Raw genomic sequence first — 118,022 nt, 5'->3', positions numbered from 1 at the left:
ACAGGGTCAATCTCCACGCAGGGAGTAACAGGGGAAAATATGGGAAAAAAACAAGGGAAGTAGCAGGTAAAAGTCTATAACTGACGGTTCACAGTTTAACTAGATGTAGCAGAGTCGAACCGGTTGTAATCGACAGTTTTTACACTTAGCTGACTCATATACTCCACGAAGCAGTTGCCAGCTGATGCCGGTGTTGCTTTCTTCAGGCTTCCCCGCCCAAACAATGCTCCGTCCTCTGGCGGCAGCGGTCGGTCTCCGGTTTTACCAGCTGAGCCCTTAGTCCATAACACGGCACCTCACGTGCTCGGCTCCACAGACCCTGCGTCTCTTCTCCCACTAGTCGGCTTGACTACTCCGGTCCACTGCACTCGGATCTTGCTCCAAGTACTGGAGCCAGGAACCTGGACCCTCTCACACTGCTCTCCTGCCGCTTTCCCGCGCAAAAGTCCTAGTCTCCCCCTCTCTCTAGCCACGCCACCAGTTTCCCGGTCACCTGACCTTCCAGCTCTCTCTCTGGACACGCCCCCAGCTTCCCAGTCACCTGACTCCTGTGCTCACAGTCTGTCTTCCCCCTGCAACCAGAGGTCTGGCCCCGGCAGTTCCGGATCCCTTGTTCTGAAAGTACTTACACCCCGGTCTTCACCCTTACATTAGCACGGTGTGTAGTGAGACATTTAGCTAAACCCCCTGTCTTCTTAAGGCTATGTGCCCACGATGCAGAAATTAAGCAAAAAATTTCTGCAGCATTTCTGCATCTCCCTGGCAGAAAAAACGCATGCAGATTGTGCATGCGTTTTTCCTGCAGAAAACATGCGGAATACATGCGGATTCACATGCGTTAACGCATATGTTTCCACATGCGGACTGACAAGCACTTTCCAGGCGATAGCATCTTGGAAAGTGCTTGACAACTAGGTCACACTGTATAAATCCATGCAAACAGCATATATAAGCTATACTTACCTCCGATGCCGCCGCGTGTGCTGTCGCGCTCCTTCCTGGCTTGCCGGCATCTCGCGAGACAGGCTGCGGTCACATGACCGCGACGTCATCTCAGGTCCTGGAAGGTGAAGCGCTGCAGGGGCCACCGGACAGGTGAATATAAACTTTATTATTTTATTCTTTTTTTCACAGGTATAATGGTACCCAGGTCTGGAGGAGAGTCTTCTCTCCTCCTGAACTGGGTACCATCCGCACATTGAAACGCATATTATCCGCTTGTACAAATGTACAGACACGGATTCTATGCGTCTCAATGCAAGTCAATGGCGGCAATTCCGCTGCGCTTCCGCAAAATTAATGAACATGCTGCGGATTTATGAGCGCTGCAAGAAACGCTGCGGAAAAATCCGCAGCATGTGCATTGACATTGCGGAATGCCATTGGGGACCATGGGGTGCGGATTACCATGCGTTTTTGATGCGTTTCCGCTGTGGAAATTCCGCAGCGGAAACGCATGAAAAACGCATAGTGTGCACGCAGCCTAAGAGGCTGTGAAGTTGTAACCATCTATTTATTGATAGTAGATTGTTACAGGAAAGGGTGAAACTATAAGATATAATAACAGGATATATAACTGTACAGTGCATGAGATGCATATAATAATGTTATACTGTGTATTGCAGACTATTATTATTATAGCACCATTCATTCCATGGTGCTTTTACATGTGAAAAAGGGGGTATACATAGCAAAAACACAATAATATTGAACAAAACGAGTCAGCGACTGGTACAGGAGGAGAGAGGACCCTGCCTGCGAGGGCTCACAGTCTACAAGGGATGGGTGAGGATACAGTAGCTGGGGGTAGAGCTAGTCTTGCAAAAGTATGGTGGAGCGGTGGTTACTGCAGGTTGTACACTTTTCAGAAGAGGTAGGTCTTCAGGTTCCTTTTGAAGGTTTCAACATTAGGAGAGAGTCTGATGTGTTGGGTAGAGAGTTCCAGAGTAGGGGGGATGCATGGGAGAAATCTTGTGAGAAGACTAGATAAGAGGGGAGTGGAGAAGGAGATCTTGTGAGGATCGGAGGTTGCGTGCAGGTAGGTACCGGGAGACTAGATCACAGATGTATGGAGGAGACAGGTTGTGGATGGCTTTGTATACCATGGTTAGGGTTTTGAACTTGAGTCTCTGAGCAATGGGGAGCCAGTGAAGGGATTGACAGAGGGGAGAGGCCGGGGAATAGCAGGGGGACAGGTGGATTAGTCGAGCAGCAGAGTTTAGGATAGATTGGAGGGGCGCGAGAGTGTTGGAAGGGAGGCCACAGAGCAGGAGGTTGCAGTAGTCAAGGCGGGAGACGATGAGGGCATGCACTAGTGTTTTTGCAGAGTCTTGGCTGAGGAATGTGCGGATCCGGGAGATATTTTTGAGTTGGAGTCGGCAGGAAGTGGAAAGGGCTTGGATATGAGGTTTGAAGGAGAGTTCAGGGTTACCCCAAGGCAGTGGGACTGGGGAGAGTGAGCAGCCATTAACTTTGGGGGTTGAGTGAGGTGGGGGGAAAGATTATGAATTCTGTTTTATCCATGTTAAGTTTTAGAAATCTAGCAGAGAAGGATGAAATAGTGGACAGACCTAACATGAGGTAATAATGCAAAATGATTATCTAATACAGCAAACATACTTATGAAACACAGCATTGTAACACATAGTGGCTTACCAACTATGCTTGGAGCAGGCTGTTTGCAAGGAGCAGAAGGTACAAAAACGAGTGGTAAGGTGGCTTCTCCATCAGAAATGTGGAGGAAAAGATGGCTACGGTTTTTACTGTGACAGGAACAAGACCATAATGCATCAGGACTGTCCTACAATGCTCTAGGAACTTCCCATAATACATAGCAAACTGAAACTGGCGTGAATACATTAAATTGCCAGCAGATGGTGCTGTTACCAAACTCTAAAAATAGACTGGATTCTAATTAGAGGAAATAGAATGTCCTAACTGTGATAGACCCAAAGTGATGAAACTTCTGGCTAGCTGAATTCACTGGACAAAACAGAAACTTTCATGTGGAAAGTGTGACTAGTGGCTTCAAAATAGAAAAAAAATCCTCTTGGTTTCATGCATCACGAATGCTGATGGTAGGAGTTGTTGGGGGAGGGGATGAACACATTTTATTCTAGGTATTCTTGAGCCATTTAAAAAAAAGAAAAGAACTGCTTCTATTTACATCTGTAATGCCCAACTGGCATTCAGTTGCATCTGGTGTGGGTGGCTTGGGTGTCAAGAGAAGGCACCTAAAAGATACAGTGCGGGAGATTTATTAAGCCAAATGCGTCAAAATTGTGGCGCACATTTCTGAAACAAAGTAAGCCAACCAAAATGTGGGGAAACTTAGACTAGACAGCCTTTAAATTCACCAGATTTAACGGACAGCATGAACCACTTTGATAAGTCTGATGCATTTTAAAAGGCTGCACAGAATGACGGTTCAAACCAAGTACAGGTTCTCAGTGCGAAATGAAGTGGCTGAACATTAAAGTGCAGCTTCTCACCTGCTCGTCTTCCCTCAGTGACGCCACAACTTCACTCCAATAAGAGGGATGAGGGGGTTGTGGAGATGGACAGAAAACAAGGGTACGTGCCCATGATCCATACTAGCAGCGTTTTGGACGCAGCTCACCTGCTTTGCACATTAGAAGCACAGTGGATGGGATTTATAGAAATCCCAGCCCCACTGTGCTTCTATCTGACCCCGCATAAATTCACCGGCGGTGCGGCTTTAAGAGCCACAGCATGTCCAGTTCTGTTGCGGAGACCCTAGTCTCCGCAACAGAAATTTCCACAATAGAATGTATAGGGTGCGTTAAATTTCACATGTGTTCAATGAACACATGCGGATTTACCTGTGGGATTGGACGCAGCAAAAATACGCTATGACCAAATCGCTGATACAGACTGATCATGGCTCATGGCCTGAAAGTGCAGTTAATTGATTGTCCCCACCATGATGCACCAAGCGCTTGTACTTGGTTTGAGCAGTCATTCTGTGCTGACAGTCCCTTTAAGACAGACTAGTCTAAAACCTCATTCAGATGTCTGAGTAACGTACGTGTTTTATCCATGTTTTTTATGGCTAAAACTCATACCATTGTAATCTGAGGTTGTTCACATGTCTGTTTTTGTCGTCAACTGGTCTGTTAAATCAGAGACTTGTCCATTTTTGAGCAGCGTTATGGATCAAAATTGCCCATACGAGTCTGAGTCCGTGACTAACATTGTAATAGGTAGAAGTTTTTAAAAAATATATTTTTTTTAACCTGTGATAAATCACTGGAAGGTCGTGTTCACACTTTAAGTATTTGTTCAGTATTTACATCCGTATTTGTAAGACAAAACCAGGAGTGGATAAAAATGCGGAAATGGTGTGCATGTTTCTATTATACTTTTGCTCCTTTACTGATTTTGGCTTACGAATACTGATGTGAAATACTGAACGTGTGAACGTGGTCAACCACTCATGGTAAAAACTGACACTTTAACCAAATACATACCCTTAATGTTGGAATCAGATTTTTGTATGTGCACACGTTAAGAATATGCTGCGGGTTTGAAGCTTTGTGTTATGCAGCATCAAACCCGCAGCGTCCAGATGTTACAGCATAGTGGATGGATTTCTAGACATCCCATGTCCACTGTGCGTCTCTGTGCACCTGCGGATCACCCGCGGAAACTGACATGCAGTGCGTATTTCAGATCCGCAGCCTGTCAATTTCTCTTGCGGGTCCACATGTGGACTTCCCCATAGATTAACATCAATGAGGAAAGTCCGCATGTGAAAAAAAAAATATGGCGCCGCTCATTTGCATAATGAGGGCGGAAGCAGCGCGGCTGTTCAGCAGAGTCGGGGCCGCTGGCAGCGACGGATCGTGGGCACATATCCTAACAGCAATTCTGTGTTTTTATGTGCAAGAAAAATCATTGCTGTCTGAATGAGACATGAGGCAGTGCACACTAAGAAGTCATTTAGATAAATACATTTGTGTTTTGGGCAATGTGGCCCTTGGGGCCTTTCAGAACTTTCTTTGCTCACTGCACTTCCTGACCAGGTTCTGTTTTGAGAAATGCAACACATTGTGACATTTAGCTCCCTGCAGGTAAATGATATCTGAAGGGGTTGATATGTTTTACTAGTGCTGAAGCACTTTTGTTCTGGTTCAGTGTTAGAAGGTTTGTTCAGGACTTTTATATTGATGGCTTATCTTTAGGATCGGTTATAAACATCTGATTAGTGAGGGTGCGGCATCCCCTCCGATCAACTTTTTGCAGTGGTGCTGAGTTGCCCAGCTCAGTCGGTGGAATAGCGGCAGGGTAGTGCATATGTGGCCTCTATTCGAATCAATGTGCAGTACTGAGCCTCAGCCATTATGCAGATGGTGGAGCTGAGCTATGCAACTCTTCATATTTGGCTGCCGCTGGCATTGGGTACAACGCGTGTGTTGCATGGAGAAAAAACTGAAATTAGCTAAGGGCCATGCACATATAGTAAGCATATACCCCAGGCACTAGAGAAAGTATTCTAACTTTTTATCAAGATGGTATAGGAAAAGAAGTAGATGATTTACAACTACTCTATAGTGCAATGTAGTCCACACGATGTATAGCGGCACAGGTTCTGTTGGTGCTATAGCCTGATTTGCAGGGGTAGAACTGTTGTTATGCACAATGAACTGATGCTCTTGTCTAAATGAAACACTAGTGAAAAGCGAATGGTTAACCAGTTTCCAATTTTGCCCTTTAATGTGACTAGAAAAAGACAAGACTGAGGTTCCATTATTGTGTATCATCAACTGGACACATGCACCTCAACAGTGGTTGATCAAACCTCCTGTATCTTTTGTTGCAAAGATTTTAGCTACACTCGGGAACTATCTGGAGAAGAGCTGTCAGGATGTAGTAGGGTGATATTAAATACAGTATTGCAATTGGGCGGTAAACAAAAATCCCTGCAACTACGATTGGTTGGAAGGTATCTAACGATTAAATGGGAGTGTTGGAATATCAGTTAACCTAGGTGTTCATTGGGGGATTTTGTTTACCAATACAGCTAACAGCTATAGCTTCAGCCACACTTGCAAAGATGCCATGGTGGTTTTGAAAAACAAATACAATATATGGACAAAAGTACTGGGACACACCTCTAAATAATTTGATACCAGTTTACCATTCAGTCCTATTGCTACAAAGGCACAAAATGCAGTCTACCTTTTACTAGCATTTCTGAAAGAATGGATTACTCTAAACAGCTCATTGAATGTGTCACTGTATTAGGATGTCACCATAAGTAAATATGTGAAATTTCTTCCATCCTATATAGTCCATGATCAGCTGTGAATGGTAATATTGAAACGCAAAGGTATTTAGGAACCACGCTGATACAGACAGGGAGGGGCAGACCACAACAAGCTACATATTGGTGCTGAGATGAATTCTAAAACTACACCCCCACCCCACTTCTAATTTCATGGATCTTCTGCTTTTAAGGAGCTGTCTGGTGCTGATGTGGTTCTGATTGTTTGACAGGGCAAAGCAGCTGCCTCATGGCCCCACTAGCCCAAACTGTGCTCCACCAAACAGCAAGCAGGGACTTTGCTTTTGCTGCACTGGACAAGTAAAGTGGCACTGAAGCTACCTGGATCCAGTTATCTGGCACGCTCTATAGTAAAGATGTTGTGAATGCTCTACTTTTTGCTAAAGAGAACATTTACTAATCTAGGCAACGAGCAGTAAACAATAAAACTAAACATCCCTCTATACTTGAGAACTTAAAGTATTTTTAATAATGTGTAAATTGCAAAGTTGTTTTCAATTTTATATATTTATGATGCTGAGACAATCCATTTACTATAAGCACAAAAACTGTGTGGAGGGAGATCGATGACATTGATTTCCCTTGGTGAGATGCTACATGTCTTGCATAACAAAGCTCAATAAGAAGCATCATATGGAATACAGCACACCGCACCTGGACACTGGAGACATGTTCTGTGGTGTGACGAATCACACTTCTAGCTGGCAGTCTGTAAAACGAGTCTGAGTGTTTGGCAAATCTAGGAGACTGTTACCTGCCTCACTGCAATGGGCCAAGTGTAATTTTTGGTAGGTCTAGGTCCCTTAGTTGGGGTAATACAAATGCTTTAGCATGCAAAGACATTCTGGACAACTGAATGCTTCTAACTTTTCGAGAAGGCACTTTTCTGTTTCTCATGACTGCACCCCAGTGTGCACAAAACAAGGTCCATGGTTGGGTGAGTTTGGTGTGGAAGATCTTGAATGACCCTCACGATCACTGACTTCAATGCCACCGAACACTTTTGAGATGAACAAGAACAGGAACATCAGTGTCTGTTCTCACAAATGCGCTTCTGGATGAATGGTCGAAAATTCCCAAAGACACTCTCCAAAATCTTGTAGAAAGAGTTCCCAGAATGGAAGCAGTTATAGCTGGAAAGTGGGGATTAATTCTGTGTTAATGTCTATGTATTTAGGATGTCATAAAAGCTCCAGCAGTTGTAATGTGTAGGTGTCCAAAAACTTGTCCATGGAGTGCATGTATCTTGCGCTCTCAGTTGCTTAGACAATCCCATAAACTACATAACTTCTACAGCTAGAAAAAAATAACATTCCTGAGCCTGGATTCTGAAAAGTGTCAAGAGATGACAATGAGTTTATTTTAGCTTTGGTGGATACAATCTTTTTACTTGCTAACTCATTAAAGCAGAGATTATTGGACATTCCCTATTCATTATGATATTCTGTCTCGGAGATAAGACTAGACTTTGCCAGACAGCTTTGACTATGATGAAGCTAGAGTCCATCTTTCTATTGAAGTCTTTGTACTCTATGAGCCTCAAGATCATTAAAATCAGGGACTATGACCAGATCTATAAGGTCTGTATTACTGGATATAGTAATTTAAGGGGCTGGCCTACAAATAAAATCACTTATTCCCAGGATATGTGATAAAGGAAACACACTGCTAATAAGAATATCAGTTACATGTACAGGTAGACACACTACTGTTCAAATCAAAGCCTGTGAGACAAATGGAAATAACCTATCACTGTGGATCTCTAGCCATTTCTTCAATTCATACGGTAAGGGTGATTTCACATTGCGATCTGTGCCCCCGTCGGGGCATACGTCCTAAAATTCCCTGCAAAACGGGGTCCGGATGTATGCTATGACGGGGGACATAGACCGCAATGGTGATGGCAGAGCAAACGTGCGCTCTGCCGTGCACTTTTTTCGGGAGTGTACACCCACAGGAGGCGGACACTCAGACGTAGCAGCCTACGTCTGAGTGTCCGCCTCCTGTGGGCATACACTGCTGAAAAAAGTGCACTGCAGAGCGCACATTTGCTCTGCCATCACCATTGCGGTCTATGGCCCCCGTAAGCACATACATCCGGACCCCGTTTTGCGGGGAATTTTAGGACGTATGCCCCGACGGGGACAAAGAACGCAATGTGAAAGCACCCTAAGGATTGCAAAAAGATTTGACATTAAATATCATGAAGCTGGCAAGGTCATCTTCTCTGCAGTACTTTTCTGGGGGATGATTCTCTGGTTAGTACTGTTGCTTTGCAGCGCTGGGGTCCTGGGTTCAAATCCCACAAAGGACATCTGTTCATATGAACATGCGTTCTCACTATGATTGCGTGGGGGTTCTCCGGTTTCCTCCCACACTCCAAAGACATACTGATGGGGAATCAAAATTGTGAGCCCCAATGGGGACAGTGATAATGTCTTTAAAGTGCTGCGGCATAAGATAGAGCTTTATAGGCAAGGTGTAATAAATAATACCCCATTTGACATTATGGTCCAGTGCATGCATCTGATCTATCCATGGTCCTGAAGTATTTGGAACCTTCATTTAAGCTATCAAATTGATGTCCTGGAATTTTATTTATTTTGTTTATGCCAGAAGGATAAGCAATATCCCAACCTTTGGAACCCTGCTTAATGGACTTGTGGCATCTCAGACATTTGTCGCCTATCCATAGATTATGCCATAAATGTCTGATAGATGTGGGTTCAAATGTTGGGACCCCTGTCTATCTCTAGCACAGTGCCCCATCGCACTTAATTCTCTAATAAGAGGTGGGTACAGCTGGGTTAGTCTCTCTAGTCTTTTGTACAGGAGCTTCACAAATTGCTAAGCAAGCAAGCTTGGCAGTTTGCAGAACTCTTTTATAAATCACAAAAGAGAGCCATGCATGTGCGATCACTTTCCCAGTCGCAGCAGTGTGTTACAGCAGTCTATTCTTGAGGCCGATGTCAATATGTGAGAAATGTTCTAGATGGGAATAACAATTGGGTAGTCCCGAAGACCATGCCCTTATCTAACACAGGAGGCTGGATGTCGACACTACAGCTGGAGCTGCCTAAACTCTCCCTTCTGTCATAGTAGTCAGGAATATGAAAATGTATTTCCCTAAAAGTTCTGTGGTTCAAAGACAGGAATCCGTGATTTTCCTTATGGTTTGTGTTTGGTTATTGTTCTGATTTGCTTTAGGTTGCCCGTACATGTAGTAGTACATGCAGTAGCGTGCTGTGCTGAGGCAGCTGCATGGGATGTTTTGGCTGGGTGGTTTTTGGAGGTCAAACATAAAAACATAACTTTTTACCTATACAAACTATGCATCCAGAAAACAGTGTGCAGGTTCTTCTCACAAAATTAGAATATCATCAAAAATTTTATTTATTTCAGTTCTTCAATACAAAAAGTGAAACTCATATATTATATAGAGTCATTACAAACAGAGTGATCTATTTCAAGTGTTTATTTCTGTTAATGTTGATGATTATGGCAGAATCCAGGAAATTCTGCTGGTTTGACACTGCATGTTTATGCAGCGTCAAACCCGCAGCGTCCAGATGTTACAGCATAGTGGATGGGGTCTCTAGAAATCCCATGTCCACTATGCGTGCATCTGTGCCTGCGGATCACCCGTGGACACTGACATGCGGTGCGTCTTTCAGGATCGCAGCATGTCAAATTCTCTTGTGGAGTGACTAGTCTCTGCAACAGAAATTTGACCACTAGAATGTATTGAGCGCGGTAAATCCGCATGGTTCAGTGAACACATGCGGATTTACCTGCGTTCAATACAACGCAGCGTTTTGGCGCAGCAAAAATATGCCGCTTCCAATGCTCTGCTACGTCCAGATCGTGGTCACATAGCCTGAAAGTGGCAAAACTTGGTGACAAGTTTCCTTTAATTCCTTTAATTCTAATATTGGAAATATAGGTTTCCTCCAGGCAGGGTAACATTAGTAATAGACCTCAATCTGAGGAAGGGGACGAAGCCGGCATGGGCCTGTGTGCTTTCAAATGCCAGGGTTGAATTTCAGTCCCAGTCCGTCCCTGCCAGTGTTTAAAATAAGTCATATGCAAATACCTTAAAACTGGTACTTTGTGATTGTACTGGCCATCATGTTGCCAGGTCTTTTTTTACCACACAGTAGACAAAAAAACTAGAAGCTTATGCCTTCTATTGAATCTGTACCCAGCTCTGTGTACGCTCCAGGCTGCTGATCTGCACACCACTTGGCGAGGAACCGGAGGTTTGAGCAATGGGTGGAGATCTCAGATCCTGCCCCACCGCCGATCTGCTGCTAAGGGTTCACTCAAATCTGCTTACAAAAAATCGCTCCGATGTTCATTCCAAAAAGTTGGACGATTGTCATGTGTATGTCATTCCGTATGTCATGTGAGTGTACGATTTTTTTTCTCATCTAGCATCCGTATACAATGCGTTTTTTTCAGGGTTTTTTCAACATCATTGTTATCTGAGTTTCCATGACACAAATACATAACAAACATCTAATCTGGTACATAGAGAGGTAAGAGTGCCCGTACGCAGACTGGGTCTATAACAACTCTAATCACATATTTAATTGGTATAACAGATATATCTCCATTCATAGATCAAAATCAAAGCTAGAGTTCTTCAAAATTTGACTAATAATTGAGTACATACAAAAAAAAACCAAATGAATTAGTTGACAGTATGTCTTATATCTCATTGAAGCCATCATGGATAATTAATGCATTTATCTCTATGCCAGAAGTCCTGGCCAATTGATTGTTCTCCTCACCATTCTCTTCTTCATTTTAAGTTAAAGGAAGCGGATCTAAGTTATTTTTGAGATCTTCTAGTATATACCATGCTGTAGATGTAAAGGGTTCTACCATTTTCCTTTTGTCCTCTATTGAATAACAATTTATAATAAACTGTTTCCATTTTAGGAAGAATTTGCCTGCTGGCTTCTCTTTATTACATAGGGCGTCTTGTTGTTCTACCTACATGAAATGCTTCATTTGTGCTATTAGTTCTGTAATGGGGGGGGGGATATTGGGATCTAGCCAATGTTTTAGGAGCTGTTTTTTACCAATATAAGCCATGTATGTAGTAGCTTGGGGGGACTCCCTATTAATTTGTTAGGGTTGTATATATTAGTCCAAACATGCAGCAGGGCTAAACATGGAGAAAGGACATATCCTGGTCCCCATGTAATGTCAGCTACCTGGTCCCAATAGGAAACTGATGCAGGACAGGACCAAAGACCGTGTAGGAGGTCAGAGTTGTGGATATTGGTATTTGGGACACGCAATTAATCTATTAGAAAGTGGGTCTATTTTTGGTGGATTAAAGGCGTATATCGCACCATGCATGATTTTGAACTGAGTTTCTCTCCACGACTCATTTATAATATGTTTTCTGAATAACCTTCAACCCGTTCTAATCTTCTCGGGGATATCTACATCAAATTGTTGTTTCCAGTACTTAAAAAAGGTATCTGGGTGTTTCCACAAGGTTAGGTTTCATTGATGAATATAGTGTAGATATTGAGGGGGTACCCATCTGAGATGACAGGATATTATCCAGTTCATTTCGGGAAGTTTCAAAGGTAACATCTCTTAAGTTAGCCATGACGGAGAGTTTGATCTGTTCATATTGGAAATAGTGCTGTGGGGGTAGTTCATATTTCTGCAAATGTTAGCCATCTCTGCTCTGTTTGGTGAAGAAGGTGAGGTATGTTCACAACACCTGCTTGTTGCCATTTTATGAAGAATTTATTCTCATTACCTTGGGGGAATTCTGGGTTGTGCCACAACGGAAGGTGTTATGAGATTCTGAATGAAAGGCCATATTTTTTTCCTGACTGCTTTCCATGTAGAGATAGTATCTCTAAAGATCACTGATTTCTTGATTACTGAGGGTAGCGAGGTAAATCGGTGGTGGAGGAGAGCTGTTAAGCTATAGGGGGATGCATAGTCAGAATCTAGTGAGTAGTCCGAATATGTAGGTCTTTTATGAAGCCCATCTATTGTATATCGAAAAGGGCAATCTAAGTTGTAATTTCTAATGCATGGAAAATTGATGCCTTCCTCTTCCTTGGAGGCTATGAGTTTATTCATACTAATTCTAGGATGTTTTCCCTTCCAGATGAACTGACTAAAAGCTCTATTATGTATAGTAACGTCTGAGTGTTTTAAAAGTAATGGTAAGGTTTGTAGATGATACATGAGCTTTGCCATACTTATCATCTTCACCAAGTGTGCCTTACCCATAAAGCATAAGGGTAGATCTTGCCAGGTCTTTAGCTGATTAATAATTTTCTTAATAAGGGGGGGATAGTTTAGAGTGTATAAAGACGAGGGCGAGCGACCTATCTTGATACCCAAGTATGTAATATATGAGGGGGCTAACGTTATGCCACCAAAAGATCCACTCGGGAATAATTTTATTCCTCTCTCGGTTAGGGGGAGTATTTCGCATTTTTTGACATTTATTTTAAACCCGAAGTAAGTGAAATTTTTAAGTATTTGAGAACTTTAGGCAAATGCTGAATGGGATCAGACATAAATAAAATGACGTCGTCAGCAAAAAAGGCTGCCTGTATCGAAATCCTTGTGAACTGGATGCCCGAAAAGGTGTATGGATCTGATAATATGCAGACTAAGGGTTCCAGAGCTAAATTGAACAGGAGGGGGGACAATGGACAGCCTTGTCTCGTTCCTTTTTCGAGGGGAAAGGGAGTGGACAAAAAGCTTGGAGTGTAAATCTGAGCCTTTGGAGATGCGTATAAATTATACAATGCGTTTTTAACATCATCTTTTGCTTACTATTATACTCTATGTAACTTAAAGCTAGTTGTCATCAATAATAAAGCAATTTTGGATAAAGATATAGATAGATGATAGATAGTAGATATATAATAGATAATAAATAGATATACTATAGATATATAATGTCACAAGCGCCCTACATATTATAAATTTGCCCCCTTTAGTCATGTGGAGTTTATTCTAAAGCTGTTTTGGCTTGTTTAACTTAATAAATAAATAGAAAGAAAATGATGTTGGGTCCCCCCTATTTTATGAAACCAGCAAAGGTAAAGCAGACAGCTGAGAGCTGATATTATCAGGCTGGGAAAGTCCATGGTAATTGGGCCTTTCCCAGCCTAAAAATACCAGCCCCCAGTCACAGCAGAAGTGGAGCATCTGTTTTATGTTGTTTTTTTAAATTGGTGAACCAGGGAAAGTGTGGGGGGAGTGTGTTTTAAAATAAAATATTTTTGTGTTTTTTCTTTTTACTTACTGGGTTAGTAATGGGGGTGTCTGATAGACAACTCTCCATTACTAACACCAGGGCTTGATACCAGCTGTGTTTTTGCACAATTCACAACTGACATCAACCCCAACTACCATTACCCCAATTGCCACGGCACTAAGGCAATCGAGAAGAGCAAAGGCAAAGCGCCAGATTTGGAGCATCTCATGTGATGCTCCACTTCTGGGTTGGCTGCGGGCTGGTATTTGTAGGCTGGGAAGGGCCCAATAAGCATGGATCTTCCCAGCCAAATACAAATACTGATGTAAAATACTGACCAAATGCTGAACGTGTGAATGTGGTTTAATGGAACTTGTAGGAAAACTTTTCTGATGGGACATCCCCTTTAAGAAATATTTTGTACCAATATTTGCAGCCAAACCCAGAAGGAATGAATGCCGCGTGGATTTGTGGTAGCTCCTTACCACCACTCGATGGTCGTCCATACTGTGTGTGCACCCTCAGTAATAACTATTTAATCACTAATTATTCAATCATTAATTACAAATATTTTTTCTAAAGGAGTGGTCTACCACTGGAGACTTGCTGATTTCCATTGGCAACAGAAAACACGTCTGCGCAGGTCAGAAACGTTAGATCCTGGGCAGGCAAGAGCTATATGAATACATAAATCGATGCCTTGTCCGCGCGAGGGCTTCTCAATAAAGTTACTTGCTTGAAAAAAGAAATGCCTGCGCTCAGTGATTGGCTGCTCGGCGGGGGCTCAGCTGCGCTTGCGTGGGCATGCTGGAGGCTTAGGGAACAGAGGCAGCAGCTGCAGCAGAGCAGCTAGGGACCAGCCAACCTTGTACGGAAGGGCTGAGAGCAAGCTGAGTGGATGGGATGGAAGCTGGACCTTCTACACCAGGTGAGCAATGCCCGGGTCTCCACCAGGGGAGAGGGAGCGGCAGGAGTGCTGCAGTGTAAAGGAGGAGGGAAAAGAGTCTTTGCAAGTAACGGTAATGAAGCCCCTAAAGAGATGCAAATTAGGAGTGTGATGCCAAGAGGAGGGGGTGGGGTACACAATGGCATTACAGGGGATGTGAGGGGTCCTCGGGATTAGAACAGGTGCATTGCCCAGGTGGGAACTTGCAGGCTGGACTTCTCAGAAGTTTGTGTCAGCCCTGTGCATAATAGAGGATGGCATCAGGTTAGTGCTGTAAGGACCATCACCCTCTGATCACATGATGGAGGATGGCATCAGGTTAGTGCTGTATGGACCATCACCCTCTGATCACATGATGGAGGATGGCATCAGGTTAGTGCTGTATGGACCATCACCCTCTGATCACATGATGGAGGATGGCATCAGGTTAGCGCTGTATGGACCATCACCCTCTGATCACATGATGGAGGATGGCATCAGGTTAGCGCTGTAAGGACTATCACCCTCTGATCACATGATGGAGGATGGCATCAGGTTAGTGCTGTATGGACCATCACCCTCTGATCACATGATGGAGGATGGCATCAGGTTAGTGCTGTATGGACCATCACCCTCTGATCACATGATGGAGGATGGCATCAGGTTAGTGCTGTATGGACCATCACCCTCTGATCACATGATGGAGGATGGCATCAGGTTAGTGCTGTATGGACCATCACCCTCTGATCACATGATGGAGGATGGCATCAGGTTAGTGCTGTATGGACCATCACCCTCTGATCACATGATGGAGGATGGCATCAGGTTAGTGCTGTATGGACCATCACCCTCTGATCACATGATGGAGGATGGCATCAGGTTAGCGCTGTAAGGACCATCACCCTCTGATCACATGATGGAGGATGGCATCAGGTTAGTGCTGTATGGACCATCACCCTCTGATCACATGATGGAGGATGGCATCAGGTTAGTGCTGTAAGGACTATCACCCTCTGATCACATGATGGAGGATGGCATCAGGTTAGTGATGGAGGATGGCATCAGGTTAGTGCTGTAAGGACCATCACCCTCTGATCACATGATGGAAGATGGCATCAGGTTAGTGCTGTATGGACCATCACCGTCTGATCACATGATGGAGGATGGCATCAGGTTAGCGCTGTAAGGACCATCACCCTCTGATCACATGATGGAGGATGGCATCAGGTTAGTGCTGTATGGACCATCACCCTCTGATCACATGATGGAGGATGGCATCAGGTTAGCGCTGTAAGGACCATCACCCTCTGATCACATGATGGAGGATGGCATCAGGTTAGTGCTGTAAGGACATCACCCTCTGATCACATGATGGAGGATGGCATCAGGTTAGTGCTGTATGGACCATCACCCTCTGATCACATGATGGAGGATGGCATCAGGTTAGCGCTGTAAGGACCATCACCCTCTGATCACATGATGGAGGATGGCATCAGGTTAGTGCTGTAAGGACATCACCCTCTGATCACATGATGGAGGATGGCATCAGGTTAGTGATGGAGGATGGCATCAGGTTAGTGCTGTAAGGACCATCACCCTCTGATCACATGATGGAGGATGGCATCAGGTTAGTGCTGTATGGACCATCACCCTCTGATCACATGATGGAGGATGGCATCAGGTTAGCGCTGTAAGGACCATCACCCTCTGATCACATGATGGAGGATGGCATCAGGTTAGTGCTGTAAGGACATCACCCTCTGATCACATGATGGAGGATGGCATCAGGTTAGTGCTGTAAGGAACATCACCCTCTGATCACATGATGGAGGATGGCATCAGGTTAGTGCTGTAGGGACCATCACCCTCTGATCACATGATGGAGGATGGCATCAGGTTAGCGCTGTATGAACCATCACCCTCTGATCACATGATGGAGGATGGCATCAGGTTAGTGCTGTGTGGACCATCACCCTGTGATCACATGATGGAGGATGGCATCAGGTTAGCGCTGTAAGGACATCACCCTCTGATCACATGATGGAGGATGGCATCAGGTTAGCGCTGTAAGGACTATCACCCTCTGATCACATGATGGAGGATGGCATCAGGTTAGTGCTGTATGGACCATCACCCTCTGATCACATGATGGAGGATGGCATCAGGTTAGTGCTGTATGGACCATCACCCTCTGATCACATGATGGAGGATGGCATCAGGTTAGCGCTGTAAGGACATCACCCTCTGATCACATGATGGAGGATGGCATCAGGTTAGTGCTGTAAGGACATCACCCTCTGATCACATGATGGAGTGCAGCCAGGGGCAGGTGCTGGAGGGGCTGTGATGTGGAGTAGTTTTAGCAGCGCTCACTTCTCATCTACCTCACTTCTGTCTAATCTGGGACATCAGAGAACTGGCTTTTTTCTTGCAAATGATAAACCAATGTGGCCACATCCACAGCCTCTTGGCACTGGCATGTTGTCATTTTGCCTTCTAAGTTAAAGGGACCCGTCTAACCTGTGGCGGTCCTCTCAATAATGGTGTAACTAGTGCTGTGACTTCTTGTTAAGCTATATTCACATGCCTCAGGACTTCCATTTCCCTGTAAGAATATCTCTGACAAGTACTTCTGGGTTTCCATCTTTTGATGGCAAGAAAAGTGCTGCATGCTACTCAATACCAGCTGTGAAATGGACAAATGTGAAGAAAAGCCTCAACGTAGATGTGTATACAGCATATTACATCGGGTGTCGTGTAGCAACACCCAGTACAATGTGTGGCAGCCAATCAGGAAATGTGTGATCATTGAAGTCTGCTGGATTTTCTGCTCGGATTTTAGGTTGACCCCATGTGTAATAAGAAATGTGACCTGTGCAGCCAGAAAATTAGAAAAACGATTTCTGGAATGTGCTCCATTGGTCATAATGAATTTTTTTGTTATTACTGATTATAACATCAAATGTTATTCCCTGAAAATACATGTACAGCAATAGACAATATTTGCACCACTTGGAATGATCTGGCATAGTCAAGCTTTAGGGAAAGCATTGGACAGGCCATCGATTGTCTACCTGCTGCTTGTGAATTCACACTATTGTACCAAAACCACAAGTGCATGAGCCAGGGCTGTATTCAGTCCATAGAGCAGCTTGTATTGACAGTCAGTATGTTAGCACCCCATCCCCCCTGCAGCTGCGTTCCCTGAGAAATTCTCAGTCCCCAATTGCAAGGACTGAATTTTAACCCAGAAAACCTCATTTATTTATGCGGTCTCAAAACAAAACAGGTCTTGCAGAAAGCAACACATTTCGGCTTTCGTTAATTTGTGTTCGTAAAAGGAAAGCAACAAAACCACCAAGACCATCTCAGACCTGGCTCCCAGAGTGCTTGTAGAATACTAGATCTGTTATTTTAGCCTTTTCTCTTTTTTTTTTTTTTTTTTTTGCACTGCGATTAAATGTCATGTATGTTCCAAAAGGTATGAATGTTGAGGGTTATTTGGGCAACTGGAGCCTTGCATCTGTAGCTGTCTACCCAGTGAAGTGTTAACACAGACCTCTCTAGGGATGTTGGATTCGGGCCAGATGCCTCTATCACAGGGTAGGAAATGCACATTTTGGAAGGTGTGTACAATGAAAAGCCTGGAAAATTTTGATAAGTGTAGCAAAATGTTCACTATTGGCTCATCATATAGCAGGCAACATTTTTCCTGTGTTCATATCACAGCAGTATAGTTGTATAATATATGGTAAAGACATTGGTTCAGAGCGAGAAAAATATCTGTCTACACTTCTCAAGATTCACCAATGAGGTAAAGTTGTGGAGTTATATAAATCTCAGGTTTGACAGCCATAAATGTCAAATAATGAAAAGACAAACAATATTTTCAAAACTTCTCTATGTATGGAGTATGGGCGCCACACGGACAAATACATGCACTTACACACCTGCGCATGTTAGTAATGGTGGTCTAAGGAATGTTCTGCCACACTGAATGCACTTGGGCACACAAATCATCAAGATCTACTGCTGGCAGCTCCCTTTGGAATTGCTGCCTAATGACATCACAGATGTGCGCATTGGGTGATAAGTCTGGAGTACGCTAAGACCATGAAGGCTGCTCACAGTAGTGAAAGCAACATGTGGCCTGGCCATATTATTTTGAAAAACTGTTCCTGGGACACTTTCACGTTCTCTTATGAAGGCCTCTGCATAGCGTTACCCACGTGGCCTGATCAGTCTCGAGATATCATTGTGTCCAAGATGAGGAAGAGTCACACTAGTCCTACTCCCAGGATTATGGTGTGGGATGACGTAATGTATGGTGCCCTGTTCCCTCTAGTCTTCATACTATACTAACAGCTCTGTGTTACATTGATTTGGTGGTGGAACCAGTGGTTCAGCCATATCTCCAAAGTGTCCCAGGAGCCGTTTTTTAGCAAAACCAGGTCAGGCCTCCTGTTGCTGATGTTACTGCGTGGCCTAAATGTGCAACCTTGACCTGCAGCGTCTCCGGATCCAGACTTGTCTCCCATCAAGCACATCTAGGACTTAATTAGTCGACAATTGCAAAGGGAGCTGCCAGCAACGGATCTTGACGATTTGCTTGTCTAAGTGCATTTCACATGGCAAAACATTTCTCAGACAGCCATTAATGGCCTCAGTGATGACATGCCAAGGTGTATAAGTGAATGCATTTCTGCACATGGCTCTCATGTTTTATATGAATAAATCGAGGTGTTTCAAAAAAATGTTGTTTCCATTTTTCTTATCATTTGCCTATCATTAACATGCCATTCCATCCCGTGATTTCCATTACTACACGACTTTTCTTTCTAGGTATTGCGATTTCAATGTTGAGCAGTGTACATATTTACACCACACACTAATAAGGCTAGGGACAGTTTACTAATAGTATATACTGTTTTAACAGATAACTTAATATGAATGCTAGGTTTGCTGTGGTGTTATATCCAGTTCTTTGAAAATAAAATAATACTTTGTTTCAGGGGCTGTGTTTGGGACTCCCCTGCCTCCCAGCTTCCTTCTTGCTAGCGTTTGATGAATGACCGTTCGGACTCCTGACATGACTGAGCTGCTCCCCTACACATTGCGATCTCAGATGCTGCTAATAAAGGCAACGGAGGAGCGCAGGGGCACTAAAGCTGGCTGGATCTAGTGAACTGACCAGCTTCAGAGCAGTACTAAAAAGCTGTGCTGCAAAGGGCTTGCAAATGCATACACGCTGTTTGCTTAAGAACTTGGCCACCTCTTATAGACTGCAGAGGTGGCCGGTAACCTTGGCAACAAACTCCGAACTATAGAATTAAAAGTCCATCTTGAGTTGTTAGCTAGTTGCCATCCCTCAAGTAGCTCTAGTCATTTTCTGCCACTGTTCATTTGATACGTGCCCAGTGGTACACATTGAGCTACAAGAAGCCCATTTGGAGTCAGGAGACTGTAGCCTTTGTTTTATGAAGCCGGCTTTACATGTCCATGTATGGACTGCAATTTCCGGACTGACCGCGAGTCTCCTGATGGGAGCTAACGGCTTCATAGGCATATACCAAGCTGTTTGTTAAAGGGGTTGTCCGGTCAAAAGTGATAAGTTTGCAGTCACACTGTGTGACTACAGACTTATGAATCCCCCCCCCAGCGCACACACTGTGCGCTGCGGGGATTCCCCGGTATGAGACCCGGGACCGGAAGTTATGTATGTGTTACGCGTCCGGCTAGAAGGTGCGGCCTCGCTCAATACAAGTGTATGGAGAGCCCACTGGCCGAGAGTATGTATAACATATACATACCCTCCGTTACCGGGTCTCATACCTGCAAATCCCCGCAGCGCACAGATTAGGTGGCAAAAACTGGTGTTGGTGCTGCAGTTATACCCCTGTAGATGAAAAAGTAATATTGTCGTTGATAGATATGTATCTAATATCTTGCTAACATTTTGACCTTAGAGGGTACAGTTACACCACAAGAAACGTATACATGTTTACCATTTTGGGGTTACAAATACAGTACAGACCAAAAGTTTGGACACACCTTCTCATTTAAAGATTTTTCTGTATTTTCATGACTATGGAAATTGTACATTCACACTGAAGGCATCAAAACTATGAATTAACACATGTGGAATTATATACTTAACAAAAAAGTGTGAAACAACTGAAAATATGTCTTATATTCTAGGTTCTTCAAAGTAGCCACCTTTTGCTTTGATGAGTGCTTTGCACACTCTTGGCATTCTCTTGATGAGCTTCAACAGGTAGTCACCGGAAATGGTCTTCCAACAATCTTGAAGGAGTTCCCAGAGATGCTTAGCACTTGTTGGCCCTTTTGCCTTCACTCTGCGGTCCAGCTCACCCCGAACCATCTCGATTGGGTTCAGGTCTGGTGATGCCTTCAGTGTGAATGTACAATTTTCATAGACAAGAAAATACAGAAATTTCTTTAAATGAGAAGGTGTGTCCAAACTTTTGGTCTGTACTGTATATCAACATTTATTCTTAATTTTTAGGGAGACAATAAAAAAACAAACCACCAATTGTTATTGATGCTGTTAGTTGCTGACCTGACGTGAGGCTATGCACTGGCTCTAATGATTTCATGCGTGAGTGCAACCACCAGGGCAATAGGTTGGGTCCAGCTCCTGGGACCCCTGACAGCTGATTTTTATTTATTTTTTTAAGGGAAAAAAGCCAGACTATTTCTCAACTGTTGCTGCGTAGCGTAAATGTACCATTATACACACTTGATACTTGGAAAGCTGGAGTCTGCCAGTGCTGGACCCATCTCTAGTCTGTCTTGTAGAAGAAATTCATGAAGCAATCAATTTAATGCCGTTTATTAGAAAGGTCCTCCAAAGAGAACATGTCATCAGGATTTTATATCCCAAACGTTTTAAAGCAAACCTGTCGGCAGGATTTTGCTAAGTAAACTACAGGCAATGACATGTTGGCGCTGCTGCACTGATTAATGTGATACCTGAGGTGAAGACATGTGTCTTGTGGTTCTTGTGTAATCAGTGTTTGCAGTTTTGAGTTAATGAAATGCCCGTGCTCTGAGGCAGGACTGTAGGCAGGGTCTTATCCTGGTGCTCTAGGCCAGATCAGCAAGATAAGACCTGCCCACAGGCCGCCCCGAAGCACAACCATGTTCCTCATCATAGACAGTCAGACAGACTGTGTCTATCTCTTATACATCAAATACAAATACATCTTATACTGTATGTATACAGCCCCCTCCAGAGACCTTGCCACAGCATCACAGAGTATTCCCTTTAATGTGTAGTGAATCTTTACCTTTCTTGTAGAAAGCTGTTTTGCTGTTATAGAAATCCATAGTTGAATTTTTATGCTAATGAGCTGTAAGTGCAGTATGGTGGGTCTTGCACTTACCTCTCTCCTGCCTCTCTACCTATTCCCTGCCCACTGCCTGCCTCCTGATTTCAATTGATAGATCACTCATATTTTAGGCCCTAGAAGGGTGTGGATTGAATCAGCATTAAAGCACTTGTATTAGGCTGCGTGCCCACGATGCGTTTTTCATGCGTTTCCGCTGCAGAATTTCTGCAGTGGAAACCCATCAAAAACGCTTGGTAATCCGCACTCCATGGTGCCCAATGGCATTTCGCAATGTCAATGCACATGCTGCGGATTTTTCCGCAGCGTTTCTGCAGCGCTCATAAATCCGCAGCATGTTCATTAATTTTGCGGAAGCGCAGCTGAATTGCCACCATTGACTTGCATTGAGACGCATATAATCCGTGTCTGTACATTTGTACACGCGGATTATATGCGTTTCAATGTGCGGATGGTACCCAGTTCTGGAGGAGAGAAGACTCTCATCCAGACCTGGGTACCATTGTACCTGTAAAAAAAGAATAAAATAATAAATAAAGTTATATTCACCTGTCCGGCGGCTTCTCTCTGCTTGCCGGCAGCGCTTATCTTCCAGGACCTGAGATGACGTCGTGGTCATGTGACCGCAGCCTGTCTCGCGAGAGCCCGGCAACCAGGAAGAAGCCAGGACGAGCGTGACAGCACACGCGGCGGGGGATCGGGGGTAAGTGTAGCTATATTTTTTTATTTTTACGGTCACACTATATACACTGTGTGCAGAATTATTAGGCAAGTTGTATTTTAGAGGATTATTTTTATTATTGATCAACAACTATGTTCTCAATCAACCCAAAAGACTCCTAAATATCCAAGCTTAATATTTTTGGAAGTTGGAGTGATGTTTTTTTTTTTATTTGGCTATTCTAGGAGGATATCTGTTTGTGCAGGTAACTATTACTGTGCCGAATTATTAGGCAACTTAATAAAAACCAAATATAATCCCATCTCACTTGTTTAATTTCACCAGGTAAACCAATATCAGTGCACAAAATTTAGAAATAAACATTTCTGACATGCAAAAACAAAAACCAAAAAAATTAGTGATCAATATAGACACCTTTCTTTATGATGACACTCAACAGCCTTCCATCCCTAGATTCTGTCAGTTGCTTGATCTGTTTTCGATCAACATTGCGTGCAGCAGCCACCACAGCCTCCCAGACACTGTTCCGAGAGGTGTACTGTTTTCCCTCCCTGTAGATCTCACATTTTATGATGGAACACAGGTTCTCTATGGGGTTCAGATCAGGCGAACAAGGGGGCCATGTCATTATTTTTTCTTCTTTTAGACCTTTACTGGCCTGCCACGCTGTGGAGTAGTTGGTTGCATGTGATGGAGCATTGTCCTGCATGAAAATCATGTTTTTCTTGAACGATACTGACTTCTTCCTGTACCACTGCTTGAAGAAGTTGTCTTCCAGAAACTGGCAGTAGGTCTGGGAGTTGAGCTTCACTCCATCCTCAACCTGATAAGGTCCCACAAGTTCACAAGTTCATCTTTGATGATACCAGCCCATACCAGAACCCCACCTCCACCTTGCTGGCGTCTGAGTCGGAGTGGAGCTCTCTGCCCTTTACAGATCCAGCCTCTGGCCCATCAAGAGTCACTCTCATTTCATCAGTCCATAAAACCTTTGAAAAATCAGTCTTAAGATATTTCTTGGCCCATTCTTGACGTTTTATCTTATGTTTCTTGTTCAAAGGTGGTCGTTTTTCAGCCTTCCTTACCTTGGCCATGTCCCTGAGTATCGCACACCTTGTGCTTTTTGATACTCCAGTAACGTTGCAGCTCTGAAATATGGCAAAACTGGTGGCGAATGGCATCTTGGCAGCTTCACGCTTGATTTTCCTCAATTCATGGGCAGTTATTTTGCGCCTTTTTTGGCCAACACGCTTCTTGCGACCCTGTTGGCTGTATGCCGTGAAACGCTTGATTGTTTGGTGATCACCCTTCAAAAGTTTGGACATTTCAAGACTGCTGCATCCCTCTGCAAGACATCTCACAATTTTGGACTTTTCAGAGCCCGTCAAATCTCTCTTCTGACCCATTTTGCCAAAGGAAAGGAAGTTGCCTAATAATTAAGCACACCTTATATAGGGTGTTGATGTCATTAGTCAACACCCCTCCTCATTACAGAGATGCACATCACCAGATTTACTTAATTGGTAGTTGGCTCTCAAGCCTATGCAGCTTGGAGTAGGACAACATGTATAAAAAGTATCATGTGATCAAAATACTCATTTGCCTAATAATTCTGAACACAGTGTAAATCCATGCCGGTTGCATGGATTTATATAGTGTGACCTAGTTGTCAAGCACTTTCCAAGTGATGCTATCGCCTGGAAAGTGCTGGTCAGTCCACATGCGTTAACGCATGTGAATCCGCATGTATTCTGCAGGAAAAAACGCATGCACAATCTGCATGCGTTTTTTCTGCCAGGGAGATGCAGAAACGCTGGAGAAATTTTCTGCTTCATTTCTGCATCGTGGGCACATAGCCTTACAGCAGGTGAAATATGTATTGAACATATCACTAAGTTAAGTAAATATATTTATAAAGGTGCTGTTGACATACAATTCTCACCAGATGTCTGTAACAACCCATCCAATTCACACAGGCAAAGAAATCAAACCATAGATGTCCATAAATTATGTGTAATGATGAGAAGTGACACAAGAAAAAGTATTGAACACATGAAACAATAGGTGAAAAAATCCATGGAAAATGATAACACCACCTGAAATCTATCAGTAATTAGAAAGCAATTCTGCCACTTAGTGAAAAAAATATCTGCTGGTTGAACTGATGACCTATAAAAAGGTGCCTCATTACCAAGGTGCCACACAAAAAAATGTCATGAATAAAACCAATGAGCTGTCTCAATACCTTTTGCAACCTTATTGTTTTAAAACTTATTGATGACATTGACAGAAGAATTTATAAACTACTGAAGGTTCCAGTAAGCACTGTTAGGGCCATAATCCGGAAGTGGAAAGCACATAATTTCACCATAAACCGGACATGACCAGATGCTCCACGCAAGATTTCAGACAGATTAGTGAAAAGTATTATCAAAAGATTTATCAAAGAGCCAAGGACCTTATGGAGAGGTACAGAAAGACCTACAATCAACAGGTACAATTGTTTCAAAGAAAACAATAAGTAATGCTGATCAAAAAGCATGTTCAAGGGTGTTTAAAGTTTGATCAGCAACATTTAGACAAGCCTGAGAAATACTGGGCGAATATACCTTATTTTTCGGACTATAAGACGCACCTAGGTTTTAGAGGAGGAAAATAGAAAAAAAATTGAAGCAAAAAATGTGGTCGTGATGCACTGTTATGGGGGAGGGGGTCTGCTGCTGACACTGTTATAAAGGCAATGTCCCCAAATTCTGTACTAATGTCCCCCATCCTGGTGTGTGTGTGTGTGTGTGTGTGTGTGTGTGTGTGCTTTTCACTAAATTAGAATATCATCAAAAATGTTATTTATTTCAGTTCTTCAATACAAAAAGTGACTCTCATATATTATATAGAGTCATTACAAACAGTGATCTATTTCAAGTGTTTATTTCTGTTAATGTTGATGATTATGGCTTAGGGCCAATGAAAACACAAAAGTCATTATCTCAGTAAATTAGAATACTTTATAACACCAGCTTGAAAAATGTTTTTAAAATCCTAAATGTTGGCCTACTGAAATGTATGTTCAGTAAATGCACTCCATACTTGGTCTGGGCTCCTTTTGCATCAGTGCGGCATGGCATGGAGGCGATCAGACTGTGGCACAGCTGAGGTTTTATGGAAGCCCAGGTTGCTTTGATGGCAGCCTTCAGCTCGTCTGCATTGTTGCTGTCTCTCATCTTCCTCTTGACAATACCCCATAGATTGTCTATGGGGTTAAGGTCAGGCGAGTTTGCTGGCCAATCAAGCACAGTGATGCTGTTGTTTTTAAACCAGGTATTGGTGCTTTTGGCAGTGTGGACAGGTGCCAAGTCCTGCTGGAGAATGAAATTTCCATCTCCAAAAAGCTTGTCGGAAGGAATGAAGTGCTCTGAAATTTCCTGGTAGACGGCTGCGCTGACTTTCGTCTTGATAAAACACAGTGGATCTACACCAGCAGATGACATGGCCCCCCAAACCATCACTAATTGTGGAAACTTCACACTAGACCTCAAGCAGCTTGGATTGTGTGCCTCTCCACTCTTCCTCCAGACTCTGGGACCTTGATTTCCAAATGAAATGCAAAATTTACTTTCATATGAAAACAACACCTTGGACCACTGAGCAACAGTCCAGGTCTTTTTCTTCTTGGTCCAGGTAAGACACTTCTGGCGTTGTCTATTGGTCATGAGTGGCTTGACACAAGGAATATGACACTTGTAGCCCATGTCCTGGATATGTCTGTGTGTGGTGGCTCTTTAAGCAAAGACTCCAGCAGCAGTCCACTCCTTGTGAATCTCCCCCAAATGTTTGGCCTTTTTTTAACAATCCTTTCAAGGCTGAGGTTATCCCGGTTGCTTGTTCATCGTTTTCTACCACACTTTTTCCTTCCACTCAACTTTCCATTAATATGCTTGGATACAGCACTCTTTGAACAGCCAGCTTCTTTAGCAATGATCTTTTGTGACCTACCCTCCTTGTGGAGTGTGTCAATGACTCCCTTCTGGATATCTGTCAAATCAGCAGTCTTCTCCATGATTGTGGAGCCTACTGAAACAGACTAAGGGACCTTTTTAAACGCTTAGGAAGTCTTTGCAGGTGTTGTTTGTTAATTATTCTAATTTTACTGAGATAATGACTTTTGTTTTCATTGGCTGTAAGCCATGATCATCAACATTAACAGAAATAAACACTTGAAATAGATCACTCTGTTTGTAATGACTATATAATATATTTGTTTCACTTTTTGTATTGAAGAACTGAAATGAATTAACTTTTTGATATTCTAATTTAGTGGGAAGCACTTATAGATATATCTGTATCTATCCCCATCCTGGTATGCATGGCCCCCTCGTCTCCATCACGCTGCACACATAAAGTAAAAGATTCTACTCACCTCCCCTCTGCTTCAGTGCTGCGTCCCTTTCTGCTGCCAGCAGCTGATCTCACCGCGTGACCAGCGCATGACATCACTGCCATGCGCCCGCACACTCTGGGATCGGCTGGCGTAAGATTCGCTTCTCCCCATGCCTGAACTATGGGCGTGGAGAGTAGTGAATATTCATTCTCCTTAATAGCGCGCAGTGTCAGCCGCCGCTCCTGCAACGGCTGGGCGATCACGTGTGCCCGCTACTAAAGAGAATGAATATTAATTACTCCCCACGCCCATTGGAGTGGGAAGTAGTGAATATTCATTCTCTTTAATAGCTGGCACACGTGATCACCGAGCATCTGCAGGAAGCCTGCGGCTGACACTATGCACACTATTAATTAATTCATTTTCTTTAACAGCGGGCACAGTGTAGGCTGCAGCAGGCAGCTCTTGCCTCCTGTGTCCCACTTCTCTGCCACTCCCCCCACAATCGCCACCATCCACAGCCGGACAATAAAGCTGAACTATAAGACGCACCCCCCACTTTCCTCCAAAATTTTGGAGGAAAAAAGTGCGTCTCATAGTCCAAAAAATACGGTAGTCTGGTCACGAGACTAAAATTGAACTGTTTGGATGCCATAATACACATCATGAATCATAAAACCAGGGCTGTGAAGTCGGTATAAAATGGACCAACTCTGACTCTTAAAATATATAATAAATTGGGTACAGTAGTACAATGCAGGATGTGCTATAAATATTTTCATATGAATTTGGGAAAGTTATGAAATGTCCTATAAATGTCTGTTCTGTTCTTGATCTAATGATCTTGGCCCCGGTTAAAACACCATACCAACAGTGTAGTTTGGAAGTGGGAACATCATGGTGCGGGGCTGTTTTCAGCATACGGCACTAGCAAAGTTCAAATGATTGAAGGAAGGATGAATGGACAAATGTACTGAGACATTCTAGATAAAAATTTGCTGCCATATACTGGGATGACGAAGATGGAACCAGGGTGGACATTTCAGCAAGGCAATGATCCCAAATACACAGTCAAGGAAACTGTCAATTGGTTTCAGAGAGAAAACTGCTAGAATGGCCCAACCAATCACTTTACCTGAATCCAATAGAACATTTATGGAAGGAATTAAAGCTGAGTCCATAGAAGGAGCCCACGAAACCTTCAGGATTTGTTGAGTGTGTGGAAAAATGGGCCAAAATCCCACCAGAGCAAGGCATACGACTAGTTTCTCTATACAGGAGGCGTCTTGAAGCTGTCAACACCAATAAAGACTTTTGTAGGAAGTATTAAATACATTTCAGTAAGCGTGTTCAATACTTTTTTTCCCTGTGTCATTTCTCATTATTACACATAACTTATTTTATGGACATCTATGGATTAATTGGGTGGATTGTTACCGACATCTGGTGACAATTTCATGTCGGCACCTTTAAAATATATATTTACTCAGAAAATTGGTGATGTGTTCAATACTTATTTCACCCACTGTACATGCCCTAAGTTTGTGGTAGAAAATACTGATGACAGGTTCTCTTTGAAGCGCACCTGTCAGCAGGATTGTGCTCAGTAAACTACATACACTGTCAGGTGGGTGACATTACACTGATTAAAATGATACCTTGTTTGATGAAATCCGTCCTGTGGTTCATGTGTAATCTTTACTATCAGTTTGTAGATAATGATATACTTTGTGCTCCGGGTAAACCTGTGGAGTGGGCTCTATCTGGTGCTCTGCTTACATATTCATCTGTATGCTCTTATGACAGCTCACTGTGCCTTCACTGACCTGCCTCCTATTTTACCTAATGCATATAGTAGTGCAGGGCTAGGTAATGAGACTGGGGGTGTGCTTCTGACTCCCTGTCACAGGTCACAACTCGGCTTGGCTAAAAAGCACCCAATGATTCAGAGTAATAATGCCCTGAAAAGCCAATTGAAGTCTGTGTATTGGATGAATAGTCAGAGGCCGGTAACTGACAGCTTCCCCCTACCCAGGTAACTGGCAGATCTTCCCTATGTATGCATAGGGAGAAAACTGTCTGTCTTGGAGAGCAGGGCGGGGAGAAGGTGGTAGGGGACTAGCCTTAGACTAGTCATCTAATACACGTAGTCCCTGACCGGCTTTTTAAAGCATGTTTAAAGGGAATCTTTCAGCTGGCTTTGCTATGTAATCTGAGGACTGCATAATGTAGCAGCTGAAACAGATTTCAACAATGTGTCACCACTTATTAGGCTGTATGCTGTTGTGTACTTACAATGAAGGTTTTATCACCAGGATATTATCACTGCCTGTGCTACAGCTCTTTCGTTTGCAAGACCAACCACACCCCTTCCTATGATAAACAGCTTACCGTCAATAAACAATGTACATAAAAGTTGTGGTGTGGACATGGTCAGCTTTCTGAGCTCTGCTACATGCTAAATCTAAAAATTCTGTATCACAACTTCTGCACCCAGCAAACTAAGTGATACATCGTTGGAATCATGGCATCTTTTCCTACATTATGCTGCTCTCACTTTAGGCAATAAAAACCTGCTGACTGATTGTCTTTAAAGAAGCGCTCCCATCAAAATTTGTATCCTCTTAATATGTTGCAGTCATCATATTATAAAGCACTGTGTACTTACAATTGCTCATTTTGCCTAAATTATACCCAGCTAATTTTTCTGTTTTTCATTAGGTCTATGACTTCACATGATTAGAAACGGACTAGCTGAATCCTTTTTGGCTGTATGTGGAAACAGGAGGTCAATTTTCCCTGTATGACTCCTGAGTCACTGCAAAAATCCCTGACAAGGGGAGGAGCAGAGTAGTTGAATTAGTAGTTGAAGAGGGGGAAGATAAATGCAGGGACAAGAGACTTCCTCTTTCTACATAGAAAAGAGAAGAATTAGCTTGGTAGAAAGGCAAAAAGAGAAATTGTAAGTACACAGTACTATATAATATGATTGCAATATATTAAGAGGTTAAAAAATGTGATGGGAGTGTTTCTTTAAGTATAACGTACTTGGCTGCAATCGCACAGCCAGTGTCCATCATGTTGGCCATCGTTCAGATACTGTAAAACAGATGATGGGTTCCCTTTTAAAATGAAGGAGAACTCTCTTGTGCATATGATGCAGGAGATTTGGCCTAATTTTTGTGCCCTCTTCTGCTTCTGTGACATGGCACATATTTTGTACATTTTTATTTTGCAATGTTCACAACATTTGCTTAGTTTTGTGGACTAAAAATCATGTATTTATTAGTCATATGCTCAATGTTAGATGTGTCCTACTTCTACTACCCAGAGTAGAGAATTGCTGAAAAGAACAACTACCACTCAGATGAACTGTGTGTGTGTGACTAAGTGCCATGTAATGCTTTTCTCTCCAGAAATGTGATTGTCATGGATTAAAAATGTTCACAAGGTCTTAGCCAAAACAACCTCAAAATTCAAGATATTTTTGCTCTAGAAAAGTTGCGGAGAACAATACTGGCCCACAGTATATGGCAGGAGATAATGGTGCATGCTTGACCTTCGCTCTGTTCATTGTCCATGGGACATCTAGAAAAATTAGAGTATAACAAATGAACTACGGTAATTCCCGTAATTCTCATATGTATGAAGTCAAGCATATGCTCCTCCACCACATTCAAGACTGCGCTCTGCAGAACCCTGTTATCTGGATTGAGGTTCCCAGCAGTCAAACCCTCAGTGTATCCTATGGATAGGCGATAACTGTCAGTTCTTAGAATACCCCTTTGATGAACTGCATGCCTCTCTGAACATCATGGCTTATGATGCAGGGCATTTCTAAAACTACAAAATGTCTATCACACAGACTTGGTGGTGTACATGTCTCTACACATAGTCTGCAATCATACAGTCTTAGTGGCAGCTTTTGGAGCCAATTACACGTGAACACTATAGGGTTGGATTTTATGTATACTTTACCTTCTTTGGATTTGCTCACTGGTCAATGCAGAAACTCAAATAGCTACAGGTTCATTGAAGGTTTGACTTGCGAGTATTGCCGAGCCGTTCGCCTTTCTCTTAAGGGATTATGTCGATTCTGGCTTCTTGACCCAAGGACAGGTCAGCCGAGGTCGTCTATTTTCCAGCTAGCATTACAATAGCGCTATAGATCAAAGGGTTTGTTTCCTTTTGTGCTTGTTTTGCAGAGATATATTCTATTCCAATTTCTCGATATTGTTCCTAATTGTATGGATTCTTTTATTGAGACCCATCACCAATAGAAAGCGGTGGCTAAGCTTGTCCCTGCAGCCGCTCACAAGGACATGCCTGCAGCTGCCCTGGCAGCTCATTGCTCTGTACATGGTATAGCCCCCTACATAGGAAGATTATTTCCTCATAGACTGTAAGCTTGCGAGCAGGGCCCTCACTCCTTTCGATATGAGATATGCTTATTCTGTATTGTCTGTATAAGTCCCCCCTAAAATTGTAAAGTGCTGCAGAATATGTTGGCGCTATAAAAATAAAAATTATTATTATTAACACCATGAGGAGATTTAGGAAAAGGAAACTGTCTTAGCTAAACTGCATAAATTTGCTTTTTTTTTTCTCTCCTTCCAAGAGCCATAACATAGCTATATGAGGGCTTGTTTTGTGCAGGATGGGTTGACACCATTTATTTTATCATGTGATGCACTGGAAAGCTGGAAAAAAAGTGCAAAGTGAGTACACCCCTCACGTTTTTGTAAATATTGTATTAGATTTTTTCCTGGGACAACACTGAAGATATGACTCTGCTACAATGGAAAGTAGTCAGTATACAGCTTGTATAACAGTGTAAATTTGGTGTGCCCTCTAAATAACTAAACACAGCCATTAAAAGCAAACCTGTCACCAGGTTTTTACCATATGAGGTAAGACCACGACCTTTCAGCCCTCATATACAGCATTATATAATGCTGTATATATGCCACCAACTCAGCATGCAAGACAAGAAAAAGAGGCTTTATTATACTCCCCTATGGGGTGCTCCAGTCCGAGAGGTGTCGCTCAACTTGGTCCATTGCCTACCTTCTTGCGATGCCGTGCTCCTTCTTGCTTCGTGTGGATGACTAGTCCCGTATGTCATCCACACAGTGTTCTCCATCGCACTCCTGCACAGGTGTACTTCTCTGTAAACTTCTCTGAAAAACTTGGACAGACGCCTGGGCCAACCAGTATACAGAATAATGGGCCCCATATAATCCTCAATACCGAATAATGGGCCCCACATGAAGGTAATTGCTTGCTCCAGAAATTTTTAGGGGCTTCATAGCAAAAGGTTTTTTTTTTATATATATATAATATATACCGTATATTCCGGCGTATAAGACGACCTGGTGTATAAGACGACCCCCCTACTTTCCTGTTAAAATATAGAGTTTAGGATATATTCACCGTATAAGACTACCCCTTTTCCAACGCATACCAAACACCGGTAAAAATTAAAAAAAAACAGATTTGAATTTAACATGGTCCTTTTTTAATTTAAATTCTTATGACATGCAGGTATATAGCAGGAAAACTGTCACTCATAAACATATTAAAATAGGGGGGACCCCACGTCATTTTTTGGGGGGGTCCCCCATTCTAATAGCTAGTAAAGGCTAGGTATTCAGCTGGGGGCTGATATTAGTAGCCTGGGAAGCTCCGTGGGTATTACCCCCTTCCCAGACTTCAAACATCTGCCCCAGCCGTCTGCTTAACCTCCGCTAGAGACTATAATGATGGTGGATCCCACGCCAATTTTCTTTTTAAAAAATCCTTTATTTTAACACTAAATGACAATTGAGGGGTTAATAAAGATGCAGTCCCTAAATTATTATTAATTTTGTAATTAATTTTTCCCAAAAATGTTGACGTGGGCTTCGCCATATTTTTGTGTCCAGCCAGGTACAGCAGGCAGGAACGGGCTGCCCCCAACCACCAGCTGCCTATTTGTACCTGGCCGGACACAACAATATAGGGAAGCCCTTTTTTTTTTAATTATTTCATGAAATAATTAAAAAAAAAAGACGTGGGGCTTCGCCCTATTTTTGTGTCCAGCCAGGTACAACTAGGCAGCTGGGGGCTGGAATCCGCAGCGCAGGGAGGCCCAAGCTTTCTGGCCCCCCCCCCCCGCTGCAAATTGCAGTCCGCAGCCACCCCGGAAAATGGCGCGTTCATAGAAGCGCCATCTTCTGGCGCTGTACCCAACTCATCCAGGGCCCTGGTGCGGTGGCTCACTGGGTAATAAAGGGGTTAGGGCCAGCTTGGTATTATCAGCTGGCCCTAAGCCCGAAATTCATGGGGTCACGCCAATATTAGACATGACCACCATGAATTTCTAGTAAAGTAATTAAAAAAAACACAACACCCAGAATAAAGTCCTTTAATTGAAATAAACACACAATTTTTTAATGTTCTAAATTAAACCATACTTACCATCACGCCCATTCCAGCTGAAGCCAACGATCTCCTGCAATAAAAGTAAAATAATAAAGCAACCTCATCCTTACCTTTCCATGGTTCCCAGGACCGGTCCAGCTCTGCTACATTCACATGACAAGCTGCACCGCAGCAGAACGCTGCCGTTCAGCTTGCCATGCGGCAGACACTGAGAAGCGCAGGCATGCTTGTGCTCCTCAGTGTCTGACTGTGACGGCATCCAGATGAGCCGAGATCATGTCCAATGAACTCGGCTCACCTCATGCACGTCACTGACAGCGTGGGAAAATTCTCCTGCTCCCCGCATGCGCAGTAGAAGTTTCCCACGCTGTCAGTGACGGACGTCCAGGAGGTGAGCTGAGTTCATTGTCGGCTCATCTGGATGCCGTCACAGCGAGACACTGAGGAGCACAAGCATGCCTGCGCTTCTCAGTGTCTGCGGGATGACAGGCTGGATGGCGGCGTTCTGCTGCGGTCCAGCCTGTCATCTCGATGTAGCAGAGCTGAAGCTGTCCTGGGAACCATGGAAAGGTAAGGATGAGGTTGGTTTATTATTTTTCTTTTATTGCAGGAGATCGTTGGCTTCAGCTGGAATGGGCGTGATGGTAAGTATGGTTTAATTTAGAACAATAAAGGATTGTGTCTTTATTTCAATTAAAGGACTTTATTCTGGGTGTTTGTGTTTTCTTTTAACTTTGACTATGGGGTTAGTAATGGGGGTGTCTTATAGACGCCTCTCCATTACTAACCTGGGCTTGATGTCAGCTGGCATTATAAGCTGACATCAACCCCAACCCTATTACCCCCTGCCACCGCACCAGGGCAGCGTGGAAGAGCGAGGCTAAGTGCCAGAATTGGCGCATCCTATGGATGCGCCATTTCTGGGGCGGCTGACGGCTGGTGTTTCTAGCCTGGGAGGGGGCCAATATTCATGGCACCCTTCCTGGGCTATTAATATCAGCCCCCAGCTGTCTGCCTAGCCTTTGCTAGCTATTAAATTAGGGGGGACCCCACGTCATTTTTTTGGGGGGGTCCCCCATTTTAATAGCTAGTAAAGACTAGGTATTCAGCTGGGGGCTGATATTAGTAGTCTGGGAAGCTCCGTGGGTATTACCCCCTTCCCAGGCTTCAAACATCTGCCCCAGCTGTCTGCTTAACCTCCGCTAGAGCCTAAAATTAAGGGGAACCCCACGCCAATTTTTTTAATAATAAATCCTTTATTTTAATACTAAATGACAAGTACAGTAACCAACACTATCACTGTACTTCATATATATGTGACTGACATGTTTCTATCTATCTAATCTATGTGTGAAGCTCTATTCTGTCTGTTATAAATTGTCGGGTACCGCTGCTGAATTGCCGGCCGGCTTTTTTAAAGAGACAGTGCATGAAAACACTATTATTTGTTTTAATAAATCCTTTACACTAAATGACAAGTACAGTAAGCAATACTGTCACTGTACTTCATATATATGTGACTGACATGTTTCTATCTATCTAATCTATGTGTGAAGCTCTATTCTTTATATTCTAAATTGTCGGGTGCCGGCTTATGCCGCTGCTGAATTGCCGGCTTTTCATATATTGTCACAGAAGCGATGCGAACTTCCCTGCTCCGGACACAGCGCAGCGCTTCTGTGACAAGTGAAAGCTGTCGGCACAGAAGCCCTGCGCTGTGTCCGGAGCTGGGAATACGCAGCAATGTGTCAGTTTCCGCACAGAAGCGCTGACTGTCTGGACCTACCGCCGCCGTATTTTAACTCCCTCCACCTTATATTAACTCCGACATGGCAGGGATACGGCCACGGCAGCTTATTAACACCCCCAGAGTATCCCCGCATGTCAATTTCTGAAAGTTCAAAAGCATTACCGGCGTATAAGACGACCCCAGACTAGACAGAAGATTTTTCAGTCTTCAAAAGTCGTCTTATACGCCGGAATATACGGTATATATATATATATATATATATATATATATATATATATATATATATATATATATATATATATATATATATATATATATATATATATATATATATATATATATATATATATACATATATATATATATATATATATATATATATATATATACATATACATACATACATACATACATACATACATACATACATACATACATGTAAATTTTTAGTTATTTGACCCCATAAATTTAATTTATGCATAGATTTTTCTCACTTCATAGACTATTTAGTGCTGATACATCACACACATCTGATTACAAAAATATTTAAATACTGGTTGCAATGTAACAAAGTAGGTAAAAAACCAATGGGGGTGAATACTTTCGCAAGACATTGTGTGTGTGTATATATACACACACGCTTGCGAAAGTATTCACAAGGCCTATCTTCCTTTTAGGAAATATATCACTCACTTCAAAGTAGATGTGCTATAGAGTGGAAAAAGTTGTGTTAACCTGATTTATTAAAAAAATAAAATAAATTAAATAAAACCTTTTTTGTACTGCTTTATGGTGGTCTTTGATGGAACCCATCTTTGTACTGGCCTTTTTTTTATCTCTTTATAAAGGGCAGATCCAGTCAGACCTACTGATATTTTGTAGGTTCAAGTGAAAAGATCACATTGGTGAAGTTTATGATCTTCCAACACCACTGTGCTTCAGAATCAAGGTGCTCTTAGAGTGCTATAACCCCATTCACAATGCTCAGAACCTATAATTACTTGGAATATCACATGGAATTTTAAGCAACAGGTAACTTAACTTGCTGACACTACTTACAGTTTTGTCCCATTTTGAGTAACTGAAATTGATGCGCTTTGCCAAAGGAGTTCATTTGTGTCACAGCCCTTGTGATAATGGAATCAGAAGTGTTTCGAGATTCCAGACTTTATTAACCCTTTCCTCTTATATGTATACAAGACCTTGAATACAATTGTAATTAAATTTGCCGCCTTACTATAGGCTCAAAACACCCATTGGCTGTCAGGTCGTTTTTTACCATAATCCGATCAAAATCAGATCAAGCAAAATTCTAGCCACAACTGAACAGTCATAGATTGGACGATAGATTTTAATGAACAGTCTGTTTCGTGTCCATTAGTTTCCATTGTCATCCTGACTATTGCATATTCACATAGGTGATGTAACGGTAATGCGGCGCCTCTGGGTGGCTCCCCTTCCTCCTACATGCAGGGACACCGACGTACTCGCTATTCCGACTGCGCGGTGTGGTCCCCATCGTAGCTCCCTGCTTTCTGGTCTTTGAACGTTGCACAGGCTTCCCGGCTGCTCACCTAGTGTGCACGCTGCCCTGTCCTTAAAGGGGCAGCAGGTGCACTTTGAAAATGCCCCTATCCAATATCTGGGAGGCATCTTGCATACAAGGCACACTCCCCAGTAGGGAGGTGCCTGAGCAACCCCTGTAGTTCCTTTACATTGAGTGTGTGCACAACTGTATGTTGCCAGGTCCACCATCGTAGTGTCCTGTGTAGTTTTTGTATTCCTGTAAACCTGTTTAGTCTGAATGTTACCCTTTATCCTAAGCTGTCTGAACCAAAACCTGAAGCCGCTCCGGCGGTACCTGACCTGTTCCAGAAATCCTTGTTGTCTGAACGTGAACCTATCCCAGTATTCCGTGTTGGCCAGACTGTTATACCAGTATCCGAATCCTGCCTGTCAGTGACTTCGAGACCTTGTACGTGACTGCTATCCTGACCCCTGGGGTCAGCTGCTGCAGTGCCAGGGACTGCCCAGGAGTGGTTCCTGGCAGCTACCTGCAGCGTGAGCCTAACTCCACCATCAGGAGTTCTAGTGAAGACAAGGTATCCGCTTAGCCACGCACCTCCTGAGTAAGCCCAGCGTGTGGCACACTGGGTCCATGAACCTCATGTGTGACAGGTGACAACAGGGAAACAAAGGACATTGCACTGTAACTAATCTCCGTGGACCGCAGGTTGCAACACAGAATAGTCTGGATGGTGAGTGTATAAGCAGCCTCAATCATGTTCCAAAGAAATTCAAGCTGCCTTGCATGCTCTGGGTGCATCAGTGTCAGCACGAACGATCCGTCGACATTTGAATGAAATGAAACGCTATGGCAGGAGACCCAAGAGGACCCCACTGCTGACACAGAGACATAAAAAAGCTGGACTGCAGTTTGCCAAAAGTAAGCCATAATCCTTCTGGGAAAGAGTCTTATGGACAGATGAGACCAAGATAAAGCTTTCTGGTAAAACACATCATTCTACTGTTCACCAAAAATGGAATGAGGTCTACAAATAAAAGAACACCGCATCTACAGTCAAATATGGTGGAGGTTCAAAGATGTTCTGGTGTTGTTTTGCTGCCTCTGTCACAGGGTGCCTTGACTCTGTGCAAGGCATCATGAAATCTTAAGATTACCAAAGGATTTAGGGTCACAACATAATGCCCTGTGTCAGAAAGCTGGGTTTGCGTCCGAGGTCATGGGTCTTCCAGCAGGACAATGACCCAAAGCATACTTCAAAAAGCACCAAAAATGGATGGAAACAAAGCGCTGGAGAGTTCTGGAGTGACCAGCAATGAGTCCAGATCTAAATCCCATTGAATTCCCGTGTAGAAATATTAAAATTTCTGTTCTGAAAAGGCACCCTTCAAATCTGAAAGACCTGGAGCAGTTTGCAAAAGAAGAGTGGTCCAAAATTTCTGTTGAGAGGTAGGAAAGGTTAAGTTGAGGCTGACAACAATTTTTTCTCGCCAATTTTTGGGGGTTTTGTGTGAAATTGTATCCAATTTGCCGTTTTTTTTTAATGGTGTTCGAATATACACAAGGGAAATAAACGTGTATAACAACATGTAGTTGCAATAATTTTCTATATATACATAATCAGTTATCAATGCCAGGAATTTTTCTTTTTTTCGTTTCAAAATTGTTTCATTCATGTCCATTGATTGTTTGGTATGGCAACTAGGCCCCATTAACTAGTACTAAACATAGCATTTCACCTGGAACATTAGTTGTACATGGCTTTCTGGGTAAAACTGAAAGTTTTAATACACCTCTAAAGCCCCCCAAGCTCATTAGGCTAACGTCACACGAACCTGCAGTTATTGACCAGTACGGCTGATAGTCTCATGTTTATCGAGACTTGGACAGATGATTGTCAGGGGAAATAAGGATCCTGCATGTCCGAATTCGGACTGCCATTCTTTTTGTTCTACCTGAGAGATGTTGGTAGCGGCTCTATTGTAGAAAACACAGGAGTGCTCATCCAAAAAACATGGTCTGAATAGTCTAAAGGCACCCAAATATTGGCGGGTTTGGCCAACAGTCTGTGTATATTGGCCCCCTAATAGATGATTGTAGGAGGAGATAAGGATTCAACATGTATGGTTTTAGACTGACAGTCTTTTTTGATCTCTAGTGGTAATCCACCACCAGAGTCTGGCGGCAGGCAGTGTGTGAAGGTTCTCATATATGGGAGCGTGGGGCGTGATGCCTAATTCATCTTTCGGCCAACAGCCATCGAAGGTGTGTTGGGGAGCTTAAAGCACCACTCCAGTGTTTTTTTTTTTTTATTGCACCGCTGGTGTGGTGCTTTTAGATGTAAGTCCCCTGCCTCCGTCTGATACTTACCTGCCAGCGTTTTAATCCGTTTCCCTCGCCGCTCCAGTCAGTCTATTGCGAAAAGTGACTTGCTCACAGCTCCAGTGTTTCTTGGAGCGCGCCGGAGGTCACGTTTCAATACAAGTCTGAGTAGCTTCTGAGTTCCAGCCAGTAAGAAGCTACTGTCACGAGATGGTGCCGTGGGACCGGAGCAGCACCGAAAAAACTGTAAAGACGACGGAGGGTGAGTATGTGACCGGGGGCTGGGGGCTTAGATTTAAAGTGCCACTCCAGCGCTGAAAAAAAAAATCAAAACACTGAAGTGGTGCTTTAAGGTTACATTCACACATCCCTGTCAATTTTTACATTGGTGAGGAACTGATCATTTTTCATCAGTGTGGTATCTGGTGCGCTTCTGTTTTAAATCCTTTTTTTCCAAAATTGAAGCAGGTAGGCTGTCTGAGCTTTTATATATCCATTAACTCTTTGACAATGGATCTGTGAGAAATGGATGGATCTCTGAAGTACAAAGTCTGACTTCAGTGTGTCATACGTTTTATACTGATCCTCATACACCTTAATGGTGGAGACTGATTCACAAAACAAATGTTCTGAGACTCCTGGACCAGAGAGGCATGGATGCGTTTTTTAAACTGATGTGTGTATGGATTAATGAAACTCTCTTGAACTTTGACTATTGTGCTTTCTCTATTAATATTGTTAGATTTGTATATAGCTTCACCATTTTTGCGTTTTTGATATCTATATATTTTTTTTTCTTTCAGACATTAGTTTTTACAAATTATAAGTAGGCTTTTACCATGTTTGAATCTCTTATTTCTCTGGTGCCCATTCATGTTGGGTAATGTTGCCCGACACTGCATCTGACCCTGCTGCAATTGTGGCCAGGATTGTGATTTATTTGCTTGACGCCCACTTAGTATACCCCAGTGACTCCTCATCTCTTTTCTGTAACCCTCCCCCCCCCACACAAACTGGCTGACAGATGGAGAGCCTCCCCAGCAGGAGGGGTTGAGGAGAAACCCATGCTTTGTGTCTTCAGTACCTCTGGCCCCATAATCTTAATTGGCCCCCAAAACAATCATATGAGCACAAGTCCGTCCTATTCCATCACTACCAATCATACACTGTAGAATTGACTGAGTTTGACATTATCTGACTATGTTTTTGCAATTTGCCCCACTCCTATTGAACATTTATTTTAAAGCCTAACTTATAACTTCAAAGTCCCTTGTGATGTTTTCACGTTTTCCAATCCAGACTAGTATGGCAGCTTTGGGGTTAATGCCCTGTTTAATTCAACATCTTTATTGACTCCTGCCAAAATAGTGTCCCATCAGGCTAATTTGCATGACAATAGGGTGCTTGTGAGGCCTTGTAGTTTCAAGATGAAGGGAAAAAAATGTTCCTCTGTGTTTGCTACAGCTGATCATCTTTCTCATGGCAACACACTTTCTTTTGATAATAAGGGCTTCCATCTCCTCTCCTTTCATCCTCCTTTTTTCTGTTATACAGGGCTAGAATAAAAAGACAAAATTGGGATTTGGGGGTCAGATCTCCTGCCCGTGCATTGCACAACCTGCAACACATTGTTTTATTTTCTTACTAATCATTCCATTAATGAGCTTTTACCACTCGGACTGAATACTTAGAATCCTTATTAGCTGCTTGAGAGAATGTATCAAGTGCTAAGGTTTCCAGAGAATCGGTCACCCCCTAGAATGAATCATAGGTGCACTTTCACTCATCTTTCAGGGCCTTCAGGCTTCCGCTTATCACTTTATATTCATACATATTCAACACTGTCAGGCACTCGTCCACATAATGGAAGTGGTTTGTCACAGTGCGGGCAGTTTGCATGAACCGTTGTAAGTACATGTCGGGAGGTTTATGAAATGAAGGCTAAAAATAAAACAAAATAGTGGTGGGAAATGGTTAAAAACACCCTTGGTGAGATTAATGAAACTAAGAAAAAAAAAAATCTTCTGTTGCCCATAGCAACGAATAACAACAGCTTTTATTTCTTACTTTTCTCTTGAATAATGGGAGCTGCACTGGCATTAGTGACTATAATCAGCAAAGCTAGTTTGTTAGGCCGTGTTCATGCATGGTATAAATGTTGCGCGTTGTTTTTTCTGCTGCTTTTTATCCTAATGTATTCTGCAGGTGTCCATCCAAATTATGCAATAACAATCTTCTGATTTAGAACTTTTTTTTTTTAATTACAGAAAGCTTTCTTTCTTTCTTCATTTTTCAGCCTCCCCATGAAGGATTATAGGGAAAGAATGCACCAAAAACGCACAGTTCAACCGTGTCTTTCAACGCACAGTGGGTGGGCAGAGGTTTCCTTGAAATCACATCCACTGTGCTTTAGACTGTTTAAATGCAGCAGATTTTCAGCACAAAAAAAACACTTTGAAAAAAATATATAAAATTAACGCTACTTGGGAACATGGCCATAGACCGTTTCATGAATCGTACTAAGGGCATGTTCACACATAGTTTTATTAATACATTTTGTTTTGGTTTTTTTTCTGTTTGAAAAATGCGTGCTATGGCCAGAAAATCTCCCTGGACATTATGCACTTTTTTGTTGCAAATCCATTTTGATCTCAATGAGGAAAAACTGCTGTAAAACCGCTGAAAGAATTCACATGCTGCTTTAAAAAAAAATAATTTTGCAACAGGTCAAAAAAACTCAGTGAATGAGATTTTCGACATCTCAACCATTTTGCTGTCACTATAAAACACTGCTCTTATTTTTTTTTTTCTGCACGAAAAAAACACAGAAAACTAGTAAATGCTATAAGTGAACAAACTTAGCCATGAGACTACTAGCCATGAGACTGCACCATTTCTGCATCTCTTGTCAGGAAAAGAGCAGCATTCCTCACATGTATTAAATCTGTCAAACAGTTGCAAATCATGTTCACGGAGCGACGAAAACTTAAAGCCCGAGCACGCTATAAATACTCGGTGCTCGGCCGAGTATACTCGGCGAAAGAGTTAACAAAACATACTCGCTCATCACTAGTGCCAAGTACTGCTCATTTAAGAGGCTGGTGGCCCACTCTTGCACAGGGGCCCACCGGAGGATTCTCCTGTGGGCCAGTCCTAATATATTTCTGCACCAAATACTTAACGTGTGCACATACCTTAAGACACACAACATCTGCTAAAGATTCAAGTATATGGTGTGGAGGTAGTGAGTGGGCAATTAATTTTACCGAAGGAGAGACCGTTACCGTTGTGAAGGGCCAAACCAATAGGCTAAAATTAATTCTGCTCAGTATTAATATTAACATTAATTATAATTTTATATGAATTGTATGACTTAATATTGAGCAGAATTAACTATGCTGACATCCCCCTATTTACCATATAAGCCCGCACACAGCCCCCTATTTACTGTATGACCCACCACATAGCCTCCTAAATACAGTATGAGCCTTACATAGCCTCCCATGTACAGCCTATACATAGTCTCCTATATACATACAAATATCGCATACACATGAATAACCTACCACCACCACATACTTGCCTTGCTCCCTTTCCCCAGCGCTCTGCCTCTGCTCCCTCAGATGCTCTGACTCTCCGCAGTGCACAGCTGGTGCGATGAAATGACGTCATCACGTCTGCTGTCTCACACACGGATTGCTGGAATATGGAGCCAGCGGCACCATCCTCCACTGATGTATTCACCGCTGTCTGCATCCCTAGGATACGGAGAGCGGTGACAGCAGGCAGCAGCGGATGGGGGAGGGCACGGTATGGCCCATGGGCCACGGGCCGGACTGGAACAGCCAGAGGGCCTGATGTTCACACATGGCACTTATGTCTACAGGCACATATTCTCACATAAGCACTAGAAAAGCGGAATGGCGCAGTAGGTGAGTATATTAACCCCTTTACAACCCAAGGTGGTTTGCACGTTAATGACCAGGCCAATTTTTACAATTCTGACCACTGTCACTTTGAGGTAATTACTCTGAAACGCTTCAACGGATCCCCCTGATTCTGAGACTGTTTTTTCATGACATATTGTACTTCATGATAGTGGTAAAATTTCTTCAATATCACTTGCGTTTATTTGTGAAAAAAATGGAAATTTGGTGAAAATTTTGCAATTTTCAAACTTTGAATTTTTATGCCCTTAAATCAGAGAGTTATGTCACACAAAATAGTTAATAAATAACATTTCCCACATGTCTACTTTACATCAGCACAATTTTGGAACCAAATTTTTTTTTTTAGTAGGGAGCTAAAAGGGTTAAAAGTTGACCCATTTTTCCAACAAAATTTACAAAACCATTTTTTTAGGGACCACATCATATTTGAAGTCACTTTGAGGGGTCTTTATGACAGAAAATACCCAAAAGCGACACCATTCTAAAAACTGCACCCCTCAAGGTGCTCAAAACCACATTCAAGAACTTTATTAACCCTTTAGGTGCTTCACAGGAATTTTTGGAATGTGGAAGAAAAAAATTAACATTTAACTTTTTTCACAAAAATGTTACTTTAGACCCAATTTTTTTTTTATTTTCACAGGGGTAACAGGAAAAAATGGACCCCAAAATTTGGTGTGAAATTTCCCCTGGGCACGCAGATACCCCATATGTGGGGAAAAAACACTGTTTGGGCGCACGGCAGGGTTCGGAAGAGCGCCATTTGACTTTTTGAATGTAAAATTTGCTTGAATAATTAGCGGACGCCATGTTGCATTTGGGGAGCCCCTGATGTGCCTAAACAGTGGAAACCCCCCACAAGTGACACCATTTTGGAAACTAGACCCCTCAGGGAACTTATCTAGATGTGTGGTGAGCACCCTGAACCACCAAGTGCTTCACAGAAGTTTATAACATTGAGCCGTAAAAATAAAATTTTCACATTTTTCCAACAAAAATGTTTTCCAGCCCCCAATTTAGCATTTTCATAAGGGTAACAGGAGAAATTACACCATGCAGTTTGTTGTGCAATTTCTCCTGAGTAAGCAGATACCCCATATGTCGGGGAAAACCACTGTTTGGGCGCACGACAGGGTTCGGAAGGGAAGGAGCGCCATTTGACTTTTTCATTGTAAAATTTGCTTGAATAATTAGCGGATGTGCCCCTGATGTGCCTAAATAGTGGAAACCCCCCACAAGTGACACCATTTTGGAAACTAGACCACTCAAGGAACTTATCTAGATGTGTGATGAGCACCCTGATCCCCCAAGTCCTTTACAGAAGTTTATAACATGGAGCCATGAAAATAAAAAAATCAAACTTTTTCCACAAAAATGATTTTAGCCCCAATTTTTTTATTTTCACAAGGGTAAGAGGAGAAAATGGACCCAAAAAACTGTTGTGCAATTTCTCCTGAGTATGCCAATACCCCATATGTGGGGAAAATACAGTGTTTGGGCGCACGGCAGAGTTCAGAAGGGAAGGAGCACTGTGTGATTTTTTTGAACGCAAAATCGGCTGGAATCGAGAGCGGACGCCATGTCGTGTTTGGAGAGCCCCTGATGTGCCTAAATAGTGGAAACCCCCCTACAAGTGACCCCATTTTGGAAACTACACCCCACAAGGATTTTATCAAGGGGTATATGAACATTTTGAACCCAGAGGTACGACACAGAATATGATAACATTAGGTCATCATATCGAATAAGTTGTCATTAGTCTTGAGCGCAAGTGCTCTCTACTTGAGTTTGCATCAGGTACACGGGTATGCACCATGTATCAAGAGTGCTCGAGTGACGTGCTCGAGTCCCCGCCCGCATGTTTCACGGTTATTAGACCCCCAAAATAAAACATGCGGGGATCGCTCGTGCATGGCAGGCAATCCCCGCAAGGTTTTTTTGGCCGTGAAGCATATGGGGCGGAGACACGAGCATGTCACTTGAGCACCCGCAATACTCAGTGCATACCCAAGCACCCGATGCAAACTCAAGTAGCGAGCACTTGCGCTCAACACTAGTTGCCATATCGTCATCTTTTTTTTTTACTTTTCAAAAAAATGTCAACCCTTACCCTAGCCCCAACCCTAGCCCAAGAGTTTATTTTTTACGCTGTTCATTGTGTGGTATAAGTGATTAGACGACTTTATTCTTCGGGTCGGTGCGACTACAGCGATACCAGAATCCTATCGGGTTTTTATGATTGACAGCTGTCACACACTAAAAGACACATATTTTGTAAAATCTAGTTTTTGCATCGCCATATTTTGAGAGCTATAATTTTTCCATATTTTGGCCGACAGTCATGTGACGGCTTGTTTTTTTGCAGGATGAGTTGACGTTGTTATTGGTACCATTTTCAGGCACGTGACATTTTTTGATCGCTTTCTATTCCGATTTTTGGGAGGCAGAATAAACAAAAATCAACAATTCAGGAATTGTTTTTTTTTTAAAAAAAAAAAAATATATATTCTGCTCCGCGTGTGGTAAAATTGATAAAGTAGCTTTATACTTTGGGTCAGTACGTTTACAGCGGTACCACATTTATATAGTTTTTCTATGTTTTGGCGCTTTTACATAATAAAAGCAATTTTATAGAAAAAATTATTTTTTTGCATCGCTTTATCCTGAGAGCTATAACTTTTTTTTAATTTTTCGGCTGATGGAGCTGTATGGCGGCTTGTTTTTTTGCGGGACGAGATGACGTTTTCAGCGGTACCATTTTTATTTATATTCGTCTTTTTGATCGCATGTTATTCCATTTTTTGTTTGGCGGAATGATGATAAAGCATTGTTTTTTGCTTCTTTTTTTTTTTTTTTATCGTGTTCACTGAAGGGGTTAACTAGTGGGACAATTTTATAGGTCAGGTCGTTCCGGACGCGGCGATACCAAATATGTGTACTTTTATTGTTTTTTTGTTTTTTTTTTCATAATAATATTTATTGATGGGTACATTATATTTTTATTTTTGGTGGATTATTTTTTTTTAAATATTTTTACAATATTTTTTTTTTTTTTTTTTTTTTCCACTTTCTGACAGTTTTTTTTTTTACTTTTATACTTTGTCCCACTATGGGACTTTCACTTTTTTTTACTCTGATCGCCTGCATGGCACAGGAATGGAGCACCATACCTGTGCTATGCAGGTGCTGCACAGGGAGAAGATAGTTTGGTCATGCACTGCGCATGACCAAAAAATCTTCCTGCTGTCTGGTGACCTGGATGTTGTCATGACTACATTCACTTTTCTGAACGGTTTAGCTTCTATAGCCTCTGTGTTTCACAGTACAGTTCAGATTGTAAAATGCTTTAAAATGTGAAATCAGGCGTTGAATTTCTCTGATGGCAAGGTCTGTAACCTTTATCCCTCTCTTCCTGAATGGTCTTGATTTATGACCAAAGATAAGTTTCACTTTCAGTATGTCATCAGCCTGAAAGATCATTCATTAAAAAACAAACAGTTGTTACAGGACCATAGAGCCAGAGGCGAATTTGAATTTTTAAAAAGGTTGTCTGAGACTTAAAGAAGTTGTCCACTACTTGGACAAAACCTTCTCATACCCCATGCTTGGCCAAGATCAAATAAAAAAAATCTTATACTTGCCTCCCGTGTCGGCTCCGTTCCAGTCGTGAGAGCAGCTGCAGCTCTGACTTCATCTTCATGTTCAATTCGTACGAAGGTGGGGACAATTACACCAGCGCTAACAGGGCGCCAGGCTCACGTCATAGCAACCGCACAAGAACCCCGGGAACGAGAGTGCCGACACCGCTGGAATGGCGCCGGCATATGAGGGGAGTATAAGCTTTTTTATTTTATCGGCGCCAAACATTTAGATCAAGAAGGAGTTGTCCTAGTAGTGGACAAAACCTTTAAGCCATCAATATTAAATCAGTGGGGGTCCAACAAATGGCACCTCTAGGGATCACCTGATAACTGCTGTGGTAGCAGCTGGATGTAAGCAATGTCTTGAATGGAACACTGCAACTCCTATGGATATCAGTATGCTAATCCTGGACAATTCCTATAACGCATTCTACAGTGTATTCACTCTGATCCACTGAGGCTGTAGAAGCTAAACACACTCCAACTTTTTCTAACTAAAATGCAGTATTTAAAAATCACATTGATTTACTATGGAAATGCTTTATTACAGAGCATAAAGTAGTTGTCCTACACCCAATAACTAATATTTAATGTTTAACTATCTAATTTAAAAAGCTAAGCACTTTTGTAATTTACATGAAGTAAAAGTTTTTTTAACATCTCTATGTCTACAAGCTGTATACTCCATAAAATACCAAATTAAGCAGGCATTAAGGATGCAGACCTATTTTGCTCAGATAATACAAATCTAGTGCCCAGGTAAATAGTACTACACCCTTGGTCTTGACCAGATAGACATGGGGTTAAAAAGTTTTTCACAAACAAAGGTGCTTCACAGAAAAAATAAATAAATAAATAAAAATATATATATATAGCACGATTGATTCCATGGCGCTGTACATAAGAAGGGGTTACATACCAAATACAGATATCACTTGCAGTAAACAAACTAACAATGATAGACAGGTACAGAAGGAAGAGGGCCCTGCCCTTGTGGGCTTATATTCTACAGGAATGGGGAAGGAGACAGTAGGTTGGGGGGTTGCAGTAGCTCCGGTGTTGAGGTGGCAGCAAGCAAGGTCATGGCAGGCTGTAAGCTTGTTTGAAGAGATGGGTTTTCAGGTTCCATCTGAAGGATCCAGGTGTGGTGGATAATCGGACGTGTTGAGGCACAGAATTCCATAGGACAGGGGATATTCGGGAGAAATCTTGGAGGCGATTGCGTGAGGAACGAATAAGTGTGGAGAAGAGAAGGAGGTCTTGGGAGGACCGGAGATTACGTAAGGGAATGTATCGGGAGATTAGTTCAGAGATGTACGGTGGAGAGATACTTAATATTATGTGTGTATGTATAATAACCGGTGTATATATTATACAATTTTTTTATTTTTTTTTAAATAGACTGCTTAAGTCATCCATATATGGGGCAACAAGGTGACTCAGTGGTTAGCACTGTTGCTTTTCAGTGTTGGGGTCCTGGGTTCAAATCCCACCAAGGACAACATCTGCAAGGAGTGTGTATGTTCTCCCTGTGTTTGCGTGAGTTTCCTCCGGGTTCTCCCGTTTCCTCCCACATTCGAAAGACCTACTGATAGGGAATTTAGATTGTGAGCCCCAATGGGGACAGTGCCGGTAATGTCTGTAAAGCGCTGTGGAATTAATGGCACTATACAAGTGAGTAAAATAAATAAAATAAAAAATAAATATTCTTTAATCCTCCTTCAGATGATCGTGTAACAGCATTTTCTGAGTACAAATCAAAATGCACGGACTGGACGCTGGTCTCTTGATCCGATCTTGACAGCCTCATAGGAGTATATTGGCCGACAAGTTCAGGTCAGAAGAACCGCGGGCAGTCAGTGAATCACAGTCCATACGTGGACGACACTGATGTCTGAATGAGGCTTTAATACCACATTGATGTGATTAAAAAAAAAAAAGTTGATCAGCACAGCCCTACACAGTGTTTTTCTATTCCTATATTGCACTGGCAGTTGGCGCAGCCATCAGATATTACATACAGTGGTAAGGTAATCATAGCTTGTTTATTAAATTTTGGTAGAATCTAGTGAACGAATCCTGGGACTGATCCTGGGACCAAGTGGTGTACCGCCAGTGGCAGCATAACACGCCTCTGATATGGGGCCCTCACCAGGCTCTCACTGCGGCGAGCACTGCCCGGCCGCACAGAATGATGGGGGTGGAAGCATCTGCTGACGCTCCCTCCTCTATCATCATTGCTCGAGTTGAAGGGTGGAGGGGGGCCCAGTGGGAGCAATGATGATGGAGGAGGGAGCGTCAGCAGACTCTTCCACCCCTATCATTCTTCCTCGGCATCTGACGTGTCAGAGCCGAGGGCGCTATGACGTCATTAAAGGGTGCCCGCTGCTTTGAGATGTCCGGTGCTTCACACCGCACGCTGAGGAGAACTGGAGCATCAGGTGGAACCAGGAGAGGTGAGTATTTGTATTTTTTTTATTTTTTTTTAAATCAGTGACCGGTGGCCATAATACAGTATGGGGGTGCATTATATTGTGTACAGGACCATGGGGGGAGTGCATTATATTGTGTGGAGGACCATGGGGGGAGTGCATTGTATTGTGTGGAGTACCATGGGGGGAGTGCATTATATTGTGTGGAGTACCATGGGGGGAGTGCATTATATTGTGTGGAGGACCATGGGGGGAGTGCATTATATTGTATGGAGGACCATGGGGGGAGTGCATTATATTGTATGGGGGGAGTGCATTATTTTGTATGGAGGACCATGGGGGTGCCTTATGCTGTATGGAGGACCATGGGGGTGCCTTATGCTGTATGGAGGACCATGGGGGTGCCTTATGCTGTATGGAGGACCATGGGGGTGCATTATGCTGTATGGAGGACCATGGGGGTGCATTATGCTGTATGGAGGACCATGGGGGTGCATTATGCTGTATGGAGGACCAGGGGAGTGCATTATACTTTATGGAGGATCATGGGGGATGCAGTATAATATATGGAAGGCTATGTGGGGCTATTATAATATGTGGGGGCCCTTTATACTGTATGCAAGCAATTAAACAGTGTGAAGGTTTGTGTGGGGTCCTTCATACTGTGTGGGGGCCATTATACTGTTTGGAGGACTAGTGTGGGCCATTACTCTGTATGTAGGCGCATTAATGTGCATGGAGAGCGGTGTGGGGGTCACAGTTGGGGGATCATATTGTTTTGGGGTCACGATACTTTGCCTTGGGAGTTGATGTCGGGTACAATAGGGTCATCATACTGTGCATGTGGAGGAATTCACCATGGGGGTATCATACTGTATTTGGTGGGCACTTTTGTTTGCATAATACTTTATGGGGACAATGAAAGAGGAATCTAGGACTTCAGCAGGAGGAAAATTACTATGTAAAGTTCTGAGATCTGCTTGTCTGTAACCCCGACAATTATTTAATTTTTTATTTTCATATTGGGGGGGGGGCAGTTAGAACTTGTGCTATGGGGCCCCATGATTTCTATGTACGCCCCTGCTGGAACCACAATGAAGAGGTGTTTGTATTTGATTCTTAAGAATAGATCTAAAAAAAAAAAAAATATAAGAGAAAGTACTGTATTAACAGACCTAAAATTATTTTGCTCACTTCCCCGCATCCATGGGGAAAAATAAAAATCAAGGTTGGTGATTTACTGATAAGAATGCCCTTAATTTTATTGTGTGTATTTTCACTTTAATATTTGATAGTGCTAAAGTCTTACATTGTCATTTCAGGAAATTGTATGAACGAGTTTTAATCTTTCAGTTGGCATGTATGCAGTAGCCTGGCTCTACCCCATTATTATTTGTCAGTAGCAAGTTTGATTTTCACAGCACAATTAGAATTTCACACCAAAGAATTCAGGCCTTCTGGTGTCCAGTGAAGCGAAGGTGAAGAAGCTTATGTAGGCATGCCCATAATTGTTGAAGTTGGAAAAATAGTGCAGAATCCCCTTGCAGGGTTAAAATGGCACAGCAAGATGAAGATCTTTGGCCTGATACTGCATGTATTCAACTGAAATCTTAGCCCCCCCTCCCATCTTCCCAATAGTTGTTCTACCTAAAGACTGACCACCAGCCGATGTGCCATGTCAGAATAGAGCCCACTGATTTAGGTGTGGGTTCTGGAGGCCCACCCAGAAGGATTTCCATTCCCTAACAAAAATGCAGTGATTTTATTTTGGCTCTTGAACCTTGCTAAGTTAATGATCATACAGTATTGTGGACAATTAGGAACAGATTTCAGTGATAAAGTACAAAAGCCTTTTTTTTTGTAATAACCAAATGCCACTTTTGTCCACGGTGTCGTTTAACCACCCGGCTTGATTGGATGATGCAGCCAATGGATACGAGTGCCTGCATAGTGTAACAATTTCAATTCGTTCTTTAAAAAGTATCCATCATTATAATAGTTTTTTTTAGAAAACAATAATACATGTGAAAATAAAAGACTTTACAATATACCTTATTATAGAAATCCATTTTCTCCTCCTGAACTGATTAATCATTCTCAGTTCACAGGTAAAATTTGTCTTTAGTGAATACAGATTTTCCGTTCCTGGGATAGCAGATGATAGTTGGTGCTGATAAAGTTCTATGGAGGGAAAACTAACTGTTGTTTCAGGAGAACTATCAGCATAATGTCTGTGTCTGCCTCTAGCTCCTCCCTTCTATCCCATCCATAGAATTTTAAAAGCACCAACAGTTATTGTCATGAATTGAGTGACAAATGAATCTAGTAGGTGAAAGAAGCTAAGTTCTTAGATGAGATATATTACAAAGCTCCTTATTTTGATGTGTACTATTGATTAATGAAATAAAAATTAAAATGCCGATTACTCGTTAATACTTTTGGTAAAGATCAGTTTGTAAGGGTTAGGAGAAAATGTTTGATCACTTAATTCCCCCAGAGAATGTAAATGTGCTTCGAGGATCTGCTAGCCATTGTACATGTAATCCATGTGTTTTTTTTTTCTCCTAACAGCCCCAAGTGGGCTTGTTCCGCCATTACAGCAAGTGTTCCAAGCCCCACGTCGTCCTGGAATTGGCACAGTTGGGAAACCAATAAAACTTCTTGCCAACTACTTTGAAGTGGACATTCCCAAGATTGATGTCTACCATTATGAAGTGGATATTAAGCCAGACAAATGTCCCAGGCGTGTCAACAGGTGAACAAAATCAGTGTTTTATCTGTGCAGCTAATAGTTGTACGTATTGGAGATTGCAGTATGATTGCACTGCTATGCAGTATAGGCGACAGCAGATGCAAAGCTGCAGTGTATACAAGCTTTCTAATCAGAAGATTATGCCGCCTTTGCTTCATATTGAAGCCAGCCCTACGTATGGTATTATACCATTTTTAAACTTGGTGTATTTGGAGATCATTTTTGGTGGGTACTAACCACTGCATACTGGGATCACCCCTCAGACCTCCTGATTTGGATATGCTCTAGCTCGGTAGCTGTTAGTCACTTAGATATTTACACTAGCCCATATTTCCTGCTTTCAAACACATCAACTCCAACAACCGACACTGTTCACTGGCTGCCTAATAATATCGTACCCCTCTGTGGTCCCCTAGGTGTGATAAAGCACTGTTCGGTAAGAAAAACAACTGATGCTGTTTCAAAGGGAATCTGTCGCTAGGCATTTGCCAACTAGTCTGAGAACAGCATAATATAGACAGAGACTGGGCTGCTTGCAGCAGTTTTAATATGATCCCTGTTTTTTCAGCAGGAGATTATCACTAGAGACTGGTATATCTGCTGCCATGTAGTCCTCCATATTCATGAGCTCTGTTTAACCTCACCCCCACCACTGATTTGCTGTTTTCTGCCTATGCAGTGTCCACAGAAAGCTGTCAATCAGTAGTGTGGACAGAGTTTTACAGAGCTCAGCATTCAGAGAACTGCTAGATTTGCAGCAGATAAAACAGGGATTATATCAAAACTGCAGCAAGTAGCCCAGTCAATGATACATAGCTGGAATCAGGGTCGCTGCCTCTACATTGTGCTGCTCTCAGATGGGGTAGGAAAAACCTGGTGACCGCTTCCCTTTTAAAGAAGTTGTATTGATGTGTTCTAGCACAGTATAGTTTAGTTCAGAGCTTGACTGTCTGTTCTCAGGACAAAAAAGACCTGATGTGCACCCCGGCATGTGCATTTTGTTTTTTCTACCGTTCTACCGCCCCTGTATGTTGTTTACCCTTATTTGTCATCGTAGCAATCATCCCTCATCCTGAGATCTGTTTTATGCTTTCAGGGAAGTTGTTGAATATATGGTTCAACATTTCAAGCCACAGATATTTGGAGACAGGAAACCAGTATATGATGGAAAGAAGAACATTTACACAGTCACAACATTGCCTATTGGTCATGAAAGGGTAAAGCCTTACATTTCACTTGGGGAACAATCCGTATTCCACCAGAAGATGTGACTACGGCTTCATCCTCTAAATGTTCTGATTTGCAGGTTGATTTTGAAGTAACCATACCTGGTGAGGGAAAGGATCGGATATTCAAAGTGTCCATTAAATGGATGGCAGTGGTAAGCTGGCGGATGCTGCATGAAGCTCTGGGGAGTGGACGGATTCAGCTGCCCCTAGAATCTGTGCAGGCACTAGATGTAGCGATGAGGCACCTCGCCTCAATGAGGTAAGGGCCTGATCTCACTCCAGGGCATTTCACTGTTTGGCATATGAGGGCATGTAGAAAGCTTCAAGTAACGCTGCCGTTTCTGGAATGCACTTGGTGATTTCTTTACAGGTATACGCCAGTGGGCCGCTCCTTCTTCTCACCACCTGAAGGTTACTATCACCCCCTGGGAGGGGGGCGTGAAGTCTGGTTTGGGTTCCATCAGTCTGTACGCCCAGCCATGTGGAACATGATGCTCAACATTGATGGTGAGAGGGAATACTCAATCCCCTTTGTATTATATTAAAGCTAGTAATGTAATATTCTTTACCATGTTTAGTACACACACATCATACAAGTTCCATTTCTGTATTTGCTCATTACTGAAGCAAACACAACGTCGTTAGTTGATTCCGTTTTTCACACATTCTTTAGATGAATGGTTGAATGAAGTTATGAAATCTGTTCCTTTTATACTTTGCCCATTTGTTTTCCCTCTTTTAGTGTCTGCTACTGCTTTCTACAAGGCGCAGCCAGTCATAGAATTCATGTGTGAGGTTCTGGATATCCGAAACATTGATGAGCAGCCCAAACCACTTACAGACTCTCAACGGGTGCGATTCACTAAGGAGATCAAAGGTAATTCATCGGAGGGCTAGGAACAATGGTTATAATACACACGTTTTCTATATTGTTTTTCTTTATTCTTTTTGTTTTATATATGGTACTCTGTGATTAGTCCGTGTTCACATAATGCGTTTCCCCTGCTTTTTTTTTTTCCCGCCATTTTACGAAAACCATGTTAAAAAAACGTCTTGCTTTCAGAAAATCATGGCACAAAACACATCAGGAACACATCATGTCAACACGGCCTTACTCAAACTGTTGTAAATAAACCAAGGTTTCATATTAAGCAAAATCATCACTTGGACAATAGGTCTTGTATTGTTACTACAGACATTTGATACTACTTCTATGCATAGGTTTAAAAGTGGAAGTAACACACTGCGGACAGATGAAAAGAAAATACAGAGTTTGTAATGTGACCCGTAGGCCTGCCAGCCACCAAACGTAAGTAAAGCCTGAGGTTCTGGTACATATCTCCAGTTAAATACCAATATGTTTTAGGTCTTGTTGCATCTTATCTTGTGTTTTAGGTTCCCACTGCAGTTGGAGAGCGGTCAGACTGTGGAGTGCACAGTAGCCCAATACTTTAAACAGAAATACAACTTACAGCTGAAATACCCTCATCTTCCCTGTCTGCAGGTGGGGCAAGAGCAAAAGCACACTTATCTACCTCTGGAGGTAAGAGCTGACACAGTCTTGCCTATGAAACTGTGCAAAACTTCAGGTACAACTCGTACATTGTCTTATGCCTGCTGTAGGGTCTGAGTGGCTGTGTAATACAGTTATTCAGAAAGCGACCTACCGGTAACAAAACAATGGGGGCGATTCATCAAGTCTCTTCTCTGCTGCCTTTCTTGACACCAGACCAGCCTCCAAAAGCCTTTGCCCTACTGTGCGTGCAGATACCCTGACACCTGCCTGCTGTCCTTTTAATAAAGGAAAGCTCTGTACTCATTAAAAAGTTTTGGCTCTCAAAATGATGCAGAAAAGAAAACAGAAAAACATTTTCGAAAGTTATTTTCTTATGCAAAAGTTATAAATTGGGCATCACTGTAATCATATTAATCCATAGTACAAAACTGTATCTCTAGTTATTCCACGTAGAGATCATAAAAAAATAAACACAATTGTGGCACTTAGTTGTTTCTGGTTTTTTTTTATCCCTTCTACAAAAAATATCTTATCAAAAAGTCCTATGTACCCAAAAATGGAACCAATGAAAACTACATCTTGTCACACCAAAAAAAAACTCATATAGCTGTTAAAAAAAAATCTATCACCAGTTTTTTGCCATCTAATCTAAGAGCGACATGATTTAGAGACATAGACCTGATTCCAGCTATGTGTCCATTACTGGGCCGCTTGCTGTAGTTTTAATAAAATCACTATTTTTTCACTAGAGGGCTAGTAAATCTGCTGCCATATAGTCCTCCATATTCATGAGCTGTGTATAACCCTGCATAGGCAGAAAGCTGTCAGTCGGTGGTGGGGGCGTGGTTATACAGAGCTCAGCATTTAGAGAACTGGTAGATTTGTGGGAGATAAAACTGTGATTATATCAAAACTGCAGCAAGCAGCCCAGTAAATGGAATCCAGGTCTCTGCCTGTGCATCAGCTTGGCAGCCAATCTGCAAGCTCCGAACTGGGTGTCCCATCTGCACTAGAATGCCCCTCTCCGAGCCGCTGAGCTCGCAGTTTGGCTGCCGTACTGTCACGCATGTCAATGCATGGGCAGACACAGACAGAAGGGGGCCCTGTGCAGGAACACTATATGGGCCCTTTTCAGTCCAATTGTTCATCATCATGTACCCCTTTATGTCTGCAACAAAAGCTGCTTTGGAGGTGGAAATGGGCCCCCTTAAGTCCTGGGCCCATGTGCGACTTCACAGGTGGCACCAATGGTATGTTCGCCCTTGAACCAATGTCCCATACCAAAGCAGCGATACACGATAGTTTATCTTCTGGAAAGCTCCTTGGCTCTTCATAACAGGAGACCTTGGGCACAGTAACTCAAAATTCAGCAGTGCATATCGGATGGGCAGCATATATGGACAAAACATTGATGCTGCCATGTAACCATACAAAGACAATCCCGCTCTATTTCTATGTGAGGCCAATGACACACATAAGTAGACCATGTTAATGAAATTAAGAATATTTGTTGGATAAAGCGGTCGTCATTAGTTTTGAGGGGCATGCTACACTATTCTACAGTTTGCAGACCAAGCCTAGTTTCTCATTAGTAAAGTGTCATCTGACTCCCAGAATAAGGGGCTTTAAACGGCTCCTCAAACCCTTTTTCCACTGCTTATGATTTTATATACCTAATTGTTTGACACCGCATCTAAGCAAAGGTCTACTCGGCTCAAAAGCTGTTCTTCGTGCTGGGCTGGAATTTTAGTAATAGACCTTTGAATAGCCCTTTATCAATCTAATACTAAACCTATGCAGTTCTCACATGCAACTTTCATATGAAACTTATTTTTGGATGGCTTTTCCCTGTTAAAAAGCTTTAAAAGGGGTTTTCCACTTTATTAAAAGTGGACCCCAGACAATTCATTGCATATAAATTAAAATGGTGTTTTGTTTTTTTGGGGGGTCTGGGGAATGGTTCTGACAGATTCCCTTTTTAATCATGCATTTTTATTCCAGGTCTGTAATATTGTAGCAGGCCAGAGATGTATCAAGAAGCTGACAGATAACCAGACCTCCACTATGATCAAAGCCACTGCCAGGTCTGCCCCCGACAGACAGGAAGAGATCAGCCGGCTGGTGGGTGATGTAATTTATAATTTCGTTTCTTTACTTGGTCTAAAATTAGGAGTATACATAATTCTGTTTTTGACTGATATGCACATGGTTAGATGCACTGAACACTGGGGTTGCTAAACACACTCCTGGTTTTGCTTTTTCCAAAAATAGATCCATAGTGATGGTTTTTGCCATTGCTTATTGGCTTGAGATTGGTTCATATGAGTATTCATTTTTGGGATGGGGAGTCAGCTCCATAGGACTCATTGCCCTCTTTCTTTGGAGCTCTACTCTCAGTCCTTTTGGTACAACACTGTTATTGTATATCTCTGAGTATTATCATATACTACTGTCTTGGACACTATTCTTAAACTAAACTAATTAAATTACGTTTTAAATTACCCTTGCTGCCCTATAATAATTAACGGGTTTTGAGATATTTGGGGTTTTCTACCCTTTTGCTGCTTTTGTCTAAAATTAGGAGCCATAAAACAATTTTGACTTCTTACACTTACAATACACTTCTAACTATGTATCGTCATCATGCACCTTAGAATAATCACATTATAGGGCATTATACACTATGGCCAGTCAGACTGGTTAGAGAGAATGAGTTGGCCCTGCATATCCCCTTCTCACAGGAAATTAATGGATATTTCCATTCAGTAAAGTCGTGTCATATTGCTAGGATGTGTTAGCCAAGTCCTAGAGTTGCTAGAGTCAGTACAGTTCATATATATTTATTTTTTTAACACCTGGATATGCCATCATGTTACAAACAGTTGAGGTCTGACTTTTGGTATTTCCATTGATTGTGTGAATAAAGTCTGGTGTAGTGCTGTCTAATTTTTCTCTACATGGTATTTCTACCAGTCACCCAATTGTGTTGAGAAAAACCGAGAAAAGGACATGGCACTAAGCTGGCACGGTGCCCCCTTCATTCTCAGGATTGTTGGAGGTTCCAGAGGTTGGCCCTCCATGAATCACAAAGTGATGGCATATACTAGTGAACTTTCCGGTCAATGGACAATGCCTTTAAGCATAAAACCCATATTTGAATTTCAGTAACACTTTTGTTTAATTCATATCTGCACCTGGTCTGTATTGTGTTATGTTAACAGTATTATTTGTCACTTTCAGATGAAGAATGCAAGTTACAATTTGGATCCGTACATTCAGGAGTTTGGAATCAAAGTTAAAGATGACATGACAGAAGTTACAGGAAGGGTCCTCCCGGCTCCCATATTGCAATATGGAGGAAGAGTAAGACAACTACTTTCTTGAGGCTGGTTTTTCTGTACATCCTTCATATCAGTATCCTACTCTGCAGTTTTCATGAATTGCATTGGCTTTTCGATGAATATTGTGAAATGTTCCCAGAACAGAGCAGAACATTTTGGTTGATTGGTGTCCATTCATAGGGATGGGTTGGTTAATGGGAATATGTCAGCGGATAGGTGACCAGGAAGCCAGTTTAAACATAGCCAAGAGTAAACCTTCTTTTCCTCAGTTATATACGGTACCTACTAAGAATGTCTACTACTTTTGCAAGGTGAAAACTAGAGATGAGCAGATCGATTTGCCGGGCTCCAAAATACTGATTTACTTTTAAATTGGGATTTTTGTATTATTGTATTTTTTAATGGAATAGTAAACCATAACTTTAACTGTATTTAGTGTCTACATGCTTTTAGGATTTTTCTTGCACACATTTTAGTACAATTATCCACTGAACATGAAAATGGTACAGCCTATGGGTCAGTCCCGTGGAATGCTTCCATGAGCTAACCCGAAGTCCTAACATAATAGGAATACTTCACTATGTGGATATTTACTTGTATAACATGTCTTCTTTTCTCTGTAATGTATAGTATGGCTGCCTCTCTATAAGTAATGTATTGTTAACAAAGTTAAAGCTTGCCTATCTTTTCAGAATAAACTGCTATATGTGTAAATGAAAAATAACACTATTTCTGGCCATTCTGACTTGTATGGTACCATGTTTCAGCAATTTCCACCTCTGCATGCTCTGTATCTGTCAGTTTTCCTTGAGCTCAGTACCAGAGTGGAAGCTGATATGATGTCTTCCAATTATTATGCATACTGAGAAATCGTGTATGGCGTAACACTCTAAAGCACACTCTTATAGGCAGCATGAGGACATTTTATATTACAAATGAGCAGTGTAGCTGTGAATCCAGCAGTGGGCTGAGAGAAAACATGCCTTTAGAATCAGCAGCAACCTTTCTGTCTCTCTCTGCCTCTGTCTAGCTCCAGCAGCTCCCTCTTCTCTCCGTAGACTTCCATTGGAAGTAAATGTGACCTGATCCCTTTGAATACCCCTTTAATGTGTAATTTATTTTCCTAGAACAGAGCAATTGCAACGCCAAACCAAGGTGTGTGGGACATGAGGGGGAAACAGTTCTACAATGGCATTGAAATTAAAGTTTGGGCCATCGCTTGTTTTGCTCCACAGAAGCAATGCAGAGAAGAAGTGCTAAAGTAAGTATTGGCTCATGGTCGACACAACACGTACAGCTCTGAATAATGCCAGACAAGTGTGGAGAAAAAAAAAATAGCATTAGAAAACGAACAAGTGTCTTAATAATATAAAAAAACTTGTAAAAATGCCATGGATTTTGAGCGTGTTTTTGATGAAAAATCTCCCTTCTGTGGCTGTCATTGTATTCAAAGCAACACTCTCCCATTGGTGAAGGCTGCTGCCACAACCACTAATCAGTAGTGTTCACCAGCTACTCCCTTCTTCAGCCTTGGTAGAAGCAACAGCCCTACTCCTGTCAATAGTAATCTGTGCAATTCCCACCACTTCTTTCTCTAATGGCTGCAGCAAAAATCCTTACTGGCTCTACTTTCATGCAGTCATGTGGATCAGTGTTTGATTCAATGCCGATGCCGCAGGAGCAAACCGCACTGTCATTTTATAGCAGCCGCTGTGTTCTCATTTCCCCCACAGGAGCGGGGTGGCTGGATGCTGTCATGCTCAGACCCCTGCTTAATGCATTAGACACTAGATATTCAGATGCCTGTGAAAACAGTTTTTCAGGTTTTGTCAAACTTCTCTAAAAGCCTTCTTTACAAAAATCTGTATCCGCAGAATTGCATAAAGTTGATTTACAGACACCATGTTAATTTTAAATGATGAAATCATACTAAATATAAACCTAAATACTATATATGATGCATATTTGATAAGCCATGTCATTGTGGGGTAGAGTTTTTTTATTAGCTCTGTGATTTTTTTTTATATATACTGGCAATGAAGACCATCTTGCTATTAATTTGCATGCTTTCATAGTTCTGCATACACTAATAGCTTACTTTCATTTATAAACGGCTACTGACTTTCTTAATACAACAATTTTAGTCCCATATTAAATAAAAATTTCCCAAACGTGATCAATCCATTTTTTTTTTTGTAAAATTTCCAGGAATTTTACTGATCAGCTGAGAAAAATCTCAAAGGATGCTGGGATGCCAATCCAGGGCCAGCCATGCTTCTGTAAATACGCGCAGGGCGCGGACAGCGTGGAGCCAATGTTCAGACACCTCAAAAACACATATTCTGGGCTGCAACTTATTATCGTCATACTGCCAGGAAAGACACCAGTATATGGTGAGAATAAAGACCTGTTTGTCCTACAGAAAATATTGGTACAATAGAAGTTTAACCCAATTCTAAAAAAGAAAACAAGAATGCAATGATAAAAATCTCTTAGGGTCACATTTTATTCACAACGGGAAGTATTCCTGAGCATCATGCTGTGATTGGCACGGCTGAATCCTAAGGGCCCGTAGATCACAAGCAGCCAATACGGAGCTTGGGTCTTGTCTCATGTGCGCATGGATCCGAATCGCTGAATCTTTTGATTATATTATTTGTTGTAGATGGTGGATATTCAAAATCTTTGCAAATTTACATTGAAGAACATTTTTCTGAATTTGGTCCACAGTTGTTCAAACATTGGTGAAAATTTGCCTCTCTAACATGCTCTTTTTATTTAGTCATGTAACTTAGCTGAAAATTGAACGTTTTAGTACTATTTTTTTTTAGCCTTTTGTTACCCCAGACCCAACATTTTTGACGTGTCACTGCCATCAATTTCTAAATAATTACTTTTTTTTTCAAATGAAATGGAAAAATGTCTAACTTTCAACTTGTCCTCTGTTGTGAATAAAATATGGTTATCAGGGATTTCCAAATTATTGCAGTCTTGTTTTCTTTACATTTTCACACCTTTTTTGGAATTGGGGTTGTAAAATTAAACACAACGATTTAATGATTGGCAAAAATAGTGGTCTGCTTCTAGAAAACAAATAATTTTATTATAGCTCCATGTATTTCCTCTGTTTGCCAGAAATCTAACAAGTGGGTGCCAAGACATTTGGTAACCATACTGTTTGGCATGATTGTATATGTTCTTCTTTTATTGGACAGTTTATGTTGATTTAACATTTGCCTAATTTCCAGCTGAAGTGAAGCGCGTTGGGGACACTCTTCTTGGCATGGCGACCCAGTGTGTCCAGGTGAAAAATGTTGTGAAGACCTCCCCACAGACCCTAAGCAATTTGTGCCTAAAGATCAATGTCAAACTAGGTGGAATCAACAACATACTAGTGCCTCATCAACGGTATGTACATATGTAGTTTTTTTTTTTTTTTTTTAACTAAACATGTCCTCACATTAAACACTATTGTAATACCCTAAAAAATAAGTATTCTCAACCGATTCCCAAAGTTTTGCCTGCTTGGTGCCTGCAGATTGGAGGAATCAACAGGTTGCTTAAGATGTGCCTTTTCGTACACCCTTTCTGTATGCTCTGGTCCCATGCCGCAGTTATTACCCACCCCAGGAACTTTTGTATAGGTAGTAGTGAATTGTGCATGTACGCACATATTTTGTAGTAAATGATTCTCTTTAAAAGTTAATGGGCTTCGATAGTGATGACTAGCCCAAGGCCTAAACTTTCTTAGGTTGGAAGACTGGCCTGCCAGATGGCACTTGCAGCTCTTGTGATTAGAGAACACCATTTAGTTGAAACAAGGCATTTTCTTTTTAGGTAGTATCTTTGTTTTCATCTTTTGGCTTGAATTATCACACTTAATATTTTGCTGACCTATTTTTAAAAAAAAAAACAGCGAGAACATGCACCTAAAACAAAGCATTTGTCATTTGTTAAGTAATGAGTAAATGGCAACATGACCTTCCTAATGGTGAACAGTCAAATATGTAGATTACATATAAAATAACATATCACAACATAATAGAAGGATTGGTTATAATTAAAGTTTAAAGGGTGGGTACTGGGCACTGCTCGCCTCAGTTCTGGTGGCTCAGGCCTAAATATTACATGTGACTGTACACACCAATATTCCTTCATTCACACACTGATGAATATCCTCCTCCTATCCTAGACTCAAAAATGGTGTAGCAAGTAGAGCAAACCGCAATAAACCCAGTAAAGTACCTAAAAGAAATACTTGCAGTATACCTTAGGCAACTCGAAGTGAGTGCATGAAAGGACTATTTGCTACCAGAGTGGGTCAACTTAGGGCAGGACCAGATTGCATGGATGAATGTCCCCGATGATGATCTACAGCGGAAGCATAGATCTCAATCAGAGATACTAATTCTGTGCAATTTAATTGGTATGTATTGTTTTAACACATCTTTAGAACTTTCCACCGAAAGTAGGAAGGAATCCACTACTTCCTCCCAATCACTGTCCTTGTGTTCAGGCAGATCCTAACTACATTTAACCAGGGCACTTTCAAAAGTTTTGGTAGTAGACATGCAGACTATATATTCAGGGTTTGGCTAAATCAGGTGATCTTGGTAATGATTCTAACTTGGATGATCCCAGTTGCACTTGGAGTGAGCTAAACTGTGCATTGAAGGCTTGTCTGAGCTGGAGATAATGAGAGCAGGTAGAATTAGGCAAGTCATATTGAGATTTCAAGAAATCAAGCGTAAGGAAGGAGAATGACATAGCAAAGTTGACCTAGTTACTTAAGACCTTTCCTTGCCCAAAACTCATCCACAGGATGGTCCATTAAGTTAGGTAAATCACGATGCAACAGGGGAGTATAAAGTCTAGCATTAAGGTGAGTATTATAAAAAATTACTTTTAATTATAGTAAATTAAAACCAATAAATATTACCAAAACCTATAGGCAAAAAAAGACCTACTCATTAGCTATTCAACGATAGACACATATAACCTTAGGTGTATAAGGTGATGATTGTCTCCATAGATCCTCGAACATGAGCAACTTGGTGAAATCATTCCATGTTTTCTATATTGTGTATGCTTATGCATTGTGATATATATGTGACCACTGTCACACGTTGAGAACACCAACATCTGATTGTATTGATTTTTGTGTGTATGAACTGAAATTGAGTCAGTTTCTTATCTTTTATGTGTGTCTATTGTTGGATAGGTAATGTGTATTTCTTTTTTTGCCTATAGGTTTTGGTAATATTTATTAGTTTTCATTTACTATTATTAAAAGTTGTATTTTATAATACTCACCTAATGCTAGACTTGATATATTGTGAGCTGGGAGTTTGAAGGAACATTTAGGGTACTCCCTCATTTCTATTTATTTTCCGCTTTTTTTGAACAGGGGAGTATAGAGGAAATTTCAGGGTTATCCAAATTAAAAAAGGTCGCAGCTACCATCCATGCCTGAGGTACTGTTTTGCAACTCAACAGTTTAGGGCGACAAGGCACTTTGTACCTATAAATGAAGTTTGATAAGGTCTAGTAGGGACCATTAAGCACTCTATGTGAAGCTGTAGCTGCGTTCACATAGCACTATTTCCCATGCACTAATTGTGCTGTTAAATATTTTCTCATATTAGGAGCTGCCAGATACTTTCAGAGCCTGCAGAGTCAGCAGCTTGAATATAAGGGAGTCTATCCTGCCACTAGAGTGAGTACAATAACTTGTCTAGGCCTCAAAAGAATTCTAGAGAGAGAAAAATAGAACAAGAATAGAAAAGATCTAAAAATGTAGGAGATTATATAATCTTAAAAATATTAGTTATACCTAACAGTCAGGAGCCTCAACCAGGGGGGCTAATTCAGCTTTATACTGTTCCAAAACGAGGGAGATTTGTACACCTATATAGAAACCCAGGCTAAGTAATTCTGAAGGCCAGAGAACGGAACTCGCAGTGTGAAGAGGGCTTTGTCCAGTTAACCTACAAGCCAAACATGCCAAAACTCTCGGAGATTCAGCAGGGAACAACTCATGGCCACTAGATAGCCCAGTGTGTCTTCTGCATATAGACACTTTTTCAGTTATGTCACCTCTAGGGATACCAGTGATAGTTTGGGATTGGCAGACTGCAAAAGCCAAGGACTCATTTGCTAGGGAAAAAAGAAGAGATTTAATCGCAAGTGGGAGCTTGTCATTTCAGGAGAACTTACAGCAGAATCTCTAGCTCCTCCGCCCCCATAGAATTTTAAAAGCGCCAATAAAAAAAAATATTACAAAGTTTCTTATTTTCACTTGTATTGATTGATATTGATTTATGAAATAAAGTACAACTGTCGGATTTAATTTTTAAATCTTAATAAGGGAAGTTTTTAAAAGGTTTTAATAGCAGAGTTGAACAGGGAGAACAGGTGGTAAGAGTCTAAGGAACAGGTAAACTTTCTTGGCTTGAGGATAACTACTATCAACATCTCTGAAGCAGGGATAATGCTCAACTCTTGCTTAGAGTTAAACCTTTTAAGGATTAACTGTTATAGTTCGTCTACATAAAGCTTATGTAGGTCAATAGGCAGGTAATGTAGGCTGACAGTCTTAGTCAATGGATACAATCGATACTCTCAGCTATTTCACTTTCGATGTATTTTTCATTATTAAACATTTGCATACACAAAGGCATTCTCAGTTGAGTGTGTTCTGTACAGGGAGAGGGGAGTAATTAATAAAGCGATGAGATACTTCTATTGGTGCCTTATTTTCCCTAAGGCCACGGCCCCACTATCAGTATTTGGTCAGTATTTTTTCTCAGGAGTGGGTGATAAATGCACAATTGGTGACTTGTTTCTATTATACCTTTTCTCTGATTGTTCCTCACCTGGTTTTGGCTCCCACTCCTGAGAAAAAATACTGACCAAATACTGATAGTGGGGCCGTGGCCTTAGAGTAAAAGGATCCAGCAGATGGATTTGACCTGCTAACGACCAAAAATCAGAACACCACCCACCCATGCACATCAGATGCTTGGATGATCTCGATCTGAAATGTATGGCCACCTTAACATTTATGCAACAGTTCGAGTTTAGTTGCCATTATTTACTTAACGAGAAATAAACCAAATTGTTAATGTGTAAAATCATACCTCCCTTCCTGCTACCTTATCAGAGATAGCAGTCATTTCAGTACATTTCTCTGATTTTTTGAGTTTCATACATATATGGAGTGGGTTTTTTAGTTGTTTTTTTTCTTCTTACCTAACTGCTTCTTTCATTCTGGTATTCACACAATTCTACTGTGTATGTTACTTTATAATTTTGGCAATGTTTTTTACTTTTTATTTTTTTCTACATGTAAATTTATTTGTTTATTAACATTTGTCTAATCCATCCTTAGTTTACATTTGTGAAGGTCTTTTAGGCATCCTGTATACTTTTGGAAATGTTGTTTTGATTATTGTGATTGAACACATTGTATGTCTCAGCTGTAGGGTGCCATATTGCTCTTCTGTCTTTCTGAATAAGCATAGTTAAGTTGCTTGTTTTGCCTTGTGACAGCTCCGCGGTCTTCCAGCAGCCAGTCATTTTCCTTGGAGCTGACGTTACACACCCACCAGCTGGTGATGGGAAGAAGCCCTCGATCACGGCGGTCAGAAACTAAGCAATGTATATCGATCTGATGCACAATCTGGTAGATGCAAAGAAGGAAGTAAGATTGTTCCCTTGTTGTTATCCTACAGGTTGTTGGTAGTATGGATGCTCATCCAAGCAGATACTGTGCCACAGTAAGGGTGCAGCGTCCTCGACAGGAGATCATTGAGGACCTTTCATATATGGTGAGGGAACTTCTCATCCAGTTTTACAAGTCTACACGTTTTAAACCCACCAGGATAATCTTTTATCGAGATGGGGTGCCAGAAGGGCAGCTCCCTCAGGTAGATACATAACTATAAATGATTTGAAAATGTTTCCTGTATTTCTTGTGTAGTCTGTGTATCTTTTTCTTTATTTCTGCCCTATAAGATTCTTCATTATGAGCTGCTAGCTATCAGGGATGCGTGTATCAAATTGGAAAAGGACTACCAGCCTGGCATCACTTACATTGTTGTCCAAAAGCGGCACCACACACGCCTATTTTGTGCTGACCGCAGTGAGCGGGTATGTCATGTCTTGAAATATTTAATGTGTATAGAGTATTTTACTTTAGACTAACTTTACCCTTCTCATTTGTTGCAAGCTCTTGGCCGTGAAATAAAATGAAATAATCTATTTGAAATGGCTTTGTATCAATATATAATGGTAAACATATATGAAATTATATAGAATATAAATGACTGCATGTATGTGTTCTTTTTTTTAAACATGTCTATATCTCGATTTGTTTCCTTTTTTTTGTTTTGCTTTTGGTTTTTTTTTGTATACAGATAGGAAAGAGTGGTAACATTCCGGCAGGGACCACCGTTGACACTAACATCACACATCCCTTCGAGTTTGATTTCTATCTGTGCAGTCATGCGGGTATCCAGGTAATATGCTGCAAAAACCTGTGGAGATGGGATTTCTGCAAAAAAACAAATGTTGGGAAATGTAACTTAAGTATAATGAAGTATACATAATGCATGTTTAGTATGTTCATGTTCATGTCCATAACAACTGTAAGGCAGCGCTAGTCATCATGCTGGGGGACACTCGCTTCACTGGGTCAATTAAAGCACACATGCAACGTCTTTCCGGTATTTCACAATAAAGCAGTTTATTATTTATCATAACTGCTTATAACCGAGTCCATCTCAGTGGCTCGCCGACATATTACACATATAATGTCCAAGAGCCTTTCCTGTGACAGATATGTCCACTTGGCTCCAGATACAGCCTTCAGCAAGGTAACAATATAAATGCCCACATCAAGCAGTGTTTTACCTTTGCCGGGTTTTAGCTGCTTCAGATTTGTTCTGCCACAGCTGTGGCTACGGCTTCCCAGATGGGGGTCTCCAGCCCTCGTACCTTCAAAGGCTACTGGTATGTTTCCACACACAACATCCAGCCTCTGCCTTCCAGGACTCTTGCCTTCCAAGCCTCTTGCCCTCCAAGGCTACTGGCATCTCTTACACATAAGGATCCAGCCTCTGCCTTTCAGGCTTCACTAGGCCTCACACTCTAACGGTGTCCCACACAGGGAACATGCCTCACGCCTTTCACACACTGTCTCAAAACTACCATGGTTTCATATATCCTCCAGTGCACACACAAGACCTGTGCTGATGTCAGTCATGTGATCAGACCTTCTGTGTGCACAGGACCTGTGCTGATGTCACAGTCATGTGATCAGTCACCTGAGGGGGAGGTACATGGTCAGCCAAAACACACCCTGGACCATTACAGCAAGCCGCTGCATTACACAACCAAATCTATAAAAGATTAAAAAAATAGAAAGCCAGATTTGAAGTTTTATGATTTTTGATGATATGTAAATGTATGGATTTTGATTATTTCTGTTGCTCATGCTATTTATATTTTAAAAAAAAAGCCACATTTTGCTGTTTTTATGTCACTTTGTCTCACTGAAGATGGAACAATAAGTACCACAATCTAAAAGGCAAACCTACCCGAAAATGGTACAAATAAATACTACAACCTGTCTTGCAAAAAAAAGACTTGATGCAGCTCCAAAAAACAGAAATATAAAAAGGTTCTTTCTCCTAGGATATGGCTACTTTAAAATCATGAGGATTTTTTTTAGGATTGTGCAAACCTTGTAAATCTTATATAAAATTATATATATATACATTTTTGTTAACGTTATTCTGTCGATCAGTACAATTAACATGTCACATATACCGCACAGTCAGGTTGAAAAAAAACAACAACCCATAATTTGCTTTGAGGGGGTATAATTTCCAAATTGGGGTCAATGTTAAATATTACCTATTTTGTGTGGCATGACTGTTTTAACATAGACCTGTCACCAGCCCAAAAGTGGTTAATTTTTGCTCTTTTATTGGCAATGCTCTCCTGAGTATTAATTTTTATTCTTTTTCTACATGTTCCTAATATTCTAAGATTTATGGTCCAAGGAGTGGTTGCTCACAGGGTAAATATGTATACCATTGTAAAGACTTAGTCAGAATACAAAAAATTCCAGCTTAGAAAAAACTTCATAAAAGTTATAAATTTAATGATAATTTTTAAAAAATTGAAGCTTTGACATTTGAGAGACAAAAGGATGTATACGTATAAGAACCAGTCAAGGGGTGCTATGGCAGACACGTTTCAGAACTAAGTTCCTTATTCGTTGCTATCTATTCAAAGCTTCAATTTTTTTAAAAAAATCATTAAATGTATAACTTTTATGAAGTTTTTTTCTACGCTGGAATTTTTTGTATTCTAAATACTTACCCTGCGGCACTGCCAGTTTTCCGTGCGTGGAATTTCAACTTTCTTCAATAATGAATGAGCTGATTATTTTTCTTTTTTTCATTGTAAAAACCTAGAAACAAAAAATTCTATGAGCAGTGCCTCCTTATTTAAGACTATAGAAATTAGTATATTGGGCACACTTAATATAAAAACCCATATCTCTGGAATTGTATCATAGATTTAACCTTCTAATAACCACCAATACGTCTTTTTACTGACCTGAGATATAGAAGTATGGCATCCTTTGACTAGTGAAATTGCTGCAGCTGTCAGCTGTACACTATACCTGACACCCTGCTACATCAGCCACAATGACTGTTGGCACAGACAATGGCCATTTAACCTCTTAGATGCTGCTGTCTATAGTGACTACTGCATCTAGATGGTCAAGGGAGTTTGGGGACTCTGTATGATTGTGTGGTCCTGATGGTTGACATGGCAATTCACAGCCAAACAATGGCCTTGGAGTCTGCTGACTATAGAGACCTGTTCAGAAGTTAGGAACATTTAGGTGGTAAAAATAACATTATTCTTTCATGTCATGCTATTAATTCCTATAAATCCCTTGAAGGGTTAAGAAACTAATTGACAGCTGTTTTGAATATGTTGAGGGGTGCTGTTTTTAATGTTATCACTTTTGTGGGTTTTCCAATATATAGGCCCCCGAAAGTCACTTCAAAACTGAATAGGTCCTTAAAATAAAGAAGTTATATTTTTTTTTCTTTAAAAAGTTGCTATATTTTTAATCTTTCTTACATCCTAACAATGTAAAAGAACATTTTACAAATTGGTGTGGATTTAAAGCAGACATAATATATAAATGTTTTTTATTTACTTTTTTTGGGTAGTGTGACTGATTGATTATCCCTTTAATTTGGATAACGTTTGAAAATTGCTAGTTTTTTTTACATTTGAAATGTCTCATATGTTTATAAATAAGTGCAAAACATATGGACCTAAATTTACCATTAACATAAAGTACAGTTATATGAAAAAGTTTGGGCACCCCTATTAATCTTAAGCTTAATGTTTTATAAAAATTGGTGTTTTTGCAACAGCTATTTCAGTTTGATATATGTAATAACTGTTGGACACAGTAATGTTTCTGCCTTGAAATGAGGTTTATTGTACTAACAGAAAATGTGCAATCTGCATTCAAACAAAATTTGACAGGTGCATAAGTATGGGCACCTCACCAGAAAAGTGACATTAATATTTAGTAGATCCTCCTTTTGCAAAAATAACAGCCTCTAGTCGCTTCCTGTAGCTTTTAATGATTTCCTGGATCCTGGATGAAGGTATTTTTGACCATTTCTCTTTACAGAACAATTCCAGTTCAGTTAAGTTTGATGGTTGCCGAGCATGGACAGCCCTCTTCAAATGATCCCACAGATGTTCAATGATATTCAGGTCTGGGGACTGGGATGGCCATTCCAGAACATTGTAATTGTTCCTCTGCATGAATGCCTGAGTAGATTTGGAGCGGTGTTTTGGATCATTGTCTTGCTGAAAGATCCATCCCCTGCGTAACTTCAACTTTGTCACTGATTCTTGAACATTATTGTCAAGAATCTGCTGATACTGAGTGGAATCCATGCGTCCCTCAACTTTAACAAGATTCCCGGTGCCGGCATTGGCCACACAGCCCCAAAGCATGATGGAACCTCCACCAAATTTTACTGTGGGTAGCAAGTGTTTTTCTTGGAATGCTGTGTTTTTTTGCCGCCATGCATAACGCCTTTTTGTATGACCAAACAACTCAATCTTGGTTTCATCAGTCCACAGGACCTTCTTCCAAAAAGAAATTGACTTCTCCAAATGTGCTTTTGCATACCTCATACCTGTTTGTGGCGTGCTTGCAGAAACGGCTTCTTTCGCATCACTCTCCCATACAGCTTCTCCTTGTGCAAAGTGCGTTGTATAGTTGACCGATGCACAGTGACACCATCTGCCGCAAGTTGATGCTGCAGCTCTCTGGAGGTGGTCTGAGGATTGTCCTTGACTGATCTCACCATTCTTCTTCTCTGCCTTTCTGATGTTTTTCTTGGCCTGCCACTTCTGGCCTTAACAAGAACTGTCCCTGTTTTCTTCCATTTCCTTACTATGTTCCTCACAGTGGAAACTGACAGGTTAAATCTCTGAGACTGCTTTTTGTATCCTTCCCCTGAACAACTATGTTGAATAATCTTTGTTTTCTGATCATTTGACAGTTGTTTTGAGGAGCCCATGATGTCACTCTTCAGAGGAGATTCAAACAGGAGAACAACTTGCAAGTGGCCACTTTAAGTAGCTTTTCTCATGATTGCATACACCTGGCTATGAAGTTCAAAGCTCAATGAGGTTTCAAAACCCAAAAAAGTGCTTTAGTAAGTCAGTAAAAAGTAGGTAGGCATATTTAAAACAAGAAAATAAGGGTGCCCATACTTATGCACCTGTCAAATTTTGTTTGAATGCAGATTGCACATTTTCTGTTAGTACAATAAACCTCATTGCAAGGCAGAAACATTACTGTGTCCAACAGTTATTACATATATCAAACTGAAATAGCTGTTGCAAAAATACCAATTTTTATAAAACATTAAGCTTAAGATTAATAGGGGTGCCCAAACTTTTTCATATAACTGTATGTGTCATGAAAGAAACATCCTGAAAATCACCTGGATATGTTGAAACATTCCAGAGTTATTGCCACATAAAGTGACACATAACCGATTTGAAAAAAATTGGCCTGGTCACTAAGGGGTTAAAAAAGATCTACATTTACTATTAATGTAAAATATAATGGGTCATAAAAAAAAAACCTCCGACGAGCCAAGGAAATACATAAAGGCATTCCAAAGTATTATTACATAATGACACATGCAAGATTTTTTATTCTCTCCAGTTCTGATAAATCTGCAAAGCTATACTGCGTGAAATGGAAATATAGGCCTTTTTTAGATCATGGAAAACACAATGTAGTTGAAGTCTAAAAAGGCACACATATGAGTCTTATTTCTACACACTTTACTCAGATATCGTCTGAGTGCAAATGTAGACAACTTTCACTTTTTCCAGTATACTTTATTGGAGATTATCTGCTGATACAAGAAATGCTTAATACGCTAGACAATATACTGTTCTGTGTTTCACATCCTCAACAGTCTTACACACGTCAGTCCGCATCTATACTTAAGAAAATTGCGGCCCCATGGTGTGTCTATAAAGTTTTTTTGTTTTTGCCTTTAACACCCCTTGTTATAACTATGCATGAAGAGCTACTGCAGTTGTGAAATATGAATTTTGTTGTCTTTGACTTTTCTTATCTGCAGGGCACTAGCCGTCCCTCACATTACTACGTTCTTTGGGATGACAACAGATTCACAGCAGATGAGCTACAGATCCTCACATACCAGCTGTGTCACACATATGTGCGCTGCACCCGATCAGTATCTATACCAGCACCTGCATATTATGCTCGACTGGTCGCATTCAGAGCACGCTATCATCTTGTAGACAAGGAACATGACAGGTATGTTCAAGTGTTTTCAAGCTTGGTGCAAACGTATGAAACTGTTGCTCTTACAAAAGGGTCAAAATCTCCTTTCTAAGTTATTTTAAATTGGAAAGCATTCCTACAATCGTACTGTTCCAATGTTTATTTTGTGCCAGCTTAGCCAATCGCTGGTTGCAAAAGTTAGGAATATTTGGCTTTCAGACAAAATTTATGGAAAACTTACAAACTTCACGCTACAGTGATATTTTATCATGAAAGTCGTGTATTTAAGTAGAAGCAAGTAATGCTGATTGCCTCATCTCAAAGAATTTATTGAAACAAAAGCCAACAACAGTGGTGGGTATACCCCAACAAAAAATGTCAAGGTCTCAATAACTTTTCATGTGGTCTTGAGCATCAATTACAGCTTGACAATGACGTCTCATGCTGTTAACAAGTCGAGTTATTGTCTGCCGATGCATGGCATCCCAAACTTCTTGAAGTGCGGCCCTCAGGTCATTGAGGTTCTGGGGTACAGAGTTACAAGCCTCTACACGGCGAATCAGCTGATTCCATAGATTTTCTATGGGATTCAGGTCTGGAGAAAGTGCAAGCCACTCCATTTGAGGTACCCCAGTCTCCAGCTGCCATTGCCTAATGATGCGACCTTGATGAGCTGGAGCATTGTCGTCCATGAAAATGAAATTAGGCCTGTGCTGTTCATGCAGAGGCACAATGACTGGGTTAATGATGTTATATAAGTAGTAGAGGCTTTTCACTTTACTATTCACTAAGTGTAGGGCAGTTCTGTATTGACTAGACACACCTGCCCACACTGTAACACCACCACCACCAGGGGCTCGTCTGGTGATAACAGTGGATGATGCATAGCTCTCTCCTTGACGTCTCCAACATCGTTCGCGGTCATCATTTCTGCTCAGTGTGAACCAACTTTTATCAGTAAACAGTACTGAGGCCAACTGGTCCCTCGTCCAGCGTAGATGCTCTCTGGCCTATAAAAAAAAACTCTTGTGCCTGGTGGTGTGCTCAGGTACCCTTGCAGGTCGTATAGCACGTAGACCACACTGATGTAAATGGTTTCGAATGGTCTGATGGGACACTTGGGTGCCTTTACCCTCCCTTAAATGCTCCTGGAGTTGTGTGGCATTCATCATCCGGTTCCGAAGGGCATTTTTCACAATGAAGCGGTCATCCGTGTGGGATGTGGCCAAAGGATGTCCACTTCTCTGCCTTTCTGTGACTCTTACAGACTCTCTGTATCTCTGTTGCAACCTGCTGATGACACTGTGACACTCTAAGCTCAGTGGCTACTTCCGTTTGAGTACATCCTGCTTGAATCTTCGCAATGGTGAGGTACTGTTGATCAATTGTTAGGTGTCGTCTTGGTCTCATGATGTCAAAATGTGAACAGCATGATGTGGAGGACTGTTTAATCCCAATTTTAATTGAACCCTGAAATTTATTGTGCGATTCATGGATCAAACACCTTTTGATTTTACCATCAAGCATCTTGTTAGAGACCAGCAAGTTGGGCAAAAAGTACTGAAACATTGAACAGTTGAACATGTGCATTCAAAAGTATAGAGAGTGTGGTAAAGCGGCTTGCTCGGCTGTACACAGAGGTAGACACGGAACACTGTCTCTTTAAAGAAGTTGTCCAGTATTTTTTATTACCTCCCCAATGTATTCACCCTGTGCCCATAAGTGTTTTTGTAAATACCTTTGGTTATCCTTCTTGCCTGTGAGCGGCGCTATTGCTGGCCGCTCACAGGGAACGTGACCCCTGGCGGCAGTCGGATTTTTCTACCACTGATGTCACGTCAAGTGAGGCGTGACATCAGTGACGCGGTCCCCGCTGTGGATGCTGGGCTGTGGGCGGGGGTTACCCCACGCGTCACACCCAGCATCCACCGCTCGCTTTCCCAATGAATGAGAAGAGGGAAAGCGCGCGGTGGATGCTGGGTGTGAAGTGCGGGGTAACCCTGCCCACAGCCCATCACTCGCCGTGGAATGCAGCACTGAGTCACGCCCGGCTGCATCCGGAACTTGACGTCACATCAGCGGATGTGAGAGCCGGCTGCAGCCGGGGGTCACGTGATGCCTGTGAGCGGCCAGCTATAGCACCGCTCACAGGCAAGAAGAACAACCAAAGGTATTTGCAAAAACACTTGTGGGCACAGGGTGAATACATTGGGGAGATAATAAAAAGTACTGGACAACTCCTTTAAGTTTCGGTTGGTTTATTAAAACGTCATAAACCAACCTAGAGTTCGTAAAGTAAATACCGCCCATTCGGCATAATGGCAAAACAAAATACAAAGATGCAGCACAGTCGGTATATCGGCTGGGGTCCGGCCACTCAGGGTTAGCCACACACGGTTCAGCACAACACATGCAAGCTCCTCTCATGAGTAAGTCTCTCCACATACTGAACCCCACCTGAGTCACAAGTCTGGCTATTTACAGCCCAGACCACACCCTGGGGTGGAGATATGATGATTGGCCTCCCGTCAGCAATATGGCCATTCACATCAAACATGCCCTTTTAAATATGGCTGATTAACCCTCTCTGCACCTACCATGCAGGAGAAGTCTTCCACTTTTCACATCACTGAAGCTAATCGCCTCAGTGAAACATATCTCCCCTCCAGTATTCTGCCAGTGACTTTGTCACATATCCCCCCCCCCCTCTGCCCAAAGCCGGGGGTTTTGGCACCTTCATTTGCTAAACATGGAAGTCTGGACAGAGCATCTGCATTACCATATAGTTCTCCACCGAAAAACGAAAGTCCTGGAGTGCTATCCTTTCCCTCATCCATCTCATGGATCTAAAACTAATCTGAACTTCCGGCCTAATAGGTAGTACCTCAGGGTGTCAACTGCCTATTTGGTGGCCAAGCACTCTTTTTCCACGATAGCATAGTTTTTCTCACAGGCCGAGAGTTTTCTGCTTAGATATAAAATGCGATGTTCCTCCCCATTTACTTCTTGAGACAACGCGGCTCCTACCCCGACCTCTGAGGAATCTGTCTGGACTATGAACTCCTTATTGAAGTCAGGTGCATTCAAAACTGGCTGCTTACACAGAGCGAGCTTCAATTCCTGGAACGCCATCTCCGCCTCAGATGACCATTTGGCCATTGCCGTCTTCGTACCTTTAAGCAGATCAGTCGGGGGTGCGGCTATCATTGAGAATTTTGTGATAAATCGCCGATAGTATCCCACAAGTTCTAGAAACGCTCGAACCTGTTTTTTTGGAGGCCGGTTGTATACAACTTTGGAATGCTTCCACCTTATTCACTTGCGGCTTTATTTCGCCCCTTCCGAGAATGTAGCCCAAGTATTTCGCCTCTTCTTTTCCCATAGCGCACTTCTTTGGGTTTATGGTAAAGCTGGCCTTCCTCAGCACATCCAGAACCGCCTGGACCTTCTGTAGGTGACTTTCCCAATCTGGTCTGAAGATCACGATGTCGTCTAGGTAAGCGGTGGACTCCTTGTGCGAGGCTATGATCCGATCCATGGCCCTCCGGAAGGTAGCAGGGGCTCCCTGCAAACCGAACGGCATTCTGGCGTACTGAAAACACCCGTCGGGTGTAGAGAAGGCAGTCTTCTCCTTGGCACTCAGAGACAGAAGAATTTGCCAGTACCCTTTTGTTAGGTGCAGGGTGGTGATGTATCTGGCTGGCCCTAGCCTTTCAATAAGTTCATCTACCCGGGGCATCGGATGCACGTCGAATTCAGACACTTCATTTAGCTTTCCGTAGTCGTTACAGAACCTCCGTTCGGCTTCGGCACAAGGACAACGGGGCTGGACCAACCGCTCATTGATTCCTCGATGACGCCCAGGTTCAACATTCTCTTGCTTGGAGATCACCTTGCGGCGGGCTTCGGGGATTCGACATGGCCTCTGGTTCACCTGTACATGCGGTTCCGTCAAGATCTCATGTTCCACAACCTGCGTACATACTGGCAACTCCGAAAACAGGGCTCGGTTTTGCTGAAACAGTTCTCGTCACTGTTGCTTTTGGGCCAGTGACAGTATCTCTGTCACCGTGACCTCCTCGACCCTGACTTCAGGATTGGCCCTCAGACAGGTAGCTTCCACCAGTTCCCTGTCCCTCCACGGTCTAAGCGGGTCGATGCAGTATATCTGGTACTGCTTCCTTCGTCCTGGCTGGTGGACTTTATAGTTGACGTCACTCAACTTCTCGACCACCTCGTACAGCCCTTGCCACTTGGCCATAAATTTACTTTCGACCGTCGGTACTAACACCAATACCCAGTCTTCAGGACTAAATTGTCTCAGCTTTGCAGCCCAATTGTAGACCCTTGCCTGGGTTTCTTGTGCTTGCCGATTGTGAAGGAGAGCCTCCTGCATCACCTTCTCAATCCGGTCCTGCATCTGGGTCACATGCTCGATGATACTTTGGTGGGGTGTAACCTCTGCTTCCCAGGTCTCCTGCGCTATATCCAAAAGTCCCCGAGGGTGCCATCCGTATAGCAGCTCAAACGGTGAGAATCCCGTAGAGCTCTGGGGAACTTTCCTGATGGAGAACAGCAGGTACAGCAGTAGGCAATCCCAATCTCGCCCATCCTTCTCCACGACCACCTTCAGCATAGACTTCAAGGTCTTGTTGACTCTCTCCACTAGGCCATCCATTTGCGGATGGTATACCGACGTCCGGAGCTGTGTAATCTGGAGAGCTTTACACAACTATTTCATTACTTTGGACATAAAATGAGTTCCCTGGTCTGTCAGGATCTCCTTTGGCAGACCCGTCCGGGAGAAGATATGGACTAGCTCTCTGGCTATACTCCTGGCGGGGGAGTTTCTCAGTGGTACCGCCTCCGGATACCGAGTTTCATAGTCCAGCACTACCAGGATGTATTGGTGCCCTCTGGCAGACGTAACCAAGGGCGCGACAAGGTCCATGGCAATCTGGTCAAATGGGACCTCTATAATAGGCAATGGCACTAGAGGGCTTTGGAAATGGGACACTGGAGCAGTTAGCTGACAGGTGGGGCTGGACCGGCAGTAATTAACAATCTCTATGACATTCAGGCCAGTGGAACCTCTGCAGGCTCCGCTCCCGAGTTTTGTCTACTCCAAGATGAGCGCCCAAGACATAAAAATGGGCAAGGTCTAATACCTTACGCCTATAGGGACCCGGCACCACCAACTGCTATACCACCTCCCCTCTCGATTTAGTGACCTGATAAAGGAGTACCTCATTTACTGTAAAATATGGGAACCTGGTGTCAGCCCCTGGCTCTTGAGCAACCCCATTTATTACAGACACTTGATCAAAGGCATTTTTCAATGTGAGATCCCGTATCTGTGCAGTCCCAAAGTTCCCCCAAAAAATCCCCAACTCAGGAATATCGGCATCTGAGGTCACCGTCTCGTCCTCTTCACCGGCAAGGACACACGGGGAAATCATCAGTCTCCGACTGCGTTGGGGATTCAACATGGTGGAATCGGCTCCTTCCTGGGACACGTGGTACACCTGCTTTCCACCAGAAGTCCCAGAACAGGTTAAAGTCTCGCCTTATTATTACTAGATGTAGCAGGTACTTAACTACTCTGACCTCATGGGACTCAGCACCACAGTTTTTATCGCCACCCTGGCCACAGAGTAGTCTTTGGCGTCCCCGTGAATGCAGCTGATACCCACAGTTTTTCCGGGGATCAACTGGTGGGAAAGTGTGGCCCTAACCAGAGTCCCCAAACTCCCAGAGTCCAAGAGTCCTGCCACCAGTACCCCATTTATGATCACGGGACATGACTGTGGCCCCTCACCGGGCTGATAGTCCACACTGCAGGCGGGGTAGGCATAGTAAGAATACCGGCGTCCCAGGCTACAATCCATTTGCTCGGGGGCAGCAGGCGGCTATATGGCCTGGGCCGTGACATCTCCAACATATAATATCTCCCGCAGGGACCTTGGGTATTACCTCCCCCACCCCTTTTGGATCTTGGAAGCCCTACCTCTTTTTTGGGCCTCCGCCCCCTGGTGAGTCCCCCAGTATGGAGTGGGCTGCTTTCCCAAGGAACTCTCAGCCCTCTGATACCTCTCGACCAGACCAACCAGTTCATCAGCGTTCCGGGGATCACCCTGGGCAACCCAAGTCTGTATTGGCCTTGGCAGGGAATGCACGAACCGGTCCATAACCACTCGCTCTACCATCTGCGCAGGGATAGAGGACCAGGCACAGTAGGTTAAACTTTTGGAGCGAGAGGGTTTGTCACGGTAATACGCCTAGAGGTGGAACCACTGCGCCCTGACCGCCTTTGTCACCCCCAAGCACGCCAAAATTTCAGTTTTTAATTTTCCATATTCCTTGGCGTCTTGCAAGGTCAAGTCATAGTAAGCCATCTAGGGCTCCCCCGTCAAGTATGGCGCCAGACCTATGCCCATTGCTCTGGCGGAAGCTTCTCCCTCTCAGCGACCCTCTCAAATACCATCAGAAAGGCTTCTACATAGTCACCTGGGGTCATTTTCTGCAGAGCCCCCCTTAGTGCCTTCCGGATGGAAAAGTCATCCACTGACCTTTAGCGTTGGAGCTGTCACGAATCGCATCAGTGAGCAAATCAATCTGCTGCTGCTGTTGTCGGCGCTGGTCCTGTTGCTGCTGCTGCTGCTGGAGCTACTGCATAAGTGGTCTCCTGTTGCGCCATCTGTTGCTGTTGCTCCCTGTGTTGCTGGTGCTGTGCCTGCTGTGCTTGCACCAGATGCTTAATTAATTTCTACATTTTGTCCACAGTCACTTGCTGGCTTATGGCAGACTTCACCCAGGACATGCAGCACCTCTTATAACAGTCACATGTGTTTGCTGGGAATGCTTCCCACAATTCTAACACCACCTGTGGTAAAGCGGCTTGCTCAGCTGTACACGGAGATAGACACGGAACACTGTCTCTTTTAGTTTTGGGTTGGTTTATTAAAACTTCTTAACCCAACCTAGAGTTCTTAAAGTAAATACAGCCCATTCGGCATAATGGCAAAGCAAAATACAAAGATGCAGCATAGTCCATATATGGCCGGCGGCCGGCCACTCAGAGTTAGCCACTCACGGTTCAGCACAACACATGCAAGCTCCACTCTGGAGCAAGTCTCTCCAGATAATGAACCCCATCTAAGTCACAAGGCTGGCTATTTACAGCCCAGACCACACCCTGGTGTGGAGATATGGTGAATGGCCTCCCGCCCGCACCATGGCCATTCACATCAAACATGCCCTTTTAAATATAGCTAATTAACCCTCTCTGCACCTACCATGCAGGAGAAGACTTCCACGTTTCACATCACTGAAGCTAATCGCCTCAGTGAAACATATCTCCCCTCCAGTAAGCTGCCAGTGACTTTGTCACAAGAGGGTCACATTAAGTTCACCTGAAAAGGTTAGAGTGCATTTTAGGTGTGTGTGTATATGTATATATATTTTGGAGTGATTAGTAAAGATATAACAATGTGTACATATTAGAGAGCAAGAGATATCTAGATAGACATACGTGTGTGTTATTTTAAACACACATATATACAAACACACTATGCGGGAATAGTCCATGATGGGTTCACATTTTCCAACGTTGTGAATAGGATTTTTCAGAATCCAGATCACTTGAGATAGCAAAGCTAATCTGTGGAGGATAGTTCATGACATGGCCATAGATTTGGGCATGTATTTGAAGAATATATACATTACATATATGAATGTAATATATATATTATACAATATATATAATATATTGTAAGGTAGCACTAATGAACATGTTGAGGGGCACTCACTTCACCGGGTCAATTAAAGCACACATGCAACGTTTTCCGGTAATCTAAAGTCCATCAGTTTATTACACATCATAAGCTGCTTATAACATAGTCCATCTCAGTGACTCGCAGGAATGTTACACATGTAATATCCTAGAGCCTTTTCAGTGGCAGCTATGCCCGCTTGGCTTCAAATACAGACTTCAGCAAGGTAACAACAACAATGTCCTTATAAAGCACCGTTTTTACCTTTGCCGGGTCTTAGCTGCTTCTCTCAGCTCTGTTCTGCCACAGCTGTGGTTTAAGGCTCCCCAGACGTGGTCTCCAGGCCACGTGCATTCCAGGGCTAATGGTGTTCCAGACACAGGGATCAGGTCTCTTGCCTCTCCACTGTTTCAAAACCACCAGGATCTATATATCCTTCTGTGTGCACTGGACCTGTGATGATGTCACAGTCATGTGATCAGTCACCTTAGGGGAGGTATGTGGTCAGCCAGAACACACCCCCTGGACATTTTAGCAATGCAGCAAGCCGCTGCATTACTATATATATATATATATATATATATATATATATATATATATATATATATATATATATATATATATATATATATATATATATATATATATACATACAGTGCCTACAAGTAGTATTCAACCCCCTGCAGATTTAGCTGGTTTGATAAGATGCAAATAAGTTAGAGCCTTCAAACTGCAAACGAGAGTAGGTTTTATGAACAGAAGCATAAATCTTACAAACCAAAAAGTTATGTTGCTCAGTTGAATTTTATTAAATTTTAAACATAAAAGTGTGGGTCAATTATTATACAACCCCTATGTTTAATATTTTGTGGAATAACCCTTGTTTGCAATTACAGCTAATAATCGTCTTTTATAAGACCTGATCAGGCCGGCACAGGTCTGTGGAGTTATCTTGGCCCACTCCTCCATGCAGATCTTCTCCAAGTTATCTAGGTTCTTTGGGTGTCTCATGTGGACTTTATTCTTGAGCTCCTTCCACAAGTTTTCAATTGGGTTAAGGTCAGGAGACTGACTAGGCCACTCCAACACCTTGACTTTTTCCCTATTGAACCAGGCCTTGGTTTTCTTGGCTGTGTGCTTTGGGTCGTTGTCTTGTTGGAAGATGAAATTACGACCCATCTTAAGATCCTTGATGGAGGAGCGGAGGTTCTTGGCCAAAATCTCCAGGTAGGCCGTGCTATCCATCTTCCCATGGATGCGGACCAGATGGCCAGACCCCTTGGCAGAGAAACAGCCCCACAGCATGATGCTGCCACCACCATGCTTGACTGTAGGGATGGTATTCTTGGGGTCGTATGCAGTGCCATCCAGTCTCCAAACGTCACGTGTGTGGTTGGCACCAAAGATCTCGATCTTGGTCTCATCAGACCATAGAACCTTGAACCAGTCTGTCTCAGAGTCCTCCAAGTGATCATGAGCAAACTGTAGACAAGCCTTGACATGACGCTTTGAAAGTAAAGGTACCTTACGGGCTCTTCTGGAACGGAGACCATTGCGGTGGAGTACGTTTCTTATGGTATTGACTGAAACCAATGTCCCCACTGCCATGAGATCTTCCCGGAGCTCCTTCCTTGTTGTCCTTGGGATAGCCTTGACTCTTCGGACAAGCCTGGCCTCGGCACGGGAGGACACTTTCAAAGGCTGTCCTGGCCGTGGAAGGCTAACAGTAGTTCCATAAGCCTTCCACTTACGGATGATGCTCCCAACAGTGGAGACAGGTAGGCCCAACTCCTTGGAAAGGGTTTTGTACCCCTTGCCAGCCTTGTGACCCTCCACGATCTTGTCTCTGATGGCCTTGGAATGCTCCTTTGTCTTTCCCATGTTGACCATGTCTAAGTGCTGTTCACAAGTTTGGGGAGGGTCTTAAATAGTCAGAAAAGGCTGGCAAAAGAGATCTTTAATCCACACATGTGAAGCTCATTATTCTTGGTGCCTGAACTACTTCTTAATACTTTAGGGGGACCAAACAGAATTCTTGAGGTTTGAGGGGTTGAATAATAAATGACACTCTGAATTAACTTTTTACGTTTTAAAAAAATAAATAAATAAATTTGCTGCAGTGCATTTCCCACTTCCAGGCTGATCTACAGTACAAATCTCACAATGCCAAGTTAATTCCGCATGTGTCAACCAGCTAAATCTGCAGGGGGTTGAATACTACTTGTAGGCACTGTATATGTATATATATATATATATATATGTATGTATGTATGTATGTATGTATGTATGTATGTATGTGTGTGTGTGTATATATATAAAATTAAATAAATATATATAATATATATATGACAGACAGACATTTATTTATATAATATATATCTCTCTCTAGAATATGAATATCTTTATACAGAGGTAGATGGACATGTCTGTCTCCAAATCCATAGCCATTGAAATGCATGACCATGTCATGTCTTATCCTCCACAGATTAGTTTTATCACAAGTGATCTGGATACTTTAAAGATTCTATTTACACTTTGAAAAAAATCTGCATATTTAGGGTATGCGGTGGCATTGTTCTTTGTTCTTGTGGGATCTTATTTTTCAGAAAGGCTCTATTGTAGTAAGCGAAATCCACAGCATGAAAGCCCACATTTCATCACATGTGAATCCATCATGGATGTTCCCCACGACCTCCAAATTTGCCTAATGATGTCAAAGCATATGACTCTAAAATGTTGCAGTGTTTAATACACCAGGTTTTGTTCTCTGACTCTTGTCTGTGTAGATTTTTTTTTCTTTTTTTTAACCTCTGACATGCCATCACTTCCATTGCTTGCTATAATTATCTCCAAGCTAATGTCGCATCTCGTCCATAGGAATTAGACTGTTATATGTATAACTCTTCTGGAAGTGTATGGGATCATAACTTTAGCTCAGAGATTTGACTTAAAAATTAAAAAGACAAAACTGAAACGTATAACTTACAACTAGAGAAGTTCATCGTATGCGAGTACTGGCATCTGTTCCAATGCTATTTGTTTGCCATTAAAACTCTGAATGATGTTTTTTGTTTTTTTTTCTTTTGCAGCGGAGAAGGCAGCCACATTTCTGGACAAAGCAATGGAAGAGATCCACAGGCCTTAGCTAAGGCAGTGCAAGTTCACCAAGACACTTTGCGTACCATGTATTTTGCCTGATGACTTGTTGCATAGCTTTCCTAGTGGATTCATTGAAATGTGACTTGTTTGCCACATCCCGTACCTCATTGGCTCAAAAGAGATGGTTCTTGGACTCTTGAGCCTTACAAAAGAAGGGTACCTCAAATTAAACTGACAACCCTGTTGAGGTCCTGTGTGACCAATGTGGGAATCACACTGGACAATATAACTCCATTGTTTTGCATGTTGTGGAAATGTAAGAGAGCACCACTTCAGCAGGTCTCCTCTGATTGCCACGGCAAATTTCTTGATGACTTGAAATGCAATACTGCTGGCAGAAAGAAATGAAGTTGAGCCCCTTGCTTCACTGGAATAAAATGAATGTACACTGCAAAAAATATACGAAAAGAGCTACAAGAAAAGACAAAGTTTTGAGCCTTAAACAAAAGCTAAATTCTGATTTAAATAACCAAGAATCTACGAGGTAAAACACGAGCATCGAAGATCTCCCTTGACAATGCTCCTTTGTAATGTGTTCCACACAAGACGTTCTCATCCTTGGAACATAACCAGCACAAGAACATGGCTTACTCAACTAACTTCAGGTCATCCAATTGTTCTGTTGTGATGCGTAGATGCAAGTTCTGGAGTACTTTCATTCGGAAAGTCAAACATATCCTAATTACAGAGAGAAAGCAATTTTTCACCTGCCACGACAAATTGATTACTTGCCAATTTTACTTGGAATCCAATGGTGCCATATGGTCTTCTAGCAACGAGGCAGAATGGAGCTGGGTTATTCAAAGCAATAGGGTGATGTTATCCGCGATGACCTGACTCCAGCGTGCCTTCATATCGTGAAACTGATGAATTTGATGGAATCAAATACTGTCGTTTCACTAATTTTAGTTGTTAGTGGTTAAAGAGAATTGTGCAAAGTGCCTTGAACCCTTAAAGTGCTAGACAAGAGGAAATGAATCCTGCTTCTCCAGCCCTGCAGAGTGTACATAGTGGCACTAGAAGCATCGGCTCATTGTTGATTTGGCTAGAGCTGTGGCCATCAGTCTTCACGCAATTACTACATGATGGTGTTTGCTGTATGTAGTGGCTCTGCCCAGTTCCTATATCATAAGCTGATATTTGCTTTTCTGAACAGATCCTGAACTGCACGTCCTTCCTTTTCTGGGTTCAGGACTCTTTTATGGTCATTTTGTATGAAATGCTACCAACCAGTGTCATTGAAACAACGATGCTGCTGACACATTTATTCTTTAAGGAATATATCATCGACAACACTGGAGCGGACAGTATCTATGCAGAAGAGGATATGGCTTGTTACTGTAACCTGGAATAGGGTCACTGCAACAGAGCTGACTATGCCAGCAAGTCAGCCGCTGAAAGATTAATTCTTTTCATGTGAAAGGGGCTTTCCTTCGATTACTTAGGGGTCTATGCTATGGAGACTCCATCTCAACATACAGAACATTGCATAACCTCCTGATACACAAAGCAGTGAATCATTGTACACTTGCATAAAATGTGGAAACTGCATAGCCCAGACAAGTCCAACCAAATGATTGATGTTTAGAGACTTCTCCTCAAGTTAATTGTTACATCTTCTAACCAATACATGGGTGGCCTCCCTACTGGAAATGGAGCGGTGGTTTGTTGCTACATTTAATAATTTATTAGGCAGCAGTATTATTAGCAACCCCCTAATATTTTATTAGAGGGATAGTAATTACTATCAGTTCATTTCCAGAATAGAGGCTACTATATAGTACAGATTGAATTTTTAGGGTCTCTGGTCTCTTGGGCTTATTAATGAGATTTTTTTTCTGTTCGCAATGGTACCAGAAGTGCTGATAATGGAATTCCCTAATATAAATTGTAAAATGGCTCTAAACTGGAGGCTCACTTTAATGGTAATCTGTCACAAAATGACTGCTCAAAGCACCTTTGGCATGGCCATGCAGTTCAGTGACCTTTCCGAAATAGTTGATTTCCATCTTTCCTTCCTCCTCTTCCTTGAATGACAGCTCTGCCTTAACAGGAGCTACAAGAGGGCAGAGATGGCAAACAAGAAAGTGTGCTGAACTGTTCGGCTACACCAAAGGTACACCGAGGGCCTTGGTTTGGTTTTCAGTTATTTTGTGCTACCAGACTCCCTGTACAGAGGATCTGTAATCAGGACACTACATAAATTAAGGCACAGAATAAATTTACTACTAACACTCTCTTAGTGGGTGCAATTATACCCTCACAAGCGCCTGTAACCCTTAGCCGAAGTACAAATGGGGGGCCGATACATCAAAGTTTATGCCAGTTGCTAAATTTTGACACACAGCAGAGTTGCACACAGATTTATTGATTTTTGGCGTTTTTCATGCCAGTCTCAGCCAGCTTCGATACCGTGGACAGAGCTGGGGCCGGACAAGGTCGTGACAATCCCTGGCCATCTAATTCATTACTAGACATGGTGTCCTTTACACGAGAAATCTTACTAGTCTCTGACTGGCATGAGGTTTCTAGTGCATTGCACGCCACTTTTAGATGCGCCTCATTCATTTAGAGTTGAGCACCTCTCACTGAATTGGACTCGTCTTACTCCACCACACCTTTTCATTAAGACTGGCATGTACAATTCCAGTCTTAATGAATTGGGGAAAGTCTTACTCCACCACACCTTTTCATTAAGACTGGCATGTACAATTCCAGTCTTAATGAATTGGGGAAATGGTGTTTTTGTTTGCTGTCAGGTGTAACTTATACATTCGACATCTATATATTTGATAGAGGCCTTTGCCTGGACAGATGCTACTTCATCTGTCCCACATAGGTATATGTATGTATATAATACATATCCATACAAACAAAATATGGTATGCATTTGTTTGCATCAGCCATCTTTATAGGAAGGGGGTACTCTGCTGCTCTTTCCCATACAATTAAATTAACTATATACAAATGGGACCAAGCAGACTTTTTTTGGGGGGTAGGGGGCAGGGGGCATTTGTACTTCATGCAAAGTAGCAGAGCCTTGTTTTTTATTGCCTTACATGGCATCTCTTTACAGGTTTCTTTGCACTTTCCTTATAGTGGATCCTTCTTGGCCAGTCAGCGAACAATTGACTTTATGGTCTGCTTACTGTGCTTGCTTTACTTCAGCCCCCTTTTAAGGGCCTTTCAGTGAGGGTACCATTAAATCCACAAGTCTAAGGTTACAGCATCAATCGAGTCCAATAATTTAGTTTTAATTACTAGTTGTCTGTCCTGATGACAGATCCTCTTTACTAGGGCCAGCCAGTATTACACCATGTTTTGCCATTATTTTTCTTTTAGTTGATTTTCATGTTGTGTTTTTTTCATCTTTATGGTTGTCCATTCTATTAGGCCTGGGGATAACATGTAAAGAAGATATTTGAATTTAGTTAGTTTTCGCTGTCTTTATCTTGACAGCATAGTTTTCTATTCTCTGAACAAAGGTGTTACCACAGTTTTAGGCATGGTAATAGAACATTGTATTGTTACAGTAGTACTATGGAGCGCTAAGGAGTATTATTTTGACTTTTTAGTTTCTAGGGTGCATCACTTGAAGATGCAGTTGACATAAAATCTTCATTGACAGCTAGCCCAAAACAAAAATGGGTTTCTTTGTTACAAGGGTGCTTTGATATTACAATGCCTAAACCAATTCCTGCACAGAGTGTATTCATAGAATCGGTGCTGTTTTTGTGTATGTTTGGATGAACAAATTTCCCATTGGCCTACATAGTGGTAATCCAAAGGAAATATTTACTTTTTATTTTTTTCTAAGTCAATTTTTTTTAGCTGAAAAACACTGTGTGAAACTTATTAAAGGGGTTATACTGGTTTTTAAAATTCATTGCCTATCCATATACTGGAGGCCATTCATACTAAACACCTGGATAATCCCTTTAATGCAGTTCTACCAAGGAATTTCACTCCAATTATTACTCCTCACTTATATTCCAGCTAAACTTGCATGTCTTCCCATGTGTCTTATGGTCCAAAAATGCTAAATGTCATAGCAGTTTATTTTCTGAGGAAAAAAAGGCACTGTTAATATGGATTATCATTTGTCACTATTTATTTTTAGTTTTTCTAGGCCTTATACTTTGTGATGTATAAGTGACCATGCTTTCTCAAAGTTTTAATAAATTCACTTATTTCCTGTAGTCTAGTTCAGATAACTAATACATTAGCGAATGAGCAGTGTTCACAGAAAGTGCCATACTCTGCTAGGCTGCATTATATCCTAGCCCCTAAGGATGCTGGTTGTGCTGTAAGGCAGTATTCATATGTCCATGTTTCGTAGTCTGTGTGCAGAATGGGACTTCCAGGCCAACCGCTGATCTCCTGATCTTGAACTCATCATCTTCATAGGTCCCTCTGTTTGTTTCCTGCTGCCTTGGCTGAGACCGATTTTATGGTCCTCCTGTATTCAAGATGGCCGTGACATAGAAAAAAGTTGTAACTGTGAACCATGCCTCCAGGAAAGGTGTAGTTCAGACTTAAAGGGGTATTCTCTTCTCCAGAAAGTGTAATAATAATATTAGCAAATACCTCCAATTAGAAATGTAGTATAGTACTTCAGATTTGCTATGTCGCTTACCCCATGTGCAGGACACTGCAGTAGCTTAGGTATCCATGGTTACGCCCACTCATATAGTGACAGTCAGTTAGCTGATGATTGTAACCATGGATACCTACGTTATTTCAATGCCCTGCATTAGGGGGTAAGCGACAGTGAATCTATACTACATTTCTAATTGGAGGTATTTTCTATTATTATTATTATGACACCTACTTCATATTTGGATTGGATCTTGGAGATGGGAATTCCCCTTTAAGTGGCGTGTACAATGAAAGATAATTGTGAACAAGCGTTTTAAAGAACTTTTGTTTTACTATGATCTTGCCGTGTTAATAGGCTGCCGATCACCCGATAAACAAGTAAAATGCTTGTTCATTTGGTGAAATGTGTTGGTTTTTTTTTTTTTGCACCGCTCAAAACAAATCCTCATTCTCAGTGGTGCATCATCTTGTGTAAACAGGACTCGACCTGGCGAGAACCATTGCAGCCATGTACACTGAGTGACCTATATTACAAATCTCTGAGAGCTTATCATTTGCTTTGGTCTGTCTCTAAACAAGCATTTAAACAACCTCCAATCATTAAGTTTACAATGAGGGGTCTAATTTGGTGCTAGTCGGTCCATGTAAACAGATGCAAACTTTAATGCTCACCATGGCACTCATAGATACAGGAGGACTCCGCAAAGAGCTGGAGGCAAACAGAGGGCAGTAGGTAGGTTCACTATACATGATAAATTTATTGTCACTTTTGTGTGGCATGGTGAAAGGTCATATTATCACAGCTATTACATTTGCACTATATGATTGTTATAATTTTCTAAATTATATCTATGGCATAAATCTAACTTTGGCTGGAATTGGCATGTGCAAATTTTCAATTGTAGCACATGCACCAATTTGTGTATGTGAACAGTGTGAGCCATGACATTTACAGTCTTTGGGCCTGATTCATCAAAGCTTTTACGTTCGTATTCTGGTGTAAAAGCTTTCAAAAGTCTCATTTTGGTGAAACTTGTTGTTGCACTAAAATATTGTGACTTTTGGCATTCTTATGTTATTTTCACCCAGTTCCGACAGAATTCATGAAGAGTAGTGCCGTTCGCTGTGCCATAGATCTTACTGCAGCAGTGACTGGAGTAGGAATTGTGGTAAGGCGCCTCTTCATGAATCCGGAGCATCTTACTCCAGCATATCTCCTCATCAAGACTGCCGTAAATGACAGTCTTGATGAATCAGGCCCTTTTTTGCAGGCCAAACATATGGTTATTATCGTATCGTGAACTCTTGAAATTTGAAAATAAAATTGTGTATAGATCATTTGAAGGGACATTAAGCACAAAAATTCCTGCACTTTGATTAACAGCTGTATCTTTGTATAAGCCAAGAGTAGGTAGCCCATTGTTTGAAGCCTGAAATAGGTGGCCCATAGTCATTATTGGTGGCCCTACTGTTCTGTTTACAGTCCTTTAGCATTTTTACACAAATGTCGAGTAAAAGTTCTCCAATAGAGTGCTCTGTTAGTGCTTGAGGTCTAGTTATAATACAAAACAATCCATATTTCCCTTTATAACAAAGATATAACGGACATTTTACTTGGGCTCACATTGTACGTAACACAATTGCTACAAAGACACATTTTCTTATGACTGTTAATCACTGTTCATTTGTGTCACAGGTCACATGTAAGAACTCTAATTGATTCCCAAAACCATATTACTTATGTGTTAGTCCAATTACATGCACTAAGGTTTAATTCAAAGGCCTCATTCAGATGTCACTTAAATGTTCCATCAGTGTTTTTCACGGATAGAATAAGTACCGTTAATAATCTGTGGAGCTGTTCACATGTCTGTTATTTTTGCTGACCAAGTGATCTGCAATGAATCACGACGACATCTGTTTTTGATCAGAGTCCTGATCAAAATTGCCCATGAAAGTCTGTGTCTGTGAAAATTTCTGTCATCACACGTATGGCAGTACAGTAGTGTGTAATTCGTGTGCTGTCCGTGGTTAACATTGTAATATATATGAGAAGCTTTGCAGTTTAATTTTTCAGCAGTCAAAAATCACTCATGGTGAAAACTGACCCACTGACAAGTGTTTCATAAAATACTGATGAAAATCTGATGCAAAACACTGAACAATGGTCCATGTTTTTATATATGATAAAAATTATGGACATTTGAATGAGGGCTGAAGTGTAAAGAAATCTGAGGGTGAAAATTGATCTTTTTTCATGTGTCTGCTATCTTCAAGAGGACCTCTCATCAATTCTTTCACGTTGAACTGGGCACACAAATTAATAGTGGCTGCAGAGCAGACGTATTCGTTTTTTTGCCTCTCCATTATGGGGGTAATAGTAATCACAGTATATGGCATCTAACTAGTTCATTTTTAAGACGAGTGGGTGTTAGAGTATTTTCACGGGGGGAAGGAGGGTGAACTTCTTCCTCTTAAATGAAATTGTCCAATCATAAACAGGCAGCAGCACACAGGAGAAAAAGAACACACCCCATAATTGCTTAGAGCAAGTTTGTCTGTTAAAACATCTCACACACTGACATCCCTGATTTAACTTCGTGCATGATTAGTCATCTGTGCTCTACTCACAGCACTCTCTAACACCTTTCACATAAGGTCATGGCAGTCAGTGTGGTTGAATGGATAAGCACAACTGAGTTTAGCTGTGTCTCATTACAAACCCTTCTATCAACACTCCACTTCTTAAAGCACTGCCACCTCTGCTGTACTGCCCCTTCCCTCACAGACTGCCTGTCCAGAAATGTCAGTAATCAAATTTATGTCTGTTGTTCTCATGGGAACTTGTAATTGCTCTGCAGTGAGAGCAATGCAGGGTGTCCTTACAGGAGGAGCCTGTCCTGAGCTGTTGTGGGGCGTGTTCTTTTTCTCCTGCATGTTGCTACCGGTTTATGATTGGTCAAAGTCATACAAGGGAAGAAGTACATGTTCCATTTGAAAACTCTCTCATAACACCCACTTGGACTTAACAAAAACAAACTAATTCTGCTGCCACTATTACATCGTGTGTCCAGTTCAAGATGAAAAATTTGGTGAAGGTTCGTCTTTCAGAATTTAGGACAGAATGAGTTTCAGATGATACAAAACATTTTTAATTTCTGGGGAGTTTCCATTATAGCGTTAAACACAGAATTCACTTGCCTTTCTCTTTCAAATGTTTTATGAATGGAAATAGTGATGTATTTCTTTACATTGCAAATTCCATGTTTCATATCACTGAAATCAAACCGACAGATGATTTGTTTCATAATTATAGTAATTTACAACCTAAATGTAGACTGAATGAAGGAGATGGTCCTGATGTGTTGGTACACGTCTGTATCTTCATCAGTGCATTGAAAATCTGTGGTTTATGGTAGCAGTATGACAGCATTCAGTTTTATATCCTGTATGAGTTAATTCACATCAGTGGGGGTCTGAGTGCTTAGAATATTACTGATGCCAAGAATAAATGGGTTCAAGCAGTGAAATTATTTAAGGGATGATCACCCATGACCATACCACCTTCCTATTAAAGTCAGTAGGAATTGCACAAATCTGCACGTAACAGGGCTTATCTGGGACAAATGTTCCTGCTTCCTGAGACATCACGTCAACCGCAGTACCTTCTTTCCCGCGCTGCTCTGTTGATGGAGCATCCCTGCCAATGTCATGTTGATTGACAGACGGCTTACCTGCTGCGTAACTGCAATCATCGTAACGGTCCGTGACCGCTCTGAGCCAGGAGAGATCATCGCAGTTCAGGACAGTTAGCCACTACTTGCTAAGTGCAAAAAAAAAATCCTGGACAACCCTTTAAATAGTTTATTCCTAGGCTGGGATAACATACCAGCCCTTCACGATGATCACTCCAAATTAAATATCTCCAGTATTGAGAAGCAATGGAAACCATTACATACATGTATGAATGCTGTTAAGACCATTTTTATAAAACCTTTTGTTATAAACTCTGCAGTTTTAGATGTCTGGCCCTTTACAGCCAGATAATAATTATATAATAATTGAATAATTAATAACAGATAAGTAATTGAAGTGTGTAGCCAAGTAAAATCTGTTCTGGTGCTAAAAAATGTAAATCCATATTGTTCCCAGAAACCAGTTATTGTAGCTAACAGGTTCCAATAAGACTCTTCAGGTGTGGATGGTGCTTAAAATGGTCCATTGGGCCTGAGGTGTCATTATTTTTTCTTGCTTGGCTTGTATGTGTAGGTAATTTCCAAGATTTTCAAGATTTCTACGTACTGCCAGTGAAGTGAAAATTTGTAATTAAAAATACAGGACAGGATAGAGAATTGTAAAGACTAAAAAACCCTTTTGTTTTCATTTTTTACATTAATTTTGGAAAACTAATCTTTTTGCTATAGTATAGTAGTCCTGTGTCTACGATTGAATGTGGAGATATTTGTGACTCTGTTTTGTTGTGGCTCGCTGCATTATGAGAGTCTCAAACAGCCGCTGCCAAAATGACTCACTCCAATTAAATCTTTGACCTCTCCCATTTTTTTTATTATTATTTCCTTGGGTAGTGGCAATGGCAGTGACCTGAGGGGTTAACACCCTGCAAGGGAAACTCAAAGTACAAACATAGCAGCCCATGTATAGTCCTGGGTGTGATGGTAAGGAAATTGTTAGAACCTTGCTCTTAGGTTTTTTTTTCCTTTGCTGGTCGCATGACCTTGTTGGCCTATTTAATCCTGCTCCGCCCTTCTGGCTTTGCTGGACTTCATTGTATAACTACTTTCTAGCTAGCCTGTGCTCTGTATCTAACTCTGTTAGTTTGCTTGGTCTACGGACCTCTATGTTCTATATATTTTGTTTGTTCGTCTGTCTGCTACTATTTCTGTTAGGAGATGTCCCATATTCCTCCCAGTCCTTAGTACTTGTAGGGATTCCTTCCCCACATCTATAGGTCTCCGTACAGACTAGCTTAGGACTTTAGCAGGTCTGATCGCAGGATCAGGTTCCCTGTTACATCGTAGGGATTCAGCTGAGTTCTATCGTAGGGACAGATCTCCTCTCTTTTCTTAGCTCTGGTAGCAGAACATAACAGTAAGTCCAGCCCGCAAATTCTCTAAGGAAAGATTTTTCTGTTCCATCATGGTGTCGGTTCAGGATTTGGCTAAACACCTGCAGGGACTCTCTCTGGAAGTGGCCGAGCTCCGTCAGCACGTGAGTAACTGTCCTGGAGCACATTTCTTGGAGCCTAAGGTATGTTTGCCGGATTTATTTTTTGGTGAACACCGAGAATTTTTTTCATTTAAAAATGCTTGCTTATTGTATTTTCGTTTGAGACCCAAGTCCTCTGGGGATAAATCCCAGCGCATAGGGTTCATAATGTCACTTTTGCGCAAAGAGCCTCAGGAGTGGGCCTTTTCTTTGCAACCTAGTGATACATGCTTCAGATCAGTGGATAGTTTTTTTTCTGCTTTGGGACTATTATATGATGATCCTGACCGTGTCGCATCAGCTGAGACTGAGTTGAGACGTTTGAAACAGGGATCAGGTAATGTGGAAAAATATTGTACTCATTTCCGTCGTTGGTCTACTCAAACAGGGTGGAACGATTCTGCTCTGAAAAGTCTATTTCTTGCTGGGCTCAATGAAAGGGTTAAAGACCTGCTAATTGCTTATCCTACACCTGAAGATTTGCAACAGGCTATGCAATTAGCTATACGGGTGGATAGGAGACTGCGTGCAAGGGTTAATGAGAGCAAATCCTCTGCTATGTCAGTTTCTGGTTATGAGAATGTGTGTACTAACAGTGGTGAACCGATGGAGATTGGATCGGTGGCACCTCGCTCTCAAGAAAAAGACCGTAGATTTTCTGAAGGCTTGTGTTTCTATTGCGGAAAATCTGGTCATTTGATTAAAGGCTGTGAGCTTCGTATGAAGAAAGAAAAAAAAATGGTCAGTCATGCCCGTATTGCCTGTTTAAATTCCAAGGGTGTATTTTTAGCTGCTTCCACGATTGCTCAGGAAAAATTAATGGAATTTCGGGTGTTTGTTGATTGTGGGTCTACTCTGAATGTTATTGATGGGGGATTCTTGGAAAGACTCAATTTAAAACCCGAACCTTTATCATCCCCCATTGCTGTGGTTTCTGTGGATGGTTCCCCTTTGAAGAATATTACTCTCAAGGTCTGTGAATTTCCTCTCACTATTAATGGTGTTCACCATGAGAAATTGGATTTGGTAGTTTTGAATAACTTGCCTTCTCCAGTAATATTGGGATTGCCCTGGTTAAAATTTCACAATCCTGTACTGGATTGGTCTACCAGTGAAATTAAATCCTGGAGCCATAAATGTTATGACAAGTGTTGTAACGGGCGTATTGCAGCTTTGAATAAGGGAGAATTGCCTGTTCCTATTCAGGATTTTTGGAGAGTTTTTTCTGAGAAGGAATCGCAGGTTTTGCCTCCCCATAGAGACTATGATTGTTCTATTGAATTTGTCCCTGGAGCGACTCTTCCTAAAAGTCGTTTATTTAACCTTACTATTCCTGAGAGGAAGGCTTTGGAGGAATACATACAGACAAGTTTGGCCGCCGGTCACATTAGGCCCTCTAAGTCTCCTGTGGCGGTTGGATTTTTTTTTGTAAAAAAAAAGGACGGCGGTTTACGTCCTTGTCTGGATTTTCGTGAGATTAACAAAATTACTGTACGCAATCCTTACCCACTGCCATTGATTCCTGATCTGTTTAACCAGTTAATGGGGGCCAAGTGGTTCTCTAAAATTGACCTTAAGGGGGCATACAATCTGTTGCGCATGAAGGAGGGTGACGAATGGAAGACTGCTTTTAACACTCCTCTGGGTCATTTTGAGAATCTCGTTATGCCTTTTGGTCTTACTAATGCTCCTGCATTTTTTCAGAATCTTATTAATGACATCCTTAGACCTTTGATCGGCAAAAATGTGGTTGTGTATTTGGGTGACATTTTGATTTATTCGCCGGATCTGGAGTCTCATTGGCGGAGCGTACGTGAGGTATTACAGTTATTAATGGACAATTCGCTTTTTGCTAAGCTGGAGAAATGTGAGTTCGCTGTACAGAGAATTAGTTTTTTGGGTTACATGATCTCCAGCGAAGGTTTTGAGATGGACCCGGTTAAAGTTCAAGCTGTACAGGAATGGCCTAGGCCTATTGGTTTGAAATCGATACAGAGGTTTTTAGGTTTCGCCAATTATTACAGAAAATTCATAAAAAAAATTTCTAGTATTGTCAAACCTCTGACCGATCTCACCAGGAAAGGTGCTGATGCGGTTCAGTGGTCTTCTGAGGCCATTGAAGCTTTTGTGTATCTCAAGGAGAGGTTCACCTCTGCTCCCATCCTTATGCAGCCTGATGTGACTAAGCCGTTTTTGGTTGAGGTTGATGCTTCCTCTGTGGGGGTTGGCGCAGTATTGTCTCAGGATAACGGGGATGGATTACATCCCTGTGCCTTTTTTTCAAAAAAATTTTCGGAGACTGAACTGAATTACGATATTGGTAATCGGGAATTATTGGCTATTAAACTCGCATTTGAACACTGGCGCCACTTCTTGGAAGGTGCGGAATTTCCCGTTCAGGTTCTTACGGATCATAAAAATCTGATATATCTTGATGCTGCCAAGCGCCTGAATGCCCGTCAGGCTAGGTGGGCACTGTTTTTCTCGCGGTTTAATTTCTCCGTTACTTACATCCCTGGTACTAAGAATGTTAAGGCGGATGCCTTGTCTCGCAGTTTTTCTCCCATAGTCGTTGCTGAGAAAGAGGAGAACATTTTACAAGAAGGTGTTGTGATAGCTGCTTTGGACTCCGTTTTGGAAGATGAGATTCTTAAAGCACAGGAGAATGCCCCATCTAACACTCCTCATGGGAGGTTGTTTGTGCCTGGGACCTTTAGGAGAGATTTGTTTGTTGAGTGTCACGAATCTCGGTTGGCAGGTCATCCCGGAATCTCTGAGACCAAGAGACTGGTGGGTCGCAGTTTTTGGTGGCCTGGATGGCAGAAGGAAGTCATTAAGTGGGTGCGTCAATGTACTATATGTGCTAGATCTAAGTCCTCACATACTCCTGCTGCGGGGTTGCTTTGTCCTTTGGAGGTTCCCAGTGCTCCTTGGACACATTTGGCGATGGACTTTATAACTGACCTTCCCCCCTCTGAGGGTTTTACTGTCATCTGGGTGGTCGTGGACCGTTTTAGCAAGATGTGTCACTTGGTTCCCTTCATCAAACTGCCCTGCGCTAAAACTCTCGCTAAGGCCTTTGTCAAGGAAATTGTCAGACTTCATGGCGTTCCTACTGACATTGTTTCTGATAGGGGTCCTCAGTTCGTGGCTCGTTTTTGGCGTGCCTTTTGTGACAGGTTGGGAGTTCATTTGTCTTTCTCGTCCGGATATCATCCTGAATCTAATGGCCAGACAGAAAGGAAAAACCAGGATGTTGAGCAGTTCTTGCGTTGTTTTGTGGCAGACAATCAAGAGGGGTGGTCTGAGTTTCTGCCACTTGCTGAATTTGCTCTGAACAATCATACATCTTCTTCTGCTGGTTGTTCGCCTTTTTTTTGTTGTTCTGGGAGACATCCGTCGTTTGGGTCGTTCTCCAAGTTGGGATCTGCCGTGCCTGAGGAGGAGAATTTTTCCGGTGATTTGGAGAGAGTTTGGACGGATGTGCGTGGTAATCTTCAGGAGGCCAACAGAAAATCGAAAGACTACTTTGATAGGAAACGACAGGAGGTTTTGTTCGCTGTTGGTGACATGGTTTGGTTGTCCTCTAGGAATCTGCGGTTGAGGATTCCTTCTAAGAAATTGGGTCCCAAGTTTGTAGGGCCCTTTAAGGTGCTTCAGGTTGTCAACCAATCTGCTGTTAGGTTGGAGGTTCCTACCTCCTGGAGAATTAATCCGGTATTTCATGTCTCTCTGTTGAAAAAAGCTGTTGTATCGGATTGTGACGCCTCTGCCTCTGTTCCTCCGGTGGTGGAGGACGGGGAATATGAAATTTCTCGCATCCTTAACTCTAGACGGTATAGAGGTAGTTTGCAGTATCTTGTGGCCTGGAAAGGTTTCGGACCCGAGGATAACTCTTGGGTGAGGTCAGATGATGTTTCCGCGTCCAGACTTATCAGAGCGTTTCACAGGAGATTTCCTGATAAGCCTGGTCCTAGGGGATCCGGAGGATCCTCTTAGAAGGGGGGGTACTGTTAGAACCTTGCTCTTAGGTTTTTTTTTCCTTTGCTGGTCACATGACCTTGTTGGCCTATTTAATCCTGCTCCGCCCTTCTGGCTTTGCTGGACTTCATTGTATAACTACTTTCTAGCTAGCCTGTGCTCTGTATCTAACTCTGTTAGTTTGCTTGGTCTACGGACCTCTATGTTCTATATATTTTGTTTGTTCGTCTGTCTGCTACTATTTCTGTTAGGAGGTGTCCCATATTCCTCCCAGTCCTTAGTACTTGTAGGGATTCCTTCCCCACATCTATAGGTCTCCGTACAGACTAGCTTAGGACTTTAGCAGGTCTGATCGCAGGATCAGGTTCCCTGTTACATCGTAGGGATTCAGCTGAGTTCTATCGTAGGGACAGATCTCCTCTCTTTCCTTAGCTCTGGTAGCAGAACATAACAGAAATGCTATGGAATAACTGCAGAGGGAGAGGCTGCTCTGGGAGCCATGATCTGCGGTATAGATATTACATTATTAGACATGCATGGTTGGATTTTCTATACAAGGTGCTCAAAAGGTGGACATTTTTATCCTTCTTGTTTGTTACAGACTGCACTATGTATGTATATGCATACCTTTTTCTTACCTCCCATTTAATTTTTTCTTTAATCACAAATCTTTTCTACCAAATTTAGAATTGGAAAGGGTAATTTCAGGGACATCTAAATGTAATTCAGTTTATATACTACATTTAGGCCAAATTGATGAAAGCTTTTTCAAGAATTCTGTTGTAAAAGCTTTGAAAAATAGCAGAGTTTAGATGCAACTCAGAGCTGTGCCTAAATTTTGTAACTTCTGGTGTCTTCATGCCATTTTTTCCCAGGTCTGCTTAAATTGGCAGAGCTGGGACCGAGGGGGGTGACGACCACTGGTCACCAAATTCATTACAAGCCGCGGCATTCGCCATGCCACAAACCTTATTCCAGCAGGGGCTGGAGTAGGATTGGTGGCGTGGCGCACACGATGGTGTAAACCGCTTGTATGACACTCCTGATTCATGAAGCGGCATATGCCTCTTCATGAATCAGGAGCTTCTGACTCCAGTACGCCCCCTCATCAAAACAAGCATGAACAACGACAGTCTGGATGAATCAGACCCGTATTCTTGTTTTAGCAATATTTTTTTTCCCATCTTTGCTACAAATTTGGGCACACTTACATTGCAGCCCATCAATCGTTACACTAGAAAATAGAAAAACACATGAAATTTAAGTAAATGGCTTATTTTATATCTGACATTCTGTCATATTGGCAAAGAACCTTTCTAGTTTTATTTAACAGCTTCTGACATTAAAAAACCTGAAGAAGGAATCTAGAAGATGTGCCATGAGCGTATACCATGTAACTGACTGAGTTGGTAGGTGTGCCATCACTTTTAGAGTGTCTTCCTGTCATGTTGAAAAGAAGCAGAAAGACCTGTATACACCATGATATGGAGATGAGGAATTGTTCATGGTATCTGCAAATCATTAGCTTTAGATAAATGTTATCTTCTTAACTTATTCATACGTAGAATGACGTCTACGCCACGTAGCTGGACATCTGTCTGCTAATGCATAGATAGCTGCTCTTTATAGCCAAATCTGCCAATCCACTCATATAGATCAGTTATTATGCACGATCTGGTACCTTCAATAGTCCATATAATTAGGGAGACATTACACCTCGACATAAGGTGAATGAGAAGCAGTTCAGGCACTAAGAGTGGAATGATACATCTGTAGATTAGATGTGTCAATTATGAATAAATATTGTCAAAAACAGCAGATCAGTGTTGGTTGATAGTCAGAATAAGGGTGGCACAATGTATTAGAAACTGCTGGGTAGAATAAAAATATCATGGACACTACTTGCAAATTTGAATATATTTTTGGTCTCGGACCTGCACATCTACAAATTCTCTGTGGGTAAATACCAGAAATGACTCTAAAGATCTTTGATTGTTTTTCATTGCTTGTATTGTTTCTAATTTGTCATTGTTGTATTGTTATAATTTTCCCCGAAATGACTTCTTGGTTTGGCCCCGTTAGCTTCTGAGAGGCCTCTTTTCCCTTCTGCTTTTTATTATCTAAAAATTGGAACAAATCCTAGGAAAGGAAACTTTTGGAAGTCTGTCCTTGCTCTGTCTTATGAAATGTTCCTGGTTAAAGGGAAATGGGAACTTGTCATGTCTCCAAATGCTATTAACTTTCAGTTATGGGGTGAATTTGCAGGTTAATAGCGTTCTAAAGCTGTCCGGCTGCCTTACTGAAAGCACAGCTACGGGGAGAAAATTAACTTTATTCCTCTTGGGTGCCGCCGGCTTCAAGTCATAGAGGTGTGCCCGGACCTGCATCAGTCACCTCTCAGGACACAGTAAACATGCCCCAGTGCCTTGACAGATCATTCTGCAGTATTTATTTGCAAAACAAGCTGTCAAAGTGCCAGGCATGTTAACATCTGCCGCTCACAATACTGTCAGTAGGGACTAGCCCCGGCGACTCCCAGGAGCACTGGAACGCGATTATCCAGCAGATTAACCCTATATCTGCAGGTTAATAGTGTTTGGGGACATGACAGGTTCCCATTTAGAATAAATAAATATGAGGACAGGCCACTGTTACACTAGATTAAGGCCAGTTTCAGACAAGTGTATTACTGGCATATTTATGCACCCGAATAACAAACAAGTCCCGGCCTTACTACAGGGCTAAGCATCCAAGCTGACAACGTTTTAGGGATATAGACTTAAATCTGTAATACTGGTATACAAATGTGAGTGTAATATGTTCTTTTGAAACTGACCTTTATCTCAAATCAAAACTTTTCTAGGAAGACCTTAAGGCTAAAATCATGGAACAGAATGTGGAGAATTTGATCCTATTTCTATTTATGTAGGTTAAAAAAAACTACAAAATTTGTGCAGCATCTACTGTCAATTGCTTCCTTTCTCCATCTTTTTTTTCTATTTTGATGTCTGTCTGCATTGCAAATGAATGCTGCTCAGTGGGCTAGAAAATGAAAAGAATTGCCTGATAAAATTTTCAGCCGCTGTTCACAACTTCAAAACCAGTTGAGCTGCAGTATTTAGTATACTGGATATTTTTGACATTCTGGCAATTCAAGATGGGTGTGTCTGACCTGCCTTGATCCTATAAGTCAGAAGTGCTTTTGAGTGACTAAACGAGGGCATATGACCTCCGTGCACTCTTGGCTTTATCAGCAGATAGTCTCTGGTCTTACTTACTGCCCCCCTACTTCAACCAAGCAATTTCCCATAGAGAACTGAAGGTTACAACAGAACAAGCTGCTCTATTGTGCCCAAAGTTATACATATGGCTAGTGTAACCCAGCAGACCCATTATAAGAAATGCATTGTGAAGACAGAAGTATAAATGATGTAATAGGGGGGATTGTGCATTTACAGTGTATGTAACCGGACATTGTGATATCCTGTTTAGTGACGGAGGCGACTTGCACTTCTCTTCTCTTGTCTGTGAATTCACTTGTACCATGTCTACTTGTTAATGTAAAATAGCAACTGTTTCTTTAATGCATGTTCATGGGCTAGTCCTAAAGAGGCATTAATAGAGAAAAGGATACATGTTACTTTAGTTAAACCTGGATGTTTATATTTTGCTATGGTTTCAGATTGTACAATAAGTATATTTGTGTAATGAGATAATAGTAGCTGCCTATTGGGGATGTTATCGTTCCCTGCACTAGTAAAGCACCTGTTATGCTGCAATAATAGTGCTGATCGAAGTGATAATGATTCTGCATGTAGTGCAGCAGGTGTAGTGTTAGCTATGGATTATTTTTTTTTATTATATTGTAACATATTTTGAGACATTCCAATGCACGTCCTATGCCCTGAATTTGCTGCCTTCACTGTAAATGGGCTATGTGATTCTGTAAAGATTTCTGTATTTGCCAACATGCCCTCTAAATGCTAAAACAAGTTACTGTTTAATTCTTTAAGCTGCCAACAATGTATTTTATGTCTGAATTCTGTGCTGAAGGATTTCTTAATGTTAATCAACACTGGAACTCTTTATGTCTATTGCAAAGCTCCAAATCTAGTTTCAGCCATAAAATTGAAGTAGAACTCCAGCAATTTTTGACACCTAATAGTAACTCACCAGAAACATTATAGCCATACATTTTGAACCTCTCATTAGGCATTTGGTGATATGACTGGAGGTACATGCACTCATGAGTAGACAGGAGTGCAGTCTGAAATCTAGCTTCACACAACTCTCCATGCATCTTGTTTGTAAGAGCTGACTGGGAGAAACCTATTTCAAGCAGGAGTCACAAGAAACAGGCTGAAGATGCATTAAACAGAAATGTACAGAGACTCTACAGTGGGGAGTCTCATCAGTTCTGTCACCCATCTATCACTGCTGTCCTTATATAGGAATCAGAGAAGGGCAAGTGCTGTTTGAGACTCCAAGCCTCTGCAAAGCCAGCAGAATTATGTGAAATATCTGTTTCCATCTGCATGTCAGAGGGAGAAGGGAACCAAGATGACAGACCACTCCGAAATGGCACTTGTCGACAAAAACAGGCATACACAATAGCTTCAATATTAATCCTCAATATTAGACCATACAGGGGGAAAAATTGCTGGATTTTTGCTTTTAAAGTGAACCTGTCATATCCAAAAATTGTGATTTACTTGTAGATATATGGGTAATTTGCAGGTAAATAGTGATAAAATCTTGTTTAGCTGGCTTACTGGCACAGCAGTTAAAAGGAGAAAATGTTATTTTTTTTCCTACAGCTTCTTTCCTCAAGTTATCAGGGTGGTGCAAGAACAGTTAGTGTTTGCTCACTACACAGTGAGCATGCTATAATCACTCCCATGTACATTAACAGACTTTTCTGCACACACAGTTCAGGGGATTCATTACAGTGCACTCTTTGTATAGTGAGCGGTGACTGTAGAAGGCCCCTGCACCGCCTCAATGACTGAAAGCAAAATGACTGAAAGCAAGCGGCTACAGGGAGAATATAATTTCATTTTTTTTCTCTTGCCGTTGCTCCAGTAAGCCAGCTTCACAGGATTTAACTGCATGTAACTCCATGTAAATGCAGGTAATAGTGTTTCTGGACATAACCGGTTCCCTTTTAAATTATAACACTTCTGAATATCGGCTACCACCAAGATGAGGGGAAAACGTTCTGCTGATTTATATATTAAATTGCATAATCTATCTAGGCACAGAATTTTAGTCCTAAAATAGCAGTCTAATGTGAACATTTATTGTAGGATGTTTATTTTTGCTTTTTCGAGATTTGTAATAAAATTAATGGCCAAAATACAATGAATAAATGAACTATGCGAGGGAACCGTTGTGATGTTTCCACATGTATTAAGATAGTATAACATGACCATATTGTAGCAGCAGTTGGCTGAACAGTACTAAGAATAAGCACTCAAAATGGTCCCGATTCCACTTTTTGTCCAATGATTGGTAGTGCACTACGAAATGAGAATTGAAAATGAAGAAATATCAAAGTGTGCTGTCATATAAAAGTGCTCTATGCTGAGCACTTTTCACTAGTATACATGGGCAAATTCGCTGACCATTCAGTTTCGGTGTAGACCCTTGTGATGATGGTGCAGTGTGGCAATACGGACCATCATGGCAATATTACATTAAATCATATATGTGCGTTGTTTCAATATTTGGTGTGAGTGCTTGTGTGTGATTGACATACGGGTCAAAAGGAAAAAGAACAGAATATTAGATGTGTTACAAATGTGGATCATAATGCTTTTACATGACTGTCTGTAGTGCAGCTATTGATCATTCATGTACTCAGTACCACCATATTGACTATGAGCGCTTAATACTGTTTACTGATATGAGTAGGGAATAATGTAAACCAGAATTACATTCTTTGCTCACCTTGGCATTATGGCTTTTATTTTTAGAGAAGCTATGTAAAATGGTATTGTATTCAGGATATCCTAACACCGAAGTGTGAACATAGCCTAAAACTGGGTGTGATTTTCCAGAGGACAAAAGCAATTGTTTACTTAACATTAATATAAATGTAGAAGTGATATTTTTGTTTCGTAATCCACGTGATGGGAGAATGTAATGGAGTTGTGTTGGAAGTGCAGGAGTTCCTATAATTTGGTGGCTAGATTTTACATTTTACAAATATAACAAGATCAGGAAACCTTAGAATGCAAAGTTTTAAGTATTTGGATAATGTAAATGGTTACCACATGAATTAAGAAAATGAACCATCTTAATCGTTTCTTTTGGTCAGTTGGTTGTCGGAGCTTGTAACTGTTAGTGGGCTGCATCCAACAAGAAATGTAACCCTAAAACTTGGCTCTTTTAATGAAAGTGTTCAAAAATTAGGGTGATCAAAAACAAGACATATGTCAATTTGATTAATAATGTCTCATTGAGTAATTAAGGAATCATATGTGTTTTATCCTGTGCCAAAGCTTAAAGAGGTTATCCGAGACTTCTGTGTTTTTTTTGGCTATAGGGCTTAGGATTTACCGGAAGATACTTGCTAAGCTCGCTGCTTGTTCTGCCCAGGGATGACCCCTCCCTCCTCTGGCAGCGTTTCTTTGGCTTAATTTGACTTCACATCAGCAGAGCAGTTCTTTCTCTTCTGGTCTGCTCAGTCAACTTTTTATCGCTACTGAAGTCATGCTGATTCAGCCGACTGGTTGCAGTTAGTTAGTGGGCAGCCGGCTGTCAATCAGCATGACCTCTGCAGTGACGCCCTGTCGACAGAGCAGACTGGAAGAGAAAGAACTGCTCTCTCGACGTAACATTGCCAGCAGGAGTGGTCCGTGACCGTTCTGAGACGGAACAGATAGTTGCAAAACAGGTAGGTAAGTAGCAAATATCTTCCAGTAAGTTCTTAGCCTTATAGCTAAAAGATTCAAAGTCCCACATAACCCCTTTAAAGGATGACTTTGTAAAGGGCACCCATCAGCTTTGAAATGCAGTGCCATCTGCCAGCAGAAGTTATAAGGCCGGAGAAACATAACACATAGTTTTGTGGGAAATGATAATGTTTAACTTGTATTTTATTAATTATAATTCTTGATCTCTTTATGCTTGGTAGTCATGTGGGTGATCTTATTCAGAGATTGTGCAAAGAACAGAACTAAATCAAATGCAAATTATACTAAAAATGTATTTATTTTTATTTTTTTACAAAAACAATATACTATACTAGTCTATATTATACCCCATCCACAAAAAAAAAACCTGCAGTTACAATATGATAGGTTTATTATTTACCATCACAGTATGATAAATAAACCTCAAAAGCCATGGCAAAAAAAATGTTATGTGGTTTACAATCAAAATGGGCTTGATTTGATCTACGAGGGTGTGTAATCTTGGTATATCTTTTGTGTGTACAGAATTATTGGTCAGCATGTTTGGAGAAAGAGTCAGCACAGCAATAAGCATGTCCTCTAATATAATTCCTATTTTAGTTTAAGGCGAGAGACCTTTTATACCTCCCAATGCCAGCCCAGATTGGAACATATGGCAGTCATATGCACACAGGCTCTCTTTTAGTTCTTTTAAAAGAAATTCTTTTATTTTGAATAACTAAAGGTTATTTGCCAGCGGAAGTGACGAGACTGGGATTACAACAGTAGCACACTAAATTTTTATATATATATATTTTTTTTTTTAAATGCCGGATTATTGGCTCCTATTTTAACAGTATTAGGGGTTTTAGTGTCACTCAAAGTTAGTGAAATAACTACAGTCTGGATGAACAAAAAAAACTGCTACTTGTAAATAAATTACCTATTGTTTATAAAAAAAAATTTAAAAAAGTCTGCATTAAAGCATATACTGCATTGCGATCTCATTGTATTTTTTATCAATATTGCAATAATGGAGTTACAAGTTAATGTTAAATGATATCTCTAACAACTAGAGAGACCCAGGCTTTGTTTTAAGCATTGATGGAAGCGATCCTTGAAAATAAAATTTAAATTGCCACAAATGCCTGCCTTTAGTCTGGATCGCAAAAAGGTGTTGTCAGCAGGAAATTATTTAAATCAGACATTACAGCTGTCTAAATTGCTTGTGTATAAGCAGATTATGACAATCGAAGCCTACTTGCCTCTGAAAAGTGAAGTTCCTGCAGCAAATGGAGAGGTAGCAGTGCTTACATGAGCGTGCTTTATCATTTTCATAACTCCCATAGAAGGGAATGGAGACAGAGGTCTTCCGATCCGGAGATAGATGAGATATCTCTACTTAACAAACATTTATGGCATATTCCATGAAATGTACCATAAATGCTTTAAGATGTGAACACCACTTTAAGCAAGATATAACACCTTGGATGACATTCACTGCCTTGCCAAAGCTGGCAGTGTTTCTGCAAAGAGGACTATTGTTCTAAAGTCAATAAAATTTTCTAGAAAATAAATTTAAGTGTGCAATAACACTCAATACGTAACCATTTATACTAGAAAAAAAGTGGATATTATGCATCATCTGACAAACCACTCACTGTAGTCTTGGTCATTAACAACAACCTTACCATTGACTGCAGTGGATGTACGATAACTGCTGTGGTTTCATTACACTTGCTGCCTCCACACCGATCACAGAATCGGGCGCACATCAATCTGCACACTCAGCAAACAACTAACCTTTGGGGCAACTAGTGATGGGTTCACTAAAAAAAAAAAATGCATATGTAGTATCGGCAAAAAGTTTGGACTTCTGTTGATACTGTGGTTTTCCTTGATCTTATTGGAATGTGCACATTGTAGATTCAGATTTAATGCAGCAAAATGTAGAATAAACGTAAATATAGAAACAAGAAGTAAAATACTCGTGAATAAAAAGTGTGTCAAACTTTAGACTCCTCCAAAGTACCTCCCTTTTTACTCTGACAACCGCTTTAAACCTTCTTGGCAGTTTCTCAAGCGGCTTCAACAGGTAGTCAACTGGAATGGCTTCTAGGAAACACAGGTACGTATTGTCAAGAGTTAATTTGTGGAATCATTGGCCTTCAGAAAGTGTCTGTGACAATGAGATGTGTTTTACAGAGACTATGTTGGTACCAGAGGCGTATCTCGGATGGTGATGGGGGGGTGGAGCAGCCGGGGCATGTTCCCCTGGCGCAGCCGACGGGGGCACAGTCAGGCCACCTAATGCGGCGGTCCGAAGTGTCTCCCTCTGTGGTTGCATTCTGCCGCCTCCCGGACTAGGATTCGGCCATTCTCTGGGCCTGCTCCCAGTGTTCAATTTTACTCGCTTCCTTCACAATTGAAGCTCTGACTGCCGGATCAGAGCAAAGTCAGCAGAGTAATCGGGACACGTGATCACGCTGCTGACATCGGTCAACGGCGCAGCAGACAGAGGCACACATAGGTGGTAAGTGCTCTGCATTAATGTAGCTGAAGGCACCAAAGATGGGGGGTATTTACTGTGGGGGAGGGGTGGTGAATTTACTGCGGGGGAGGGGGGTGTATATACTTCACGTGGGGGTGTATTTACTGCTTGGGGCTATTTATTTACTGTGTGGGGGGTGTAATGGAGGGATGATTTGAGGACATGAGTTTGGGGAGCAAAGAAGGGACAGGTGCAGACACAATATGGGGGAGCTGGAGAAATTTGAAGACAATATGAGGAACAATGGGTGAAATAGGGGACATGTATGGGGGAGATGAGTGCAGACACAGTATGGTGTGTGGGGGATGGGTGCGGACATAGTATGAGGAGCGAGGAGAAAATGTATGCGGTCACAGTATGGGAAGTCGGATGTGTGAGGAGGCAGTGTGGAAAGTGAGAGGGTAAATGTATGAGAAGGGAGGGGAATAGTGCGAGGAGACAGTATGGGGGAGAAAAGTGTGAGTGGACACAGAATAGAAGCGGAGTAGTGTGGGGGGGTAGCACGGCCGACACAGTGTAAGGGCACAGCCAGGAGGGAGTAGTATACTAAGGAGGGGACGAGGAGAAACAGTATAGAGACACTGCGCCCTATAGGGGGGACACGGTGTGAGATGACAGTGTGAAGAGGGGGCCCAGTATGGTAAGGAGAGGGCAGTGTGGAGAGGATGTACCATAAGAGGGACAGAGTGGGGTCATATTTTGTGCAGGAAAATTAGTGAGGGGCAATTATTTATTCAGGGGTTCAGTGTAGGGCATATATTTTTATTCAGGAGCATTGTAATAACGCTGTTATCTTTAAGGGCATCGTGTGGGGATGTGCTGCATAAGATGGGAGAAGATTGAAGACTGCAGAGACATGCTATGGATGAGAAAACTCATCATGGAGTCTGGACAAGAAAAGAAAGAGAACTACTCCAGAGACAATGTGACCTATCCGGTACCTGGATGTAAAAAAAAATAAAAAATTTTGTGATACTGACTAATTCTCATATTTTTATCTATTTAGGCACATTACAGGGGTTGTCCATGTTTATGATGAGTCTGCAGTTATTCTACAGTGCGCACTGCAAGCAGTCAGAATTCTCTTGTGCCGGTGATTTGCATACATGCGGTCACTTGCCGACTAGATATGCGTGGACTCACTTAATGAAAATTAATTGAGCGAGGCTGGACATGTCTAGTCAGAATGTGGCCAGAAGTATACAAATCACATACTTGTGGAAAAGAGAATCCTAAAAGTGTGCAGTGCATGCGCTGTGAGATTTCAGAAGCCTGCAGTCACATAGTGACTGCAGACTTTCATCTCAATCCAGGATGAGCCCTTTAATTATAAAATGAAGCCCTGTAGCCAATCCTAACAGCGTGTAATATACTCCACTGTCAGGATTCAGCTCTACTTGCAAGTTCCAGCAGTCATCACATGGCCACTTCACTCATGCGATTTTCATACTTACGGTCACGTGAAAATTAGCTTCTCTTCCTGCTTCTCTCAGTTTTTCCCTGAACATTGAGAGAATTGGGAAGAGCAGCTTGTCAGCATATGACTAAGTGTGCAAATCGCATATGTGCGTGGGGGGGCACCAAACTGATTTCTTGCCCCGGGTGCCAGAAAACCTAGATACACCTCTGGTTGGTATGCAATTCCATACAGTGCTGAGCCCTATTCCACAACTGTTCTAAACAAGATTATGGAAAAAAACACTCAGCTATGTGAAGCGAAATGACAGCCCACCTTTACTTTAAAACCAGAAGGTCATTCAATTTAGGAAATTGCTAAAACCTTGAAGGTATCCTCAAGTGCAGTCATGAAAACAATCAATCGCTAAAATGTAACTGGTTTTCCTATGAATGGCCCCAGGAAAGGAAGACCAAGAATTACCTCTGCTGCAGAGGATAAGTTAATCAATGTTACCAGCCCCAGAGGACCATATGCAACACAAGGACTGGACATTAGATCAGTGGAAATCTGCACTGTGGTCTCATGAATCAAAATTTGAGATTTTTTTAGTACAAAACCCCATGTCATTGTGTGACGCAGAAAAGGTGAGTCAATAATTTCTACAGGTGTGCAGCCTACCATGAAGCATGGATAAGAAAGTGTGGAGGTGCTTTGCAGGTGACCCTAGTGTTCAATATACACGTAACCAGCATGGCTAAAACAGGATTCTGCAATGAAATACCATCCTTTTGGATTTATACTTGGCTTGGAGTTGTGTTTTGTGTTTTTGTCCTGTTGCAATACAACTGGTGATCCCACTATGTAAGGGCTATGTGTTCAAGAAGAAGGATGGAGTACTGTCAGATGACCTGGCCTCCACATTCACCTGACCTCAACCCAGTTGAGACAGTTTGAGATTACTTTAATGGCAAAGTGAAGCCAAAGCAGCATCTGAGAACTTCACCACTGTTGAAAGCCATTACCTGAATCCGCTGCTTAAGAGAATGCCAAAGGTGTTTAAAGCTGTCGTCCGAATAAAAGGGTGAGGATTGGTACTTTGAGGAATCTAAAGTTTGACACACATTTTTGTTTTTCACATGTCTTTTACTCCATTTTTTTGCGTATGTCTTTGTTTGTAATTTCAGACTGAAGGAAGCAAAATACGATGTGCATATTCCAATAAGAACATGGAAAACCACTGCATGAACAGATGCTTAAATGCTTTTGACTAATACTGTAGGTATACAGAAACAAGCATGGCTGAGCAGGAAAGCAGTACAGGCATGTTTGCAAGAACAAATTAGAAGAATCTTAGTTTGCTTAAAATAATTAGTAAAATATCCCAGGAAACAATACTTTTTTTGCGTGGACAAACTGAGCTATAGTTTCCATGCAATAAATATAATAGTTATTTTAGAGTTCTTTGGTCATCTGATTACTTATTTTTTTACACTTGTCGTGAATGATGATGGCATACACTTTAATTAGTAAAATTACTGTTACACTTGGGGTTCAACAGGGTTAAAGATTCTTTATAAGAGAGGTGCAGTGATTGCTTTTGTAGCAAAAGACCGTTGATGTACCACACAAATTCTAATAGCACCAGATACCCAGTAGATATCTCGAACCACTGGGATTTGCAGTTTTGTCATGCAATTTCTATATGGTGGTGGTGAGTGACCCATAGCTCTGATTGGTTCCTGATGATGATGATTGTATCAGTATTTTACACTTACACTTTCTTTTTTTTTTTGCTCCCTTGGTTACTTGCATATTAATCACTACAGTATTTGCCTACTATGGGACTTTAATACAATGAAGTTATATTTTATACAATGCTTTTTTTTGGAATTGTGAGCTATGTAGTGAAGTGCTACATTTTTCTTGTAGGGGTGGGTGCCCTACTGGAATTGAACACTTGTGGTTGATCACTGGGGTTGATTTTCCCAGTTACTGGATAATCTATGATCAGTTTATAATTAGTGTTGAGCGAGTATGCTCGGGCCGAGCTCCGAGTATTTACAGCTGCTCGGTGACAAGGTTAAATCGCTCCCGTGTGCATGATTTGCAACTGTTTGACAGCTTTAAGACATGTGAGGAATGTCTATTTCTTACAATTTCCTCACATGTAATAAAACTGTCAAACAGTTGCAAATCATGCACACGGGAGCGATTCAACCATATCACCGAGCAGCTGTAAATACTCGGCGCTCGGCCCGAGCATACTCGGACAGAACATACTCGCTCAACCCTATTTTAAAATCAGTTGACCTATCTAACAAAAAGGGATTGTCCAAAGAGGAAGACCTCTTTAATTATACATGTTTTTTGAAAGGTCAGTCTCAAGATTTGGCTAGTAATCTTCTTGACCATTAAAGGGTGTATTGTGGTTTCTGTATCATATGGTAAAAATTCTGTATCAATTGTGGTAACCTTCCTCATTCAGGCTGAGTGACGATCACATCATCAGGACAAATTCTTGATAAACTGGCTGTAAACAATGGAGATTGCCATTTGGTATCTGCCTAATGATTGTTATAAAATTTAATCCAGTTTTAGATTTGAAAAAACACAGGGTAAATCCCATTATTTTATTTGCCTTGGCAGCAGCTACCTGGCACTGGTCACTAAAGGTGCGTTTACAGTCTGCCTATACGCTCAAGTTTCTTTTAGTGGCCGTTTTACCCAATGTTTTATCATTTAGCACATAATTGTACATTTTGTTTTGATAGCCGAAGCGCATGACCTTCCATTTATATATGTTAAACTTAAATTGCTATTTCTCTGCCCAAGTCTCCAGTCTCCAGTTTCCTTAAGTGTGCATGTAATTGTCACTGCAAGGCCCTCACTCAGCCATTGTTACACTGGTGCAGGTGGAGGAACTATAGATGGTCCAGGTCACTCTTCAGGTCAATCTCATGCTTGACCTTTACTCAGGTTACAGATTTGAATACAGCATGTACCCCCAACTAAACCACATAAACAAGACACCCAAATGCTGCCACCACTTACTGATAGGGTGGAAAGCACCAATGTCATGTGTGGGGGTTTGTTGTGTGGGGTTATTGTTTGTTTTGTTTTCTGTTTTTTTTTAGTGCTGAGCTGACATTTTTACTGATACCATTTTGGTATTGTATGTGCCAGTGGGTTATACAAATGCCATATTGATCCCTTTTTATTGCATTTCTTGGGGGGAAACCAAGTTAACAGAACAAAAAAATAATTAAAAATAGCAGAATTGTGCTCTGTTTTTAGTGTTGAATGTTTTAAATGATTTTATACTTGTATAGACTGGACTTTAATGGACACGTTGATACTTATCATGGGCAGCATCTAGTATAAATTATGGTCTCCTTTGAACCTCAGCCTATAGCTGAGCTTCCAACAACTACCAAGATGACGGTAATGGGGGCCTGGCATGTATGGTAACCCATCGGTACCCCAGGGACATGTGACATTGACTCTGGTGATTGGTGGGCGCACCAGCGATGGCGCTATTTTTATATGCCGTTGTCAGTGTTGGAGATAGTTTACCTGGGGATAGATGCTCATGGATAAGGCATCAGCTGTGGTGCTTGGAAACAATATCTTTTGGTTTTTTTTCACCCAATCAGCACTAGTAGGCAAGTCCATAAATTTTTTCCATATTTCTCTGGTTGGGTAAGAAGATCCAAGTGGCTTAGAGCACATGTGGCAGCAGCATCGCAATTTGTTCCGGTGGTACACAAGCACTGCTGCGCTCACATTTTGATGCTGACACTAGTCTGAGCATCAGATGTTACTCCTGGAGTAAGTGCAGCCTATTAGGATGCAGTAGTTGTTGGCGAAAAACTCCCAGAAGAGGCGATCAAATGCATCATTCCATATTATTTGCTCCTTAAGCTAACTGCTGGTAGGAGTGCAGTAGACTTAAAATCTGGACTGGAGAATGACAGGTGGACAATTCACATTATTCAACAAGCATGGAGGACACCAGTCAGTCTTGGGATCCTGTGAACGATCCAATATCCCCTAAACATGGTAGTTTCTGCACTGTGATGGGTAAGTCTCTAATTCTAGGTATAGTATGCTAATGCTTTATTCTGCAGATGTGTTTTAGAAAATTCAGAAAAAGCTGAGACAAAAACAGAATAAAGAATCTGGCCTTTTTAAAAGTAAACTTTTGCCTTCATATGATAAGTGATCACGTCAAATAGTGTATGGAAAATGTCTTGGTTGAAGAATCTCTATACTTAATAGAACACATGAAAATAAGCAACTTTTGTAACATGTCTTAGAGAAATCTGCTTCTTGGTCAAAATTGATCAATCATTATCAAAATTCTCAATTCTTAGGTAAAATCTGTATTCCAGACTGAATGCTTGGCACTGGTAGAATAATGCTTATACTCAACTCCCGTGCCGGGGCCGTTGCAGCGTTGTCGGCACTCGCCTTCCCTGGGCTCTTGTGCTTTTATGAAACATGAACCCTGCAACCTGTTCCCGCCTTCGGATAAATCTAACATCAAGAGGAAGTCAGAGAACAGCCCCTACCCTAGCTTCCTGTTAATGTTCAATACGTCCGACGGCAAAGACCGTGACGCCTGCGCTGATTGGACGCAGGGCTCATGTGAGACTTGAGAACGCAAGTACGGACGCCACTGGAATGGCATCGGCACGGGAGGTGAGTAAGTGTTTTTATTTTATTGGCCCTAAACATTCAGATGTCCTAGTAGTAGACAACCCCTTTAATTATAGTAGATGGCAGTTGCTACTGATGAGATTCTATGTAGATGGGAGGAGCTAAAGACAGAGCTCCTCCCTCCTCTCCCTCATATCTACATAGGATATGAGAGCTGCTACTGATAAGATTCTATCTCAGTAGTGGGAAAGTCTGTCTTCACTGAATACAGATTTTATCTCAGAATTGAAAACTTTGATAATGAATGATCAATTTTGGCAGAGAAAAAATATATTTTTTTGAAAAGATACAATATATTACAAAGTTGCTTATGTTCATGTGTACACTCTAAATTCATTATTAAAGCTGATACAAAGGATCCCTTAGAGCAGGAATGTCAAACTCAAATACACACAGGGCCAAAATTAAAAACTTGGACAAAATCATGGGCCAACCTTGATATTTATTAAAATAAAATGTCTACAATTGTAGTTTTTCATTATGAAATATAACAATGAGCCTTTGTTCGTGGAAGAGCCCTTTTAAGTTGGTTTCCATTTGAAAAGTACGTTATAATTAATAGATCTTAAGAGTCAGATCACATGACCGGAGCATTGGGTATTTCTTCACGGGCTAGGGAGTACATAGAAATCATGGGACCCCATAGAAGAAGTTCTAATTGGGCTCTACAGTCCTCCATGCAGTATAATGGGTCACACACCATCCTCCATGCAGTATAATGAGTCACACACCGTCCACCATGCCGTATAATGGGCCACACACAGTCCTCCATGCAGTATAATGGGCCACACACAGTCCTAAACAACACAAAAAGAAAAATAAATGATCAGCTCACCTGATTGCTGTAGGCTCTTGGTGCAAGGAAGTAAGATTACGTGTGGCCTCGCGTGTTTAAATGGAAAAAAGAGAAGGAAAACCAGCTTCCAAAAATAGCAAAATTTTGTTCTTTTGTGCTTTGACAAAGAACACAGGATTGTGTTTGAAACGCGTTGCCTATTTTTTCTATTTGACATTCCCCGACATGACATGAACTTTAACTGCGTGGATTTACTTAAATAAATTTTTGGAAGCTGGTTTTCTTTCTATTTTTTCCACACACAGTCCTCCATGCAGTATAATGGCCCCACATTAAAAAAAAAAATACTCACCTATCCTTGTTCTCCTGCTGCTCCGCTCTTCAGCAGCTCTTCACTATTTGGCACAGCGGGTGAAAAATAGTGACGTCATTGCGCCCATTACCCTGAGACGTCAGATGCAGATTGAGAATGATGGTGGAGAGGGCGTCAACGGATGCCTTCCCTCTTCCATCATTGCTTTCACCTCAATGTCAATACTATTGCAAGTGCGATGCTGGGTGGGGCGTGCTGGCGGTGCAGGCCAAATATAATCACTCTGCAGGCCAGATTTTGACATGTATGCTTTAGAGCACACATGTCAAACTCCGACCCGTGGGCCAAATCTGTCCCTCAGAGTGATTTACATTTGGCCCGTGAGGTCGGGGACTATGTGGGATGATTATACTGTATGGAGGACTATGTGGGGCCATTATACTGTATAGAGGACTATGTGGGAGCCACTATACTGTATGTGGGGGCCTCTATACTGTATGTGGGACTATGTGGGGCCCATTATATGGTATAATATATTCTAAGATCTATTAATTAAAATTTACTTTTTGTGGGACAAAGTCTGTCTCCTTATGAAAAGTTTCATAATTATATTTGATAAGGAAAAACTTCCTCAACTGTAGACTTTTTTTTAATAAATATCAAGGTTGGCCCCCGACCTTGTCCAAGTTTTTAATTTTGGCGCCCTCTGTATTTGAGTTTGACACCCCTGCTTTAGAGGAATGAAGTGTAAGGATCTTCCTACTTAATTAGAAGGCAAATGAGATGTCCCTAAGCTACAGCTCTAAAGTGGTAGAAGACTGAGAATATTTTCTTTTCTAACATTTCGTCGTCATTATCTTTTTCCTCTGATGTTAAAGTTGGCTGTATTTCCCTGCAGAAGATAGACATATTGGTGAAAGCGGTAACACCCACCATAAAAATTAAGGATGTCCTGCATTCAGCGGGACTGTCCCGATTTGAGGGCTCAGTCCCACCGTCCTGGCACTTCAGGGCGTTGTCCAGGCTTCTAATACTCGCCTCTCTTTGACATGTTTGGCTGCATCTCTCTCTTCACTGTGTAAATGAAATTACATTATTCACACTTCTCCTGTGATCGGAGGTCGTCCCGGTACTCAAACTCACGTCTCCATATTATCAGGCAGCAGCTTTAGCGAGGAGCCACAGCCCATAATTAGAGATGAGCGTTGTTCGACTCGAACTGTTCGCCAATCTCAAATTCGAGCTGTTTTGGGCGGTGTTCGAGCCGTTCGGCGAACACGAACGATTTGAGAAAAATTCGGCTGTTCGAGGTTATGTTCGATAACTGTTCGTGCACCAAAATCATAACTGGATTTTTTCTCAGTAATGATGAAAATTAATGTTAATACGCAGTTTGAGTGTACAGCGGGTGGGGGGAGGGGCGGGGGATGGATCTCTGCAGGAATAATGAAGATCTCCATTTTTTTTTCTCTTTCCCGCATTTACAGTGGGGAGGTGCAATCTGTCAGCCTATCAGCAGCGCACACACGGAGCGAAGTGCTTTTTTTCACACAAGCAAGGGAATGTGTCATTGGCTGTGTATGTCACATGTCCTTGCCCTATAAGACCCAGCCATTTTCCCCGTCGCCACCATTTTCTCACTGCTGCAGCTGCGTGTTAGACGGCACCGCTGTTGCTGTGTGCGCTATACCTTGTTAATTTCAAGCCAATTTTCGCACAAATCTACAGATAGCTTGGGAGTAGGGAATAGTTGTGATTGCAGTCCTTTTAAGGACTAGGTTACAGCATTTCCTATGACTTTTATCAGGCAGGTCTGTGCTCTTCAATAGATAGATTGTGGGAGTAAAGACTAATTGTAATTGGAGTCCTTTGCAGGACTAGGTTACATCAGTTCCTATCAGTTTTTGCCAGGCAGGTCTGTGCCAGTGCTGTGCAAGTTTTTTTCACAGCATTTGGCTGAATCTAGCAAAGCTAATCCTTTTTGGCCTATTGCAGAGTGTGTTAGTCAGTGGAGTAGCCTATCTGTGTTGCAAGATATACCACCTGTGTATAGAATACCAATTTTTTTACTGCACCTAGTGAAGTAAAATCTTTTGGGCATAGCATCATTCTATTAGTCCATCTATACTGACCTCCATCAGGTTGCAAATTGAATATAATTTTTTTCTGCATCTAGCTCTGAAAAAATATTTGGGCTTCTAGCAGTGTGTGGGACTTGTTCTATTAGCCAATCTATACTGACCTCCATCACGTTGCAAATTCAAAATAATTTTTTTTCTGCATCTACCTCTGAAAAAATATTTGGGCTTCTAGCTGTGTGTGGGACTTGTTCTATTAGTCCATCTATACTGACCTCCATCAGGTTGCAAACTGAATATAATTTTTTTCTGCATCTACCTCTGAAAAAATATTTGGGCTTCTAGCAGTGTGTGGGACTTGTTCTATTAGCCCATCTATACTGACCTCCATCAGGTTGCAAATTGAATATAATTTTTTTCTGCATCTAGCTCTGAAAAAATATTTGGCCTTCTAGCAGTGTGTGGGACTTGTTCTATTATTCCATCTATACTGACCTCCATCACGTTGCAAATTCAAAATAATTTTTTGTCTGCATCTAGCTCTGAAAAAATATTTGGCCTTCTAGCAGTGTGTGGGACTTTCTCCATTAGTCCATCTATACTGACCTCCATCAGGTTGCAAATTAAAAATAATTTTTATTTGCATCTAGCTCTGAAAAAAATATTTGGCCTTCTAGCAGTGTGTGGGACTTTCTCTATTAGTCCATCTATACTGACCTCCATCAGGTTGCAAACTGAATACAATTTTTTTCTGCATCTACCTCTGAAAAAATATTTGGCCTTCTAGCTGTGTGTGGGACTTGTTCTATTAGTCCATCTATACTGACCTCCATCAGGTTGCAAATTGAATATAATTTTTTTCTGCATCTAACCCAGCCAATAGTTTTGGCCTAATACCACAGTTTGGCCACTCAGCTCTGCTCGGTTCCCATCCATTGTTTTTTTGTGCAAACAACTCCAGAGTTGTGAATTAGTTAACCATCAAAATGAGTGGAAAAAGGCCTGCTGCTGGTGGAAAGGGGAATAGGCGTGTTGGGAAGGGGAATAAAGGTTGTGTCCGTGGGGTAGGTGTTAAAGCAACAGTAACATCTGCAGAAGAAAGACCATTTTCCAGCCAAACTAAAATGTCTACTTCTTTTAGCGGACAATGTGATAAGATCCCTTTCTTACGGCCACGCCAATCGCTACAAATTCCAGATGAGGCACAAAAACAGCAGGTGCTTCAACGGATATCAAGTGTTCCTTTAAGTGGGCTCTCCTCCACATCAACTTCAACATCACAAATACTCCAGTCCTCAGAGGTGTCACCCCATTCGCACTTGCTTCCTCACAGCTCCCAAATCTCCAGCTGCCCGTCTGAGTATGAGGTAGAACAGATGGTTGAGTCTGCAGAGCTGTTTACTCATACTATAGCCTGGGAATCAGAGGTCGACTCCAGCGTTTCTGTGAACCCAGACGAGGAAATGATCTGCACTGATGCCCAGAATCTTTGAGTCGGATCCAGGACCAGACGCAGAAGGTTCTGACCATAATGTAGACCCTCATTCCCAAACTGTAACTCCTGTTGGTGGAGACAATGAGGAAGACGATGATGAGACTCAAATACCTGATTGGAGCGACAACTTTAGTTTTTTGTCAGGGCAGGAACAGGTTGGCTCTGAGGACGACGGGTGTGATTACGCACAGGGTGATGATGATGAGGTTGGAGATCCCACTTACTGTCAACCCACAGTCAGCCAAGAGATGAGGTCAGCAGAGGAGGTGGAGGAGGATGCTAGTGACGACGAAGTCAGGTTGCGCCTTCCTGGACAGAGACGTAGTACTGGAAGCACGTCAACAACTGCATCCTCAAACACAACTCTGCCTCTGACCACAAGTCGTGGTGGCTCTTCAGGTCGCATGGGTGCTAAGCCTTGCATAGCCTGGGCATTTTTTCAGATCGATAAAGATGACCCAACTCGTGTTATCTGTAACATTTGTCAGCAAAAGCTAAGTAGAGGCCAAAAAATACATAGTTTGAGTACTTCATGCATGAACCGGCACATGGACATGAAGCATAAGTTGCAGTGGGAAGCTCACTGTGCTACAATGCGGCCTAGCTGGCCGGGCCAACCACCGTCTGCCATATCTTGTGCATCCGCGGCCTCTTCATCCTCTGTGACTGGGGGGACAGCAGTCACACCTGTTTTGGGGCGCAGACCTGCCACCTATTTACCCGCAACAGCCAGCGTGATTGGCAGGTCATCATTTTCTTTGGAGGTGGTAACACCAGCTGGTGTTGAGTGCTGTCCGACATCAATAGCACCACCTTTGGATCAAGGCAACCTAACATGTCCGCCTGCATCTTCCCCACAGACCGGCAGTTTGCCGGGGACACCCTTATCAACCCCGTCTAAGCACAATAGCCAGCCCTCGGTCCCTCAGATGTGGACAAGTAAAAGACCATTTCCTCCTAGCCATGAGAAAGCTAAGAGGTTGAATTTCACCATCTGCAAGCTCTTGGCTACAGAAATGCTGCCTTTCCGCCTGGTGGACACAGAGGATTTTCGAGACCTTATGTCCGTCGCAGTGCCCCAGTACCAGATGCCCAGTCGGCACTACTTCTCAAAGAAAGGTGTGCCTGCGCTCCACCAGCATGTCGCACACAACATCACTGCTTCTTTGAGAAACTCTGTGTGTGACAGGGTGCATTTCACCACAGACACTTGGACGAGTATGCATGGGCAGGGGCGTTACATGTCGCTGACTGGGCACTGGGTAACTATGGTGACAGCAGGACAAGGGGCTGCTGTCCAAGTCTTGCCGTCCCCTCGAGTTGTGCGTCAATCCTCTTTATGTCAAAGTTCCTCC

General features: G+C 41.8%; 1 protein-coding gene across 1 annotated transcript; it reads left to right on the top strand.

The window, feature by feature from the left end:
- The first annotated feature begins 14,321 nt into the window (after positions 1–14,321).
- LOC141218841 (protein argonaute-1) lies at positions 14,322–86,360 on the top strand. Its single transcript, XM_073665940.1, has 19 exons — positions 14,322–14,487; positions 51,529–51,712; positions 52,806–52,926; positions 53,016–53,197; positions 53,309–53,445; positions 53,681–53,815; positions 54,160–54,247; positions 54,334–54,481; positions 56,456–56,575; positions 57,695–57,817; positions 58,923–59,056; positions 60,004–60,188; positions 61,044–61,203; positions 65,347–65,437; positions 65,529–65,723; positions 65,812–65,946; positions 66,213–66,314; positions 71,517–71,716; positions 82,545–86,360. Exons 1-19 carry the CDS (start codon positions 14,463–14,465, stop codon positions 82,651–82,653), a joined length of 2,574 nt encoding a protein of 857 aa, XP_073522041.1. The 5' UTR covers positions 14,322–14,462; the 3' UTR covers positions 82,654–86,360.
- Positions 86,361–118,022: the final 31,662 nt, after the last annotated feature.

Source organism: Phyllobates terribilis, unplaced genomic scaffold, assembly GCF_046119375.1.
Source record: "Phyllobates terribilis strain yellow unplaced genomic scaffold, ASM4611937v1 Scaffold_2__4_contigs__length_985480577, whole genome shotgun sequence".
Classification (NCBI taxonomy): domain Eukaryota; kingdom Metazoa; phylum Chordata; class Amphibia; order Anura; family Dendrobatidae; genus Phyllobates; species Phyllobates terribilis.
Note: the sequence above shows the minus strand (reverse complement) of the source record. Positions and strands in the feature narration are given on the sequence as shown.

Excerpts from the sequence above, each read along its gene's own strand:
- LOC141218841 (XM_073665940.1), top strand. The coding sequence starts at position 14,463 with ATGGAAGCTGGACCTTCTACACCAG. Across the intron at positions 51,713-52,805 it reads TGTCCCAGGCGTGTCAACAG|GGAAGTTGTTGAATATATGG; the intron begins GTGAACAAAATC and ends TTATGCTTTCAG. Across the intron at positions 66,315-71,516 it reads GCAGTCATGCGGGTATCCAG|GGCACTAGCCGTCCCTCACA; the intron begins GTAATATGCTGC and ends TCTTATCTGCAG.